At 42.5% G+C, this 144,179-nt stretch overlaps 5 protein-coding genes and 1 long non-coding RNA gene across 13 annotated transcripts; 2 read left to right on the forward strand and 4 right to left on the reverse strand.

Annotated features, from left to right (window-relative positions):
• Positions 1–17,748: 17,748 nt before the first annotated feature.
• Positions 17,749–21,375, reverse strand: LOC112222602 (urokinase plasminogen activator surface receptor-like). The gene is made up of 5 exons (XM_024385337.2): positions 21,235–21,375; positions 20,705–20,815; positions 20,449–20,595; positions 19,990–20,100; positions 17,749–18,613 (listed from the first exon to the last, which is right to left on the reverse strand). The coding sequence occupies exons 1-5, from the start codon at positions 21,347–21,349 to the stop codon at positions 18,411–18,413; spliced, it is 687 nt and encodes a 228-aa protein (XP_024241105.2). The 5' UTR covers positions 21,350–21,375; the 3' UTR covers positions 17,749–18,410.
• A 14,316-nt stretch (positions 21,376–35,691) lies between these two features.
• smg9 (SMG9 nonsense mediated mRNA decay factor) lies at positions 35,692–44,155 on the reverse strand. The gene is made up of 14 exons (XM_024385495.2): positions 43,951–44,155; positions 42,934–43,095; positions 42,769–42,843; positions 42,407–42,641; positions 42,211–42,308; positions 38,892–39,004; positions 38,212–38,323; positions 37,985–38,080; positions 37,685–37,770; positions 37,251–37,357; positions 37,067–37,174; positions 36,736–36,861; positions 36,471–36,615; positions 35,692–36,346 (listed from the first exon to the last, which is right to left on the reverse strand). The coding sequence occupies exons 2-14, from the start codon at positions 43,075–43,077 to the stop codon at positions 36,268–36,270; spliced, it is 1,524 nt and encodes a 507-aa protein (XP_024241263.1). The 5' UTR covers positions 43,078–43,095; positions 43,951–44,155; the 3' UTR covers positions 35,692–36,267.
• LOC112222753 lies at positions 43,274–53,042 on the forward strand. 8 transcript variants are annotated; one of them, XM_024385494.2, is made up of 4 exons: positions 43,274–43,438; positions 46,554–46,672; positions 47,014–47,064; positions 49,077–53,042. In XM_024385494.2, exons 2-4 carry the CDS (start codon positions 46,565–46,567, stop codon positions 52,785–52,787), a joined length of 3,870 nt encoding a protein of 1,289 aa, XP_024241262.1. In that variant the 5' UTR covers positions 43,274–43,438; positions 46,554–46,564; the 3' UTR covers positions 52,788–53,042. The 8 variants fall into 8 exon arrangements, 7 of the variants coding, with proteins under 7 accessions (XP_024241262.1, XP_024241257.1, XP_024241258.1 ...); XM_024385489.2 differs by lacking the exon at positions 43,274–43,438 and adding an exon at positions 43,451–43,735; XM_024385492.2 differs by lacking the exon at positions 43,274–43,438 and adding an exon at positions 45,636–45,732.
• A 153-nt stretch (positions 53,043–53,195) lies between these two features.
• LOC112222756 (intermediate conductance calcium-activated potassium channel protein 4-like) lies at positions 53,196–96,025 on the reverse strand. The gene is made up of 9 exons (XM_024385497.2): positions 95,406–96,025; positions 89,708–89,803; positions 84,544–85,007; positions 83,115–83,250; positions 73,792–73,902; positions 70,352–70,473; positions 64,920–64,989; positions 63,627–63,793; positions 53,196–55,215 (listed from the first exon to the last, which is right to left on the reverse strand). Exons 1-9 carry the CDS (start codon positions 95,982–95,984, stop codon positions 55,212–55,214), a joined length of 1,749 nt encoding a protein of 582 aa, XP_024241265.2. The 5' UTR covers positions 95,985–96,025; the 3' UTR covers positions 53,196–55,211.
• LOC121840606 lies at positions 91,738–103,328 on the forward strand. Its single transcript, XR_006079736.1, has 3 exons — positions 91,738–91,844; positions 92,307–92,394; positions 102,914–103,328. It is a non-coding gene; the product is annotated as an uncharacterized LOC121840606 (long non-coding RNA).
• A 4,218-nt stretch (positions 103,329–107,546) lies between these two features.
• Positions 107,547–118,218, reverse strand: LOC112222757 (maternal B9.15 protein-like). Its single transcript, XM_024385498.2, has 5 exons — positions 118,062–118,218; positions 112,062–112,239; positions 111,782–111,919; positions 110,785–111,115; positions 107,547–109,546 (listed from the first exon to the last, which is right to left on the reverse strand). The coding sequence occupies exons 2-5, from the start codon at positions 112,232–112,234 to the stop codon at positions 109,343–109,345; spliced, it is 846 nt and encodes a 281-aa protein (XP_024241266.1). The 5' UTR covers positions 112,235–112,239; positions 118,062–118,218; the 3' UTR covers positions 107,547–109,342.
• Positions 118,219–144,179: the final 25,961 nt, after the last annotated feature.

Below are 144,179 nucleotides of genomic sequence, written 5' to 3' on the forward strand. Positions count from 1 at the left end.
ATAGAGTAACAACAAGTGTGTAGTATGTTCTGACCTAAAGACATTGTCCATTGTTTCAATGTCCCAACAGACTCAGAAATGAGACTACAGCTTAAGTTCATTTTGGACAAGTTTTTCCCAATATTCTAAGAGTCAGATGTATTCTTCCAGTTTTCACTTTAGTGTGTACTGCCCTACCAAGCAAAAAGGCAATAACTGCTCACAGTGTGGAACTGAGAAAAAATGCTTTTATTTACCTTGGTTTCACAGTAACCTACTGCAGTTACTGCTAATATGACCCCCATTGTCTCCAAAACACAATACAATAGTGGCAGGATACCACATGAGGAAGCATGTATTTAATGTAGCAAAAATTACATGAACTCATTTTTGACCAAATTAGCAGTTACTGCATTTTTGCTTGGTTGTGCAGTATAGCTGTCCATGATAAACAGAAGTCAATGGTTCTTTCCTGGGTGACTCAGGAGTTCTGGTCTTCCACAAAGGCTGGGTTACACATCTCTCCCCTGTTAAGACAGAATCTGCTGGTCTGAGGGCATATGGGCAGGTGGAAGTAACGGCTGCAGCTGCTCCTAGCGAGATGCTCCAGCTTGTTCCCGGCACAGCCATGCTTGGGGACTGCCAACAAATCCTCTTCCTGTTTGGCCAGGAAGTCCTCCAGCTTGGCCTTGTCCTCCTTGCGGCTGCCCCAGGACAGCTTCCCAAGAGGGTGGGACATGTGGCCGCTGGACACTCTGTTTCCCATGGGACAGGAGGAGGTTACTGTAGACAGGTAGAGGGGTAGTCTGTGGATCACAGAGCACATGAGATATGGAAGTTGAACACACTGTAATCAGTGTCATGTGAGGAAAAAGGACATATACTGGTGCTAGTTGTTAAACCCACTTACAAATGCTGCCTGCCAACAATTGTACGAATGTGTTGAGGGTGAGATGTCATGAAAACATAATTAAGCCATAAAAACTGCAGCAATGTAATTTCTTACCAGTGCCTTTGCCTCCGTGGTCAGCAACTGATGGAGAAGTGGGTGACTTACTCTGTTTATGGCAGAGGTCCTGTAGGCCTTAGAGAAGTGTGAATGGGCCTCGTCGCCAGCAAACAAAAGGTTTCACTCAAATCTATTTAGACAAGATGAATGTATCAATCAGAGTATATCTGATTAGTTGAAACAATACCACTTTGCTTCATCATTGCTGATGAATGCATTTGGCTCTCAATCAATTTAAGATTGGTGGTACAAAATAATGAGGAAAAGCACAGGTATTTCAAAATATGTAACTTATAAACTTGCAAATATTGTAAAATGTAGTGAAAAAATTAGAGAAGGTGATATACACGCAACTGGCAAGTGGCTGACGTGGGGCCCAGCATGATGACTCAATCACGATTTAAGACATTGTTTGGATAGCTGACCATTTGTGGACTATCACAGGGGTCAAACAAACCTTATCTGTGGCAATCTCAAGGAAGGGAGGTTCCCACAGAAGTCCTGGTAGCACGGACACTGTTGGAGCTGTGAATACAGATGAAAACATGAAATCGACAAAATTAATTGAATTGTCATGTTTGGATAGTTTCAAGAGTTCATAAAGAGCTATGCATGTTGATATGTTTTATTGTACTTTATAAACTGGGTGGTTTGAGCCCTGAATGCTCACAAGGCCTCTTGCATTTATTCACATAATATTGGAGTCAGATTGATGAATGTAGTTTATTATTATATTCAACATAATTTTACATTATGGCTGGATGATTTCTACACCTAACATTGGTGCATTGGATTTGTTCACATTTTAGTCCTCTACTCCTCTTGCTCATCATTCATATTTCACATAAACATATGTAATACCTTCCGCAAACCAACAGGAGGAGATGTGGTGATTTACAGAGGCCCCCACAACCTGAGAAGAGGAAGACAAGTAGAGACAGCAGCTCATTGGTGACTAATAATTACTTCTGCTTGACCTTTATATTCTTTGAGTACTTATAGTTGATTTCTGAAGTTGATTTATGACAACAGATGTGTGTTTTTCCACGCACAGTAGATCAATGTGAAGCAGAGTGTCCCAGTAAGAACATAAACTGTGGTAGAAAAAGGATGAAAAATAACTCAGAAGTAGATTGGGAGATTCAGGAACAAACATTGCAGACTATATTAAAAGGAAATGAAACACAGATATTTTTATTTGATCACTGTTTATTTGATCACATTTACACTGTTCATATTTAATCTGATCTGGAGGGTACTTTATTTTACAGTCATTGTATTCTCCATCTCAAGTACATACAGTATATCTCAATATCGCCTGTTTTGACAAATTACAGTATACTCTATCTGTCTGTACATTCAAGGGGACGCACCGTGCTGAAGCACCGTGCAGAAGCACCGTGCTGACCTGAGTGTCAGTTACACATAAGTGGATTACAGTTGAAAGGCGCAACACAAAAACAATAATATACTGTATATACGCGTCTCAATAATTATAACTGTATAGCCATTCATATCAGGCTTATTCTGAATCACCCAAGCCATAGATAAATACCAACGTCTCGTAAAAGCCATAACACTAAAGGCTTAACCCAAATAAGAATGTACCATTTTCTTTAGCCTTTAGAACCATAAAGCTAATTAAAGCTAACAAATATAAACAGTCGGCTGTTCTGCTACATTGGGTTAAAATGTTAATATTTTACTGGAACCTTTAACAGACTGAGTACCATGGCTTCTGAGCCAGCTGACTCCCACATGCCTCTACAGAAAATCAGATAAGAGACAACAACAACACCTCTATTGTTTTTTATATATCCTTTGTATTTAGGGCAAAGTTATTCTCAGATCTCAGATACCTACTGTAAATGTCAACAGTTAGCCTACAGTACATACCTCCATGTTGCCATATACAGTTGAAGTCGGAAGTTTCCATACACCTTAGCCAAACACATTTAAACTCCGTTTTTTTTATATATTTTTTTTTACAATTCCTTTTACAATTCCTGACATTTAATACAAGTAAAAAATCCCTGTCTTAGGTCAGTTAGGATCACCACTTTATTTTAAGAATGTGAAATGTCAGAATAATAGTAGAGAGAATGATTTATTTCAGCTTTTATTTCTTTCACCACATTCCCAGTGGGTTAGAAGTTTGTAGGCCTCCTAGCTTGCACACACTTTTTCAGTTCTGCCCACACATTTTCCATGGGATTGAGGTCAGGGCAATGTGATGGCCACTCCAATACCTTGACTTTGTTGTCCTTAAAGCCATTTTGCCACAACTTTGGAAGTATGCTTGGGGTCATTGTCCATTTGGAAGACCCATTTGCGACCAAGCTTTAACTTCTTGACGGATGTCTTGAGATGTTGCTTCAATATATCCACATAATTTTCCAAACTCATGATGCCATCTATTTTGTGAAGTGCACCAGTCCCTCCTGCAGCATAGCACCCCCACAACATGATGCTGCCGCCCTTGTGCTTCATGGTTGGGATGGTGTTCTTCGGCTTGCAAGCCTCCCCCTTTTTCCTCTAAACATAACGATGGTCATTATGGCCAAACAGTTCTATTTTTGCTTCATCAGACCAGAGGATATTTCTCCAAAAAGTATGATCTTTGTCCCCATGTGCAATTGCAAACCGTAGTCTGGCTTTTTAATGGCGGTTTTGGAGCAGTGGCTTCTTCCTTGCTGAGCGACCTTTCAGGTTATGTCGATATGGGACTCGTTTTTACTGTGGATATAGATACTTTTGTACCTGTTTCCTCCAGCACCTCCACAAGGTCTATTGCTGTTGCTCTGGGATTGATTTGCACTTTTCGCACCAAAGTACGTCTCTAGGAGACAGAACGCGTCTCTTTCCTGAGCGGTGTTGCGGCTGCATGGTCCCATGGTGTTTAAACTTGTGTACTATTGTTTGTACAGATGAACGTAGTACCTTCAGGCATTTGGAAATTGCTCCCAATGATGAACCAGACTTGTGGAGGTGTACAATTTTTTTCTGAGGTCTTGGCTGATTTCTTTTGATTTTCCTTGATGTCAAGCAAAGAGGCACTGAGTTTGAATCTAGGCTTCTAAAGCCTCTAAAGCTTCTAAAGCCTCTAAAGCCATGACATAATTTTCTGTAATTTTCCAAGCTGTTTAAAGAAACAGTCAATTTAGTGTATCACTGGAATTGTGATACAGTGAATTATATGTGAAATATGTAAGCAGGTATGTAAGCAGGTTCACACTGAGCACATGTGACAGACGTGACAGAGTCTGGAGACGCCGTGGAGAACGTTCTGCTACCTGCAACATCCTCCAGCATGACCGGTTTGGAAGTGGGTCAGTCATGGTGTGGGGTGGCATTTCTTTGGGGGGCCGCACAGCCCTCCATGTGCTTGCCAGAGGTAGACTGACTGCCATTAGGTACAGTGCCTTGCGAAAGTATTCGGCCCCCTTGAACTTTGCAACCTTTTGCCACATTTCAGGCTTCAAACATAAAGATATAAACTGTATTTTTTTTGTGAAGAATCAACAACAAGTGGGACACAATCATGAAGTGGAACGACATTTATTGGATATTTCAAACTTTTTTAACAAATCAAAAACTGAAAAATTGGGCGTGCAAAATTATTCAGCCCCTTTACTTTCAGTGCAGCAAACTCTCTCCAGAAGTTCAGTGAGGATCTCTGAATGATCCAATGTTGACCTAAATGACTAATGATGATAAATACAATCCACCTGTGTGTAATCAAGTCTCCGTAAAAATGCACCTGCACTGTGATCAGAGGTCCGTTAAAAGCGCAGAGAGCATCATGAAGAACAAGGAACACACCAGGCAGGTCCGAGATACTGTTGTGAAGAAGTTTAAAGCCGGATTTGGATACAAAAAGATTTCCCAAGCTTTAAACATCCCAAGAAGCACTGTGCAAGCGATAATATTGAAATGGAAGGAGTATCAGACCACTGCAATCTGCCTGGAGAATCTCTAATAAAATGGATTAATAGAATAAATAAACAAATGAAATAATAATAATAATACACACTGAACAAACTATATCCAGGCTGTATCACATCCGGCCACGACGTTACCTGAAAGCCCATCTGCGGCCTGCTAACCGTTAGCTGTCTTATCGGCTGCTATCTGAATAAACAATCGGACAATTTTTTTATTTATTTGTATTATTATTATTATTATTATTATGTTTTCTTCTTGGGCCTCTATAACTATATCTATTGTTTTTATTTGTGTTGTTGTTGTGTGATTTGGATTAATCCCCTCTACCACACGGAACCCCACTAATCTACTGACGGAACGCAAGAGGTGGCTAACAACAGACCTCCATCCTATGCTAGCTTGCTACCGATGGCCTGGCTAGCTGTCTAAATCACCAACCAACCTCTCCACTCACCGGACCCTTTTGATCACTCGACTAAGCATGCCTCTCCTTAATGTCAATATGTCTTGTCCATTGCTGTTCTGGTTAGTGTTTATTGGCTTATTTCACTGTAGAGCCTCTAGTCCTGCTCACTATACCTTATCCAACCTATTAGTTCCACCACCCACACATGCAATGACATCTCCTGGTTTCAATGATGTTTCTAGAGACAATATCTCTCTCTTCATCACTCAATACCTAGGTTTACCTCCACTGTATTCACATCCTACCATACATTTGTCTGTACATTATACCTTGATGCTATTTTATCGCCCCCAGAAACCTCCTTTTACTCTCTGTTCCAGATGTTCTAGACGACCAATTCTTATTGCTTTTAGCCGCACCCTTATTCTACTCCTCCTATGTTCCTCTGGCGATGTAGAGGTGAATCCAGGCCCTGCAGTGCCTATCTCCACTCCTATTCCCCAGGCGCTCTCTTTTGACGACTTCTGTAACCGTAATAACCTTGGTTACATGCATGTTAACATTAGAAGCCTCCTCCCTAAGTTTGTTCTATTCACTGCTTTAGCACACTCTGCCAACCCGGATGTTCTAGCTGTGTCTGAATCCTGGCTTAGGAAGACCACCAAAAATTCTGAAATTTTAATTCCAAACTACAACATTTTCAGACAAGATAGAACTGCCAAAGGGGGCGGTGTTGCAATCTACTGCAAAGATAGCCTGCAGAGTTCTGTCCTACTATCCAGGTCTGTACCCAAACAATTTGAACTTCTACTTTTAAAAATCCACCTCTGTAAAAACAAGTATCTCACCGTTGCCGCCTGCTATAGACCACCCTCTGCCCCCAGCTGTGCTCTGGACACCATATGTGAACTGATTGCCCCCCATCTATCTTCAGAGCTCGTGCTGCTAGGCGACCTAAACTGGAACATGCTTAACACCCCAGCCATCCTACAATCTAAACTTGATGCCCTCAATCTCACACAAATTATCAATGAACCTACCAGGTACCTCCCCAAAGCCTTAAACACGGGCACCCTCATAGATATCATCCTAACCAACTTGCCCTCTAAATACACCTCTGCTGTCTTCAACCAAGATCTCAGCGATCACTGCCTCATTGCCTGCATCCGTAATGGGTCAGCGGTCAAACGACTTCCACTCATCACTGTAAAACGCTCCCTGAAACACTTCAGCGAGCAGGCCTTTCTAATCGACCTGGCCGGGGTATCCTGGAAGGATATTGATCTCATCCCGTCAGTAGAGGATGCCTGGATATTCTTTAAAAATGCCTTCCTAACCATCTTAAATAAACATGCCCCATTCAAGAAATTGAGAACCAGGAACAGATATAGCCCTTGGTTCTCCCCAGACCTGACTGCCCTTAACCAACACAAAAACATCCTATGGCGTTCTGCATTAGCATCAAACAGACCCCGTGATATGCAGCTGTTCAGGGAAGCTAGAAACCATTATACACAGGCAGTTAGAAAAGCCAAGGCTAGCTTTTTCAAGCAGAAATTTGCTTCCTGCAACACTAACTCAAAAGAGTTCTGGGACACTGTAAATCCATGGAGAATAAGAACACCTCCTCCCAGCTGCCCACTGCACTGAAGATAGGAAACACTGTCACCACTGATAAATCCACCATAATTGAGAATTTCAATAAGCATTTTTCTACAGCTGGCCATGCTTTCCACCTGGCTACTCCTACCCCGGTCAACAGCACTGCACCCCCAACAGCAACTCGCCCAAGCCTTCCCCATTTCTCCTTCTCCCAAATCCGTTCAGCTGATGTTCTGAAAGAGCTGCAAAATCTGGACCCCTACAAATCAGCCGGGCTAGACAATCTGGAACCTTTCTTTCTAAAATTATCTGCCGAAATTGTTTCCACCCCTATTACTAGCCTGTTCAACCTCTCTTTCGTGTGGTCTGAGATTCCCAAAGATTGGAAAGCAGCTGCGGTCATCCCCCTCTTCAAAGGGGGGGACACTCTTGACCCAAACTGCTACAGACCTATATCTATCCTACCATGCCTTTCTAAGGTCTTCAAAAGCCAAGTCAACAAACAGATTACCGACCATTTCGAATCTCACCATACCTTCTCTGCTATGCAATCTGGTTTCAGAGCTGGTCATGGGTGCACCTCAGCCACGCTCAAGGTCCTAAATGATATCTTAACCGCCATCGATAAGAAACATTACTGTGCAGCTGTATTCATTGATCTGGCCAAGGCTTTCGACTCTGTCAATCACCACATCCTCATCGGCAGACTCGACAGCCTTGGTTTCTCAAATGATTGCCTCGCCTGGTTCACCAACTACTTCTTCCACAGAGTTCAGTGTTCAGTGTGTCAAATCGGAGGGTCTGCTGTCCGGACCTCTGGCAGTCTCTATGGGGGTGCCACAGGGTTCAATTCTTGGACCGACTCTCTTCTCTGTATACATCAATGAGGTCGCTCTTGCTGCTGGTGAGTCTCTGATCCACCTCTACGCAGACGACACCATTCTGTATACTTCTGGCCCTTCTTTGGACACTGTGTTAACAACCCTCCAGGCAAGCTTCAATGCCATACAACTCTCCTTCTGTGGCCTCCAATTGCTCTTAAATACAAGTAAAACTAAATGCATGCTCTTCAACCGATCGCTACCTGCACCTACCCGCCTGTCCAACATCACTACTCTGGACGGCTCTGACTTAGAATACATGGACAACTACAAATACTTAGGTGTCTGGTTAGACTGTAAACTCTCCTTCCAGACCCATATCAAACATCTCCAATCCAAAGTTAAATCTAGAATTGGCTTCCTATTTCGCAACAAAGCATCCTTCACTCATGCTGCCAAACATACCCTTGTAAAACTGACCATCCTACCAATCCTCGACTTTGGCGATGTCATTTACAAAATAGCCTCCAATACCCTACTCAACAAATTGGATGCAGTCTATCACAGTGCAATCCGTTTTGTCACCGACGCCCCATATAATACCCACCGCTGCGATCTGTACGCTCTCGTTGGCTGGCCCTCGCTTCATACGCGTCGCCAAACCCACTGGCTCCATGTCATCTACAAGACCCTGCTAGGTAAAGTCCCCCCTTATCTCAGCTCGCTGGTCACCATAGCATCTCCCACCTGTAGCACACGCTCCAGCAGGTATATCTCTCTAGTCACCCCCAAAACCAATTCTTTCTTTGGCCGCCTCTCCTTCCAGTTCTCTGCTGCCAATGACTGGAACGAACTACAAAAATCTCTGAAACTGGAAACACTTATCTCCCTCACTAGCTTTAAGCACCAACTGTCAGAGCAGCTCACAGATTACTGCACCTGTACATAGCCCACCTATAATTTAGCCCAAACAACTACCTCTTTCCCTACTGTATTTTATTTATTTATTTATTTTGCTCCTTTGCACCCCATTATTTTTATTTCTACTTTGCACATTCTTCCACTTGAAATCTACCATTCCAGTGTTTTACTTGCTATATTGTATTTACTTTGCCACCATGGCCTTTTTTTGCCTTTACCTCCCTTCTCACCTCATTTGCTCACATCGTATATAGACTTGTTTATACTGTATTATTGACTGTATGTTTGTTTTACTCCATGTGTAACTCTGTGTCGTTGTATCTGTCGAACTGCTTTGCTTTATCTTGGCCAGGTCGCAATTGTAAATGAGAACTTGTTCTCAACTTGCCTATCTGGTTAAATAAAGGTGAAATAAAAATAAATGATTGGGAGTCCCATAGGGCGGTGCACAATTGGCCCAGCGTCGTCCGGGTTTGGCCGGAGTAGGCCGTCATTGTAAATAAGAATTTGATCTTGACTGACTTGCCTCGTTAAACAAAGGTTCAATACATTTTTTTGAACGCAACATGTAAAGTGTTGTCCCATATTTCATGAGCTGAAATAAAAGATCCCAGAAATGTTCCATACACACAAAATAGTTACTTCTCTCAAATGTTGCACACAAATTTGTTTACATCCATGTTAGTGAGCATTTATCCTTTGCCAAGAAAGTCCATCCACTTGACAGGTATGGCATATCAAGAAGCTGATTAAACAGAATAATCATTACACAGGTGCATCTTGTGCTGGGGACAATAAAAGGCTACTCTAAAATGTGCCATTTTTTTGTCACACAACACAATGCCACAGATGTTTCAAGTTTTGGGGGAGCGTGAAATTGTCATGCTGACTGCAGGAATGTCCACCAGAGCTGTTGTCAGATAATTTAATGTTAATTTCTCTACCACAAGTCGCCTTCAAGCCGCAGACCACGTGTAGCCAAGCCAACCCAGGACCTCCACATCCGGCTTCTTCATCTGCAGGATCGTCTGAGACCAGCCACCCAGACACCTGATGAAAGTATTTATTTCCAATGTTCCCTCTAAGCTGTGCACGAGTAGCCCCAAGACTGCCGCTTAGCTCCCCCGGGACTGCCGCACAGATATATTAGCCCACAGAGAGAGAAGCATGAGATTGAACTTCACTCAACTTTCTAGAGCAGTGGTCACCAACCAGTCGATCGCGATCAACTGGTCGATATTCAAGGCATTCCTAGTTGACCACCCAACATTTCTGTAAAAAAAAACAACGATAAAGCCTTGTGTTCCTATTTATTTTTATTCGTCTCAGGTTATTGGCGGTAGGTGCACCCAAATCATCTGCCCTGCATGCCAGGTAGGCGAGCTGTTGCCATTTTGAACCATTTCATTTGTCTGAAGGCACAAACTCTGCCTTCCTGGGAGGCCCAGACAGCAAATTTAGTGCACGAAAGTTCTACCGCTGGCCAATGAGATGGCTCAGATGACGATGTCTGCAGGAAAGTAGCAGGCATTAAAGACAGCTACAGCAAAGTTGATAGTGTGAGATTTAAAAAATGTTTACAACCATGACTAGAGAGAGACTACACAGCAAAGACATGCTGTTTTAATAAGTGAGTTCATGTTTCAGTTCTTACTCAACACTATCAACACTTTGTATTCAACATTTTTATAAGCCATAAAATGTGCATTCTTCCTACCCATACAAAAAAAGATTGCAGTTTTGAAACTGCAGTAAAAGTACATAACCTGTAGTCAACTGTGATATTTTGGCCTCAGTAATTGCAGCATACTGCATTTATACTACACTCTAACTGCAGTTATACTGCAGTGTTCTACAGTTACACAGTGCTCTGACTGCAATGATTTTTCATAAGGGTATTTTCACTCAGCGCCACAACAAGCACTTTTTATTTTATTTTATTTTTTACATCTCATGGAATGTAGCCCTACATTGAACACCACACATTGGATGCTACTGGAGGCTGAATGATAGAACAGCTATTTCCATGTTAAAATGTTATAGGATGCATTTTCTCCACTGTTTTTCAAATCAAATCAAATCAAATCCAATCAAATCCAATTTTATTTGTCACATACACATGGTTAGCAGATGTTAATGCGAGTGTAGCGAAATGCTTGTGCTTCTAGTTCCGACAATGCAGTAATAACCAACAAGTAATCTAACTAACAATTCCAAAACTACTGTCTTATACACAGTGTAAGGGGATAAAGAATATGTACATAAGGATATATGAATGAGTGATGGTACAGAGCAGCATAGGCAAGATACAGTAGATGATATCGAGTACAGTATATACATATGAGATGAGTATGTAAACAAAGTGGCATAGTTAAAGTGGCTAGTGATACATGTATTACATAAGGATACAATCGATGATATAGAGTACAGTATATACGTATGCATATGAGATGAATAATGTGGGTATGTAAACATTATATAAGGTAGCATTGTTTAAAGTGGCTAGTGATATATTTACATCATTTCCCATCAATTCCCATTATTAAATTGGCTGGAGTTGAGTCAGTGTCAGTGTCAGTGTGTTGGCAGCAGCCACTCAATGTTAGTGGTGGCTGTTTAACAGTCTGATGGCCTTGAGATAGAAGCTGTTTTTCAGTCTCTCAGCAGACTGGTATAGGGATTGATTGAATATGTCCGTAAACACACCGGCCAGCTGGTCTGCGCATGCTCTGAGGGCGCGGCTGGGGATGCCGTCTGGGCCTGCAGCCTTGCGAGGGTTAACACGTTTAAATGTCTTACTCACCTCGGCTGCAGTGAAGGAGAGACCGCATGTTTTCATTGCAGGCCGTGTCAGTGGCACTGTATTGTCCTCAAAGCGGGCAAAAAAGTTATTTAGTCTGCCTGGGAGCAAGACATCCTGGTCCGTGACTGGGCTGGATTTCTTCCTGTAGTCCGTGATTGACTGTAGACCCTGCCACATGCCTCTTGTGTCTGAGCCATTGAATTGAGATTCTACTTTGTCTCTGTACTGACGCTTAGCTTGTTTAATAGCCTTGCGGAGGGAATAGCTGCACTGTTTGTATTCAGTCATGTTACCAGACACCTTGCCCTGATTAAAAGCAGTGGTTCGCGCTTTCAGTTTCACGCGAATGCTGCCATCAATCCACGGTTTCTGGTTAGGGAATGTTTTAATCGTTGCTATGGGAACGACATCTTCAACGCACGTTCTAATGAACTCGCACACCGAATCAGCGTATTCGTCAATGTTGTTATCTGACGCAATACGAAACATCTCCCAGTCCACGTGATGGAAGCAGTCTTGGAGTGTGGAGTCAGCTTGGTCAGACCAGCGTTGAACAGACCTCAGCGTGGGAGCCTCTTGTTTTAGTTTCTGTCTGTTTTTGATCGTAAGCCACTTCGCTAGGCCTTTGATATGATCAAATAGCCACAGTAGCCTGTGCTTCAAATGAGTGGTATTGTACAGCTCTACAGTGGATGGTCATCCAACTGGTAATTACTAGTTAAATCAGCCATGAATCCCCTTGTGACAAAAAGAATGGAAGCTTGTTGTGTGCAACAGGGAAGGGCAATTAAATGCAAGATTCACAAATCATTTTAAATTGTTAAACATTTCTATCTCTGGGTAACAGGGTTGCCGTATTATGCTAGACTGGCTCAGTTTTTCACCACAAAACACCCAAAAAATTGCCAAAAGAGTATAACCAGCTCACCTGCTTTTACACTATAATTTAAAAAGGAATAGTTCCACCATATTAAAACGAGAGTCCAGTTCATGTAACAGACAAAGGAATCACTTTTCACATAAACTAAATAATCATCTTCAGAAATAACTTTGTCAAAGCAACAAAATAACTAGGGCTTTACAACGAGGGACATGAATTTCATGGAGGGACATGAATTTTGACATTTTTGTAGTAATTTAAACACATGTTAGTGTTTTTGGTTTGTGTCAAGTACAATAAAAATCTATTTTGACTAAATATGTTGTAGAGGTTACAGCCTGTTAGAAGACTTGTGAGGCTTTTTGGCCTCACATGAGACGGAATGTCATGCCAGTTAATGTGTTAGGTTGTGTTCTGTAATTAACGGTTCAGCTTGTGCACAGTTCTGCAGTCTTAATGAGACTGACAGAAGTGTATGTGATACCAAAGAGCGTGAATCACCCAAGCCATAGATCATTTAAAAAAGACTTGTAAAAGCCATAACACAAAGCCACAACCCAATGAAGAAGGTACCATTTTCTTTAGCCTTTAGAACCATAGAGCACACATAAAGCTAACAAATATAAGCAGTCAGCTGTTCTGCTACATTGGTTTAAATTGTTAATATTTTACTGGAACGTTTGACAGACTGAGTATCATGGCCTCTGGGACAGCTGACTCCCACATGGTCCCTGTTGTGTTCACACGTTAGCATAGACTGCATCATCTCCACCAACACACTCATATGGGCCGTCATCCTCTTCAGCCTACAGGAAACCAGAATGGAGAGATCATCATCAACACCTCTATTGTTTTTTTTAATATCCTTTGTACTTAGAGCAAAGTTTGTCATGGAAATCGCAAGATTATGTAATAATGCTTGTATTGCATTATAATGGTTGTTTTATTCGCAAGAATAGAGTATTCTGTTAACTATTGTATGTGTTCTACTGAGGATGGGCCTCTATGAGATAACACTGACAGAGGAGATTTACGATGTCTTTGGGTGATAAAACCTAAAGAGCATTCCAGAGAACATGAGGTAATGTTTGTGTTATACCGTGTGATATACCATATATATATATATATATATATATATATATATATATATATATATATATATATATAGCACAAACATTACCTCATGTTTTTTAGATTTAAATAAATAAATAATAACACTAACAGCTTTATAAGAAAACAAACATTGAAACCTCTATGATCTGTTTACAGATATTTCAGGGGCTATTTATACAGAAAATGTGTATAAAACCTGTGAATACGGTATTCACAATTATATTTAATCATGTTTACAGTAGATTAACAATGATTATAATACACAATTTCTGATATATCACGTCTTACTTTTATTTTCCTATGCCTCTACTGCCTTTCATTCCAATTCGACTGGTTTGAATTTCTCCCTGACCACAATGCTGCCATTTTCATACCATTCTGGAACTTTGAGGGTTTATGACATAGTCCCTCTAATAATTTAATAGGATCTCTATGGCTGTGACTAGGTAGACATATTTCACTAATCTGTCCTTTGATATTGATAAAGGTCATTAGTCACTCCCAATTCTAAATACAGTAAAAGTTCCAAGAAGAAATGCTGCATATATCCTATTTTTTTATATTTAACTTTCATTTAACTAGACTAGTCAGTTAAAAACAAATTCTTATTTACAATGATGGCCTACCAAAAGGCAACAGGCCTCCTGCGGGGATGGGATTCAAAATAAAAATAAATTAAATAAAAATATAGGACAAAACACACGTCACGACAAGACAGACAACACAACACTACAAAAGGATGGACATCTGAATCGAGGTTAGTTTGGCAGCTGGGGTGTAAAGAGGAGCAATTACGATAGAGGAAACCAAGTCTAGATTTAACTTTAGCTTGCAGCTTTGATATGTGCTGAGAGAAGGACAATGTACTGTTTAGCCATACTCTCAAGTACTTGTATGAGATGACTAGGTTAAGGGCAGAGAAAGCTTGTTAGACACAAAGAAAGCTTTTTTGTAGAGTGTTTAACACAAAACCCGGGGAGGGGCCAGTTGAGTATAAGACTGTATCATCTGCATATAAATGGATGACAGAGCTTCCTACTGCCTAAGCTATGTTGTTGATGTAAATTGAGAAGAGGGTGGGGCCTAGGATCGAGCCTTGGTGGCAGACAGTGGCTGAGACAGCAGATGTTCTGACCTTATACACTGCACTCTTTGAGAGAGGTAGTTAGCCAACCAGGCCAAAGACCCCTCAGAGACATCAATACACCTTAGCCGGCCCACAAGAATGAAATGGTCTACCGTATCAAAAGCTTTGGCCAAGTCAATAAAAATAGAAGCATAACATTGCTTAGAATCAAGGGCAACGGTGACATCATTGAGGACCTTTAAGATTGCAGTGACACATCCATAACCTGAGCGGAAACCAGATTGCATACCAGAGAATACTATAGGCATCAAGAAAACCAGTCAGTTGATTATTGACAAGTTTTTCCAAAACAGAAATAGGCCAATACAGTTAGGATCAGCATGATTTAAATAAAGGACGAACCTTGGCTGCCTTCCAAACAATGGGAACCTGTCTAATTGCATAGTATCTACAGACTGTACATTAAAGATAAAGATTTTCACTGAAAGTACTATTATATTGTTTATTGATTGACTACGGTTTTCCAAATCTTACAACAGTGCTAATTTTAGAGTTAATTGGAGATAAATGATTTTTCAGCCATTCCTGAACCTGTGACCAGAAATAAGCGACATAGGGGCAATACCAAAATAAGTGATCCAATGATTCTGTTTATTCGCAGAAAAATCTGCAGAGCTGAGATTGTCGTATGCCCCATATAGAATTTTGAATTTTGAATAAGAATTTGAATGGAAATACTTGAATCAAGCGTTGTTTTGCATATCAGTTCATAAACCACGTGCCATGGAATCAGCACATCGAAAATCTCTTCCCAACTATTTTGCAACCTATATGGTGCCGCAGTCAAAAGTATTTTTTCAATTATCTTTTTTGACAGTATTGTTCTTTAATAAAGGCAGACAAACAAGTTCCTTACCTTCTTCTACTTCTACTTGCGTCCTCCATTTTTGCAGTAATTCTGCAATCAGCTTATTGTAATTTTGGGTAGAACAAACATTTCCATATACACTATATATGCAAAAGTATGTGGACACCCCTTCAAATGACTGGATTTGGCACCCACTTCTAACAGGTTTATAAAATTGAGCACACAGCTGTGCAATCTCCATACACAAAGATTTGCAGTAGAATGGCCTTACTTTAGAGCTGAGTGACTTTCAACGTGCCACCGTCATAGGATGCCAACTTTCCAAGTCAGTTTGTAAAATTTCTGTCCTGCTAGAGCTTCCCGGAAGCGTCTAGGAGCAACAACGGCTCAGCCGTGAACTGGTGGGCCACACAAGCACACAGAACGGGACCGCCGAGTGCTGAAGTACGTAGCGCGTAAAAACACTCACCACGGAGTTCCAAATCTCCTCTGGAAGCAACGTCAGGATAATAACTGTTCATCAGGAGCTTCATGAAAGTGGTTTCCATGGCCAAGCAGCCACACACAAGCCTAAGATCACCATGCGCGATGCCGAGCGTTGGATGGTGTAAAGCTTGCCTCCATTGGAGTCTGGAGCAGTGGAAATGCGTTCTTTGGAGTGATGAATCACGCTTCACCATCTGGCAGTCCGACGGACGAATCTGGGTTTGACAGATGCCAGGAGTGCGCTACCTGCCCCACTGCAAATTGCCAACTGTATAGTTTGGTGGAGGAGGAATTCTGGTCTGGGGCTGTTTTTCATGGTTTGTGCTCAGCCCCTTAGTTCCAGTGAAGGGAAATCTTAATGCTACAGTGTACAATGACATTCTAGACGATTCTGTGCTTCTAACTTTGTGGCAACAGTTTTGGGAAGGCCCTTGCCTGTTTCAGCATGACAATGCCCCCATGCACAAAGCAAGGTCAATAGAGAAACGGTTTGTTGAGATTAGTGTGGAAGACCTTGACTGGCCAGCACAGAGCCCTGACCTAAACACAAACACATTGAACACCTTTGGGAGGAATTGGAACGCTGACTATGAGCCAAGCCTAATCGCCCAACATGGGTGCTGACCTTACTAATGCTCTTGTGGCTGAATGTAAGCAAGTCCCCGCAATAATGTTCCAACATCTAGCGGAAAGCCTTCCCAGAAGAGTGGAGGTTGTTATAGCAGCGAAAGTGGGGACCAACTCCACATTAATGCGATGATTTTGGAATGAGATATTCAACTCGTAGGTGTCCACATACTTTTGGTAATATTTGTTAACTGCACATGTGACATAACTCCAGCTTTCCTATTCATAATATCATTCACATCATAAAAATAAAAAAAGTTTATCAATTAGTATATTTGAATTTAACCATATTATTTGTTGTAATATTTGTTGTGCCTTTTCTGGGGGATGAAACTGGAATTGCAACCAGCTTTGTATGGCTTGTTATAGAAAGGGTCATATTTTGAAAAAGGTTCCATTTTCAAGTAAGTGAAAGTGAAAGGTAATCTGGATAAAGGGGAAAAGGCAACGTTTTAACAAGGGGGTGATACATTCTTACATTCTACTGGAGAACCAGTTCTGGTTTAAGTATAACCTTTGTATGACTGATGCTTTTAGTGAGAAGTTTAATGCATTAATATTGAATAATTTTAGCCCCCCCGAACTCATATTCATTATATAAATAACAAAGAGCTGCAGTCGGTTTTGGAATGGGTGGCAAGTAATACGATAGTACTGTCACGCCCTGATCTGTTTCACCTGTCCTTGTGCTTGTCTCCACCCCCCTCCAGGTGTTGCACATCTTCCCCACTTATCCCCTAGGTATTTATACCTGTGTTTTCTGTCTGTCCGTGCCAGTTTGTCTTGTTTGTCAACCGAACCAGCATTTTGGTTCACCCCAGTCGCTCTTTTCTTGCCCTCCTGGTTTTTGCCCATTACCTGTCCTGACTCTGAGCCCGCCTGCCTGACCACTCTGCCTGCCGTCCTGTACCTTGGACCCACTACTATGGATTATCAACCCCCTGCCTGCCTTGACCTTTTGTTGGCGTTCCCCGGTTATTCCAATGAACATTGCTACTTCAACACAGTCTGCACTTGGATCTTACCTGAAACCTGATAACTACTAAATATTTCAAAAACTTAAAGCATTGTATTTGGGACAAACCATTCACTAAACCCTAAACCTCAACTAAATCTTGAAATGAATATTGTGGATTTTTAAAAATGTATTTATTCATTGCCTTATTGGAGGGGGAAGGAGGTTGTGAGAATAGTCAGCTCATCTATTCAGTAATTCATATACTTTAATTTACAAAATTCATCTTATTCATCAATTAGGCATTAGAAATACATTAACACTTTACACATCCAGTGACATATTTAATTGTAAGTATATTTCTGCCATGTTAAAAATGGGATTCAATAGCCTTTTTATGTTGTACAGAATGTTAAAATAATGTGAAAGCCAACAATGCCAATGATTTGAAGCAATGTACAACACTTGCTTAGATTGGCAGATGCCTCGCCAAACATCCATGCCTCACTGACTCACAGGGCCTTGAAGAGAGAAGAGGGTGGGTATGTGTAGGGATTATGGGATGGGTGTGTGTTGTGGGTGTGTTTTTTTTATGAGAGCTGTCCCTAAAATAAAATGGCTATAGTGCATTCCACAGGTGGCTGCAGCATTACGCTAGTGGGGGTGGAGCGGTTGGGTTAATCCTACACAATGTGAAGCCCCAAGGGAGTGTCTAACGAAAGGGGCTTTTCAATCAAATCCATTATTAATACACACAACAGGTAGATAGTGGAGACTGGGGAGATGGGGGGGGTGGACAATGACAGGGAGGCTCCTGTTACGATGGAACTAATACATAGAATGAGGCTAAGCCCAGAAGAGGAAAGGGGGGGAGAAGGGGAGGTAAGGAGGTGAAGGCACGGTGTCTCTCAGTGGAACAGGGCCACAGAGACCATGGATGTCACCAGGAGCAGGAGGCTCAGTCCGATGCTCTGGGTGTTGTTACACAGGTTTCCCTCGCAGCACTTCATGTCAATGCCCATGGTGGGCCCCAGCGCTCCTGACATGTCTCCCACACAGATGCTCTTGGAGGCACATCCCTTCATTGTCATCTTCTCGCCACCCATGTTCACTAGCAGCACACATAAGACAATGTTACTGATATTCTCAAGACTCAATGCTTCAAAGGCCAGTCGACTCCTGATAAGTGTACATTGGATAAAACTTTCAGCCCATTCCTTTATGGAATACACCAGGAGGTGCCGATTCTGTAGGTATTACATTTGGACCTGGGAAATATGAAGCTATACAGTCCACTAGGAGCAAAGTGAGTGCCTACTACCATCTAGTAGGCTTGCTAGGATGTTGGGGATGGGGTGTTTAAGCTGCAGACTCTGGCTCTGAGGGTTGTGTGTTCAATCCCAGTGCTAGGAACTTGTTTTTTGTTTCAAGGCTTTCCCAAACCTTAACTTAACTAATCAGAATGAATGCATAAACCTAAGTTTAACCCTATCCCTAACCTTAGCCCTAACCTTAACCATTGGGAATGAATGCCTAACCTTACATGTTAGTTTCACTGACAGCTAAGATCACCACATGGCGTAATTAAAAGTTCAGGCCATGGCGTAATTCTGTTGCTGCAGTTAGGCCACAGGTTGGAGGTTTATTCGGAGATTGGAAAACTTTCCGTGCAGTAAACATTCAATTAAAATACTGTACATGAAGTTTTTACTTGCTCAAGGAAACTGCATGCTATCAGAGACCAGGATTATATAACCACACAGAATTTCAAGCACTACTCATCAGAGTTATCATATGTATTATCATACATATGAGATGTGCAGACTCTGCCACATGGTCTCAGAGCATTACATATTATTCTGTAGGTAAATCTGAGAACTCAAGTTAGTATGAAATGTCCCCTTTCGTATAGTATGAATTAATTTGTGGATGTCCCTCATCCGTTTTGTATAATATGTTACAAATTGCAATTCGAACAATATGTTACGAATTTTCAAAATGTGCAATATGTTACGAATTTACTAAACATATGATATGTTACAAATTCAAATTAGTTGTTGCTATCATTACCTATGTGGCTAGTTGGCTAATCTTATCTAGCACTAGGGGTTAGGGTTAGGAGTTAGGGCAAAGGTTATCTAAAAGGATTAGGGGAAGGGTTAGTTAACATGTTAAGTAGTTGCTAACTAGCTAAAATGCTAAAGTTGTCAGTGATGAGATACAAACATGCACCCTTTGGGTTGGTAGATGTTCGCATTATATGCCCACCCATCCACTCTGACCAACCACCCTACTTACGTGTTTGCCTTAAGTAACATTCTATCTGATGTAATTATACCAAACATAACATATTATCCTAATTATGGGTGTCCCGGATTTACGTTTACTATGTTGTCTAGTCTATGAGATCAGTCAGAGACTAAAGGAAGAGGTTTAGGAATGTAAAGAATGTGCGGATAACGGCGCGCCATTAATCTGACACACTACCTATTGTTGAGATACAGCGGTCCTCGTCTCCCTCACAGCTCAGAGCGCTCGTGCAGTCCGTTCCGGTACAGGTGAAGCACTTCTTGCCATTAGGGGTGGTTTTAGTAGATTCTACAGGATAGGTGATTCCACTTTTCACTCCCAGCTCACCACAAACCAAAATAGCTTCATTCTATTCCATATAACAGCCTAATTCAATTATTCCTCTATGTTGAAAACACTTGGCAGCTGTTAAATCATTTCGCTAAATAAATCGTTTGCTTGTATTTCATTTTTAGGTAGACATGCCAATTTAAGAATTGAGTTAAAGTCTAATTCATAAAATCAAACTTTCCTCATAGAACTGTCAATTAAAACAATTAATTTCAACTCAACCTTTCAACATGCTATCAAATCGAATGTTTTAAAAGTAGCATTTACTGACGCTACCAGACAACACATTCTAATTGAGATAGTTACCAGGGATGCTTTTGGAGTTGCAGAGGTCTGTATTGCAGCATGTGCTGGCGATCATAGTGCGCATCATTCCAAAATTCACCGATGCAGTGAGACACTGTGCAGGCACCGAGCAAGACTTCAGGTTCACATCGGATAATGTTGTACCACCTGGAAATAGAAAGAATATGTCGCGACAAGCAAATACAGGTTAAAAAAATAAAAAATAATTGTCGTCAGGCTAAAACTTGTGAGCTAAATGAACCTGCCTTCAATTTACCCATATAGGATGTAATCCGCGTGTTTCCACATTGGGTTGGACAGTCAGTCTCCTTGTCCGTGCATGCTCCCGATTCTCCTGGTGTGCACTCAAAGCACTTGAGTGAATATGCTGAGAAGGTGAAAAGTTACAGCATCCCATTACTTGAAATTCCGTTCATAAATTATCAGGGATATAAAAGACTAAAATGTGGACACTGTTCTTTGGCTGAAATGCATTTGTCATTGAAAAGGTAAGTTGATCAATGCTGTTGAAGTTAGATGTATTGTATCTTCATAAATAGTTCCAAACTGTTGGCTATCGGCTAAACTGAAATTGCAAAAACATATAATAATTGCTGAACTTGATCTTCAAAGCAGTAATAAGTAATAAAAAAAAGATATGGGTTACAGCTTTTTATATATATATATATATATATATATATATATATATATATATATATATATATATATATATATATATATATATATATATATATAGATTGATAGATAGACATTTAAAATAAATGATCATCAACATGCAATTCTTACCTTTGGGGAGTAGCAAGCTCACAAGGATGGGTACAATAAGGTACATTTTGACTTGGAGCTGAAGGAGGTGAAATGATTTAGTGTGTGCCAAGTTACAGCATTTATCTGTTATCATTTAGAGGTGTGGTATGTTTGTCGAGAAGCATCCACACTAAGAGCTATCAAAATCCAATGTGTTCAATAATTGAGCTTTGAATACAGTGTTCTGTTGCAAAACATACAATTTGTAGAATGTGGCAATTTTTTGAATTTTCACATTTAGCTTTCTGTGTTTTTACAGCCTGGAATTAAACCGCATTCCCTTTTTACTTTTTTCACTGCTCAGTGCTCTGTAAAAACCTTCACAATTTCAAAATAAAAAATACATGTAAAAAATTATAATTTTATTTTTGGATAGGCCTCCACCAACTTTGCACACATCTTTCACACTTTCTTAAAGTCAATCAAGTTGTTTGCAGATCATTGCAGTCAAAAATATGACAGCACCATTGTGAACATGATTTTATTCCTTTTTATTTATGCTGTTGTGTTTACTGTTGTTAAATCTGTCTTTTGTCATTTGCAACGAGGAAACACTGATTTAATAACAGCAAATAAAACAAGTTAAATTATAGTCACAATGGCGCTATAGGTGACTCAGGAGTTTCCACTCTCTTGTCTGGGTAAGAGACAGTTTTCTTTCAATAAGAAAGTGTGGTTTTGGACTTGTGTTTTGTGTTATAGTCCTGCTAAAAGGAGAAAGTCTCTCCCAGTGTCAGGTCTCAAGCAGACTGGATCAGGCCTAAAGGCGTCAGCATGCTTCAGATCGTCTGGCGGCTAGCCAAAGTCGGCTAGGTGAACCAAATGAGTGTGCTTGCATACTCCAAGACCTTCACTTGAAAAAACAAGAAAAATCAATCAATCAATCAAATGTATTTATAAAGCCCTTCTTACATCAGCTGATGTCACAAAGTGACAAGCAGCAAGCAATGCAGGTGTAAAAGCACAGTTGCTAGGAAAAACTCCCTAGAAAGGCCAGAACCTAGGAAGAAACCTAGAGAGGAACCAGGCTATGAGGGGTGGCCAGTCCTCTTCTGGCTGTGCTGGGTGGAGATTGTAACAGAACATGGCCAAGATGTTCAAATGTTCATAGATGACCAGCAGGGTCAAATAATAATAATCACAGTGGTTGTAGAGGGTACAACAGGTCAGCACCCCAGGAGTAAATGTCAGTTGGCTTTTCATAGCCGATCATTCAGAGTATCTCTACCGCTCCTGCTGTCTCTAGAGAGTTGAAAACAGCAGGCCTGGGACAGGTAGCACGTCCAGTGAACAGGTCAGGGTTCCATAGCCGCAGGAAGAAGAGTTGATACTGGAGCAGCAGCACGACCAGGTGGACTGGGGACAGAAAGGAGTCATCAGGCCAGCTAGTCTTGAGGCATGATCCGTGGGCTCAGGTCCTCCGAGAGAGAGAGAAAAAAGAAAGAAAGAAAGAAAGAAAGAAAGAAAGAAAGAAAGAAAGAAAGAAAGAAAGAAAGAAAGAAAGAAAGAAAGAAAGAAAGAAAGAAAGAAAGAGAAAGAGAGAGAAAAACAGATAGACTTGAGAGAGCATACTTAAATTCACACAGGACACCGGATAAGACAGGAGAAATACTCCAGATATAACAGACTGACCCTAGCCCCCCGACACAAACTATTGCAGCATAAATACTGGAGGTTGAGACAGGAGGGGTTGGGAGACACTGTGGCCCGCCCGACAATACCCCCGGACAGGGCCAAACAGGCAGGATATAACCCCACCCACTTTGCCAAAGCACAGCCCCCACACCACTAGAGGGATATCTTCAACCACCAACTAACCATCCTGAGACAAGGCAGAGTATAGCCCATGAAGATCTCCCCCATGGCACAAACCCAAGGGGGACGCCAACCCAGACAGGAATACCACGTCAGTGACTCAACCCACTCAAGTGACGCACCCCTCCTAGGGAAGGCATGGAAGAGCACCAGTAAGCCAGTGACTCAGCCCCTGTAATAGGGTTTGAGGCAGAGAATCCCAGTGGAGACCGTAGCGTACGTGTAGGTATGTACGGCAGGAACAAATCAGAAAGATAAGTAGGAGGAAGCCCATGTAATGCTAAGCAGTAAAACCTTGAAATCAGCCCTTGCCTTGACAGGAAGCCAGTGTAGAGAGGCTAGCACTGGAGTAATATGATCAAATATTTTGGTTCTAGTCAAGATTCTAGCTGCCGGGGTCTCCCGGGTGGCGCAGTGGTCTAAGGCTGAGTTCAAGCTCAGGCTCTGTCGCAGCTGGCCGTGACCGGGAGGTCCATGGGGCAGCGCACAATTGGGAGGGTTTGGCTGGCAGGGATATCCTTGTCTCATCGCGCACTAGCGACTCCTGTGGCGGGCCGGGCACATTGCGCGCTGACCAGGTCACTAGGTGTACGGTGTTCCCTCTGACACATTGGTGCGGCTGGCTTCCGGGTTGGATGCGCGCTGTGTTAAGAAGCAGTGCGGCTTGGTTGGGTTGTGTTTCGGAGGACGCATGGCTCTCGACCTTCGCCTCTCCCGAGTCCGTACAGGAGTTGTGGTGATGAGACAAGACAGTAACTACTAATAATTGGATGCCACAATATTGGGGAGAAAAAAGGGGGTCAAAATATATTTTTCTTTAAAAAAAATATTCTAGCTGCCGTGTTTAGCACTAACTGAAGTATATTTAGTGCTTTATCCGGGTAGCCGGAAAGTAGAGCATTGCAGTAGTCTAACCTAGAAGTGACAAAAGCATGGATACATTTTTCGCAAAAAAGGGGCAATAGTACTGTTTGTCCATTTTGAAACGCCGTAGTCAGAATTAATCTAACTCAAGAAATCTGTCATTAATGTAAATTATTTCAGAAACTATGTGTATGTCGCACATCACTACTTCACATGAGAGGCATTTGAAGTTTAAAAAAAATTGAAATCATCAAAATGCGTTTTTTGGCAGAAATGCCTTCTGGAACATCATACACAAACATGTATGCCATCTGTGCCTTTTCTGGAGGATGAAACTGGAATTGCAACCAGCTTTGTATGGCTTGTTATAGAAAGGGTCATATTTTGAAAAAGGTTCCATTTTCAAGTAAGTGAAAGTGAAAGGTAATCTGGATAAAGGGGAAAAGGCAACGTTTTAACAAGGGGGTGATACATTCTTACTAATCTACTGGAGAACCAGTCTTGGTTTAAGTATAACCTATGTATGACTGATGCTTTTAGTGAGAAGTTTAATGCATTAATATTGAATAATTTTAGCCCCCCCGAACTCATATTCATTATATAAATAACAAAGAGCTGCAGTCGGTTTTGGAATGGGTGGCAAGTAATACGATAGTGTGGCATTATGGTTGGCATTATTGGCATTATGGTTCATTGTTTAGCTAGCTACATGTCTAAACAAAAGACTATGCAATAAACCATTTCACTGTACCGTTTACACCTTCTAACAAGCTAGAAACTAACCAAAACATTGTTTAGAAAGTTGCTTTTAGTTGCCTGGTTTGCTAGATTGACATATACTGAATTCATTTTTAAATGGATGGGTTTATTTGTGTTTGCACCAGTTATTCTATTTTAGACCCCCAGGCTGCTGATGTCATGCAGCCTGTCAATTTTGTAATTATACAATAATTACAACGACAAGTTTGATGTTGGACGACAATAGAATGTTCATGATGTCTCTGTGATAACTGTATACAGACATGTTGATAGAAGTAGTATAAACCATTTTTGATCTTAAAATCTTAGGTTGTACACTAACATACTGTTATTGTTTGGTGCAGTATTTCTCAATAAAAAAATAGCATGAAAATCAGGAAATTTAGAGGGTTACTCAATGAAATGTTGTGTTGGCTTTGCCCCAAATGTAACACTTTGTATTTTGGCTTTTTTGCAGTACTAAGTGCCTTGCTGCAAACATGCTTTTGGAATGGGTTTCTCAGTACAGGCTTTCACTCTGTCATACAGGCCAGTGTGAAGCGACTGCGATATTGTTGATTCATCCAAATGCAGTTTGGCATGAATCCTGTTCTGGAGACAGCTCTGCATAGTGGTCACCTGCTGGCACCCTAACTTTAACCGTAACCACACAACTAACCCTAATGCCTAACCACATGTACAGTACATATTACCTCGACTAACCTGTACCCCCACACATTGACTCGGGTACAGGTGCTGTCACGGGATTCTTCTGTTGAAGGAGAGGCGGACCAAAACGCAGAGTGGTTATTGTGATACATCTTTAATGAAGATGATAAATGAACAATATACAAAACAAGAAATGTGAAGAAGAAGAAGAGGGGGAGAAGAAAGAGAAGAAAAAGAAAAAAAAACAGAAAAAAAAACAGCCCTATCTGGTGTAACAAAGACAGGAACAATCACCCACAAAACCCAACACCAAACAGGCTACCTAAATATGGCTCCCAATCAGAGACAATGACTACCACCTGCCTCTGATTCAGAACCATATCAGGCCCAAACACAGAAACAGACAAACAAGACATCCAACATAGAATGCCCACTCAGATCACACCCTGACCAAACAAAACATAGAACATACAAAGCAAACTATGGTCAGGGTGTGACAGGTGCCCATTGTATATATATATATATATATATATATATATATATATATATATATAGCCTCGTTATTGTTATTTTTATTGTTTTACTTTTTTTTGTACCTTAGTTTATTTAGTAAATATTTTCTTAACTCTTATTTTTCTTAAAAATGCATTGTTGGTTTAAGGGCTTGTAGGTAAGCATTTCACGGTAAGGTCTACCTGTTGTATTCGGCGCATGTGACAAACAGCATTTGATTTGACTACTAACTACTACTAAATTGAGACCAACAAGCAAGTTATTTACAATATAAGACATTTTGACAGAACACAGACTTGAATTGTATGAATATGCATGGCATGAGACTGATGGATTTGTTTACTGTGTTCTACTGTTTTCTTAGTTATTTGCTTCTTGATACACAGTCTCTGATAAGGGAGACATTTGGACAGGAGTTCATGTTGACCTGACGAGCAATGAGGAGGATGGCCTGCAAAACGGCAAACCAGTGTGGCTTTGTCAAGAAATACAGAGCTGCTCATAGAGGGACCATATCTAATTGGCGAGCCACACCACACAGATCATGTCTGGGGACTTTTCGTCAAGGCAACATAGATCCCATGGGCCCCTCCACACTATATCAGCCCTTTAACCCTAATTGAGATTTGCCATGGGCAAAGCTGGATGACTCATGTCATCTCTCCCCCTTAACCCATGTATGCAGGTAAGAACCACATTCAAAATTCAAAGATTAATGAAAGTATTTTCAAAAGAGACAAGCAGAGTACATGCAGGAGTCATCCAGCTTGGCCCAGGTTGCCTCCATGGGGGTTACTTTAGTTTCAGGCCCTGCTTAGACTAAATTAAACCACATTTTTTTATACCTTGGAATGTTTACTTACAAGCCCTTGACCAACAATGCAGTTCAAGAAATAGAGTTAAGAAAATATTTACTAAATAAACAAAAGTAATTTTTTCACTAAAAAGTAACACAATAAAAGAACATGTAGGTAGGGGTAAAGATTTTTATATCTTTATTTAACTTGGCAAGTCAGTTAAGAACAAATTCTTATTTTCAATGACAGCCTAGGAACAGTGGGTTAACTGCCTGTTCAGGGGCAGAACGAAAGATTTGTACCTTGTCAGCTTGGGGCTTTGAACTTGCAACCTTCCGGTTACTATTTCAATGCTCTAACCCTGCCGCCCCAAAGTGACTATGCATAGATAATAAACAGCGGAGCCTTTTGGACTTAGACGTGGCGCTCCGGTACCGCTTGCCATGCGGTAGCAGAAAGAACTGTCTATGACTTGGGTGACTGGAGTCTTTGACTGTTTTTTGGGTTTTCCTCTGACACTGCCTAGTATATAGGTCCTGGACGGCAGGAAGCTCGGCCCCAGTGATGTACTGGGCTGTACACACTACCCTCTGTTGCACCTTGTGGTCGGATGCCATACCAAAATTGAATCAAATTTTATTGGTCAAATACACATGGTTAGCAGATGTTAATGAGAGTGTAGCGAAATGCTTGTGCTTCTAGTTCTGACAGTGCAGTAATATTGTTGAAGAAAAGGCAATATTTTTACATCCGTTCTCAGAACATTTTAAAAACTTTGAACGGTCAGGAAACATATGGCTTCATTCCCAGAACCAATTGGAAACAAAAAACGTATATTCCTACAACTTCCAAGGAACCAAATGTGCGAGCTGGGAAGTGCCTGCCCGCAAACAGCGGCCAGGCACTTAAAGTTAAAGTTGCTGATCCATCCCAACGCAGGATAGTGTTTTTCGTCATGAATCTTGTTCTGGAGGCAGCTCTGCATATTGGTCACTTGCTGGCACCCCAACTTTAACCCTAACCACACTACTAACCCTAATGCCTAACCCTAACCTTAAATTAAGACCAAAAAGCACATTTTGGTTTTCATGAATGTTTACAATATAGCCAATTTTTTATTTTTACCCCAATTTCATGGTATCCAATTGTTTTTAGTAGCTACTATCTTGTCTCATCGCTACAACTCCCGTACGGGCTCGGGAGAGACGAAGGTTGAAAGTCATGTGTCCTCCGATACACAACCCAACCAAGCCGCACTGCTTCTTAACATAGCGTGCATCCAACCCGGAAGTCAGCCGCACCAATGTGTCGGAGGAAACACTCTGCACCTGGCAACCTTGGTTAGCGCACACTGCACCCGGCCCGCCACAGGAGTCGCTGGTGCGTGATGAGACAAGGATTTCCCTACCGGCCAAACCCTCCCTAACCCGGACAATGCTAGGCCAATTGTGCATCGCCCCACGGACCTCCCGGTCGCAGCCGGTTACGACAGAGCCTGGGCGCGAAACCCAGAGTCTCTGGTGGCGCAGCTGGCACTGCAGTACAGCACCCTTAACCACTGCGCCACCCGGGAGGCCCTCAATATAGCCAATTTTGACTGTGCAGCTGGCCCATGTTGCCGAAATAGCTCAGTTCTGCCTCAAGGAGAAGACTCATGATATAAAATACAGTATATACCTGCTATCCATTAGTTTCTCCAACCTCAGCCATAGTAGCTGTGACAAAATGAGCATCTGTGTTTAATTACATCTTTTTAGATGATACTGTACCAGAAAGCCAAAGAATGGGTTTGAGAAGGAGATGATCAGGGCTGGATACAACCCAAAATAATTATTGAATGTCAATCTTATGGAGAAAGTCAGGAAGGCTGTTGAGAACGCAAGAGTAGCAGCAAGCAAAGCAACATGAAATGAGGGGCTTCCTAATGAGGCACTAGTTTCCTAATTTACTGCCAGTTCTATTGTCAATATGGTATCCCCATAATCACTGCTTTTGGTGTACGCACCCAAAATTTCCTCTCCCTCTACAGTGTATACATTCTCTTTAGCCTACTTTGAGTGCTGACATCTTGTCTTTGTCTGGTGGCCAGGTGTGTGTTATTTCTGCCTCATATTGACCCAATCATAGCCATTTCCTTTGTCTCCATGCGTCAGACCTGCTGTTTACAGTATCTCTCGCTCTGGTTTGTGGTCTGCACATCTATGCCAACCTACATCTGGTTCTTGTAACTGTTTGTGCCCGTGGTCTGCATACCCGTATCCCTGAGCATGAATAAGCCCATGTATGGACACCAAGCCCCCATAGGGTGTTTGCCTTGTGCCTAGAGGCTGACAGCTGTTAATCATCCAGACAGGAAACACAGTGGCAAGTCTAGTGACGACTGCAGAAGGAAATATGTCCAACAGATCAACAGTGACATTGAAACCAATGTAAATTGATATTTCAAAGTATTTAAAGGTCCAATGCACCCGTTTTCTCTCAATATCAAATCATTTCTGGATTGTTTACAATTAAAATGGTTAAAAATACATTTGTATTTATTTTTATTTTTTTATTTAACCTTTATTTAACCAGGTTGGCCAGTTGAGAACAAGTTCTTATTTACCACTGCGACCTGGCCAAGATAAAGCAAAGCAGTGCGACAAAAAACAACAACAGAGTTACACATGGGATAAAGAAACATACAGTCAATAACACAATAGAAAATCTGTATACAGTGTGTGCAAATGAAGCAAGGAGGTAAGGCAATAAATAGGCCATAGTGGCGAAATAATTACAACTTAACAATTTACACTGGAGTGATAGAAGTGCAGATGAGGATGTGCAAGTAGAAATACTGGTGTGCAAAAGAGCAGAAAAATAATAATAATAAAAAATATGGGGATGAGGTAGGTAGTTGGTTGGATGGACTATTTACAGATCGGCTGTGTACAGCTGCAGCGATCGGTAAGCTGCTCTGACAGCCGATGCTTGAAGTTAGTGAGGGAGATATGAGTCTCCAACTTCAGCAATTGGCAGCAGAGAACTGGAAGGAAAGGCAGTCAAAGGAAATGTTGGCTTTGGTGATTACCAGTGAAATATACCTGCTGGAGCGTGTGCTATGGGTGGGTGTTGCTATGGTGACCAGTGAGCTGAGATAAGGTGGAGCTTTACCTAGCAAAGACTTATATATGACCTGGAGCCAGTGGGTTTGGCGACGAATATGTAGGGAGGACCAGCCAACGAGTGCATACAGGTCGCAATGGTGGGTAGTATATGGGGCTTTGGTGACAAAACAGATGGCACTGTGATAGACTGCATTCAATTTGCTGAGTAGAGTTGGAGGCTATTTTATAAATTACATTGCCGAAGTCAAGGATCGGCAGGATAGTCAGTTTTACGAGGGTATGTTTGGCAGCATGAGTGAAGGAGGCTTTGTTGCGAAATAGGAAGCTGATTCTAGATTTAATTTAGGAATGGAGATGCTTAATATGAGTCTGGAAGGAGAGTTTACAGTCTAATTAGACACCTAGGTATTTATAGTTGTCCACATATTCTAAGTCAGAACCGTCCAGAGTAGAAAATAGCTTCTTAACAAAGATCAATTTCTTTCTTATTGGTCTATTAACAAAGTTACCACCTGGTGATGTCACCAGGCAAGCCAAAACTCAATCCCACCAAAGCAGGTGGGATCTTTTCAAACAGCTCTTACACAAAAAAAATGAAACATTGTTTCAACCTCACTGTGTGGAAATATATTTAAGACACAGAAAAAATAAATCATGCTTCGACTGCACTGGGCCTTTAACATCTACATCTGACTCAGGTTTGTTAGACGCAAAATAGTCATCTCTCCACTGTAGTAGCTGATGTGTGATGAGCTCCACATCCCCCTGTCATACAATGCAATGTACACTGAGTGTACGAAACATTAAGATCACCTTCCTAATATTGTACAAAACATTAAGAACACCTTCCTAATATTGTACAAAACATTAAAAACACATTCCTAATATTGTACAAAACATTAAGAACACCTTCCTAATATTGTACAAAACATTAAAAACACATTCCTAATATTGTACAAAACATTAAGAACACCTTCCTAATATTCAGTTGTGCCCCCTTTTTCCGTCAGAACTGCCTCAATGTGTCAGGGAATGGACTCTACAAGGTGTCAAAAGCGTTCCACAGGAAGGCTGGCCCATGTTGACTCCAGTGCATCCCACAATTGTGTCAAGTTGGCTGGATGTCCTTTGGGTGGTGGACCATTCTTGATACACACAGGAAACTGTTGAGTGTGAAAAACCCAGCAGGATTGCAGTTCTTCACACACTCAAACCAGTGCACCTTGCACCTAATATCATACCACGTTCAAAAGGCACTTAAATCTTTTGTTTTGCCCATTCAACCTTTGAATGGCACATATACATAATCCATGTCTCAATTGTCTCAAGGCTTAAACCTCTTAAGGATCCGCCCCTTTTTTTCAATTTTCACATAAAATGACATACCCAAATCTAACTGTCTGTAGCTCAGGACCTGAAGCAAGGATATGCATATTCTTGATACCATTTGAATGGAAACAGAAAGGCCATAATGTGTTCTTCCAGCCCAGGAGCAATTTAGATTTTGGCCATTAGATGGCAGCAGTGTATGTGCAGTTTAAGACTGATCCAGTGAACCATTGAATTTCTGTTCAAAATGTTGTATCAAGACTGCCCAAATGTGCCTAATTGGTTTATTAATACATTTTCAACTTCATAGCTGTGCACTCACCTAAAAGAATAGCATGGTATTATTTCACTGTAATAGCTACTGTAAATTGGACAGTGCGGTTAGATCAACAAGAATTTAAGCTTTCTGCCAGTATCTGATATTTCTGTGTCCTGGGAAATGTTCTTGTTACTTACAACCTCATGCTGATCACATTAGCCTATGTTAGCGCAACAGTCCTGCGGGGGACTCACCGATCCTCCACTTCATCTACACTGATTGAAGTGTATTTAACAAGTGACATCAATAAGGGATCATATCTTTCACCATAGCTTTCACGGAAAGAGCAGGTGTTCCTAATGTTTTGTATACTCAGTGTATATAATATGTCATTTAGCAGACGCTTTTATTCAAAGCGACTAACAGTCATGCATACATACATAAATGTCAAATATTTATTTAATCAAACCCATTATCCTGGCGTTGCAAGCACCATGCTCTACCATCAGAGGACCAAAATGCTTCAAGCACCTGGTGGAAAGGTGCTATATAAATCCAATCCAATGTTGTTATTATCAACTATGTGTTAGGGCACGTCAGGAATGTGTTGTTCCATGTTCTGATTGGGAGCTATTCCATGAGAAGATGCACCTGACAATCTCAATCCTCTCCCTCCACTTCAGCTAGCCTAAACCAAGCCCTGTTTCAGAAGTATCAACGTGCGATGTTCGTTTATCTTTATAATAAGAAAGTCTGCACATGTCATATTCTGCTCCCAAGTGCTTCAATTTGACCTGCACCTGGTACAAGATGCTCCTCCCGAACGTTAAGGTTCTTCTTTCTCTATTCATATAATTTATTGTTTGCAACAGGGTGTGCCTATCGCTCACACTGACTTCTTGTATTGGTACATGACACATGATCCAATCCCTGCTGACTAATGGGTGCTGGTCTTGTAAGTGCCCTTTATACTTTTCAATAACTTACACTAAAAGTGTGGTCTCCATGTTCCTAAGACTTAAAACTAAATGTATTGAACTTGTCTCAAATATATCTGTTCTGACACAAACCTGTCTTCTCTAATGGGGGAAGATTTCTGCAGTTTCACAAAAAAATAGTTTTCCCTTTTGTTCTTGATCCAACAAGGATCATTGAGGTTTAGAATATTCTAATAATATTTCTCCCAGAGATGGTATGAGGACTCAGGAAATCTGACGGCCCATGTAATCAAACAACAATAATGTTATTTGTCTGGACAAAAAGTGAAGTGAATTTAAACACTTCACCCTAGTTGTTCATGTAAGTCACTCTGGATAAGAGTGTCAGCTAAATGACTGGAATGTACATTTAATTTGTCCAATAGAACAGAATTGAACAGACTGATACAATGTTTTTCCTATGATTGCAACAATGTCATTGCACAGCCTTGCATCCTAATGAGTGATGAGGGGACAAAGAAATGGGCCAGGAAGCCAAATAACACAAACAACACTTTGCCCTTGAACTGAAGCTAATATGTCAAATATTTACAAATGATTTACATTTGATTTGGTTGGTGATATTAGTTTGTCACACCTGTTTTTACTTTCATTTACTCTGCAAATGAGTTAAGTTTCTATTCCTTCAGTTACATTTTCAGTCAACCTCAAACCTCATGTGATTGGCCCTGCTTTTTGAATTGATAAACCCTGACCACTTTCCTTTCTTTCATTGTGTGGTCTATAACCCACATGTTATTAAGATTCTGTTTCTCTCAGTTATGTTTTGTGTCATGAGCCGGTTTCACAACTTCTCGCAACAAATAGCAGGCTTTGTCTGTGTTGCTCCTATTTGTTATTGTTTGAATCCGGGAAAACAATCTGGATCCCAGTCGGAGGAACTCACCGCCGATGCCTGAGGGCGTTTCACAGTTTTTTCCTCGTGTAATAGACACCTTAGGGAAATTGGCTGCTCTGTGGTTGCGTGAGAATGAAAAGCTTTTTCAAAGCCTATTACCCTGACAGTGCTAACTTCACCTTTTCAACTCTTCATAATCATTCCAAGTTAATTAACCCACATTTAATACTACCCTGTCATTATTACAGCATATTTACATTTACCAAAAAAGCAGATAGACTAGGGATCTTGTTTTTGAATAGAAATTAAAGTAAAAAATATTGACTGAACAATAAATCAAATTAAATGTTATTGGTCACATACACATGATTAGCAGATGTTAATGTGAGTGTAGCGAAATGCTTGTGCTTCTAGTTCCGACAGTGCAGTAATATCTAACAAGCAATCTAACAATTCCACAACTACCACCTACTGTCATACACACAAATATAAGTAAAGGGATGGAATAAGAATATATACATATAAATGTATGTATAAGCGATGACCGAGCAGCATAGGCAAGATGCAATAGATGGTATAAAATACAGTATATACATATGAGATGAGTAATGCAAGATATGTAAACATTATTAAAGTGGCATTATTAAAGTGACTAGTGATCCATTTATTAAAGTAGCCAATGATTTAAAGTCTGTATGTAGGCAGCAGCCTCTCTGTGTTAGTGATGGCTGTTTAACAATCTGACGACCTTGAGATAGATGTTAACAATACTGTTATTAAGGTTAAAAATAACCACTGAAATGATTGGGGTCTTATGTCCATAGCCACAGTAAGTAGGGGTGCTGCTGCACCCCCTGAAAAATTAAAAAAAAAAATGTTTCTGAAAAGTAGTGTACTGGGACTTTAGTAGTCCTGTATTAGCGGACCAATATAGCTGTCTGCAGCGCAGGCAACATTTCCAGAAAATTCAAATTAAAGGTACACTAAATTCAAATGGATGGCTTTCGATAAATGTACCCAAAACCCTATTGAATGTAAACTCCATGAGCAACTTTGATGGCCAGCAAGTGGGAGGGTTTTCAGGTGTTTAATTACATTTATTCAGTACACACAAGGGAACCACACCTGCAAACCTCATTATGCATAAAGCAAGTCTGAATACTAACTACTGAGAAGTGCGTAGGGCTGATTGAAGTTGATTTAACAAGTGACATCAATAAGGGATCATAGCTTTCACCTAGCTAGATTCACCTGGTCAGTCTGTCGGGGAAAGAGCAGATGTTCCCTACAGTGTATGTAGACACTGGTGTGGTGCTGTTATAGAATAAAGCCTCATGTTAAAAAGTAGCTCTTTAGAGACAAAGAAAAATATATTTTTAGGGGTGATGTCATTATGTCCAGCTGTTTTCATCAAAAAGATAGTTCAATGGAAACTCACCCTAGCAGACAATTGTCACATCTATTTTCTATGCGAACTTTCTAAATGTCGACCCCAAAAAATAAATCACTGGACAAGTTAATGGAAACATAGTTACTGTTGTGGTTGTACATGTATTGATTTTATTTGTTTGAGTATCATGGTGTGGAGTCTCCTCAGGTGTTACTCATCTCCATTTACAGTACCTCGCTATGATTTCCCCAAGATGGGGGAGACGATGGAGAAAATACTTCCATTCCCAACATGAAAATCAACCAGAGGAAGAAAGAGGCTCTCCAAGCCAACATATGGAGATCAGCTCTTGTATCTGGCTGTTGCAGCAATACAGTACCAATTTCAGGTCTCTCCTTTAGTGTAGATATAACCATCTTGGTAAGGGAGATCAGAATGTACCATCAGGCTTTTGGTCTTAATAATGAGTCTCTGCAGAGCCTTGCTGATGAGCATGTGTGCCAGTGGAGGAGCTGAAAGCAGTCCTGAAGTCCCCTCTGAACAAGGAGATAAGACAATACGCATCAAGATTCTGACCAAGGCATCTGGGTCAACATCGATGGTGGATGAGTACTTCTTGAGTACCATTCCAGTCTTGGGCTCCATGAGGTATGTCTTATGGCACCACCTACTACATGCTGAAGATCTATCTGAAGATGCACAAAATTTACTGAAGAAGGCTCTGAAGGCCGATGAGTGAGAATGTCAGACTGTTTTGATTGTGTTTATCAAGATCGAGGGATGTTTTTTCATAAGTGCCATTTATTATATAAGGAAAATGTATATTGCCCAAAAATATACATGAAATTCCTTTTGCATATCCATACCAATTTAATCTCTATAACCTACAGCATGAAATCTATTCTTTTTTTAAAGGATTCTATCACCACCATGACAGTCAGATGATTGCATAATCCCCAAATGTTTTTTTGCTTCTGGATTTGAAACGAATCCTAGTTAATTAATACTTAATATTACTTGCATGAAATGTAAAGGAGGTGGTTTACAAAGGATTTTATACTCTTTCAGAATGTTCTTACAATATTCTTATGTTATTACATCAGAAGAAGGGAGAAATAACAGAGTATATCGGTTTAATGTTAATGATTACATCATATTTTTATAAATTCTTGTCAAATTGCAGAAGTGTCTAGTCCTGAATCTCAGCTCCATCTTTACATAATAAACAAATCAAAACATTTCAGGTGAACAGGTAACAAATACTTTAGACAATCACACATTTTGAAATAAAAATGAAGCACCGCTGTATGCTTCAAGTAAATATTACTTTCACCATTTGCATCATGTTAGTCAGAATGTATCTTTCAAATTCAGTCATTTTCTGTACCATCTGAATCTTCTAACACTTAGCAGGGTTATTTACTGTCACATTGACACCTGAATCTGATCAGCTGTCCCTTTTTCTCCCTCTGTTATAAAGACACCAAAGTTGAACTATCTGTAGCTCCATGAGATGAGATGGACCTCTCCTCAACATCAAGCACCTCATATCACCACTGACTGAACCTGTGAGCCCAATAGTACTGGCACTGTCCATCTCCAGACCCACCTCTCTCTCTGTCTCTTCTGGTCCTGATGTAGGACAGGGACATCCATTTCCTCCAGTATATTCATAACAACAGGTTGACATTGTTGCTAGGCCTGTAGACGGCTGTATTCAGACAGGGCTGAGGACTTCTTCACCCCGTCCCAGATGCGAGCTGCATAGTGAAACCTGTCACAACATAACAGTCAAACATATTTTTGAGTACAGTTTTGCCTAATTTCCAGCCAATCACAAAATGTATACAGTGAGTGACAGACACGTCAACACTTGTGTCCCTCTGTGCTTCCCTTACCAGTTCTTCTCTGTGAGGATGGTGTGTGACAGCTGACAGCGGGACATGGCCAGGATTTGGCTGCGGAGCTTGGAGACCTGAGAGGAGAAGGTGGGGTGTCCTCTGTAGCCCGGGAGGAGAGAGAAGAGAGGGGCGGACCCAGACCCTAGAACAAAACACCAAGACACAGACATGGGGAATCAGTATCACAAAGGAATGAGAGAGGAGAACATCCACAAATATAGACAGAAGTGTGTGAAAACTAAGACATGGTATTTGCTCTGACCTGCTTTGGTTAGAGCGTCCTCCCCCTCATTCTCCATGAGGGGCAGCAGGAACATGTTGACCTCTGTTTCCAGGTAGTCGCGGTCCAGGCCAGGGAAAATATTACAGTCCAGCATGGACAAAGTGCCTGCATACAGAAATCAATACATGCTAACTAAACCCATGTCTGCACAATTTATGGGGCTTTTAATGACATTTGTCACTGCTTTGCACTTCTCACCCTTCAAAAAGATGCACGTGCAGGAATCCTAATATAGAAACAACACAATAGTATAGTGTTTAAATATGTGAATGTTGTGATAAGCCTGTTGGTACATCCTCTCCAGTCTAACCTTTGTATTTCAGATGGGAGTGGGCCATCAGCTTGTCCACTGCCATATGCATCTTCTTCAGGTTTCTGGGACAGAACTCATCACGACTAGATTTGTTCTGCAGGAACACTAGACAACAGAACAACACATTATTGAGCGTTCAGTACACTGAGCCGGAACTAGAGTGTGTGTGCGCGTCTGTCACCTATGTGAGGGTAGTACTCTGATCCCTCTTCGTTGCCAGAAGAACCAGTGCTGTCGTGGCTGGCTGAGGGGGTGGAGGGCTTCAACATCTCTGCTGTCTGGAGGAACCTGGTCAGAGACAATATCATCATCACCACAGAGACACTTCGTACAACCTGGTCAGAATATTCACACAGCACAACAAACAACATGAATATGACATCAGAACATTCCCAATGGTGTGACAGTGGAATGGACACGAGGTTGTAAAACATTTCCCCAAAAATATTTCCATGGTGATGAGTGGAAAAGGTAATGCCACAGCCAAAATACACTCAGACACGGAACACCACCCTCCAATAATGATCCTACCCGCCCTGATTTGAAAACCCCATGATAAGCATTAGTGAATCAGTGCTAATGGACTCTTTTTTTCCAGACAGGTGGGGTGGTTACCTGTAGAGGTTGATGTCAGTGAACCAGTCTTGAATCACAATGACCACGTGGCACACTGTGAACAGGAAGGCAGTGATCTGAAGAGACTGATTCAAAAAGAGCAGAGGCGAAAGAGTAAGTTATAACACCTTAAGAGAACAGTAAAACTTACAAGCCGACTTCAACATACAGTATGGGAACACGTTATGCAAACAGACAGATGTTTTAAGACTCAATCCTAAAACTGGATCAGATTAGACAGGAAGTAGCTCTCCTTTAGAGCCTCTGTTGCCCAGTGCCCCCTGCTGCCCCCTCACTGACCTGCATCTCCACATAGGTGTGAGGGAGGTTGTACTCTGGAGGCAGCTTGCGGTCGTTGTTGATGAGGTGATCCAAAATGGAGGGGCTGAGAATGGGCTGGAGAAACACACAGGGAAGAGGAACACATTGGTATAGAAAATAATGTTGGAGCAAGAGGAATGGTACATGAATAAATACCAAATTAGAGATACAGCAAATTGCCTTAACCGCTGATGCTTTAATCTGACCTGTGTGTCCAAGAAGATGACTCTTTCCTGGGTAATGTAGAAGTCAATACCAGTGCTCTGGTTCCCTCCTCTCTCTTTAATCTCCTGAGTCTGAGCCCTGAACACATAGCCCCTACACAAACACACATAGACCTGTAAGACATAGCCCCTACACAAACACACATAGACCTGTCAGACATAGCCCCTACCTGTCAGACATAGCCCCTACACAAACACACATAGACCTGTCAGACATAGCCCCTACACAAACACACATAGACCTGTCAGACATAGCCCCTACACAAACACACATAGACCTCAGACATCAGACATAGCCCCTAGACATAGCCCCTACACAAACACACATAGACCTGTCAGACATAGCCCCTACACAAACACACATAGACCTGTCAGACATAGCCCAGACATACACAAACACACATAGACCTGTCAGACATAGCCCCTACACAAACACACATAGACCTGTCAGACATAGCCCCTACACAAACACACATAGACCTGTCAGACATAGCCCCTACACAAACACACATAGACCTGTCAGACAGACACAATACAACCATCTGTTACCGTTTACTTTCAAACTGAATTACATTCGTTTAGACTAACAATATACAACACTATATTCCCTGTCTTTATAGATGGAAAGAGCTCCATGTAAGGGGGTGTCAATAGAACAATACCTTTGGTCTTCTTCAGGTGCGTTGGCAGACAGGAGAGACATGATGGTGGATTTCCCTGTTCCCTGCAGGCCAATGACTCCCACTACCAACATGTCTGTCTGGTCCCTTAGGTACTGTAACACAGAACACAACAACATGTCTGTCTGGCTCAGTGTTCCTCTGGAAAAAGTTGTAGCAGTGGGGAAAAAGGTAGCAGTGGAGGGGGTTAAGAGGTGGGTCCGGATCTCCCCGGAAAATGTTTATGTTGAAGTACTGAGAAGCACATTTCTTGTGATTTTTTAAAAGCCCATTCTTCTCCAAAATGAATGAAAATAACATTATGCTGACACCATCTAAATGATCATTTCCACCTTCAGAAGTGAGCCCAATAATATATTGGTAAAATGATGTTAATATATTGGACCATGCATGGTCAATATTATCAGGTATGGTATTAGCGATAAGCATTATCACCTGTAGTCTAACCAAAAAAAGGCATAGTGTCTAGAAATAAATTGGCTGAAGCATGGTGTCACGACCTGCATTTACCCTATTGAGCTAATCATTAGCTAGATCCCAAATGGGATCTTTTAATTAAAACTTCTTTAGACTAGGGGGTGTTATTTTCACGTCCGGATGAAACGCGTGCCCAAAGTAAACTACCTATACTCAGGCCCAGAAGCTAGGATATGCATATTATTAGTAGATTTGGATAGAAAACACTCTGAAGTTTCTAAAACTGATTTAATGATGTCTGTGAGTATAACAGAACTTATTTGGCAGGTGAAACCCCAAGGACAAACCATCCAGGATTTTGTTTTGTTTTGAGGTCACTCTTTTCAATGGATTTTCTATGGTGATCTGGATTTCTAAGGAACTTGCTTGCAGTTCCTATCGCTTCCACTGGATGTCAACAGTCTTTAGAAATTGGTTGATGTTTTTCCTTTGTGTAATGAAGAAGTAAGGCAGTTCAGAATGAGGGTCAAATGAAGTGAACTGTTTGTTAATGTACACTTTGTTTTTGTCCGGGTTTTGAACACAGTTTATATCCTGTCTTAAATTTGATTGATTATTTACGTAAGAAAATACCTAAAGTTGTATTAGGAAAGTTGTTTTGAAATGTTTGGACAAAGATTACAGGTAATTTATGAGAGATTTTGTAGTCATTTTGCGCGACTTGGAACCAGTGTTTTTCTGGATCAAACGCGCCAAATAAATGGACATTTTGGATATATAACGACGGAATTAATCTAACAAAAGGACCATTTGTGATGTTTATGGGACATATTGGAGTGCCAACAGAAGAAGCTTGTCAAAGGTAAGGCATGAATTATATCTTTATTTCTGAGTTTCGTGTCGCGCCTGGCGGGTTGAATTATGATTGTCTGTGTTTGTTTGGTGGGGTGCTATCCTCAGATAATCGCATGGTTTCCTTCACCGTAAAGCCCTTTTGAAATCTGACATGTTGGCTGGATTAACAAGTGTAGCTATAATTTGGTGTATTGCATGTGTGATTTCATGAAAGTTTAATATTGCTAATAATTTAATTTGAATTTGGTGCTCTGCCATTTCACCGGATGTTGTCAAATCGATCCTGTTAATGGGATTTGATCCCTAAGATAGTTAGCATCATATTCATGAATTTGTCCCAAAACAAACTGTGCATTATGAATTGATGTGCATTGAATGCTTGTCAGAATGGATGTTTACCTCCTTATGGCACTCGCAACTTACATCTGCCTTGAGAGGAATATTTCTCTCACATAGAAGGCACAACAACAAACCGATTAGGTAAACTGTTATACTATGGGGTTTTGAGGTCAACCGATTATGATTTTTCACCGCCGATACCGATTATTGGAGGACCCAAAAAAGCTAATACCGATTAGTCGGACGATTTTTATTTATATATATTTGTAATAATGACAATAATACTGAATGAACACTTATTTTAACTTAATATAATGCATCAATAAAATCAATTTAGTCTCAAAGTGTTGGAGAAGAAAGTAAAAGTGCAATAAGAAGTTAAGGGTAAGAAGTTTTAGGTTGTAGTTATAGGTCTATTTCTCTCTATACCATTTGTATTTCATATACCTTTGACTATTGGATGTTCTTATAGTCACTATAGTGTTGCCAGCCTAATCTCGGGAGTTGATAGGCTTGAAGTAATAAACAGTGCAATGCTTGAAGCACAGCGAAGAGCTGCAGGCAAAAGTAGGAAAGTGCGTTTTGAATGAATGCTTATGAGCCTGCTGCTGCCTACCACCGCTCAGTCAGACTGCTCTATCAAATATCAAATCATAGACAATTAAAATAACACACAGAAATACAAGCCTTAGGTCATTAATATGATCAAATCCAGAAACGATCATTTCGAAAACAAAACGTTTATTCTTTCAGTGAAATACGGAACCGTTCAGTATTTTATCAAATGGGTGGCATCCCTAAGTCTAAATATTGCTGTTACATTGCACAACCTTCAATGTAACGTCATAATTATGTACAATTCTGGCAAATTAATTACGGTCTTTGTTAGGAAGAAATGGTCTTCACAGAGTTCACAACGAGCCAGGCGGCCCAAACTGCTGCATATACCCCGACTCTGCTTACACAGAACGCAAGATAAGTGACACAATTTCCTTAGTTAAAAGAATATAAATATTCTTATGCAGGTTTAAAAATATATACTTGTGTATTGATTTTAAAGAAAGGCATTGATGTTTATGGTTAGGTACACCTTGGTGCAACAGTGCTTTTTCGCGAATGGCTTGTTAAATCGTCACCCATTTGGCAAAGTAATAAATTAACAGGCACCGCATCAATTATATGCAACGCAGGACAAGCTAGATAAACTAGTAATATCATCAACCATGTAGTTAACTAGTGATTATGTTAAGATTGATTGTTTTTTTACAAGTTAAGTTTAATGCTAGCTAGCAACTTACCTTGGCTCCTTACTGCACTCGCGTAACAGGTAGTCAGCCTGACATGCAGTCTCCTCGTGGATTGCAATGTAATCGGCCATAATCGGTGTCCAAAAATGTTGATTACCGATTGTTATGAAAACTTGAAATCGGCCATTCCGATTAATCGGTTGACCTCTAATGGTGTTGTCTGGTTTTTCTATTCATTTATTTTGCAAAGGAAAAGTTCATGTGGACTGTCCTAGCACCTTCAAAGTGCCACAGCTAAATGACTGCAGCAGAAACACTGATCTGGTCCCTTAGATACTGTAATGCAGGACAATAAATCTGTTACACAACATGGAACATGTTGCCTGGCTACAGATCTGTTACACATGTGTATGGCATGACAACAATAATCAGAAGAGCTTTACCTCCATGGCGCTGTCACACCAGTTCATCTGATCGTCCACCAGCTTGATGCTGTGCTTCATCTTCTCAGGGGGGACGAGCTTGGTCTGGCCAATCACAGCTGTAAGTAATGCGCATGTGTTAGAGATTGTATTCACTGCTACAGTAAATAAACACTTATGATGGCTAGGGTAATGCTGATGACCAGTATTGACTCACGGTCGACAGCACCGCTGGAAGCAGCTGCTCCCATGCCTCTGTTTTGGATCTGGTAGACAGGTTGGGTAGGGCGCTGGCCCTCCCTCTCTAGCTTTGAGGCCCCAGAGCCAGAGGCCGGAGAAGCCACCTCAGGAGGGGTCCCTGGTTTCCCCCCGTCCTCCCTGGACTTGATGAGCATGATGGGCTTCTCCAGGGCCTGGCCTCCACTGGTGGGTACACTCTGGGAAGGCTTGGACTGAAACAAAACAAGAGCCAATGCATTGTACTTGTTGTATTTACTGCCAAGAACCATGCATCTAAATTAATTAAAACCTTTAGTCAGCTAACAGACAACAACCTTCAGTAAGAGCATCTCTTCTTACCCGTTCTCCTGGGGGTTTGGCCAGGATGATGGGGGTCTTCTGAAGGAGTGGTCCTGGAGGCTCCTCACTGCCATCCTTCAAAGACCAGATGAGGACTACAATAAACTAAGGTAGCCCATATAGATAATTTTCTCACATAGGAAAGCCTTGCACTCTTGTCCTTACCCTGCGTTCTCTGGGGACATATTCCCGATCTCGACTGGGACCAGAGAGGTTTTGCCCCGGGGGACCCACATCCCTGTCTCGGCGTCGCCTTCTCCTCCTTCCCTGTCCGTACATGCCAGGTTGACTGTGGCCAGATTCTGACATGTTGCACACTGTGGTCAACTGTCAAAATAACACAGGAACAGATAGCTACAACATCAGTTCAAATGTAATGCATTCTGATCTACTGAAATGCAGTGGCTAGCTACAGTAACATATTTGGGTGGAATGGATCTGAGGAGTGGCTCTTTTCACACGTCAGGGTTCTTAAAAGCGGAAGTAGCTGCAGGTGGGTAGGCGCACTTCCGGCAACAGAAATGCCAATGGCGGAATCGCGAAACATACGTTTTTGTAGTGTCCCGCAGTGCTCAAATTCCAAACATAAACAGACATATTTCCCCGAGCAATGATGAACTGAAGTAGTAGTGTGGGCAGGAAATCAAGATACGTCGAGGAAGAACATACGGTATATTTGCAGCTTACATTTCAACCCTAGCCACTATCTTCCCTACGTCAGACCGCAAGGGTCTGAAGCCGGGAGCTGTTCCTATACATTTTCAATGGAAGGACTATCATCCCGCAACTACCTGAATATAAAAGTGCAAATGCTCGTCTTGGAGTTGATGTTCGAGAAACCGAGAACCAGGAGCCGGACACTTAACTGCTCTTGTGTTGCTGGCGACCACGACTATGCGAAACCTCCTCCTCTTGTTAACATTAAGTGGTGAATGTCTATTATTAGCTAGATCAACTCGCTGTCCAGGTAAAGTGGACGGGAACATTTTAAATATAAGATATATATATATATATATACACACTACATGAACAAACCCATAGAAATGACCATAGCTTTAGTCGGGGAAATTGCAATGATTGAATGAACGCCACTAGTCTTTCCAGGCCAACGACGCATATATTTAAAACACTTTCACTCGTCTTTCATTTTACAATACATATAGCTATTTCGTTAACACTTACATTGTGCGATTAATTTGGTTTTCAAGAAGGAATAGCTAATTGCTTTCCAGATAGAATCCACAAAACGGAAACAAAATCAGATGGTACCGCTGAAGTACAGCTCTCAAATTCTTTCGTTGAGAAACGAAGCCAGCTACATAGGTTCCGGGCAGTTCAACGTGGTTTTGCTGGACGCCAGGGGTCTTATTCATTACGCCAATTCTGTTGTAAAATGGAAAACGTTTTGCAACGAATACGATAGTTTTTATTTGATATATTCAAGAAGGTAGTTGCTAGGTCCCGCCCCGTTTCGTTTTCTCTGTTTTCTTCCCTTTGGTTTTCAAACGGTAAACGCTTTCCGTTGCAAGACGTAATGAATACACCCCATAATTCCATGTTTTGTACACTGATTGGAGTTCCAACATTTTGTAAATGCAGTGTAAAATGTAGCACCGTTCATGTAGTTCAGGCATACTTTTAGCTAATCATTCTCTCTCTCTCTCTCTCTCTCTCTCTCTCTCTCTCTCTCTCTCTCTCTCTCTCTCTCTCTCTCTCTCTATATATATATATATATATATATATATATATATATATATATATATATATAACAGACCTGGCATGCAGGAGAAACAGGGTGTCACAATAATTTCAGATGGATTTTGAAATGTCCTCTAAATGAACCTAGAATAAATCATGTGAATAGGCTTCAGTGCACAGATTTCAAACCATACATGCATGTGTAATGAGCCAGTGCCATGAAAACATGTTATTTTGTTGTAGAGGGTTAATATACAATATTTAGTCTTATTTACATATACAATATTTAGTCTTATTTAAATATAAATATTTGGTCTTACACCCTGGTAAGACCAAAAATATCAAAACAGTATTCCTCCGACTCGTCAGGAAAGCATGTAGTTTATTAGGCTACAGATTACATTAATTATGATGAACTTCACAGAGTGGTGAAGTGCATGTTAGTGCATCTGTAGAGTTGAAAATTAGATGGGAACCCATTTAACTTGTATTTTTTATTCAGAAAATTGGAATTTAACAGCAAATTGTATTTTTACGCACAGTATTTTATCTGCAACAAATCAATTTGGTGGGAAAATGCGCACATTGTTTTTATGCGGATTTTGGAATATTCACATGATAATCTGTCACCAATTGGATGGAAACCTAGCTAGTGATGCAAAACTGAAGAAATAATAATCAAATAGAACCACGTGCATTTTTGTAGGCCTATATGGTATGATATCATGATCTAGTGCAGGAAGGTTTTATGACTATGTTATTGTCATTAGATTGTGCCATTAGGTTGTAGAGAAGATAAGTGTCCTACACATAACCTAAAAATAGTAATTTAGCTCCTATTGTTACTAATTTAAATTCCTCACTTAGCTAATAAAATAGTCCTAATAATATAATAAGTTGAAATGGCATCACATTTAAATCCTCAATTATTGTATGCCCTTATGGACAGAGGTTACATTATGGGAAACAAAGGTACAGTGTGTAGTTTCTACAGCAGTCTTTCAACTTGCAATAGAAGTATGTGTAGCCTAATTATGAATGTGTTTGTTTATTTGTTAGTTTTTTTGTAAATGTGTGGAATTCGTTTAAATAAAATATGAATACTGGGAGTTGTAGTATAGCGTTTAGAAAGATGGCCACTGGTGCATACTGGGAGCTGTAGGCTTCACACTGACTCCACCCATTCCTGTTAAAACAGGAAATAGAGAATAAATGATGGAAGCCAAAGCAGGGATCATTAACGTTTTAAAAATGACTTAATAAAAGGTAATGTTTTTCGAAATGTTGCTACAGTTATGTACAATTCGTAGTAGGTGTTAGCTAGGTAATTCAAGTCAAAAAATGAATGAATCATTGTCAATTTCGCACGTGCACCAAACCAACGACATTATCGAATGGGGGAACGCGTTCTCTATTGATAACAACAACGTTGAGCGCGTCATTGCTTTGGAGAAAAATTGTTACGTCATCCTCACATTTGAGAATTAGCTTGTACGTTAGTGAGCGATGTAGCTACACACCTGTGTAGTTTAGAGTACATAATTGGAATAACTTGTTGTCTCATATCTTGTTATGGGTGTATTCTTGACGCTATTCTGTTGCAAAACGTTTCGTAAACGGAAGCAAACGAAACGGGTGGGACTTACCTGCATTTGTCCAATTTGCAATTGTTTGGACTAGTGATGACACCCTAGGTTGTCTGAATAAAAACATTTGATGATAACTTGTGAAGTAGCAATCTGCGTTGCCCAGCTAACGGTAACGTTAGTACCAGCAGATAGGAATAGGCGACAGTTCCAAGTAGCTAGTAACGTTAGTGGTTAGCTGTACAATATAATGGAAGTTAGCAACCCGCTTGGTCAATATTAGCAACGTTTTGCAGAAACTGACATTAGTACTAATATTTTGCCTTTGAGAGTTGAACTATCACAGTAATACCGAAGATACTGGTAACTAACCCTTCTTCTATCTGTGATACAGTAGTAGCAAGTTATTCTGACTTAATCCATGTCACTATATCATCTGTGTGTCTGTCAGTCTGTGTGTGTGGATTTCTCTTTGCTTACTTTGTGTCACTCAAAATGTAGGGAGCCAGTATATGGTTGCTATGGAGATGGCTGCTGAAGACATAGTGATTCAGGACACCATGGGGGCAGAGGTGGAGCTACTGGAGGATATGAACAAAGCCCACAAGCAGAGTCCACCGGTGAGTTGTTTAAACAGAGTTGATACAGGCCAGAGACATTAGTTATCAATGATATCCTATCAGTGTTCACAGTGGTGTGTCATCCATCCCAAATTATGTACAGCGGGAGAGTACATATCATTTTGATAGGTGTCAATTTAGATACTGATTAGTTGGATGAATTTCTCATTATTTACATTTTTAAACCAAATTCCCTTTCGGTCAATTCAGTCTGGCATGGAAATGGAATTGGTTCTGTATCCCTCTTGAATGTATCCCTATCTATACTTCTCTCTTTCCTCTCTCAATGCCTTCTCCATCAGCTGCCTTGTTATTTTTTCTTTCTCCTTTCTCCTCTGCAGGACAGGGAACACTCTGAAAATCCCAACTTTATGTCTTCTCCTGTACACTTGGTACTTTTGATATGTTTTTCTTTATGTAGACTATTAAACGAGACGTTCACTCTTTTGAAATAAATCTGTATTTTGGATGTAAATGGCATGTTATTGAAGTACCCAGACATTTCTTTTTGCGATTTCACTTGTTTTTGGAAAGTGTACCCCAACAGCGATATACTTCCTCATACTCGTTTAGCAGTTACAAGGGCATTATAAAACGTGAACAAAGGCTCCAAAAACACTCAAGTACATATTTTTAGAAACAGCAACTCTCTCAGTATAGTGATGCAGGTCTTTAGATATTGTACACATGAAATTGTGTGATCCAAACTTTATCCGCACCGTTATATTCCATTTTGTGTGACTCCAGTGATACTTCTCCGTGTAACCCATGATACTTTTCCATGTGTGTATGTGCAGGCTACATGGAGAAGTGGCACAGATGGATAGGGGAAACTGCTTGAGTCGCACAAAACGTTGGTAGCCATGAAGTGCTTTTAAAGGCTGGTCATGGCTCACATCAACATTATCCTCCCGGATACCCTAGACCCACTCCAATTCGCATAGCACCCCAACAGATCCACAGATGACACAATCTCAATCGCACTCCACACTGCCCTTTCTCACCTGGACAAAAGGAACACCTATGTGAGAATGCTGTTCATTGACTACAGCTTGGCGTTCAACACCATAGTGCCCACGAAGCTCATCACTAAGCTAAGGACCCTGGGACTAAACACCTTCCTCTGCAACTGGATCCTGGACTTCCTGACGGGCCGCCCCCAGGTGGTAAGGGTAGGCAACAACAGATCTTCCACGCTGATCCTCAACACAGGGGCCCCTCCGGGGTGTGTAGTTAGTCCCCTCCTGTACTCCCTGTTCACCCACGACTGCGTGGCCAAACACAACTCCAACACCATCATTACGTTTGCAGATGACAAAACAGTGGTAAGCCTAATCACCGACAATGATGAGACGGCCTATAGGGAGGAGGTCAGAGAACTGGCAGTGTGGTGCCAGGACAACAACCTCTCCCTCAGTGTGAGCAAGACAAAGGAGCTGATCATGGACTACATACAGGAAAAGCCGGGCCGAACATGCCCCAATTAACATCAACGAGGCTGTAGTGGAGCGGGTCAAGAGTTTCAAGTTCCTTGGTGGTGTCCACATCACCAACAAACTATAATGGTCCAAACATACCAAGACAATCATGAAGAGGGAACAACAAAACATTTCCCCTCAGGAGACTGAAAAGATTTGGCATGGGTCCCCAGATCTTCAAAAGGTTCAACAGCTGCACCATCGAGAGTATCTTGACTAGGTGCATCACCGCCTGGTATGGCAACTGCTCGACATCTGACCGTAAGGCGCTACTGAGGGTAGTGCGTATGCCCCAGTACATCACTGGGGCCAAGCTTCCTGCCATCCAGGACCTATATAATCGGTGGTGTCAGAGGAAAGCCCATAAAATTGTCAGACTCCAGTCACCCAAGTTATAGACTGTTTTCACTGCTACCGCACGGCAAGCGGTGCCTGAGCGCCAAGTCTAGAACCAAAAGGCTCCTCAACAGCTTCTACCCCCAAGCGATAAGACTGCTGAACAATTAATCAAATGGCCACCGGACTATTTACATTTTTGTGTTCAGCGATTGTGACAGATAAAGTTTGATTGATAAAGGTGTGATTAAAGTTCGGAATGACAGAATATCATGTGTATTGCTGGTGGGGTAAGTTTCTCAAAAACAAGTGAAATCTCAGTGTCTGCATACTTCAATAAAATGCCATTTACATCCAAAATACAGAACTTATCCTTTTAATAAATTAAGAAAAACTACTCTGGCTGTTAGGCTTTGAATATGCTGTTTCCAATGCTCTATTTATTGACATTCACTAGTCCCTGCGTCATATGTAAGCAATTGGCAAATAATAATATATTTGTGGTCAGTCAATAGTCATCACTTTGTAAACTATTGATTGATTCATTTACTCACTTTGTCTCTAATAAGTAATTTTGCTGTGAATTGCAGGAGATCCCCAGGTTTTCTGTGCCACGTCCGTTCTCCATGCCAGAGGACTCAAGTGACGATGACTGTGACCTGTCAGGGGACAGCATCTCTGCTTACGGCATGCATTCCATGGAGCTGGGGGGAAAGTGCTGGGAATGTGGCGTGCAATTCAAGTCTGGCCAGGAGTTGATCGAACACTTTGAGAGCCACAGGTCCAAGGTCTCAACGTCCTGCAACATATGTCAGGTGACTTTCAGTCGCACAGTATCACTGGCTATGCACCTAGTCAACGCACACCCAAACTCAGTCCTCCATTGCAGTAACTGCCAGCTGCATTTCAGCAACTTGTGGGATCTCAACAAGCACATTGGAATACACTTGTTCACCGAGTTGTTAAATACACCCCTTGAGGACATCTCAAATAAGGACTTGAATAGCAGTGAAGAGACTTTAAAGGGACAGTATACTCTACCTTCAGCCTTGGCCGTCAAACATGAGGACAACTCAAATGATGGCTTGAATGGCAGTGAGGAAACTTTACAGGTACATTATACTGTACCTTCAGTGGTGGCTCTTGATCATGAGGACACCTCAAATGATGGCTTAAATGGCAGTGAGGAGACTTTAAATGCACAGTGTACTCTACCTTCAGCAGTGACCCTAGATCATACGTATAGCATGGAAAGCAATGGGAGAATGACAAAGACCAGACATAGGCTGGAGGAGGAGGAAGATGTCAAACCAGACCCTTCCACTCTGACCCTAGGCCCCTCCATTCTGACTCCCTCACTGAGGATCCGTGTCAAACTGGAGAGAGGGGTTGAGGTTGATGGCGCCCCCCTCCAGTCGGATGAGGGTATCAGCGATGTAGAGGGGAGTGAACATAGCGAAGACACTGAGAGTGCAGGAGGAACAGACAACGACAGGTTAACAGAGAGCAGCGGAGAAACTGATATCGATGAGGAGGACATCATGCTGAGTGAAGAAGAGCAGGAGGAAGTTAAAAGCAAACGGGAGGATAGGAAGAATGACATCCAGAGCGAAAAAGAGGACGAGGATGCTGAGATGCTTATTGACCAAGAGGGTGAGCCCTCCTCGTCTGAGCGGGAGTCAGAATTTGACCCAGAAGAGTTATCCGATTCTGACTCGGGGTCCAGCAGCACTGGGGAATCCAGTGGGTCTTCTTACACTCCTGTGCGCACACGGAAAGCCAAGACCCGGCCATCCCGGACTAAGCAGCCACAGACCAAGTTGTCCCAGATCAAGCCTTATTATTGCATCTATTGCACCAAAGGACCGTATCATAATATGGACTTTCATGTGAAGACCTGCAATATGAAGGACTTTCAATGCTCTTTATGCCAAGCCGTCTTCCCTACCGAGATGGCCATGTTGGACCATGAGGTTCAGACTCACTCTGAAGCCATATCGGGCCAAATGTACACCTGTGAGTTCTGCCGTCAGGTCTTCCCCGATCTGGCCATCTACAAAAACCACAACTGTCCCAAAAAAAACACATCCCCCCCATATGTCCCTGATCCCACTACGTGTATCCATTGTGGAACAGGGCCATTCACTAATATGGACGTCCATTTGAGAGGCTGCAGTTGGAAAGGTCTTACATGCACTGAGTGCAGGGTACTCTTCCATAATAGAAAGGCCCTGCAGAACCATAACGTTTCAGTTCACGGACAGCTTTCCACTATGTGTGCTGTTTGCGGCAGAGGGCCATTCACTGATATGGACTTCCATTTGAGGAGCTGCTCTAGGGATTGGTCCTTCCAATGCTCTGAGTGCAAAGTCCAATTTCCTTCTGAGAAATCCCTGGTGGACCATAATCTTCAATATCACAGTGCCACATCAAAGACCTCTGACCAAGGTGTCTGTGTTTATTGCGGCAGTGGACCATTCACTAGTCTGGACATCCACATGAGGACCTGCTCTAAGCAGAAGGGCTTAAAATGCTCTGTGTGCAAAGTTTTTTTTCCTACTGAATCGGTCCTGGCTGATCATATGGTTTGCTATCATAGCACCCCATACCAAGTCCAGAGCATCCCATACCAAGTCCAGAGCACAGACTCAGAGACCCCTGAAGGTACCTGTCTCTATTGTGGCAGAGGTCCATTCACTAGTCTGGATATCCACTTGAGGACCTGCTCTGGGAAGAAGGGCTTCAAATGCTTTGTTTGCAACGTTTTCTTTCCTACAGAGACAGCCCTGGCCGACCATAAGGTTCTCTTTCACAGTATCCCATCAGAGACACCTGACAAAGGTACCTGTGACCATTGTGGCAAGGGGCCATTCACTAATCTGGACAACCACATGAAGACCTGCTCTAAGAGGAAGTGCATCCAATGTTCTGTGTGCAAGTTTTTCTTTCCTAGTGATGTTCTGGCCAACCATATGATTTCCTATCACAGTACCAAATCCCGAGTTCAGAGCCCAGTCACAGAGACGCCTGACAAAGGTGCCTGTGTCCATTGCGGCAGAGGGCCCTTCACTAGTCTGGAACATCATATGAAGTACTGCAATAAGCAGAAGGGTATCCAATGCATTATGTGTAAAGCTTACTTTCTTACTGAGGGCAGTCTGGTGGACCATATTGTTTTAGCTCACGCTGACAAGCTGGTCACCCAAGCTGGTGGGTCCTCCGCTACGACTTTCTCCTTCGTACCCATAGCTATCTCTACAACCTCAGGCCGGCAGAGCCCCAGTAGCTCCACCCTGATGTGTTGCAGTAGTGGAAATAAGGAGCTGAAACGACTGGCCCCAGTCCCTGTGGCTGATCAGGGCCCCAATGCAGTTGGACCGCTAACAGCTGCTGGACAGTCTACTGTGTCTCTGCCTAGAGTAATGCCTTCTACCACCTCCTCTTCCCAGCCAGCTGTCCCTGTGGTGGCCACCTTGCTCTTTGACAACACTGGTGGTGGTCCAGCGAAAATGGCCAGGCTGGTCCCAGTGGCCCCACAGACCAACCCTCCCAAACCTCAGGTCACGGCACCCACGCAGACTAACACAGCAAAGCCCCTTGGGCAGTTCTCTAACCTTCTGCAACAGACTGTCCATCAGGCAAAATCTGTCCAACAGCAGACACCCAGGCCCATTTCCCTAGCCATGGACCCTATCAGATCCCCCACCACCCCATCCCCTAGATCTGTCTCAGCCTCTGCCCCGGGGAAAATCACCATGATCCACCTCTCACCTGTCCATACCCCCCCTCTAGCGCAGTCTTCCCCCCTTACCCTTGCCTTTGCCCCAGCCCCTCTAAGCATCATGTGTATGTTTGTGAATAGAAGTAAGGAGCTGGCCCTGGAGAAACGCATGAAGATGAGCTGGCGCTCCAAGTGCACCTACACCTGCCGCCAGTGCGGCGCCGTCTCGCAGCAGCCCTCGCTCAGTGTGAAGCACCGCTACCTCCACCGGGGCTCCCGGCGGTACCGCTGCCACTGTGGTAGGTCGTTCCTGCGGCGGTTGCACCTCCTGCGCCACTACCTCCAGCACGCCCAGGCCACCCGCTACATATGCACTGCCTGCGGGGAGACCTTTGACGGGGCAAAGTGCCTCGCACAGCACATGGTTGGAGCTTCCAACACGACTCGATGTCCAGGTGACAGCATAACTTTGAAGCTGAGGAAAGAGTGCCGGATGCCCTTCTCCTGTCACTGTGGGCAGGTGTTTTGTAGGCCCGCTGCTTTTCTCTGGCACAAACTGAAAAACACCCAAAGGACTTAACACTGAAATGGGCCCACAGCAGGGCCCTATTCAAAGCAGTGGTTTTTCCATGGCTCACACAGACAGGCAAGCCTATCATTTACTATGCTTAGGGATAGAAGAGGACAATGCAGTTTGTGGACTTGTTTGACTTTTTTCACTGTGAATGAAAGATGATTCCTTATGAAATAATCTATGTATGTATTGGTTTAAAATGTGTTTTCACTTCCACTAAAACATTGTTTTTACCAAAAATACAATCTTATTAAAATGATATATTTGACTTGAGTTGTCTTTGTAAAAGGTCATAAGTTATTTGTACATTAGAAGACTAAAGCATTATCATTAATTCGGTTCCATGAGATGGCAATATTATTATAAGTAGGTTATGATTTAGCTGGTGGAACAATACTCATTCAAAAACTTCCATTCACCAATGGCTTTTAATTGTCAGGAAGACCAGAAAATGTATTTACAATGCATGGTTTTATCATGGGCAAAAGAAAACCTATAAATGTTTCACTTCACATTGTTTTTGCAGAATCTAAAAAAAACAAATATATATTTTTAAGAATTACATATCTTAACTCCAGTTAATGAAAATGCAGAAGTCCAGTTTAAATATAACCATGGGAATAGTTGTCCTCACAAGGTGCTTGATTTGGTAATGCCCCAGATTACCAGCCTTACCATTGGGGCTGGAGAACAAGTACAATTTGTGGATTCACAAAGTGAATAACATAAATTATGCAAATAAGACAATGCTGTGCCACTGACCCATATTTCCCCATTCACACTTGAGTATAACATGTATTGACAGCTGTGTTCTAAAAATGCACCCTCATTTAAAGACTGGCCACTTTTAATACTACCTGTGTAGTAAGTATAATTTGTCCGTTACTTGTCCAAAACAATCCATGTCACACAAGTATTGTTTGGTAAAAGATTTCAAAAGTATTTAGACTGTGATGATGTATTACCCATAGGCTGCCACAGAGACCCAAGAATATGATGTTGTTTGACATTCATTCATGTCTATGACTGGTGTGTGATTGTCATGCATGTACATATCCTCTGGGGGAGCTGTCACGTCAGAATTAGAATAACAGTGAGCAATGTCTCCATGTACTTTATGCAGGTTGACGTTTATTGTCGTGAGTCTTGCCCTGGAGGCAGAATTGAGCGGTTTTCCGCTAGATGGGCCAGCTGCAAAGTCAAAATTGCTATATTGTAAAAATTCATGAAAACAAAAATTTGGTTAGGCATTATGTTTAGCAGTGTGGTTAGGTTTCAAATCAGATTTTATGACTGTGGCTGTGCCAGATAGTGACCACTCTGCAGAGCTGCCTCCAGTACATGAGTCGTCCCAATAAATATCAGCCTGCGTACTTTATTAGGCTATGCCACTTGTCTCTTGATCTTTATGAGAACAGCTTAACTATGTAAACTGACTGCTTCCCCATACAATCATCCTTAAGACAACAATATATGTCAGGCCTTAACAGTCTAGATTAGTTCTTTATGCAAGAGTCTCTGTTAAATTCAGTCTACTTTGCTAACTCCACAGTACCTTAGGGAGTGTTTGAGTGTTGAGTCATGGCAACTGACTAGCAGTTTATCCCTCTGACTGAGGCCGTGTGAAGAGAAATTGTTTTATTTCCTAATCTAACAAAATGGAGAGAACAGAGGTGTGTATTTTATAAGAGACCAGCAGCTCTCTAGTAATAAGGCAGTTGTCTCATACACTGGTGCCTCTGAGGATGTCACCGCTTTATACTTCCTGTTAGGAAAAATCTGTGGAATAACCATTGTGTTTTACTTGTGGAAAAAGGTATAATTGAAAGACGCTTTGAGGGAGGCTGTCAATACTGAGTGGCATTCAAAGACATTTCCCTCACATTTAAAATCGCTGTTTAAACCTCTTGTTCCATAGGAACCAGTCATTATCTTTAGGAGCCTCCAATGTAACTTGTAACACTAATAGCAGGAGTTAGGGGACATACTTTACAGAGTCATCAGTGGGTGAACCCATAGAGCCCCTCCCCCTCTGAGATGACACAAGCTACAGAACCAGAGGCCGTGTTACTGGAGTTCTTGAGATTGTTAACGCAATACTTTGTACATTAAACACATCTGATAAAAATACACCAGTCATCTATATCAGACCCCGCTGTAGTAAAATGAAGTCCTTTTTCTTTTTTGTCTTTACAAGTACGAGTCTTTGTGTAGGGTCCATTCAGCCGCTGGGTCAGAACATGATGCCAGCCTTGGTCCTGGCAGTAGTCCAAGTGGTGCCGCAGGTCAAATGTTAAATGCAGCTTTGGGGGGGAAGAGGATTCCCAGAAGGCTGGTAGCATCCATCTTACAGAAGGCTGGTAGCATCCATCTTTAGTCTTTGGGAAAGGCCTGCAGCGAGTGTGGTTCACCCAACCACACAGCCACGAGTCACCTGTAGAGAGAGAGAGAGAATAATTAGAATCTACAGTACAGGTTATTCTCAAGCATGTTCATATCAAGTTTTGTTGTGAAAGTTAAAGGTGCTAGGCTTTTTTCTTTTTTTTTGCATTGTAATGTCAGAAAATGTCCATAATATTTCTGTCACTAATAGTGAAATGATAGTGTTTCACACTATTACTTACCCACCAGTGTTGTGATTGGCAGGGATATTCGCCTATTGATTTCTACTGCCGGAGCAGCATCTGTTGTCACACTGTGAAAGCTGTTCTGACTTTGTGGATGTGTTATCGAGTTGACACTTCAGTTTATGTGAGAAAACAAGCACTGAATAGTGTAGAGAGTCATTGTACCATCTAAACGCTGTGAAATATATTTTCAATAATAAAAAAAAATATCATTTTTATAGCTGTTTAAAGCTGGTGGACCAAAACTGAAAGTAACAGCTGTAAAAACAATTATTTTTTTGTTATTGAAAATATATTTCTCAGCGATTTCACAGCAATTTAGTACAATGATTTCTTACACTATTAAGTGCTTGTTTTCTCACATAAACGGAAAATGCAACCAGGAAATGACAGAGCGATTTCCACTAGATAACAGCCAGCCACAAAGTCAGAGCAGCTTTGACAACAGATGCCGCTCTGGCTGGAGAAATCAATAGGTGAATATCACAGCCAATCACAACACTGGCGGATAAATAATACTGTGAAACTCTATCATTCCACAATTAGCGCCAGATATGGTATATTATGGACATTTTCAGAAATTACATTGGGAAAAAATCCATTTAAAAAAACCTATGTGTTGCACCTTTAAGGCCTACTGTAAAAACTGCTTAGGCTGTGAAATGGTCTAATCTCAGGGTTGTGTTTGAATTGTGGTTGTCTTACCTATACCTGATATACAGTAATGGTTGTGGTTGTGTTAGCTGTAGCTGATAGGAGCTCTGTATTTGTATTTATTAAGGATCCCCATTACGCTTCTTGGGGTCCAAACAAGATTAAGGCGATTACATCGAAAAAAATAAAACACTACATCATACAACACATTATTACACCACTACTCTACCACTACATACAGTATCTACAATACAAAATGTATAATACCACAATACAACAACATTACAATGTATGTGTGTCTGTGTGTGCATCTCTTTACAGTCCAGGTTGTTCCATAAGGTGTAGTTTTATCTGTTTTTCAAATCAGATTTTTACTGCTTACATGAGTTACTTGTTGTGGAATAGAGTTCCATGTAGTCATGGCTTTAGCGGTGTCTGTTCTGGACATGGGGACTGTGAAGAGACCACTAGTGGTATGTCTTGTGGGGTATGCATGGGTGTCTGAGCTGTGTGCTAGTCGTTTGAACAGACTGCTTGGCGCTTTCATCATGTCAATACCTCGCACAAAGACTAGCACTAGTGATGCAGTCAATGTCTCCTCTACTTTGAGCCAGGAGAGATTGACATGCATGCTATTGATGTTAGCTGTCTGTGAACATTTAAGGACCAGCCTTGCTGCTCTGTTCTGGGGAAACTAATTTGCCAATGTCCCTCTTTGTGGCACTTTACCATATGACTGTGCAGTAGTCCAGCTGCAACAAAACTAGGGCCTGTAGGACTTGTTTTGTTGGTAGCGATGTCAAGAAAGCAGAGCAGAGTGTTATTACGCATAGACCTCTCCCCATTTTAGCTATCATTGCATCAATATGTTTTTACCTTGACAGTTTATAATCCAGGATTACACAAAGCAGTTTAGTCTCCTCAATTTTCTCAATTTCCACATTATTCCTTACAATATTAAGTTGAAGTTCGGGTTTAGTGAATGGTTAGTCCCATATACAATGCTTTAAGTTTTTGAAATATTTACTAGCTTATTACTTGTCACCCATTCTAAAACTCTGACAGCAAGTCTTTGTTATGTGTTGCAGTGATTTCACTTGCTGTGGTAGCTGATTTGTATGATGTTGAGTCATTAGCATACATAGACACATAGGCTTTACACAGTGCCAGTGGCAGGTCATTAGTAAAGATTGAAAAAAGTAAGGGGCCTAGACAGCTGCCCTGGGGAATGCCTGACTCTACCTGGATTATGTAGGAGAGGCTTCCATTAAATAACACCCTCTGTGTTCTGTTAGACAAGTAATAATAAATCCACAATATAGCAGAGGATGTAAAGCCATAACACATACATTTCAGCTACAGATTATGATTGATAATGTCAAAAGCTGCACTGAAGTCAAACAAAACTGCTCCCACAGTTTTCTTATTATCAGCCAATCGTCAGTCATTTGCTGTACATGCTGAATGCCCTTCCCCATAAGTGTGATGAAAGTCAGTTGTTAATATGTTTACTGTGAAATAGCATATATCTGGTCAAACATCATTTTTCCAAAAGTTTACTCAGGGTTGGTAGCAGGTTGACTGGTTGGCTGTTTGAACCAGTAAAGGGAGCTTTGCTATTCTTGGGTATCATAATTACTTTTGCTTCCCTCCTGGCCTGAGGGCACACGCTTTCCTGTAGGCTTAGATTGAAGAGATGGCAAATAGGAGTAGCAATATAGTCCGCCATCATCCTCAGTAATTTTCCATCCAAGTTGTCAGTCCCAGGTGGTTTGTCATTGTTGATAGACAACAATACTTTTTTCAAAGTTTGGGGTTGTGTTAGCTACACCTGATTTCAGGGTTGGGGTTGTGTTAACTACACCTGATCTCAGGGTTGGGGTTGTGTTAGCTATACCTGATCTCAGGGCTGGGGTTGTGTTAACTACACCTGATCTCAGGGTTGGGGTTGTGTTAGCTGTACCTGTTGGGGTTGTGTTAGCTATACCTGATCTCAGGGTTGGGGTTGTGTTAGCTATACCTGATCTCAGGGTTGGGGTTGTGTTAGACCTGATCTCAGGGTTGGGGTTGTGTTAGCTGTACCTGATCTCAGGGTTGGGGTTGTGTTAGCTGTACCTGATCTCAGGGTAGCTGTACCTGATCTCAGGGTTGGGGGGTTGTGTTAGCTGTACCTGATCTCAGGGTTGGGGTTGTGTTAGCTATACCTGATCTCAGGGTTTGGGGTTGTGTTAGCTATACCTGATCTCAGGGTTGGGGTTGTGTTAGCTGTACCTGATCTCAGGGTTGGGGTTGTGTTAGCTGTACCTGATCTCAGGGTTGTGTTAGCTGTACCTGATCTCAGGGTTGGGGTTGTGTTAGCTGTACCTGATCTCAGGGTTGTGTTAGCTGTACCTGATCTTGGGGTTGTGTTAGCTGTACCTGATCTCAGGGTTGTGTTAGCTGTACCTGATCTCAGGGTTGGGGTTGTGTTAGCTATACCTGATCTCTGGGCTGGGGTTGTGTTAGCTATACCTAATCTCAGGGTTGGGGTTGTGGCTATACCTGATCTCAGGGCTGGGGTTGTGTTAGCTATACCTGATCTCAGGGTTGGGGTTGTGTTAGCTATACCTGATCTCAGGGTTGGGGTTGTGTTAGCTATACCTGATCTCAGGGTTGGGGTTGTGTTAGCTGTACCTGATCTCAGGGTTGGGGTTGTGTTAGCAATACCTGATCTCAGGGTTGGGGTTGTGTTAGCTATACCTGATCTCAGGGTTGGGGTTGTGTTAGCTATACCTGATCTCAGGGTTGGGGTTGTGTTACCTGATCTCAGGGTTACCTGATCTCAGGGTTGGGGTTGTGTTAGCTGTACCTGATCTCAGGGTTGTGTTAGCTGTACCTGATCTCAGGGTTGGGGTTGTGTTAGCTGTACCTGATCTCAGGGTTGTGTTAGCTGTACCTGATCTTGGGGTTGTGTTAGCTATACCTGATCTCGGGGTTGGGGTTGTGTTAGCTATACCTGATCTCGGGGCTGGGGTTGTGTTTACCTGATCTCAGGGTTGGGGTTGTGTTAGCTGTACCTGATCTCAGGGTTGGGGTTGTGTTAGCTGTACCTGATCTCAGGGTTGTGTTAGCTATACCTGATCTCAGGGTTGGGGTTGTGTTAGCTATACCTGATCTCAGGGTTGGGGTTGTGTTAGCTATACCTGATCTCAGGGTTGGGGTTGTGTTAGCTGTACCTGATCTCAGGGTTGGGGTTGTGTTAGCTATACCTGATCTCAGGGTTGGGGTTGTGTTAGCTATACCTGATCTCAGGGTTGGGGTTGTGTTAGCTATACCTGATCTCAGGGTTGGGGTTGTGTTAGCTATACCTGATCTCAGGGTTGGGGTTGTGTTAGCTATACCTGATCTCAGGGTTGGGGTTGGGTCTGGGGTTGTGTTAGCTGTACCTGATCTCAGGGTTGTGTTAGCTGTACCTGATCTCAGGGTTGGGGTTGTGTTAGCTGTACCTGATCTCAGGGTTGTGTTAGCTGTACCTGATCTTGGGGTTGTGTTAGCTATACCTGATCTCAGGGTTGGGGTTGTGTTAGCTATACCGGATCTCGGGGCTGGGGTTGTGTTAGCTATACCTAATCTCAGGGTTGGGGTTGTGTTAGCTGTACCTGATCTCAGGGTTGTGTTAGCTATACCTGATCTCAGGGTTGGGGTTGTGTTAGCTATACCTGATCTCAGGGTTGGGGTTGTGTTAGCTATACCTGATCTCAGGGTTGGGGTTGTGTTAGCTGTACCTGATCTCAGGGTTGGGGTTGTGTTAGCTGTACCTGATCTCAGGGTTGTGTTAGCTGTACCTGATCTCAGGGTTGGGGTTGTGTTAGCTGTACCTGATCTCAGGGTTGGGGTTGTGTTAGCTGTACCTGATCTCAGGGTTGGGGTTGTGTTAGCTATACCTGATCTCAGGGTTGGGGTTGTGTTAGCTATACCTGATCTCAGGGTTGGTGTTGTGTTAGCTATACCTGATCTCAGGGTTGGGGTTGTGTTAGCTGTACCTGATCTCAGGGTTGGGGTTGTGTTAGCTGTACCTGATCTCAGGGTTGGGGTTGTGTTAGCTGTACCTGATCTCAGGGTTGGGGTTGTGTTAGCTGTACCTGATCTCAGGGTTGTGTTAGCTGTACCTGATCTCAGGGTTGGGGTTGTGTTAGCTGTACCTGATCTCAGGGTTGTGTTAGCTGTACCTGATCTTGGGGTTGTGTTAGCTATACCTGATCTCGGGGTTGGGGTTGTGTTAGCTATACCTGATCTCGGGGCTGGGGTTGTGTTAGCTATACCTAATCTCAGGGTTGGGGTTGTGTTAGCTGTACCTGATCTCAGGGTTGTGTTAGCTATACCTGATCTCAGGGTTGGGGTTGTGTTAGCTATACCTGATCTCAGGGTTGGGGTTGTGTTAGCTATACCTGATCTCAGGGTTGGGGTTGTGTTAGCTGTACCTGATCTCAGGGTTGGGGTTGTGTTAGCTATACCTGATCTCAGGGTTGGGGTTGTGTTAGCTATACCTGATCTCAGGGTTGGGGTTGTGTTAGCTGTACCTGATCTCAGGGTTGTGTTAGCTGTACCTGATCTCAGGGTTGGGGTTGTGTTAGCTGTACCTGATCTCAGGGTTGTGTTAGCTGTACCTGATCTTGGGGTTGTGTTAGCTATACCTGATCTCAGGGTTGGGGTTGTGTTAGCTATACCTGATCTCGGGGCTGGGGTTGTGTTAGCTATACCTAATCTCAGGGTTGGGGTTGTGTTAGCTGTACCTGATCTCAGGGTTGTGTTAGCTATACCTGATCTCAGGGTTGGGGTTGTTAGCTATACCTGATCTCAGGGTTGGGGTTGTGTTAGCTATACCTGATCTCAGGGTTGGGGTTGTGTTAGCTGTACCTGATCTCAGGGTTGGGGTTGTGTTAGCTGTACCTGATCTCAGGGTTGTGTTAGCTGTACCTGATCTCAGGGTTGGGGTTGTGTTAGCTGTACCTGATCTCAGGGTTGGGGTTGTGTTAGCTGTACCTGATCTCAGGGTTGGGGTTGTGTTAGCTATACCTGATCTCAGGGTTGGTGTTGTGTTAGCTATACCTGATCTCAGGGTTGGGGTTGTGTTAGCTGTACCTGATCTCAGGGTTGGGGTTGTGTTAGCTGTACCTGATCTCAGGGTTGGGGTTGTGTTAGCTGTACCTGATCTCAGGGTTGGGGTTGTGTTAGCTATACCTGATCTCAGGGTTGGGGTTGTGTTAGCTATACCTGATCTCAGGGTTGGGGTTGTGTTAGCTGTACCTGATCTCAGGGTTGTGTTAGCTGTACCTGATCTCAGGGTTGTGTTAGCTGTACCTGATCTCAGGGTTGTGTTAGCTGTACCTGATCTCAGGGTTGTGTTAGCTGTACCTGATCTTGGGGTTGTGTTAGCTATACCTGATCTCAGGGTTGGGGTTGTGTTAGCTATACCTGATCTCGGGGCTGGGGTTGTGTTAGCTATACCTAATCTCAGGGTTGGGGTTGTGTTAGCTATACCTGATCTCAGGGTTGGGGTTGTGTTAGCTGTACCTGATCTCAGGGTTGTGTTAGCTATACCTGATCTCAGGGTTGGGGTTGTGTTAGCTATACCTGATCTCAGGGTTGGGGTTGTGTTAGCTATACCTGATCTCAGGGTTGGGGTCGTGTTAGCTGTACCTGATCTCAGGGTTGGGGTTGTGTTAGCTATACCTGATCTCAGGGTTGGGGTTGTGTTAGCTATACCTGATCTCAGGGTTGGGGTTGTGTTAGCTATACCTGATCTCAGGGTTGGGGTTGTGTTAGCTGTACCTGATCTCAGGGTTGTGTTAGCTGTACCTGATCTCAGGGTTGGGGTTGTGTTAGCTGTACCTGATCTCAGGGTTGTGTTAGCTGTACCTGATCTTGGGGTTGTGTTAGCTATACCTGATCTCCGGGTTGGGGTTGTGTTAGCTATACCTGATCTCGGGGCTGGGGTTGTGTTAGCTATACCTAATCTCAGGGTTGGGGTTGTGTTAGCTGTACCTGATCTCAGGGTTGTGTTAGCTATACCTGATCTCAGGGTTGGGGTTGTGTTACCTATACCTGATCTCAGGGTTGGGGTTGTGTTAGCTATACCTGATCTCAGGGTTGGGGTTGTGTTAGCTGTACCTGATCTCAGGGTTGGGGTTGTGTTAGCTGTACCTGATCTCAGGGTTGTGTTAGCTGTACCTGATCTCAGGGTTGTGTTAGCTGTACCTGATCTTGGGGTTGTGTTAGCTATACCTGATCTCAGGGTTGGGGTTGTGTTAGCTGTACCTGATCTCAGGGTTGTGTTAGCTGTACCTGATCTCAGGGTTGGGGTTGTGTTAGCTGTACCTGATCTCAGGGTTGGGGTTGTGTTAGCTATACCTGATCTCAGGGCTGGGGTTGTGTTAGCTATACCTAATCTCAGGGTTGGGGTTGTGTTAGCTGTACCTGATCTCAGGGTTGGGGTTCTGTTAGCTATACTTGATCTTGGGGTTGTGTTAGCTGTACCTGATCTCAGGGTTGTGTTAGCTATACCTGATCTCAGGGTTGGGGTTGTGTTAGCTATACCTGATCTCAGGGTTGGGGTTGTGTTAGCTGTACCTGATCTCAGGGTTGGGGTTGGGTTAGCTGTAACTGATCTCAGGGTTGGGGTTGTGCTAGCTATACCTGATCTCAGGGATGGGGTTGTTGTTACCTGATCCCAGGGTTGTGGTTGTGTTAGCTGTACCTGATCTCAGGGATGGGGTTGTGTTAGTGTACCTGATCTCAGGGTTGTGTTAGCTGTACCTGATCTCAGGGTTGGGGTTGTGTTAGCTATACCTGATCTCAGGGCTGGGGTTGTGTTAGCTATACCTAATCTCAGGGTTGGGGTTGTGTTAGCTGTACCTGATCTCAGGGTTGGGGTTCTGTTAGCTAGACTTGATCTCGGGGTTGTGTTAGCTGTACCTGATCTCAGGGTTGTGTTAGCTATACCTGATCTCAGGGTTGGGGTTGTGTTAGCTATACCTGATCTCAGGGTTGGGGTTGTGTTAGCTGTACCTGATCTCAGGGTTGGGGTTGGGTTAGCTGTAACTGATCTCAGGGTTGGGGTTGTGCTAGCTATACCTGATCTCAGGGATGGGGTTGTTGTTACCTGATCCCAGGGTTGTGGTTGTGTTAGCTGTACCTGATCTCAGGGATGGGGTTGTGTTAGCTATACCTGATCTCAGGGTTGGGGTTGTGTTAGCTATACCTGATTTCAGGGTTGGGGTTGTGTTAGCTATACTTGATCTCAGGGTTGGGGTTGTGTTAACTATACCTGATCTCAGGGTTGGGGTTGTGTTAGCTGTACCTGATCTCAGGGTTGGGGTTGTGTTAGCTATACCTGATTTCAGGGTTGTGTTAGCTATACCTGATCTCAGGGTTGGGGTTGTGTTAACTATACCTGATCTCAGGGTTGGGGCTGTGTTAGCTATACCTGATCTCAGGGTTGGGGTTGTGTTAACTATACCTGATCTCAGGGTTGGGGTTGTGTTAGCTGTACCTGATCTCAGGGTTGGGGCTGTGTTAGCTGTACCTGATTTCAGGGTTGCGGTAGCGCAGGGCCTGTGCCAGCAGCTCAGAGGTCTGTTGGAAGCAGTGGCCCAGCTCATCTAACTTCTGCTCCATGGAGATGATGCGCTGCTCCAGCTCCCGGTAAGAGTTGTTCCAGTTGGCACTCAAGTCGCACATAATCATCTGCATCTGTTCACCATCAATCAACCAACCAACCAAACAAACAAACAAACAAACAAACAAACAAACATGATCATCTGCATCTGTTCACCATCAATCAACCAACCAAACAAAAAACCAAACATGATCATCTGCATCTGTTCACCATCAACCAACCAACCAACCAAATAAACAAACATGATCATCTGCATCTGTTCACCATCAACCAAACAAACAAACAACCAAACATGATCATCTGTTCACCATCAATCAACCAAACAACCAAACAACCAAACATGATCATCTGTTCACCATCAACCAACCAACCAACCAACCAACCAAACAAACAACTAAACATGATCATCTGCATATGTTCACCATCAATCAACCAAACAAACAAACAACCAAACATGATCGTCTGTTCACCATCAGTCAACCAAACAAACAATCATACAGACAATTAATCCATTCATCCAATGCTTGTTGTTTTGTGCTTCTTATAGTTATTTGTCATAACAACACAAGCATGCCTAACAAAATCCAGATATGGAATTCAGATAATCCCAGACTTAACCCCAGATGAGCTGAGGGTGCCAGTGGCAACTATCTTGGGGGAAACAACTCCCTAGGGTAGTTATAACATTGAGGGGAACCACATACGTCACATGTACATATCTCCCTCCTAAAAACTGTCTCCTGTGACCGTTTCTTTCTCATAAATTGGCTCCTGTGTTTGATATACATATGAGCTGGACTTGCACAAATATATCAATCAATTTCATTAATAAAAACGCTCACAACCCATTAACTACAGCCACTTTCTTTAGTTGTGCATTCTTTGCCAGCTACACTGCCCATTAGGTAAAAAGCTCTGACTCTAGGATTACATCACAGAGTGACTTGAACCTTCTGCTAAACCTCATGGTCGTTTTATAGAGTTTTATGTGTCTTTTACAGACATTTTATGTGTCTCAACACCTATTAATAAATTACACAGCAACTTTAATATACTGGATAATGGTCTGTGTAAGAGTGTGGTTATTACCTGGATCTGGGTTATCCTGCGTGTGGTGTGTGTGTGTGTGTGTGTGTCAAACATGTCGACACAGCTCTGCCGTGAGTTGTTCTAGCCTACTGTATGGTGTGGTTGGTTTACCTTGGGCAGGTCGACCATCTCACTGGCGTAATCTCTCAGCTTCCTTTGTTTGAGGCGCAGGTGCCGGAATCTGTCCAAAACAGACAAAGGACGTAGCAACATCTTAGTATGATAACAGTGTGATATAGACCTTAAATAAATGCCTGGGCCTGAAGTAAAAAACAGTCTTCACTGCCACTAGTACACATTACAGTATGTATATAAATCTGACTGGGTAGTGTGTGCACTGTAGAGGGTCCCCTTCACTGAACAAACACAACACCCCTTACACTAACAATTACACAATCCCTTGGCTTTGAGAATAGCTGAGGTACATAATAAACAGTTGCTTCAGGCTTAAAGCGGCAATCAGCAATAGAAACAATAACATAGCATCCTCCCTGCCCCTGTTTCTGTAAAAAGCTAAGGGTTGGAGCTGGAGAAATGAAACCACTCACATTCATAGACAGAGCTATGGATGCAAGAACTGACCATCCATGCTATCAAAATTATATTTTTAACTATGTTTTGAGGCTATATAGTGTTTGTTTACATTTACATTGCTTAAAAACATTGGAGTAGAACAAGCTTATATTTTGGGTTCTGATGAGGCACAACAGTTGAACTAAACTGATGAGTATTTCTAAGTCATACACTTCAAGAATCAATGGGTAGGGGAGACCAGGGTTGGTTGTCACACTTTGTACTCTTGTGTGTATTTCTCAGCACTAGTATATCTTACAAGATTATGTTTTAATGTTCAGAGAAAGACCAAGGTCTTCGGTTGAAATGGGGACCCTTTTTATCCTCATATTTATTCTAACATGGAGTTCTAAGCCATCAAACACACTCTGTCCACTTGTGACAACCAGCCCCATCGCGGGGTTGGATACAATGTTTGCTAGTAGTTTATTCATTTTCTAACAGGAAATTAAGCAGTATAGCATACAGTCTTACAAATAGCCTTTCCGTGATTGAACGATATTCCTGTCAAAATTCAGAATTTTATGTCGTGAGAATAACATATGACATTCTGAGTAAATGTGTATGTAAGTGTTTAGTTTAGTTCATTAGGATCCCTATTAGCTACTGCACATGCAGCAGCTACTCTTCCTGAGGTCCACATAAAACTTACAAATACATGACAAAGTACAAAACAGTTGCTCTCAGGACCACCTCAATTTGTCCGTGCATGGACTCTACAAGGTATCGAAAGCGTTCCACAGGGATTCTGGCCCATGTTGACTCCAGTACTTCCCACACTTGTGTCAAGTTGGCTGGATGTCCTTTGTGTGGTGAACCATTCTTGATACCCAAGGGAAACTGTTGGCGTGAAAAACCCAGCAGCGCTGCAGTTCTTGACACAAACTGATGTGTCTGGCACCTACTACCATACCCTGTTCAAAGGCACTTAAACCTTTTATCTTGCCCATTCACCTTCTGAATGGCACACATCCATGTCTTAATTGTATCAAGGTTAAAAATCCTTCTTTAACCTGTCTCCTCCCCTTCATCTATACTGATTCAAGTGGATTTAACAATTGACATCAATAAGGGATCATAGCTTTCAACTGGATTCACCTGGTCAGTCTATGCCATGGAAAGAGCAGGTGTTCTTAATGTTTGTATACTCAGTGTATATTCATATTCTTATATACAGTACAGTTAAATCAGATCTTTAGAAAGAGGAGAGGCGCTGTGACACAGTACTGTATGTTTATTATTAATGGTGGCAGAGCATTCCATGATGACATGGCGCTATACATAACTAAGCAATGTATAAAATCTGTTTTTGGTTCAGGTACCGTGAAGAAAACCCATAATGGCGTGTCTGGTGGGGAATGTGTCTTTTTCAAGTGTATGCAAAGAGATTATACAAGTGGTTAGGCATATTGTAACACACACCTTTCTTAAAAAGACTTAAAGAGAAGTAGTCAATTTCTCCTCAACCCTCAACCATGAGACTATCATGCATGTTGTTGATGTTAGTTCTGTGTGTGCAGTTAAGGGCAAGGCACACTGCTTTGCTAAGTCTTTCTTTGCTGAACCTGACCATATCACCAGACAGTAATCAAGACTGAGCCTGAACAACTAGTACAGTTGATCTTTGTGTCAAAAAACGCAGAACGTCTTTTTATAACAACTTTGTCAATATGACTTGACCTTGATAATAGACCATCCAATGTTACTCCTAGGAGTTTAGCTTCTTCAACTTGTTCAATGGTCACATCCTTTACACACAAATCCATTTGAGGTTTAGGTCTAAGAGAATGTTTTAACCAAATATAATGCTTTTTGTTTTAGATGCATTTAAGGCCAGTTTATTATTAATTACCCATTCTGACTGTAACTCCTTGCTAAGAGTCTCAGTGAGCTCACTGGTTGTAGGTGCTGATGTGTAGAGTGTGCATTCTTGTAAACAATAGAGAATAGTAACGGCCCAAGGCAACTGCCATGATGGATACCGCACTGTACATATCTGATGTTCGAGAAGCTTCCATTAAAGAATACTCTCTGAGTTCTATTTGATTAGTAACTCTACAACCATGTGATGGCAAGTGATGTAAAGCCATAACATGTTTTTTCAATATGAATTATGATCAATAACATCAAAGGCAGCACTGAAATCAAACAATACAGCTCCAACTATCATCTTACGATCCATTTATTTTAGCCAATCATCAGTCATCTTAGTCAGTGCAGTACAAATTGAGTGCCCTTCCCTATAAGCACACTGAAAGTCAGTAGTTAACTTGTTCTTTGAAAAATAGCATTGTATTTGTTTAAACAATTTTATCCATCCGTTTACTAAGAACGGGCATCAAACTGATTGGGTGGCTGTTACAGCCAGCAAAGGTTGCTTTACTATTTTTAGGTACTGGAATTACTTTAGCTTCCTTCCACGCCTGTGGACACACACTCCTTTAGGCTTTGGTTAAAGACATGGCAAATAGGGGTGGCAATACAGTCTGATACCATTTTCAATAGTTCTAGGTTGTCTAGGTTGTCTATACCTGGTGGCTTATCCTTTTTGATGGAAACCAATAGTTGTTCCACCTCTTCCACACAAACTTGAGCAAATTCAAAGCAATCATTATCTTTCATATTTAGATCTTCAATACAATAATATGATGGTTCACTGTTCAATGTTGTCATTTCACTTCTCAGTTTGTCCACTTCACCAGTGAAATAGTCATTGAAATGATTGGCGATATGAAAAGGTTTTGTCAGAAATGACGCATGAACTTCAATGAAAATGTTTTTTCTGCCCATAATATCATTTAAGGTACAAATACTTTTTCTGTGGGTGTGTGTTAGAAATGACAATGAAGGGAGCTCTTTATATCACAAGCACAAAAGAGCTTGGGATTTTATAATGGAGCTGATAGTGACAACCTACTTAATATTCCATGTGACAACCATACCCAACAGTTATCACATGACTTGACCTAGGAACTCATAAATAGGTTTAAAATATAGCTCTCCCTTTCCTATTTTCAACAAGCATAATTGTTCATGGATACTCCCATAATTCAAGCATTTACAAAGAAAACACCTTTTATAAAATCATTTTTTAAAACTTTCACCTATGAAAAACACATAAATTCCCCTCACCTCAATGTTTTGTCATGCTGACATAAATTGACCAGGTGGATGAGTTCTTTAAAAGAATTAACACATTTTAACCTTAAATAGACAGTGTATTACACAGCACCATTGACATTGGGAGTAATTTGCACTGTGACAACCAACATGTGAGACAACCAACCCCAGTCTTCCCTACATATCATTCATTTATAAGTCCAAAAATGGATGTAGCAACTGCAGGTTGACCCTTTAAGTTTACCATGTTTGGCTCTTAGATACTGTCAATAACTCAACATCCAGGAGCCCTGCTTTGTGTTCGGGATGGGTAGATTAGAGAAATGTCTGTTGCTCCAACGTTATCAACGTTTAAATTTTGATTCTAAGTTGGATGAAACCAGAACTGCCCCAGAAAAACAGAAACCAATATTACAGGGAACTTCCATCAAGCACTCATGTGCACTAAAATGTCCTAGTGGGGATGCCAGAGCCAAAGAACCGATGCATAAAAGCGTGAAAAAGTAAAAACAAAATTAGTCTCTAAATAGTCTCTTAACTGTTTGGCTCTGTCTCCATTCCAAGGTGCTGGAAGTTCCTCCTCATGCTTTCTTTCCACCATGTATTTATAGTGGGTCTGCTAACTGTACAACAGGAAATGTAACCCCTCCACCCTTACGGGCATACTCTCTCTCTCTCTCCCACACACACACACACACACACACATACACACACACACACACACACATACACACACATGGACACACACACACTATTATGAAGTCCTGCTGCTTGATAATGACTCACACATTCACACGTCGAAGCTTCCTAGTTTCCTATTTATTAGGATCTCCTGTGAAAGAGGTCAGGCAACCCCACACCTCACTCCACTTGTTATTAGCAGGAAGGCTAGAATACATTGTCAAACAACATGGATGAACAACAATGAAAATAGACTTGAGGAAGCAGGCAGAGGACGTCAAAGTTCCCAAGTGTTATTATGGAGAAGGAGCTGTTGTGATTTGACTTCACGTGATGGAAGTTCCTTCCTCTGAATTCTGTTAAATAAATGTTTCACTGTTTGTGAGATGACCATTGTCCAGTTCTTTTAGTCACGAGAGCTTTTGTGAGAGTGAGACTATGTTTTATCTTTACTCGATTCTAAATTCAAACTGTACTATTGTCAGTGAGTGTATCCATTTGATTGAAGTCTAAAGTCGATTTTACATAGTGGCCTAATCTTTTACCAAGGGGGTGGAGTACCAAGCTTGTTTTGCTGGACCGTAGCATCCAAACAAAATAGACTCAGCTATGGTGTTGACAAAGAGTTAATAACCCATAAAACCAGCACAACACACACACACACACACACACACACACATGATGACCATTGTCCAGTTATTTTAGTCACGAGAGCTTTTCTGAAAGTGAGACTATGTTGTATGCTTACTCAAACTTTACTATTGTCAGTGTATCTATTTGATTGATGTCTAAAGTCTAAATTTTACATAGTGGCCTAATCTTTTACCAAGGGGGTGGAGTACCAAACTTGTTTTGCTGGACCGTAGCATCCAAACAAAATAGACTCAGTTCAGTGTTGACAAAGAATTTATTAACCATAAAACCAGCACAACACACACACACACACACACACACACACACACACACACACACACACACACAGTTTAGACGGCTTAGTGTTCTGAACTCTAAATGTATTGCTATTCTTCTGTTCTCCAGTGTTTCTGCAGAACAAATCTAGTCGAGATGAGTTGTGTCCCAGAAACCTGAAGAAGATGCATATGGCAGTGGACAAACTGATGACCCACTCCCATCTGAAATACAAAGGTTAATCTGTGATGAGGACTTACACTCTGATGGCCTCCAGTAGGCACCTCTGGTGTCTGCGGTGCTCTCCACTGTTGCCCTTGGTCAGGTTGGTGCGGTGCAGCAGCCAACACTCCCTCAGCACGTTGGCAGCAGCATGGCGGATCTGGGACAGACAGAGCACCAACATCTAGACCCAGTCAATAAAACCTGCAGCCCTAACGTGTACGTGTGTGACACACACTCCTTTGTACAGCATGACTGTCCCAGCTGGAGATAAGAGTATATGGAACGGTGATGCAATAAGCTAACACTCATGTTTATAAAATGATTAAGTTATAAATAATTACAGCACTAACTGGAAGGATGACAGCATGTCATAGCATGGTTTCATCTTTGGGGCATGTTTATATGATGGTGCCATCATGGGAGCATGTCATAGGATGGTTTCATCTTGGGGGCATGTTTATATCATGGTGCCATCTTGGGGACATGTTTATATCATGGTGCCATCTTGGGGACATGTTTATATCATGGTGTCATCATGGGAGCAAGTTAATATCATGGTACCATCTTAGGGACATGTTTATATCATGGTGCCATCTTGGGGACATGTTTATATCATGGTGCCATCATGGGAGCATGTTAATATCATGGTGCCATCTTGGGGACATGTTTATATCATGGTGTCATCTTGATAGCATGTTTATATCATGTTGCCATCATGGGAGCATGATAATATCATGGTGCCATCTTGGGGACATGTTTATATCATGGTGCCATCTTGGGGACATGTTTATATCATGTTGCCATCTTGGGGACATGTTTATATCATGATTGTGTCATCTTGCATGTTTCATCATGTGCCATCTTGGGGACATGTTTATATCATGGTGCCATCTTGGGGACATGTTTATATCATGTTGCCATCATGGGAGCATGATAATATCATGGAGCCATCTTGGGGAGATGTTTATATCATGGTGTCATCTTGGGGACATGTTTATATCATTGATTGTGTCATCTTGAGAGCATGTTTATATCATGGTGCCATCTTGGGAGCATGTTTATATCATGGTGCCATCTTGGGAGCATGTTTATATCATGGTGTCATCTTGGGGGCATGTTTATATCATTGATTGTGTCATCTTGAGAGCATGTTTATATCATGGTGCCATCTTGGGAGCATGTTTATATCATGGTGCCATCTTGGGAGCATGTTTATATCATGGTGCCATCTTGGGAGCATGTTTATATCATGGTGCCATCTTGAGAGCATGTTTATATCATGGTGCCATCTTGGGAGCATGTTTATATCATGGTGCCATCTTGGGAGCATGTTTATATCATTGTGCCATGTTGGGAGCATGTTTATATCATGGTGCCATCTTGGGAGCATGTTTATATCATTGTGCCATCTTGGGAGCATGTTTATATCATTGTGCCATGTTGGGAGCATGTTTATATCATGGTGCCATGTTGGGAGCATGTTTATATCATGGTGCCATCTTGGGAGCATGTTTATATCATGGTGCCATCTTGGGAGCATGTTTATATCATGGTGCCATCTTGGGAGCATGTTTATATCATGGTGCCATCTTGGGAGCATGTTTATATCATGGTGCCATCTTGGGAGCATGTTTATATCATTGTGCCATCTTGGGAGCATGTTTATATCATTGTGCCATCTTGGGAGCATGTTTATATCATTGTGCCATCTTGGGAGCATGTTTATATCATGGTGCCATCTTGGGAGCATGTTTATATCATTGTGCCATCTTGGGAGCATGTTTATATCATTGTGCCATCTTGGGAGCATGTTTATATCATTGTGCCATCTTGGGAGCATGTTTATATCATGGTGCCATGTTGGGAGCATGTTTATATCATGGTGCCATCATGGGAGCATGTTTATATCATATTATAGCATATTTATTTGCTGATTAAACTGCTGTTATGAAGTGAGAGGTAGTCCATGGTTAACATTGATGAAAACAATGTAGCCTTGTGCAGAACTGGGTCAGGCGGGATGGGCTGTACACTAATGTTTGCTACACGCAGTGATAGCTAAAAACCTAAACGGATGGACATGTACCCGTCATACAGGGAATAATATTTTAGGATGTGAATAGGCATCAGTGGGCCATATGTCGGTTACGGAAACATATTCCTCTTTTTTTCTCTTTGATTCTATTTGTGTCTGCTGTTCTTCCTGACGAGGACACTGTAACTGCCTATCTGAGCCTGGTGAAGTCACTCCAGCCAGGCGTTGTCTTGTGTTGTCCTGTGTGTGGGGTTGTTATTAGGGGCCGTCAGGGGCCGTGCCCAGATGTCTTTCCTTATTCTTCCTGTCAACGTAAATCAGGGCAATGACGGACAGCTCCGCAGGGAGGCACACACACACACACACACACCAAACAACTATAAACAGACGTAAGGATGCACCCAGTGAGAGGATGTGTTCAGTGCCAGGGAGGAAGCAGTTACATCCTCAGCAGACCTATAACCTCACATCCTCACACTGACAACACACTGCAGCCTGTAGCCAGGTGTAGCCTACACCCTACACTGCCAACGTAGCGCTCAGCTAATGCTCAGTCAGGTCAGTGGATTTCAAAGAATCCTGCCATACACTACTTACATATTAGAGAATGATGGATATTTGGAAATGGATATGGAAATCATGCTAGCATCTTCCGTTGTGCTTGTTGATTTTCAGGTTGTTGATTTTCCTTCCCGGCGATAAGCAAGCAGATGGATCCTGTCTGAGGCTTCAACATGAAGTAACCCCTCAACAACATATACTCACTCACTGTGTCCTCAGTTACGGCAGTGAGTATATACACATACACAACACACACATCATCTTATCCAGTTTCCATTCGGTACGAGCACCACGTCCTGGACTGACACAAATCCCTTTCCTGACAGGGACACTATTGTTTCCTCTTTTTGACGCCTTTTGGAGGCTATTAAGAGATTGGCGGGCCCCACCTCACAAGCCCCCCCCAGTCCTTTTCCCACACTATCCTGTCCTCTGGAATGCCCTATTTAAGGAAACAAATTATATTATAAAAAGACTCCAAAATCATATGCAGAAAATATCTCTGCATCCACCCAGGAGGCCTCATCTGTTGTGTCAAGGGTTTTGTTTTTCTTGTGAGACTGAGGGAAGCTTTGAAGGGAGCTGGCTGCTTCCGGTTATCAATGCAGGACAGTGGTTTGGATCTTCACAGTATGTTTTTCTTATCATTCAGTTATTGGAAATATGGGGATAAATGACTCCTTGCACTAAGAGACACCCACAACATGTTTGTTCATTAATGTCATTATATAGCCAGGTATTTCTACTGACCCTGTGACCACCTGACCAGGAAAAACTCCCAACCCTTGTAAAGGTTAGAATTAGGGCCCAGGGTTTTCCTGACTAGTTGGACACATGGGATATGGAAAAACTCTGGTGCAGTCGTTCTTCTCGTCTCACCCGTTTGGAGATCTGGATGTCCATCATGAAGAAGTGCACGTGTTTCTCTCCTTTGTTCAGCGCCAGCTTCTTGGTCATGACGGCCACCAGCATGGCGGTACAGGCCACACCCTGAGGACAGACATACAGACAGCCACACCACCGTCACCATGATTACCACCACCGCTGTTTGTCATCCTCCTCGTGTCCCTTTGTGACCCGTAACAGCGGGAGTCAGAGTCGGAATTCACAAAATGATCATGTCAACATTCAAAATTAGCCCTATAGCTTCAGTTCTGCTTGGCTAACATCAAGATAGACACCGCAATTCCTTTTCAAGAGGTTATTAAATAGTTGTGACTTGCTATAACTTGTACAAATATGGTGGGCCTATTTTGCCTATTTCGCCAAATAATGCTAGTTACACTGAATTGACCTTATGTTTATGTGAGAGTGAAATTATTAATCATATGCCACTGTGCCACTGATATAGTAGTATGGTTTACTCTGAGAATAGCATTGTGCTATTGCTGGATAGGGAACAACTAAATGCTGACGAATGCTCAGGAACCGCACAGGGTGAATCAGAGTGACTTTGCACTAAAAGTGACTATATTTCAGTGTGGTACAATAGTCTCAACCCACGAATTCTTACTTTGAAATCTTAGACTACACTTCTAACCTATGGGGGAGATACAACATACAGTTGAAGTCGGAGGTTTACATAAGCCTTAGACAAATACAATTAAACTCAGTCTTTCACAATTCCTGACATTTAATCCATTTAAGAATTCCCTGTCTTAAGTCAGTTGGGATCACCACTTTATTTTAAGAATTGGAAATGTCAGAATAATAGTAGAGATAATTATTTATTTCAGCTTTTATTTCTTTCATCACATTCCCAGTAGGTCAGAAGTTTACATACACACAATTAGTATTTGGTAGCATTGCCTTTAAATTGTTTAACTTGGGTAAAATGTTTCAGGTAGCCTTCCACAAGCTTCCCACAATAAGTTGGGTGAATTTTGGCCCATTCCTCCTGACAGAGCTGGTGTAACTGAGTCAGGTTTTTAGGCCTCCTTGCTCGCACATGCTTTTTCAGTTCTGACGACAAATTTTCTATTGGATTGAGGTCACGGCTTTGTGATGGCCACTCCAATACTTTGACTTTGTTGTCCTTAAGCTATTTTGCCACAACTTTGGAAGTATGCTTGGGGTCAATGTCCATTTGGAAGACCCATTTGCGACCAAGCTTTAACTTCCTGACTGATGTCTTGAGATGTTGCTCCAATATATCCACATAATTTTCCATCCTCATGATGCCATCTATTTTGTGAAGTGCACCTGTACCTCCTTCAGCAAAGCAACCCCACAACATGATGCTGCTACCCCTATGCTTCACGGTTGGGATGGTGTTCTTCAACTTGCAAGCCTCCCCCTTTTTCCTCCAAACATAACGATGGTCATTATGGCCAAACAGTTCTATTTTTGTTTCATCAGACCAGAGGATATTTGTTCATAAAGTATGATCTTTGTCCCCATGTGCAGTTGCAAACCGTAGTCTGGCTTTTTTATGGCGGTTTTGGAGCAGTGGCTTCTTCCTTGCTGAGCGGCCTTTCAGGTTATGTCGATATAGGACTCGTTTCTCACATTGGATATACTGTAGATACTTTTGTACCCGTTTCCTCCGTCATCTTCACAAGGTCCTTTGCTGTTGTTCTGGGATTGATTTGCACTTTTTGCACCAAAGTACGTTTGTCTCTAGGAGACGGAACACGTCTCCTTCCTGAGCGATATGACGGCTGCATGGTCCCATGGTGTTCATACTTGCGTACTATTGTTTGTACAGATGAACGTGGTACCTTCAGGCGTTTGGAAATTGCTCCTAAGGATGAACAACACTTGTGGAGGTCTACAATTCTTGGTTGGCTGATTTCTTTTGATTTTCCCATGATGTTAAGCAAAGGGAGTTTGAAGGTAGGCCTTGAAATACATCCACAGGTACACCTCAAATTGACTCAAATGATGTCAATTAGCCTATCAGAAGCTTCTAAAGCCATGACATCATTTTCTGTAATTTTCCAAGCTGTTTAAAGGCACAGTCAACTTAGTGTATGTAAACTTCTGACCCATTGGAATTGTGATACTGTGAATTATAAGTGACATAACCTGTCTGTCAATTGTTGGAAAAATGACTTGTGTCATGCACAAAGTAGATTTCCTAACCGACTTGCCAAAACTATAGTTTGTTAACAAGAAATGTGTGGAGTGCTTGAAAAACGAGTTTTAATGACTCCAATCTAAGTGTATGTAAACTTCCGACTTCAACTGTAGTTAATTTACCATTGAGTGCAATTTTCTATCAATATGTACTGTAATTGCACAAAGCTCACAGTTGTACCAATGTGTATCTACCTACACTGTAATTGCATTGTACATGCCAGTGTAATTACTGTGAAAATACAGTATATGGTTTTAGAGACATAGTGTAATCATATAATTTAAAGATTAATCTGGTTTGAAAATGAAAACTGATTTTTACCTGTTTTCCTTCCCTTGTTTGCATTAGTAAAAGAGAGAGAGAGATAAAAGTCTGATAAAGAAGAACAATCATATTAGCATGCACGCATAGGCTCACAATGAAACACAGGTTACAGTCTGGACACAGAGATAATGCTAAGAGTCATTCAGATGGATGAATCACAAATCCTGAACTAGTCCCCTGTCCTCTCCTAAGAGCTTCCTAACATCAACCAACCCACTCACTGGTACTGGGAGGGGCATGGGCATGACTAGAACCAAAGATTCCGTGTGAATCTGTCCGAGTGTAATCTGGGAATTTTGAGAGACACAACATCCTTCCCAGGGATCCATTCACACCCCACTGATAGGATGTGTGGTGAGCATGTTGCTCTGCTCACCTCCCCAACACAGCTGGGGCACTACCATAGAGGCAGGCTAGCCCAGGATAGAGGTGTTGAGCCTAGAGTCCTTGACAGCCAAGCACTACAGGTGTGAGTACTGCTTCACTCATTGTCCTAGAGAGCTGCCCTGTTGGGAGTAGGAACATTTTTTCTTCCAAGTCATGGGCACAGGTTGGCACGCCCTCCTGTTCCAGTGGTGCCAAAGGCTATAAACTACCTAAAAATGGAAATGGTGGAAAGTTTCCCATAAAAAAAAGGGGAAAGCTTATATAAACAAGGGGAGAGGGAGAGAAAGAGGAGTGAAGGATAATTTTCCACTGTGTCAGGGAGGTGTCTCAGCCTGGCTCGTGCCCCTCTGTCGGTCTTGTGACTCTCCGTCGCTTATCTGTTTGGATCGGAAACGGGCAGAGCTGAGGTGAGGAAGAGAGCCAAGTCCTTACAGCCCAACAAGCAGAAAACACCCAGATACCTCCCTCCCTCTCCCTCTCTCCCTGTACTAGTCACATTGCCCTAAACCCTTCGAAGTGCAAGATCCTGTTGGTAACATGTATGAGAAACCTGTCCCTGCATGTCCCCTTATGATATATGGGAAAAACCTGCAAGTCTGTGAAAGTGTGAAATTCCTTGGAGTCATTGTGCAAAACATTCTGCAGTGGGATGAACAAATCGATTCTATGATTCGCAAGGGAAGCAAAAAGTTGTTCTTCCTACGTCAACTTAAAATATTTAACTTTCCACAAATGGACCTGGTCGCCATCTACGCGGGCTATGTTCAACCCTGCCTAGAGTACACCGCAACAGCTTGGGACAGCTCCTTGACTCAAGCCCTCTGAGCAACTCGAGCCCATACAGAAGCGTGTTTGCAGAACCCCTGGCATGGCATATCCTGGAAACAACAATGCTCTGACGTCACTATCACTGCCCTCACTTCATGAGAGAAGAGTGAAGTCCTTTGCCTGGACTTTGCTTTCTCCCTGTTCAAGTCCCCCTTCAGAGACTTGATACCTGCCTGCTGAGGACAAGTGTCAGACAGATCCACCTTCTCTCTATTCCACATGCCAGGACTGAGAGATATAAAAGTCGCCCATTCCATACCTATATACAGTACCAGTCAAAAGTTTGGACACACCTACTCATTCCAGGGTTTCTTTATTTGTACTATTTTCTGCATTGTAGAATAATAGTGATTACATCCAAACTATGAAATAACACATATGGAATCATGTAGTAACCAAAAAAGTGTTAAAAATCAAATCAAAATATATTTTATATTTGAGATTCTTCAAAGTAGCTACCCTTTGCACACTCTTGGCATTCTCTCAACCAGCTTCATGAAGTAGTCACACACACACACACACAATTGATTGAACTCAGACAAAACTAAAACTTTATTGTGCATGTGCAGCATCTCCACGACCCCACACATGACTCAAGTTCACAGACAAAATACATTTAAAAAAATCAGGCAAAATAAACAAAATTTCAGACAAAATAAATATTTCTTGAAAACATTGTTGACTAATGGGGAATACAGTCAGAGGCAATAATGGTGCTGCAGTTGACAGTCCCCCCAGTTCTCTCTTTGCTGAAGCCATGACTGCACGTTTCAGTGCCCAACAGGTCGTAGATCAGATTTTTTCAGATGTCCAGGAGGAACAAGATAACAATGATTTAGAAGAGGAGGAGGAATCTGAAGAAGAAGATGAGGAAGAATACAACCCAGAGCATAATGCATCATCTACAGATGAAGAAGAAATCCCCCAAGCTGAGAGACATTTTTGTCAAAGAACAGCAAAATAACATGGTCCTTGTCACCATATGACATCCAGGGCAGGATGGCAGCACAAAATGTCATAAGGATGACCACAGGGCCCACAATACATGCAGTTTCTCATGCCCAGGACATCGCCTCAACATTCTACATGTTCATCACACCAGCCATCGAAAAAATCATCCTGGAGATGACAAATTTGGAGGGATAAGATTGACCTGTGTTCCTACATAGGGCTGCTAATCTCAGCGGGTGTGTATAGATCCCGAGGCGAGGCTACATGAAGTCTCTTGGCAGAGAGTGGAAAGGCGATTTTCCGTGCCATAATGCCACTGAAAGTCTTTCACACTTTCTCAAGAATGCTACAATTTGATAACCATGAGTCAAGACCTGCAAGACGTGTGAGAGACAAACTGGTGTCCATAAGAGAGGTCTTTGAGAAGTGGGTGGAGCGTCTGCCATACCTCTACAACCCTGGGCCAGTGGATGAGTAACACCGAAGTAACAGTGGATGAGCAACTGATTCCATTCAGAGGTAAACTTGAATTTTCATATCTGTAATGTAAGTGATTTTCACTGTTCATGTTATTATGTATTGATGTAATATCATTGATTTATGTGATTGTTTTCTGTGACGCTGATTCTAATTACTGATAGTAATCTCTTTTGTCAAAAGGTCGCTGCCCTTTCCGGCAGTATATGCACAGCAAGCCAGCAAAGTATGGCATCAAGATATGGGTGGCCTGTGACGCACAATCCAGCTACGCTTGGAAGATGCAAGTCTACACAGAGAAGCCGACCAGTGGAGGCTCGGAGAAGAACCAGGGGATGCGGTTGATGTGACCGACATACTGAGGCGGCACAATCTCAAGTGTGACAATTTCTTCACCTCTTATGAACTCAGCCAGCAGCTCCTGAAGAGGAAGATCACCATGGTTGGCAGTTAGAAAGAACAAGACTGAGCTCCACCCTGCACTCCTCACAACAATGGGGAGAGAGGCCTTCTCATAAAGGTTTGCCTTCAACCCCACCACCACTCTAGTTTCTTACCTCCCAAAGAGGAACAAGAATGTGGTCTTCCTGAGCACACTGCACAAAACGGCTGAGATCAGTGATCGTGAGGACAGGAAGCCAGGCATCATCCTGGACTACAACCACAACAAAGGAGGCTTGGACAACCTGGACAAGGTGATTGGAACTTACAACTGCAGGAGGATGACAGCCCGCTGGCCCCTGGTCATCTTCCATTACATCATTGATGTGTCCTCATACAATGCCTTTGTGATATGGAACAAGATCAACCTTACCTGGATGCCTGATAAGCGGAATAAGAGGAGGGTGTTCCTGGAGCACAGGGAAAGGCACTTGTAACATCACACATTAAAAGAAGGGAACACTTCCCCTGCACAGCAGCCTCTGCAGTGCTTGTGAAAGCTGTTCAGGGGGCTGAATCTTGTCCTGATCCACCTGAGGCTGCAGCTGGAGCAGGCAAGAGGAGGAGATGCCAATTCTGCCCCCAAAGAAGGACTGGAAAACAAATACTATGTGCTGCACATGTGAGAAATACATCTGCAAAGTCCATGCACACACACTTGCATACTGTCCTACATGTGCTAACTAGAGTTGATTGGTTTTTGTACTTCACGGTTTTGTTTTGTATTTATTATTTTATTCTTATTTATTGTTGTTGTTTATACACCTCATGGGTGGGGGCAATGGTTCAAAAAAATTGGAGAAGACTAGTATTACAGTATACAATAATATATCACTATGTTGCCAAAAACTGTCAAGGCTGTTATTGTTTCCCTTCAGTAAAATGCATTCAAACTATTTTCTGCAAATTTCTGCTACTTTCTTAGGCTTTACAAGTGCTATCTCTTGCAAAAGAATTGTTTACACCTATGCAGTACCTTTAGCAATAATAATAATAACAAACCTCTACTTTAGTAAAGAAAACAAATTATGACAGGTGTGTTGTAATAAAAACGTGTGGTGTCCACTGATTAAATGCAGTCTTTCTGCATTGGGAAGAGAGAAAACCCCGATATTTACAAAGTTTGTGATGAATGACAGGTTGCTTCTTCATACAAAATAGATTTGGGATTTAAAATTCAATGAAACTGCTTTATTTTAGGGGTAATTTGTTACTCTTAGGACAAGTGGAGTATATAAACAAATCAAAACATATTATGTTATTCAAAGTAGCCAGCCTTTGCCTTGATGACAGCTTTGCACACTCTTGGCATTCTCTCAACCAGCTTAATGAGATGGTCACATGGAATGCATTTCAATTAACAGGTGTGCCTTAACAGGGGTGGTATACAGAAGATAGCCCTATTTGGTAAAAGACCAAGAACAGCTCAAATAAGCAAAGAGAAACGACAGTCCATCATTACTTTAAGACATGAAGGTCAGTCAATGCGGAAAATTTTAAGAACTTTGAAAGTTTCTTCAAGTGCAGTGGCAAAATCATCAAGCACTATGATGAAACTGGCTCTCATGAGGACCGATAAGCCATCCCATCTGCTTAGTAGTACTATCATTTATTTTTCAACAGGACAACAATGACCCAAAACACACATCCAGGCTGTGTAAGGGCTATTTGACCAAGAAGGAGAGTGATGGAGTGCTTCATCATATGACCTGGCCTCCACAATCACCCGACCTCAACCCAATTGAGATGGTTTGGGCAGAGTTGGACCGCAGATTTAAGGAAAAGCCGCCAACAAGTGCTCAGCATATGTGGGAACTCCTTCAAGACTGTTGGAAAAGCAATCCAGCTGAAGCTGGTTAAGAAAATGCCAAACGTGTGCAAACTTGTCATCAAGGCAAAGGGTAGCTACTTTGAAGAATCTCAAATATAAAACATATTTAGATTTGTTTAACACTTTTTTGGTTCCTACATGATTCCATATGTGTTATTTCATAGTTTGGATGTATTCACTATTATTCTACAATGCAGAAATTAGTACAAATAAAGAAACTCTGGAATGAGTAGGTGTGTCCAAACTTGACTGGTACTGTAGAAAATAGTAAAAATAAATAAAAATATTCTTCAATTATAAAAACATATCAACTCTTTGTACTCAGCATCAACCTACTTAATTGAGATATTGGCCTATATTCTTACTGGTGAGGGTCCATTGTCTTGTGAACAATGGCAGTTGAATATGACAATATATCATATTGAAATTCCTTTGTTCTTTTCTATGACAGAACAAGACCTGAAGTGTATTATTTAATGTAATTTCCATGGCATCCAGACTGCTTGAACATAAGAGTCGCAGCACTTTCACAAATTTCAAATATGCTTACAGTGTTTCAAATTAGCTTTTTTTCTACTGCGAGTACCTTTCTTACCAGTGGGTGTAACCAAAGTGTTTGAGTCACAGACATAACAATACATGAGTCAATGACCACACTGCTTTCATCGTTGGACAAGAGAAAGGTCATATGTTATCATGTAGAGCACATTGGGGCTGCATTCTGTAAGAAACGTGCTATAAAAATAAAGTTCAATATTATCAGTGCCTGTACTCTTTGAGTTCACCCATAAAACCAGTAAACTCACTGTAACCTTTCACATCTCCCCCTCCCCTCTGCTCAGTGCCAAGACATCTACTCCAATGTGTGTGTGTGTGTGTGTGTGTGTGTGTGTGTGTGTGTGTGTGTGTCACTTCTCTGACCCATTACTCAACACCCCTTATCTCAGAGGTGTGTGAACAACCAAGACATTGTCAGGTATTCTTCCCTGAACATGTCATATACAAGCTGATAGTGGGGAAAACAATAATACAAATACTATTACAGTGGTACAGTGTAGCGTTAAATTCATTTTCAGAATAGAATAGAAAAGCTTCAATAAGAAAACTACAGCTACTGTACTTTAAGACATCATAGCATGCACTGGGGGGGCGCGGCATGCTGTAATGTAGGACATTGTAAGAATGCCATAATGGGAAATAATATAGAAAGAGGCCAAGACAAGAGAGATCGATGGGAGTAGCGACAGGCCAACAATGAGTCAGCAGCAACAGTACTGTACACGGCGTGCTCTCTGCATGTATCCAGCAACTAACCGCCAGCATCAAAGTCAATATCGGGACTGGGTGGCACCAAGCACCACTGTATTTCTACTGTAAGTAAGTAGCTTTCTGCAGCCACTTCAACATAATGGGTACTTACACAACAACCAACTAGAGAGCACTGACTAGTGTTTCAATTTCCCTCTATTCTTCTTCATTTGATCACCCTGTTGCAAAATAACTTTCCTGAAATGCAGTTTATTTGAGGTTTAAAAAGGCTTCTGAAGTTTGTAATTTCCACCTTGAAATTTCAGACATGATTTTCCCTTACAAAAAATGTATCAACCCCTACAAAAATATCCATAAACTAAAATCCATTTCGTAATTCACATTTCCTGTTGCTGCTCAAATGTTGATCATACATCTGTACACCTGCAGAGACATGAAGCCATGTACAGTACATGTATATTATTTAGCCTGTCTACTTTAAAGTAATGTTCAGCTTTAAAAAGCCATTGTAACCTTTAAGATACAAGCTTTATCATGCTTTGACACTCAGGCTAGAAACGTTATTTTCTCTATCTCTCCATTCCCCATATAGTTACCATGACTCCATATAGTTACCATGACTCCGGTGAAGAGGCACACCACTTTTCCACAGCTGGTTTTGGGGGACACGTCCCCGTATCCCACTGTGAGGAAGGTGATGGCAATGAGCCAGAGAGCCGTGTCCATACGACCAGTCTGCTCCTGTGTCTGCCTGTAGAGGGCCACACACCCTGGGGTCACTCACTACATACACAGATACATATGTCTTACATGAAGATATTCATAGATTTTAATCGATATTATATAGACATTACATTACTAACAAGATCAGACCAATAGGTAAGACAAAAACAGAGATATATTAAGTTGGCAAATTGGCAATTTCTGATTGTCAAGAACTCCAGTCATTTTATTGTGTAACTATTTTTTCTATTTTCTTTAACTTTTGTTTATTTAGTCAATATTTTGACTCTATTTCCTTAAAACTGCATTGTTGGTTAAGGGCTTGCAAGGAAGGATTTCACGGTAAGGTTGTATTCGACGCAGGTGACAAATAAAATTTGATTCAATTTGTTCTGAGATTTAGAATCTTTATGGGCATCCAAAGATCAAAGTGTTGGAGTTACAGTTAGACTGTGATCATCTGTTTATCTGTCAGTGGCTGTGGGGTCAAGGAAGGACCTGTTTCAATTCCAGAAAAGAGAAAATGGAAGTTGAATTGTCTGGACAGATGGTGAAATTGACTTAAAAATGGATGACTTTTGTAAATTGTTGTTTTTCTCAGAATCTATTTCAAAACCATTCCAATTCAGTTTTCATCTTAAGTCTTCTATTGCCTACAGGGAAGTTATAACACATTATACCTGTCGGGTGTTACTCAGAAGTCTTACAATCTGTCAATCATCAGATTGTATAACCAAAATGTCAGTTTGTTTAACATGCAGCTTGATTAACTAACACATTTGATTTTCTCTATGTAACTGAGATCTAAGAATCCCATCCCATTGTAGGTTCAGCCTTAACAAATGACCTCACGTTGGCCACAAGCAGACTTCAGAGGCCTAGGATGGTATGTGTTGGCTCGCAATGAAGAGTCATTTTTCGGAGTAACTCAACAGAAAACAATCAACTTTGAATCTGTTATTAGACATCCTTTCTGAATGGGAACTCAAATTGACCATCAATATTTGAAGTAGAGTGAGCAATTGATTGCCCCAGTCTGTTTGTAATAAACTGTGTAGGGATGTGTGTGTACATGTGCGTGTTTCTGTGCTGGCAGTAGTAATGTGTTATATTTAGATTTTTAGCAAACTATTTTCATCTCTCACTGTGTGTACTCTTTTTCTGTTCTGTCTATCACACAGACGTCTGTCTGTGCCTGTGTATCTCAAACAGGAGATTGTGTGCGAGTCATGCAGTGTGTGTGTGCATGCATGTGCATGTGAGTGTGAGCATGCGTGTGAGCATGAGTGTGTGCCTGCGTGTGTGTGCCCCTCCACCCTACCTCTCACAAAGTGTGAGCATCCAGGAAGCGATGAGCCAAAACAAGAAGATGAACACCATCAGAGTGCGCGCCGGGTACTTGTTCATCAGCACCTTGAGCACGAAGCGGAACGTGAAGTTGATGTTGTTGAGCGAGCCGATACTCCTATAGGAGGCACTGAGCAGCACCTTGCTGTTTAGTAGGATTGTCCTGTGGACCAGGTACAGCCTGAGGAACATCAGCGCTGATAGTAGCAGCTCTGTGTCCAACAGTGCCTCCCCGTGGCGGGAGGACACACACAGCGGCGCCGAGTTGGAGGAGTTGACCTCTACCCCCTCCCTGGCGATGGGTGCAGGGACACCCACCTCCCAGTAGGTGCCCACGGGATGGATGGCACAGACCAGCAGCTCCAGGGAGATGCCCAGCACCCTGCGGCTTGTCATGGCGATGCGCCAGTCCACCTGGTTGTGGTCAATGATGAAGAGCTGGAGAAAAAGTGAGCGGTCGGAACAGGGGCGACAGGGGAGATAGAAGGGGATGAGGGCGATTGGAAGAGCCAGAGGGAGAAGGAGAGTTAGAGGGAGAGAGGGGGAAAGAGAGTGAAAGATAAATAAAAAGAGAAAGAGAGAGAGAAATTGCAAGAGGGAAAGGGATTGAGTGGGAGAGAGAGAGAGAGAAGTAGGAAAAGAAGGATGTCAATGGAAAATTGTTCATTTGATTTTGAAGCATTAAGTAAATGCTGATGATTAACTAAATGTGGGAATAGGAAGAACAGCAACGACAGAAACATGATGCCAAGGCAAACAAAGTCCCACCCAAGCAGATACGGAGGCAGTGAAAGTCAAGATTGTGGGGGTTGTATGCGACACAAGCCCTCTCTCACTCACAAGTCTCTTAGATTCTAAATATAATCCTGTCTGATCCTAGTCTGACATGACACAACTCCAAGAAATCACTTTATTATATCACTAAAGAAAATGAAAACCAAATCCCGCGCTGGCCAAAACCTCCAATTCCTGTTGTTTTGAGGTTTCTTTGTAACTCTTGATATTTGAAACTGTTCCACCCAGTTCCTGCAGCAGAGGGGGAACTTCAGTCACACTCTTCCCCTTGATATTGACACACCCTTCCCTTGATATTGCCACACCCTTCCCTAATTATTGCCACACCTTCCCTTAATATTGCCACACCTTCCCTTGATATTGCCACACCTTCCCTTGATATTGCCACACCTTCCCTTGATATTGCCACACCTTCCCTTGATATTGCCTCACCTGAAGCTTGTTGGTGTAAGTTAATTTCCTTACCTTTCACCTGTGTTTATAGAAATTCAACTGTACCTCCATCTCCTGTGTTCTTATAGACCAACCTCAAAATACAGTCCTTGACCAACCAACCCTAACCAGTTTTTATATCCTTCGGGCCTGATCGGGCTATCGTGGTGGAAAGGACAACAATGGAGTACAGATTCCCAGCTGACTGAGGGCTTATCTTCAGATAGAGAATGAGGGAGATACACATCAAATCAGGTGGATTGAAACGAAGAAACCATCCATCCCAGTCCCACTCCAAGCCTCATTTCAGAAATGGATTGGTCCAAAACTCTACAATTACCTATTCATATGAGCTCAAGCCTAAACTCCAGTTCCTTGTGCTCTACCTTCATCCCCAGCATCAACTGCATTACCCTTTCAGTCTACAACTCCATCTCCACTGCAGTACCCTTTTAGACTCCACCTCCATTTTCACTGCATTACCCTTTCAGACTACAACTCCCATCTCCATTGCAGTACCCTTTCAGACTACAACTCCCATCTCCACTGCAGTACCCTTTCAGACTACAACTCCCATCTCCATTGCAGTACCCTTTTAGACTGCACCTCCATTTCCACTACAGTACCCTTTCAGACTACAACTCCCATCTCCATTGCAGTACCCTTTCAGACTACAACTCCCATCTCCACTGCAGTACCCTGTCAGGCTTTCGAGGCAAGATCTACCCTTTCAGACTACAACTCCCATCTCCATTGCAGTACCTTGTGCAGTCCCATATCTAGCTTACTAATGGTAAGTTTGTCAGGTCTGCAGTAGTCAATGGAGTCACCCTAGCTCCAGTCCCAGGGGCCAGCCCTGCTCCCGTGTAAGGTTACCCTGTGCCCCCTAACACAGAAGACCCAGTACCTCCAGTGATCAGTGGGTCAGTACCTAAAGAGGCAAGCTGACCTCACACTGTGGCTGGTGGCCTATTCCAGTTCCTGTGGACAATGGCCAACACCTCCACCAGTGGCCATCAAGCAAACACCTCCACCAGTGGCCATCAAATCAATACCTCCACCAGTGGCCATCGAATCAACACATGCACTAATGGCCATCGAGTCAACACCTCCACCAGTGGCCATTGAGTCAACACCACTAATGGTCATCGAGTCAACAACACCACCAGTGGCCATCGAGTCAACACCACTAATGGTCGTTGAGTCAACAACACCACCAGTGGCCATCGAGTCAACACCTCCACCTGTGGCCATCAAATCAACAACACCACCAGTGGCCATCGAGTCAACACCTCCACCTGTGGCCATCGAGTCAACGCCTCCATTTGCCATCATTTAATTTTAGCGAATCACACGACTGCAAGGCATGGCTCTGTGCTTGTGATGTGCTAGTGTATAGGGGAGGGTTAGGGGGAAGTTGTTGTGGGAGATTATTGGTTGGTAGATTAAGACAATTAAGCCATTGCCTATACGCGTTGGTCCACCATACTCTTCACTTATTTGGGAAGAAGTGTTTGGACATTTTATTAATCTGTGGCTAATCCGTGTGGCATTCTGACAAACATTACAGTTAATTTCAGTTCTTTGTTGGTACAAGTTCTTTTATCTTTGGAAACGTTTATAGAAATTCAACTGTACCTCCATCTCATGTGTTCTCATAAACACACCACCTGGGTAGCCCACACCCAAACCACCAGCAAGCCAACGTAAAAATACTGTCAATGGTGGGCGTACTGGAAGCGGAGTCAGTTGCAGGAGAGCAGAGAGTTGTGAACAGGCGAACACTTTATTTAGGCAGGAGAAACCAACAGAAGGACGCCACTGCGTCGAAACCTCCATCAAATATGCCAAAGTGCAAAAATGCGCAAACAATCACAATAATAATGTACAAACATACCTCGTGAATAATATATATCACGGAAAACGCACACCAGAAACAGCGCGTCAAAAGTAACACGGAACAATCACACACAAAGACATGAGGGGGAACAGAGGAATAAATACATGCAGTGTGATTGGGGAATGATCATGTAGAGACAGGTGATGATATTGACAGCCCATACCCATGGGAACGTGTGTTTAGATACTCACTAGCGCCTGGGGACCCCAGCCACATATCGCTCTCTCCGCCTGCACACCGTCCTGAACGCTGCTCACATGATGATTAAGAGGGGTATGTCCATTTTCCTCTTCCTATTTTTTCTTTCTATGCTTCATTTCTCTGATAATGTCCTTCTCTTTTCTGTTTTTTTTGAGAGTGAGAAAGGTTAACGCTAGGTTGCGCTGTCCGGCATGTTTTGTTTTCAGCCTAAATTGGGCCAATGCACAGCCCAAAAACGATAACCTCCACCCATGCTTGAAACCTCACCTCCCTTATCTCCCCACAGCACTTGCGCAGAGCACCCCCTCCTCTCAGATAGGCCTACACATGGATGTCAACCTAACAGGCGTTTAAAGACCGGGCAGTGTGCCCTGAAAAACCTTCTGACTGCCTACCATTTTGTCTAAAAACGTAATCATATACTGCACTGAGTAGTACATAAAATATATCTACTTCTGCACAGTCTTCACACTTGCACTAAACCTGTTTATCATATAGCACCCTGTTGACTTCTATGCTGAGCAGTAAGGACATGGAATGACTGTCTTAACATATTGAATTTCAGTGTCTTCACCAAAGTCCTGGCACCTAGTGCATTGACAAGGTATTACAGAGCATGGATGAAAATAAGACGACCACAGAGAACTGTACAAATCTCAGTGGATTCGAGTTTCATCAGGAGGAACGTGCATGTGAGTGTGTGTAAGCCACCGCATGGTTATTTACTAAGAAGTCCTGCTGACAGTATGTGTGTGTACTCAAGATATCATCAAGTTGCATCATCAGAGTTTTTCGTCACCAATCGATGAACGAACCAACGGCTGAATTTTGGTAGGACCGCCACACAATTTGAGCAATTCACTTCCAGATCAAACAAGAAGTATCATAACAAAAAACACCTTGCCACCCTGCCACCGTAGGCAAGACCAAAAAATACAGCCCCCCACAAAACTAGAATAGTCCCAGTAAGCAAAATTACGTTTAAAATACATATTTTCCAGATGTTGAAGTTAGGTTTAATTTAGGTTCTGAATGCAAGGTGAAAAGGTATTTTCCATATGTTTAAAATACACATTTTCCAGGACGTTGAAATCAGGTTCATTTTCGGTTCTGAATGAAAGTTGAAAAAAATAATTTACCAAAACCAGTGGATGTGGAAATCAAGGCCGGTCCGGAACTGCACCAAAAAATGCTACTTGCACGGCCGGCCCGCTCATTAGGCAGGACTACTGCACCAAAAAAAGACGTCCACAAGGCTAATCAATTTGGCTATTTAAGCTCTGAATATCAGCTACCCAACTTCATCAGGAGTTAGCTCGAGCCGATTTGCAATGTGTTTACACAGCAGGAAATGCAGAAGTATTTTATTTTTTTGCTATGATCAGCTTGTCAAAAAATGACTGATACAAACTTGAAACCACTGATCATGACAATGGGGTGAAACTCCTGGACAACAGTTGTGATTGATGGTCCATTCCATATTGTCCATTTTACTTTGACCAGTCTTGTTTTTAGGATATGTTGTTTGTTAACATGACAGCGCATTTCTTATTTGACTGAGCGCCATTTAGGTTAGGCTATTTGATCGGAAAAACCTGCATGATGTAAAATGTGTCTTAGGATTAGTCCTGCCTAATGAGCGGGCCGGCCGTGCAAGTAGCATTCATAAAGGAGAGAAGCACCTTTAACAGTATGTGATTTAATGTAAGCCCTTTCTTCAACTCCTCCGTCCAAAGAGTAACTAACACAGTTCCCTCCAGGGCTGCACAGTCAGTAATGGGGTCAGAGGTCAGAGAGAACATACACTCACCCTGATGTCCTTATAATGGAAGGCTACGATGAGAATCAGAAGACACCCAGTGGACATGCTGATGGAGCAGTTGATGATAAATGCATAGCGGGAGCCCTGGGGAGGAAGAGGAGGATAGACAAGATAAAGACATTAAAGGGAGGTTTAAAGTTATTCCAACAGTGCTTCTGTTTTCAATTATTTTCCATTTAGCGTTTTCCAGTAGCAGTGTCTTAGTGTTAGTGAAATGCTCTGACCTTCAGTCTCCGCTGGTCACGCACACTGATTTGGTGACAACTTTATAATGTGTGAAATACACATGCACCCTCATGAACACACGCACACACTTGGGCGGCATATGATAAAGTCGGCCTATTGACCTGGCATGATATGAAGTATTGACTTCAAGTGGACCACCAGGTCGCGCAACCAAATAAGATGAGTGTAGACCTACAAAGCTCTTAGCTGATGCATTAAAACGATCTTTATAAACTAGCAGAGCCAGCCCTAGCCACTAAGCGACATAAGTGAATGCTTAGGGCCCCACGCCTGCTAGGGTGCCCCCGACCCCCAAAAAGTATTGTTTTTTTGTTTAGTGGTTATTTTAGAAACTCAGTCAGGGTCTCAACTTACTGTTGAGAGCTAGAATAGTAGAATACACAAGGTGCAATTTCAAAATTTGGTTGTGCATAAGTAGTTTTTGTAGTTCCTGTTATGTCATTCACTGAGACTCACTCAATTAGCACATCAGCTAACTTTTTGCATATTGGTCTAGCCAGCTATATAAACTAGTAATCGTGTAATCATGGTTGAATTACCCAGGGGCCCTGATTTCGAGGGGACTCCCATTGATTTTGTTATTCGCTCTCACTCAGACATCATATTAACATGGCATAAGTCAGTGCAAAAAAATGCAAACATTTATCTCCTCCCTATAGCAAAATGAGTACAATTGCATGAAATCTGTTTTAAAATGGCTAAATCTTCTCTCTGCCCCATGGCAAAATGAGTAGGATTGCATGAAATTAGTTATAAAATTGCTAAATATTCTCTCCGCCCTATGGCGAAATGCCACTTAGGGCCCCAAAAAGGCTAGGGCCGGCTCTGTAAGCCAGTTACTAACCAAGTGAGAGGTGACATGCTATCCAAGGGGCCTAAATCAGTTTATCAAAACGTAAAGATTATGGTATATTTAGTTAGATGAATGAAAAAGAAACAGGATTTGGCTTCTGTAGCTATGAGCATAGCCGCTGGATGTGGGGGTGCTGAGGGTGTTGCAGCACCCCCTGAAAAATCAGAAGAAAAAAAATATGAATACAAATAAAAATAAAATTTGAAAACTTAAAAACATATTTTCACAAAAGTAGTGTACTGGGCCTTTACTACTATTAGCGGACAGATATTGACATCTGTAGCAATGGGCATGCATTTTTTTTAGTATCTCCACTTTGGGGGGAAAAAAGGTAGTTGTATGATTGAGAACAGTATCTCGTTGGATTCAATAGTTGCAATTGTAAGAGTTTTTGCTTTGTCTTTTTCTCTGCGATTGTCATTCTAATAGAATCCAGAAAGAACCTGTCGTTAAACATTTCCATCACCATGAAGAAAAACAATGTGCAATACAGTAATTTAGTACATACAGACATCAAGTGGTTTATGATGATGTGTTGTGATGATGGTGCTTTGTTGGTAGAACATAGCGCTTGTAACGCTTGGGTTGTGAGTTCAATTCCCACAGGAGACCAGTACGAAAATGTATGCACTCACTACTGTAAATTGCTCTGGTTAAGATTGTCTACTGAAATATATAATGAATTAATAGGACGTTTCAATTTACACATAGAAATAAGTTGCATTTGCAGAGTATTTCAAGAAACTGGAAAACATATGTCAAACAAGTATTTTTATATTCCACAAGTACAATATTATCAGATTAACTTTTTTGTACAGATAATTATCAGACTAAAGTTACAAATGCTGGTAAACACTCAAATACAAATAGATTTAGTTTAAATATTTTCACAAAAGTAGTGCACTGGGCCTTTACTAGTCCTGTATTAGCAGACCTTCAGCGCGGGCATGCTACTTCCCGCGATTTATGCAATGATATGTCAACCCATCTGATAAGTAGGCTATGAGTGTCTTCATAATTGACTCTGTGAGTAACTATCACTTGACTTCCTTGTACTTGAAACGATCGTCTCGACAATAGGCTAAGTGATAAAAGGTGTGCTGTTTATTGCGATGACGTCCACGCAGGCAACTGATGTAACCTCGATGAAAGTTTTAACGGGGAGTTAATTTAATGATGGGTGGTTGGAGTTTACAGTCTAGAAGATATAATTGCAATTTTCAGACAACGTTAGGGAAACTTCAACGCAGAAAGGTGGTATGGTATGGTGTGACGTGCGTTGGCAACGTTGATTGTTTTCCACAATTTCACTTGTAGCATCTGCATCATGTCTAATTTTATCCCAAGTCTAATTGGACTCCGTTATTAGACCTCTATCACATGGAGACCACAGCACGTTGCTTGCTTCAAGTGTCTAAATTTGTTTTGTAATATTTTCCCTTTGGAAACAGTCATTTGTAGTAACTGTAACACTGGTTGTTTATCCAGGCCTTGGACATACAGAAAGGCCACCCAAGACCAATGCAGGCCAGAATCCACCCCAACAGCCTTTAGACAGACGCTGTGAGTAGATTATGTGAGTAGAGCCAGAAACATTCATCATAATTCTGAATTAATTATTAAAAGAAAGAAAACCCCACTGTTGATCACTTTTGATAAGGTCTAGTTGATGTGCAACAATATCCTTGGTGTGCTGTGTTCCGTGACAATGGCACACCCAAACAGCTGTTAGGCCTTCATTTGTTTTGTTTTTACAGTCACAAGATGATGATGTTGTATTTGCTTTACTATAGAAACGCATCCTCTTGGCACACAGTCAAACCAGACGCCATTATAACTCGGGAAAACACCGAGCAGATTAGCGGATGTAACTAACTAGATGGTCACACTCCAAGATCCCTTTCTGCCTTATCAGTCTGGCATGCTGACTCAAAGACCTTGACAATCAGCCCAGCCTCAGCCCAGCCCCCCTTCTCCAGGAGAGGTGAAACTCTTGCATTATTCAAACAGTCTCTAATGAAACACAAATGATGTGGAAAGATCCAAAATGACCGTGGGCAACCTGAGAAACACTAGCTGTGAAGGGAAACAAATGTGGAAAAAGTACCACAAATAGCACATTTTCCTCATCCTGCATAACCTGGTTTCCAAGGGAAAGTATCCTTAAATACACTGTCATGCAGAGAGGGTATACCAGGCATCTGAGCATCCAGTTATCTCACTCATTATGTAGCCATGCATTTACAAAAATAATAGTTTGGCAAACTCAATTGGTTTTCAAAATCAAGATAATGTTTAGGGGAAAAAGCATGGAAATGCCTGCCAGGGTAATTGCCAGATTCATCAGCATATGGAGCTGTTTGCAACATCAACTTCCTCCAGGCCCAGGCTTACACTGTGTGTAAGTTGGAAATCAATATTTGATCAATCATGACAATCATATTAATCAAACAAACAGATTGGATCTCCTTTCCCTGAAATCAGCCTGATTTAAACAGCCTGCCTGCTGCACTCAGCAGTTTTCACTTCACTTGCCTTGGGATCATTACATGGAGGATTTAGGTCAGCTGGACATAGGCTATAGCTTGCTCATCTAGCTGTAATTACCTCTAAGTATAGGGACCTCAGATTGGATCTCCTTTCACTGAATGGCCAGGCAGGTATAACCAGCCTGAATGATTGCTTCACTCTATTGTTTTCGCTTCACTTGATAAGAGAAAGTGAATTGAAAAAATGGCGAGTGGAGTGGTCAGGCTGGTTACACCAGGGTAGAAAACACCTACCTTATAGTGTTAAGGTGGTCTGACATTTGGTTGCATCATGGGTGAGTTGCTGAGAGTCTATTTTCTACTTATGGACCTGGCACGTATATTCTAGAACTTCAGTGGGACGGAGTTAAAAACTGCTTGATTATGTGGACTGGTGTTGTTATCCACCCTAATCTGTATGTTGATGTGAAGAGACGGCAGTATCAAGCTGTGGTTATGGAAATGGGCTCATAATCAGAAGGTCACCGGGTTTAAATCCCAGGTATGGGTTATGCTATTGTTCTGTGATGCAATTCATGCTTGTTTAACGGGTCTGTTAATCAAAGAAATGGTTAAGACAACAATTAGACACGCCGTTCCGTTCTCTTCCTATGAATGGACTGGATATAGTATTTCTGTACATAGATTAATTCAAGGACTTTGTGGTAGAGCTACAGGGCACATGTAGGTTGATAATAGCATTCATGATCTTTATGTTGTATCAATAGCACCTGTTTTCTGTCCGTCTGACTGACCACATCATGTCAAATCACTTAAAGATTTTGGCAATGAGACCCTTTATACTTCCCCAGAGCATGCTAGCAGTTACCCACAGACTTCCAGTCATTGTGCTAATGCTAGTTAGCATTGGCTCGTGAAACTACATCCAACGTCTTTCATACTAGACACAGAGATATAAAAATGGCATCCAAAAGTTCATCTGACTGTGGGGAAGTAGAGAACAGGCCTCATTGCCAAAATCCCAAAGTATCTCTTTAACATGTTAATTATCCATGCAGAGGTATATATTCATTCTCCACAAAAGGGGGGTGACATTCACTCATAAAAAAAAGCACAAATAGTGGTCAGTAGGTCTGTGACCTATTCTTAGATAGACTATTTTTCTTGAGCAGCCTAGTCAGAGTACGAGGGCTATACACAGGATATCTGGTTCCTTGAGATAGTTGCAACTATTCAATGAATTTCTGTGGTGGCCTGGCCAGCAGTAGGTCAGTTGATTCCTACAGGCTTCAGTTGTATTACATGCTGCTGTTGAGGCCTGCGTTGCTGGTCATTTTATCACTGGTCAGGTGGGGACAAGGTATTGAACCCTAAAGAGGTCTGTAGAGCACCAAACCAACATGGTCCCTGTGCCATCCCTGTGGGGTCAAACAGGTGTAGTTAACGATTAGGTAGAGAATCCATCTAATTTATTTGACTTATTACAAGGACAACCTGGGTGTTCTCACCACTAGCCTAATCAACAGTAATTTGCTAATCATGATGGTATTTGCTGTTCTAAGGGAATCATATATTGTGAGCTTTCCAAATACAATGCACCACTGACTTTACTCTCGCTCTCTCTGGCACGTGGCAATGACAGGTCAACAGGTGCCTTAGACTAAATCACTTTTTTGGCACATGATAACTTGTCTCTTTATTAATCAAAATATGTGAGCTGAGAAACGATGAATCTGTTAAATATCCATAATGGCCTGTGCAAAGTGGCAATAGTGGCATATGTATGACACCTGTCTTTGATCCACTGAATGATATCTTACTGAGGGAAGCCTTGTACTTCAAGTTCACTGTCTGATCTTAACATTTTTAAATAGAAACAGCTCTTTCAGTTCCTCTTGAGTGTTCACACTCAACTTGGGTGTTGCAAGACTATTGTGTAGGTCCACTTTATTTCACTGAAACTAAAAACCAAAAGCAAACAACTTTAATAGCCAGGGATTTGTTATACTTTCCTTGATAAATTAGTTAGCATTATTATATTTTAACAGTCTTGTTGAAAGTGCATTTTACGGTATGTGACGTGACCAAAATGACTTACTGGTTGGTAAATCAACGGGCACAGCTCCGCGTGCAGTATCATGAGCAGTGTCCCAAGCAGCGCGGTGCCCAGAGCCCAAGCGCACAGACGCTTTTTGTCCTCCAATAAAACCTTTCTATCTCGCAATCTATAAAGATTGCCCCCCTCGATTTGAGGCATACGCTTCCCAGAGTGGGACAGCGGTACAGATATCTCAGTCATGTCACCGCCGTTTCTGTTGATCACTCCATCGCAATTGTCAACTTTGGAATTGAGGTGCAAATTGCGGGTTGTCATCTCCATGTCGCGTTGGCGTCGGCTGTGTCCGCTCTCCGTGTTTTCGTCCTCTGATGCCTCGTCCTCTCCCTGTCCAGCCTCCCCTCCGTCCGTGCTCTTCCCCGGATTGCGGGAAGGTATACCACTATGGGCCAACTGTGTCCCAGGTCCTCCTCCTCCTCCTCTCTGTGGCTCATGAAAGTAGCGGAATAAGGACTGTAAAACTAACTGTACGCGCTCACCTGAACACGAACAGCGAACACCTCCACTAGTTGACTGTTGCGCTGTTCTTATTTGCAGGGTTATGAGGTGAGAGGGCGCCATAAAAAGTATATCTCTCTCTCTTTCTCTCGCTCTCTCTCTCTGTGTGTGTGTGTGTGTGTGTGTGTGCGCGCGCGCGGTGGTGGAAAAAGTACCCAATTGGCGTACTTGAGTAAAAATATAGATACATTAATAGAAAGTTACTCAAGTAAGTGAGTCACCCAGTAAAATACTACTTGAGTAAAAGTCTAAAAGTATTTGGTTCTAAATATACTTAAGTATCAAAAGTAAATGTAATTGCTAAAATATACTTAAGTATCAAAAGTAAATGTAATTGCTAAAATATAATTAAGTATCAAAAGTAAATGTAATTGTTAAAATATAATTAAGTATCAAAAGTAAAAGTAGAAGTATAAATCATTTCAAATTCCTTCTTTTAAGCAAAGCAGATGGCACAATTTTCTTGTTTTTAAAATATATGGATAGCCAGGGGCACAGTCCAACACTCAGACATAATTTACCAAATATGCATTTGTGTTTAGTGAGTCTGCCAGATCAGAGGCAGTAGGGATTTTCCTGTTCTGCTAAGAATGCAAAATGTAAGGAGTACTTTTGGGTGTCAGGTAAAATGTATGGAGTAAAAAGTGCATTATTTTCTTGTGAAGTAAAAGTTGTAAAAAAAGATAAATAGTAAAGTACAGATACTACATAAGTAGTACTTTAAAGTATTTTTACTTAAGTAGTTTACACCACTGTGTGTGTGTGTGTGTGTGTGTGTGTGTGTGTGTGTGGCTGGTCTCGCATATGTAGGCTAGCCTACTCATTGGATAATTATAGAGGTTGGTAATTGCATAAGATACAGGATGTAAGGGTTTTATGACAGGATGATCAAATATGATAATTTCAGATGGTGAGGGTCAATCACCAATTCAGTTGGACAACTATTTTAGCATGTTGCTCTCTTTTTTTAAATCCCATTTTGATGGGCTTTTCACTGATGTGTCCCATTTAATTACAATACTGATAAAAACATATATTTAAACAAATCCAGCAATCGCTGTCGAAACAAATTGGTTTAGCAATACCACAATACTGTGTGCTCCCAAAATGCTATTCTGTAGCCTTCTAGAATGAATTAATACATTTTGGCATTATCAATTGCAAATAAGCTGTCACATAGGCCACCAATAACAAGCACATTATAGACTAGTACTGTTGTTATTTACCTGTGTATTGACATGGTGAGCCTATTCTCAAACGACACTTTCACAGTTCCAGGGTGACCTCTGGTGGATAATGGAGTAGGGTGTTTATTGAGATAAAGGGACAACGTTATACAGTATGTAGCCAATTATTTATTGTCAGACCCACATTTATATGAGAGGGATTTTCAGTCTCTTTTGAATAAAACTGCATTGTTATTATTTTACTGTTAATAAACGTCCCGTGGAATGTAGACGTCACCTCGTAATTTTTTTTTTGTTTTGTACTGTTCTCAGATGTCTCAACCACTAAACTCTAGAGATCTTTATCTCTCCCCAACAAACTGATGCAATAAGTGACATTTAGATAACTACCCCCCTCCTTCACCAGACATTTAAATAACATTCCTCAAAATGCCTTGAGCTATAGTGTAGAAAATGCCCCACCTCCATACACACACACTCAATCCCCATCATCCCCACACAACCTCTCACCCCATTTCCTTGGTTCTGTGCCTGGGAGGAACAGCGTCATGACCTTGGGCCATGTGACGCACCCCACACGGATCCTTCCGACAGGGTATCCTGTGCTGGGCTGCTGCTGACGACAGTGTCACTTCTCTCACGGCTCTAAGTGACTGGTTGACTGCCTCAGAGTGGCTTTCTGCTGGACCTGACCTGGTCTCTGTATCAGGACCAGACCTGGTATCTGTAACAGGACCTGACTTGGTCTCTGTATCAGTATCCAGGAGAGGTTGTGAAAACAATGTTATGGGTTAATTGGTGGAGACTGATTTGATAAATACTGGGCCCAAGGCCAACATAGTACACTATATATACAAAAGTATATGGACACCCTTTCAAAAATTAGTGGATACGGCTATTTCAGCCACACCCGTTGCTGACAGGTGTATACAATTGAGCACACCGCCATGCAATCTCCATAGACAAACGTTATTGCACAGGTAGCGAAATGCTTGTGTTCCAAGCTCCAACAGTGCAGTAATATCTAATAATACACAAACAACTAAAATAATGGAATTAAGAAATCTTAAGATGAGCAATGTCGGAGTCCGGAGTACACTATATATACAAAGGTACAGTACCAGTAAAAAGTTTGGACACACCTACTCATTCAAGGGTTTTTCTTTATTTTGACTATTTTCTACATTGTAAAATAATAGTGAAGACATCAACATTATTAAATAACACATATGGAATCATGTAGTAACCAAAAAAGTGTTAAACAAATCAAAATATATTTGAGATTCTTCAAAGTAGCCACTCTTTGCCTTGATGACAGCTTTGCTGGAATTTCTTTCCTTAACGTGTTTGAGATCAGTTGTGTTGTGACAAGGTAGGGGTGGTATACAGAAGATAGCCCTATTTGGTAAAAGACCAAGTCCATATTATGGCAAGAACAGCTCAAATAAGCAAAGAGAAATTACAGTCCACCATTATTTTAAGACATGAAGGTCAGTCAATCTAACATTTCAAGAACTTTGAAAGTTTCTTCAAGTGCAGTCCCAGAAACCATCAAGTGCTATGATGAAGCCGGCTCTCATGAGGATCGCCACAGGCAAGGAGGACCCAGAGTTACCTCTGCTGCAGAGGATAAGTTCATTAGAGTTACGTGTAAAAACCGTCTGTCCTTGATTGCAACACTCACTACCGAGTTACAAACTGCCTCTGGAAGCAACTTCAGCATAAGAACTGTTCGTCAGGAGCGTCATGAAATGGGTTTCTGTGGCTGATCAGCCGCACACAAGCCTAAGATCACCATGCGTAATCCCAAGCTTCGGCTGGAGTGGTGTAAAGCTCACCGCCATTGGACTCTGGAGCAGTGGAAACGTATTCTCTTGAGTGATGAATCATGCTTCACCATCTGGCAGTCCGACGGACAAATCTGGGTTTGGCGGATGCCAGGAGAACGCTGCCTGCCCCAATGCTAGTGCCAACTATACAGTTTGCTGGAGGAGGAATAATGGACTGAGACTGTTTTTCATGGTTCTGGCTAGGCCTCTAAGTTCCAGTGAAGGAAAATCTTAACGCTATAGCGTACAATGAAATTCTTCCAACTTTGTGGCTACAGATTGGGAAAGGCCTTTTCCTGTTTCAGCATGACAATGCCGGTGTGCATGAACTTTGAAGAGATGGCTCTGGAGGGGATGGCTGCCGTTTTATTGGCTCTTAACCAACCATGCTATTTTGTTTGTTTTTTCACATTGTTACTTATTTTGTAGATAATGTTGCTGCTAGTGGCTGGGGACATGAATATAGGGAAACTTAAATCAGTTTTAACTAATCAGCATGTTAAATGTGCAACCAGAGGGGAATAAAACTCTAGAACACCTTTACTCCACACACAGAGACGCGTACAAAGCTCTCCCTCGCTCTCCATTTGGCAAATCTGACCATAATTCTATCCTCCTGATTCCTGCTTACAAGCTAAAATTAAAGCAGGAAGCACCAGTGACTCGGTCTATAAAAAAGTGGTCAGATGAAGCAGATGCTAAACTACAGGACTGTTTTGCTATCACAGACCGGAATATGTTCTGGGATTCTTCCAATGGCATTGAAGAGTACAGTAAGTGCATCGAGGACGTCGTCCCCACAGTGACTGTACGTACATACCCCAACCAGAAGCCATGAACTACAGGTAACATTCGCACTGAGCAAAGGGTAGTGCTGCCGCTTTCAAGGAGCGGGACTCTAACCCGGAAGCTTATAAGAAATTCCACTATGCCCTCCGACAAACCATCAAACAGACAAAGTGTCAAAACAGGACTAAGATCGAGTCGTACTACACCGGCTCTGAAGCTCGTCGGATGTGGCAGGGCTTGCACACTATAACAGACTACAAATGGAAGCACAGCCCAGTGACACCAATTTACCAGACGAGCTAAATAACTTCTATGCTCGCTTTGAGGCAAGTAACACTGAAACATGCATGAGAGCATCAGCTGTTCTGGTCGACTGTGTGATCACGCTCTCCATAGCCTATGTAAGACCTTTAAACAGGTCAACATTCGCAAGGCCGCAGGGCCAGACGGATTCCCAGGACGTGTACTCCGAGCATGCGCTGACCAACTGGCAAGTGTCTTCACTGACATTTTCAACCTCTCCCTGTCTGAGTCTGTAATACCAACATGTTTCAAACAGACCACCATAGTCCCTGTGCCAAAGCACACTAAGGTAACCTGCCTAAATGACTACCGACCCCGTATCACTCAGGTCTGTAACCATGAAATGCTTTGAAAGGCTGGTCATGGCTCACATCAACACCATTATCCCAGAAACCCTAGACCCACTCCAATTTGCATGCCGCAGCAACAGATCCACAGATGATGCAATCTCTATTGCACTCCACACTGCCCTTTCACACCTGGACAAAAGGAACACCTATGTGAGAATGCTATTAATTGACTACAGCTCAGCGTTCAAAACCATAGTGCCCTCAAAGCTCATCAGTAAGCTAAGGACCCTGGGACTAAACACCTCCCTCTGCAACTGGATCCTGGACTTCCTGATGGGCCGCCCCCAGGTGGTAAGGGTAGGTATCAACACATCCGCCACGCTGATCCTCAGCACGGGGGCCCCTCAGGGGTGCGTGCTTAGTTCCCTCCTTTACTCCCTGTTCACTCATGACTGCACGGCCAGGCACGGCCAGGTTCCATTCTGGGTTGGAGCCCATTTTGCCATTCACTCCCATTTTTCCATTCACTGCCTAAAGGCGGCACAGCCATCTCCGAAACATCTGTCTCCAGGATTAAGTACGGCCTCGGATCTCTGCTGGCACGTATCATGACCTCCTAGAGGTTTTCAGCAGGGCTCGTGCTACCTCCCTTCCTCCACATCGTCCCTACGATTGTGCTATTGACCTACTCCCGGGCATCATACCGCCTCGAGGTCAGCTATATTCCCTGTCCGGACCTGAGACCAAGGCCATGGAGGAGTACATCGAGGACTCACTGGCTGTTGGGAGCATTCACCCTTCTGCCTCTCCTGCTGGCACCGGATTCTTCTTTGTGGGGAAAAAGGACAAGAACCTGCGCCCATGTATTGATTACTGGGGTTTCAATGATATTACGATAAAAAATCTGTACCCTATACCACTCCTCTCCTCAGCTTTCAAACCTCTCCAGGGGGCTACTATCTTCACCAAACTGGACCTTCGGAATGCCTACCATCTTGTGCAGATACGTGAAGGAGACGAGTGGAAGACAGCTTTCAACACTGCCAGTGGACATTATGAGTACCTGGTTATGCCTTTTGGACTCCAGGCTTTGGTCAACAATGTGCTCCGGGACATATTGAATCGTTTTGTTTTTGTCTAACCTCGACGACATCCTGGTTTTCTCTCGTTCTGCCCAAGAACACATTCTACATGTTCGACAGGTTCTTCAGCGCCTCTTGGGGAATCAGTTGTTTGTAAAGGCTGAGAAGTGTGAATTCCACCGCTCCACTATGTCCTTTCTAGGATACATTATTGCTGAGGGGAATGTACAGATGAATCCAGAGAAGGTGAGAGTAGTGGTGGATTGGCCCCAGTCCACGTCCAGGGTGCAGCTCCAACGGTTTCTGGGTTCTGCTCATTTCTACCGCTGTTTCATTCGGGGCTACGGCAAACTGGAGGCTCCCCTCTCTGCACTCACCTCTCCCAAGGTACTGTTCACATGGTCTCCAGCAGCGGACAAGGCTTTTGGGGATCTTAAGCAGCGATTCACTACTGCTCCTATCCTCATCCATCCAGACCCAACTCATCAGTTTGTGGTGGAGGTTGATGCTTCCGATGCGGGAGTAGGGGCCGTTTTTCCCCTGCAATCTGTGCAGGACCAAAAGCTTCATCCCTGTGCCTTCATGTCCCATCGTCTCAACTCTGCGGAGAGGAACTATGATGTTGGGAACCGGGAACTACTAGCTGTGAAGATGGCTCTGGAAGGGGCGGAACATCCATTCCTGATATGGACGGATCATACAAATGTAGAATACCTCCGTACTGCCAACCCAAGGCAAGCTCATTGGGCTCTGTTATTTACCCTGTTCAATTTCACCATCTCCTACCGACCAGGGTCAAAGAAGGTGAAGCCGGACACTCTATCCAGTCTGTACAGTTCCACTGACACTCCCTCTGAATCTGAGACCATCCTCCCTGCCTCTTGTTTGGTGGTTTATGTCGTTTGGGTAATTGAGGCTCTGGTTCGCAAGGCACAGCTTTCCCAGTCGGGCCCTGGGCGGGGCAGTCCGGCTAACAGGCTGTTTGTTTTCCGATTCGGTCCGGTCTCAGGTCATGGAATTGGCTCACTCCTCCAGTGAGGAGCCAATCAAAATTAGAGACGGCACTCCGGTATCTTGTTGCCAGTAACCCCACCACCTGGAGTCAGCAACTGGACTGGGTGGAATAATCCAGGAACACTCTCCCCTGCTCAGCTACTGGACTATCCCCCTTCGAATGCTCCATGGTGATCAGCCCCCGCTCATTCCAGAGCAAGAAGTGGTCAACATACCTTCAGCCCAGATGTTCGTCTGCCGCTGTCGGCGTACCTGGAGAAGAGCTCGGGCGGTTCTTCTCAAGACCACTTCCAGGTATCTTCGACAAGTGGACCGCCACCGTACTCTGGCTCCATTTCTAGAGTCATTTAGTCCCACTGCTGTCCGGCCCCATTTCTAGAGTCATTTAGTCCCACTTGCTGTCCGCCTGTTGTTGCCCCATACCCTCCGTGTTTACCCCACTTTTCATGTGTACAGGATTAAGCCTTTGTCTCACAGTCCTCTGTCTTCTGTTTCTAGGCCCAACCCTCACCCCAGGTCATCGATGGCCAGCCAGCGTATACGGTGAGACGTCTCCTGAGGGTTCGACCACGGGGCAGGGGTTTCCAGTACCTGGTTGACTGGGAGGGTTATGGCCTGGAGGAGAGGTGCTGGGTTCCTGCTAAAGATGTCCTGGACCCGACCCTCATCGGCGATTTTCTTTCACCTGTCCTTGTGATGGTCTCCACCCCCTCCAGGTGTCGGTTATTTCCCCCAGTGTATTTATCCCTGTGTTTCCTGTCTCTCTGTGCCAGTTCGTCTTGACTGTTTCAAGTCAACCAGCGTGTTTTCCCCATGCTCCTGCTTTTGCTATTCTCTCTTTTGCTAGTCTGTACCCAACTGCCCTGACCTCGAGCCTGCCTGCCACTCTGTACCTCCTGGACTCTGATTTGGTTTTGACCTTTTGCTTGTCCACGACTATTCTCTTGCCTACCCCTTTTGGTACTAATAAATATCAAACACTCAAACCATCTGCCTCCCGTGTCTGCATCTGGGTCTGGCCCTGAGCTCTTATATCGAGAGCATTCTGACGGGTTGCATCACTACCTGGTATGGCAACTGCTCGGCCTCCGACCGCAAGGCGCTACAGAGGGTAGTGTGTACGGCCCAGTACATCACCGGGGCCAACCTTCCAGCCATTCAGGACCTCTATACCAGGCAGTGTCAGAGGAAGGCCCTAAAAATAGTCAGACTCCAGCCACCCTAGTCATAGACTGTTCTCTCTGCTACCGCATGGCAAGCAATACTGGAGCGCCAAGTCTAGGTCCAAGAGGCTTCTAAACAGCTTCTACCCCCAAGCCATGAGACTCCTGAACATCTAATCAAATGGCTACCCAGACTATTTGCATTATCCCCCCCCCCTCTTCTACGCTGCTGCTACTCTCTGTTATTATCTATGCATAGTCACTTTAATAATTCTACCTACATGTACATATTACCTCGACACCAGTACCCCCTGTATATAGCCCCGCTATTGTTATTTATTGCTGCTCTTTAATTATTTGTTATTCTTACCTTGACTTTTGGGGGGTATTTTCTTCAAACTGCATTGTTGGTTAAGGGCTTGTAAGTAAGCATTTCACTGTAAGGTCTACACCTGTTTTATTTGGCGCATGTGACAAATACAATTTGATTTGACTTCACTAATGCTCTTGTGGCTGAATGGAAGCAAGTCCCCTCAGCAATGTTCCAACATCTACTGGAAAGCCTTCCCAGGAGAGTGGATGCTGTTATAGCTGCAAAGGGGGGACCAACTCCATATTAATGCCCATGATTTTGAAATGAGATGTTCGACGAGCTGTTGTCCACATACTTTTGGTCATGTAGTGTATGTTGCTATACAGTATAGTTGCAAGTGATTCTGGCCTGAGGTAGCCTATAGACTGCTCTTGCGCAAAGAAATATATACAGTGGCAAAAAAAAGCATGTGAACCCTTTGTAATTACCTGGATTTCTGCATAAATTGGTCATCAAGTCACAGCATTAGACAAACAACTAATAACACAGAAATTATTGTCTTTTTCTTGTCTATATTGAATACATCATTTAAACATTCACAGTATAGGTCGGAAAAAGTATGTGAACCCCTCGGCTAATGACTTCTCCAAAAGCTAATTGGAGTCAAGAGTCAGCTAACCTGGAGTCCAATCAATGAGACGTTGGTTAGAGATGCCTTACCCTATAAAAAACACTCACAAATTTTGAGTTTGCTATTCACAAGAAACATTGCCTGATGTGAACCATGCCTCGAACAAAAGAGATCTCAGAAGACCTAAGATTAAGAATTGTTGACTTGCATAAAGCTGGAAAGGGTTACAAAAGTATCTCTGAAAGCCTTGATGCCCATCAATCAACGGTAAGACAAATTGTCTATAAATTGAGAAATTTCAGCACTGTTGCTACTTTCCCTAGGAGTGGCTATCCTGCAAAGATGACTGCAAGAGCACAGCACAGAATGCTCAATGAGGTTAAGAAGAATCCTAGAGTGTCAGCTAAAGACTTACAGAAATCTCTGGAACACTCTAACATCTCTGTTGACTAGTCTACGATACGTAAAACACTAAACAAGAATGGTGTTCATGGGAGGACACCACGGAAGAAGCCACTGCTGTCCAAAAAAAACATTGCTGCAAGACTTACATTTGAAGTCGGAAGTTTAAACACCTCAACCAAATACTGTATATTAATATAATATAATATATTTAAACTCAGTTTTTCACAATTCTGACATTTAATCAGAGTAAAAATTCCCTGTCTTAGGTCGGTTAGGATTTATTTTAAGAATGTGAAATGTCAGGATAATAGTAGAAAGCGATTTATTTCAGCTTTTATGACTTTCATCACATTCCCAGTGGGTCAGAAGTTTACATACACTCAATTAATATTTGTTAGCATTGCCTTTAAATTGTTTAACTTGGGTCAAACGTTTTGGGTAGCCTTCCACAATGAGTTGGGTGAATTTTGTCCCATTCCCCCTGACAGAGCTGGTGTAACTGAGTCAGGTTTGTAGGCCTCCTTGCTCGCACAAGCTTTTTCAGATCTGCCCACAAATTTTCTATAGGATTGAGGTCAGGGCTTTGTGATGGCCACTACAATACGTTGACTTTGTTGTCCTTAAGCCATTTTGCCTTTTGAAGTATGCTTGGGGTCAATGTCCATTTGGAAGACCCATTTGCGACCAAGCTTTAACTTCATGACTGATGTCTTGAGATATATCCAATATATCAATATATCCACATAATTTTCAATTCTTCATGATGTCATCTATTTTGGGAAGTGCACCAGTCCCTCCTGCAGCAAATCACCCCCCACAACATGATGCTGCCACCCCGTGCTTCACGGTTGGGATGGTGTTCTACAGCTTGCAAGCCTCCCCTTTTTCATCCAAACAGAACAATGGTCATTATGGTCGAACAGTTCTATTTTTGTTTCATCAGACTAGAGGACCAGAGGATTCTCCAAAAAGTACGATCTTTGTCCCCATGTGCAGTTGCAAACCGTAGTCTGGCTTTTTTATAGCAGTTTTGGAGCAGTGGCTTCTTCCTTGCTGAGCGGCCTTTCAGGTTATGTTGATATAGGACTCGTTTTACTGTGGATATAGATACTTGTGTACCTATTTCCTCTAGCATCTTCACATGGTCCTTTGTTGTTGTTCTGGGATTGATTTGCACTTTTCTCACCAAAGTACGTTAATCTCTAGGAGACAGAGCCCGTCTCCTTCCTGAGCGGTATGACGGCTGTGTGGTCCCATGGTGTTTATACTGTTCAGATGATCGTGGTACCTTCAGGTGTTTGGAAATTGCTCCCAAGGATGAACCAGACTTGTGGAGGTCTACAATTGTTTTCTGAGGTCTTGGCTGATTTCTTTTGATTTTCCCATGATGTCAAGCAAAGAGGCACTGAGTTTGAAGGTAGGCCTTGAAATGTATCCACAGGTACACCTTCAATTGACTCAAATGATGTCAATTAGCCTATCAGAAGCTTCTAAAGCCATGACATCATTTTCTGGAATTTTCCAAGCTGTTTAAATGCACAGTCAACTTAGTGTATGTAAACTTCTGACCCACTGGAATTGTGATACAGTGAAATAATCTGTCTGTAAACAATTGTGGGAAATATTACTTGTCATGCACAAAGTAGATGTCCTAACCAACTTGCCAAAACTATAGTTTGTTAAAAAGACATTTGTGGAGTGGTTATAAAACAAGTTTTAATGATTCCAACCTAAGTGTATGTAAACTTCCGACTTCAACTGTAAGTTTGCAAAAGTGCATCTGGATGTTCCACAGCGCTACTGGCAAAATATTCTGTGGACAGATAAAACTACGGTTGAGTTGTTTGGAAGGAACACACAACACTGTGTGGAGGAAAAATGGCACATCACACCAACATCAAAACCTCATCCCAAATGTAAAGTATGGTGGAGGGAGCATCATGGTTTGGGGCTGCTTTGCTGCCTCAGGGCCTGGACAGCTTGCTATCATCAACGGAAAAATTAATTCCCAAGTTCATTAAGACATTTTGCAGGAGAATGTAAGGCTATCTGTCCACCAATTGAAGCTCAACAGAAGTTGGGTGATGCAACAGGACAACGACCCAAAACACAGAAGTAAATCATCAACAGAATGGCTTCAACAGAAGAATATACGCCTTCTGGAGTGGCCCAGTCCTGACCTCAACCCGATTTGAAATGCATGACCTCAAGAGAGCAGTTCACACCAGACATCCCAAGAATATTGCTGAACTGAAACAGTTTTGTAAAGAGAAATGGTCCCAAAATTCCTCCTGACCTTTGTGCAGGTCTGATCCGCAACTACAGAAAATGTTTGGTTGAGGTTATTGCAGCCAAAGGAGGGTCAATCAGTTATTAAATCCAAGGGTGAACCCTGTACTGTGATTGTGTACACGGTCTGTTCAATACATGAACACGTATAATTGTTTGTGTGTTATTAGTTTATTGTTGTGACCTAGATGAATTTCAGATCAAATTTTATGACCAATTTATGCAGGAATCCAGGTAATTCCAAAGGTTTCACATACTTTTTTCTTACCACTGTACATATTCTCTCAATATACTACTGTATACACAAGGTAACAGATTGCAAAAACACAGTTTGATTTTAGAAATCGGTTGATTTAATGTTATGTGCTGACAAGACAGAGAGATAAGTATAAAAACTGACACAGCTTAACATAAACATTAGCATGGCCAATTGTCTATCAGATACAGTAATAACCGTGTGAACAGAGTACTGCTCTGTACTCAGAACAAGGGAAAAGGCAGTTCATAACATTGAATAAATATGCATCCAAAGCAGATCAATGGGCCAATAATAGTTAGTATAAAAATAGAGAATATAAGTATTAAGTTATGAAAACACCTATTCATATTAAAGCTAAACATTTGGATCACCCAAGCATTTTTCATTTCCAGTATATAAAACTATTTACAGTAAATCCATGAAAGACTGATTACACAGGAGTGAATACAGTTCAGTCCAGACCCATTTTATCCCAGCAATCACTCAATCACATTTATTTATAAAGCCCTTTTTACATCAGCAGATGTCACAAAGTGCTATACAGAAATGCAGCCTAAAACCCCTAACAGCAATCAATGCAGCACGGTGCCTAGGAAAAACTCCCTAGAACAGCAGGAACCTAGGAAGAAACCTAGAGAGGAACCAGGCTCTGAGACTTGGCCAGTCCTCGTCTGGCTGTGCCGGGTGGAGATTATAAGAGTACATTGCCATTAAGGACAGATTGTTCTTCAATCTGGCCTAAAGCAGACTAAGATTTCTAAAAAAGGAAATTATAAACAAATAACTATTAAAATTATACATGCACCAACACTACAAACTTTATCAAGATATATAAAATAGAGAATATACATAAATATGCGTGGAATTTGACTTTACAACAATGTTTTGGTACCACCCACAGGTGGAAAAATAAATGACAACAAATACAAATAAAAATAAATGTGGTTGATAATGACTATTTCTTAATAGGTTACAGTATGTACAAAAAGCTTCTGGTTGGTCTGTTAATTATTATAAAATAGAGAGAGGTCTGTACTTGACAGATAACAATCACAGTCCAATTAACTACCAGGTAGAAACAAAAACCAGATGTGTTTTAGGCCCGCCATGACCATGACCATGATTGGGCAGCCCTGGTCTATATCCTACAGTGCACATTCACCATTTTGATGCTTCATAGAGGTGACAGATGAAAAGGTAGTCTATAATATTTAGAAAAATATATAAAATCATCAAAAAAGCTTAGGCTTTCAGCTTATTGCTGAGGATTCCTGAGATGTTATGAGCACCCAATGAAGGAATACCCCTCTAATCAGGCACTGATTTAAACCTAGTTCACCAGGTGGGTGTAATTCATTATCAGGTAGAAAAGAAAGCCAGCAGGCTCCGGACCTCGCGGGGTAAGAGTTGAATACCACTGGAATACAGTATCACACTAAACTAGTCAATGTGCAACAGACTGTCTAGCAGGCCTATTCTAGACACTTCAGCAATATAAATAGACTACTTTTAATCAGCGGATTACCCTAAACCAAAACACACTGGCAACCCTTAGGGAAGTGCCTGTAGCAATATTTGCTAAATGCCTGTTTTAGTATATTCCTTGTTTACTTCAGTGGCAATTCTACCTAAGAAAGTTACATAGAGGAAATCCCCAAAACTGATTTTCAACAAAAATAAGAAAAAGAAGTGTACAGCAATTAAAAAATGATAATGAAACAAGATGTGCTCCCCGCTAACCCTTCAAATATTTTGTCAAACTATCTTAACTGCGCCTCACCCACACCTTCAAAAACCTGCATAGACCCATCGTGATTGGCTCAAAGGGAAAAGGGCAGTTTTACCTCTCCCTCTCCAACCAGTTGGTTTAGCTCTTCACAGCCCCCCATGGCTGCAGAGTGGCATAAGGCATGATGAACTGCGGGGGTGGCTGGGGCAGGACGTAGTAGCCGAACGCTGGGGGAGGCGGAGGCGCGTATATTGGGGTGAGGAACACAGGACCCTTCTTCTTGTACGTTGTGGGCCACACAGGGGCAGGGTGGTAGTAGTACTGCTGAGAGGTGGGATGGAGCTGGAGAGAGAGCGAACAGAGGGAGAGAAAGATCTTAGATAGGATTCTGATTATAATTCATCTTCATATCAATAATCAGATAGTACTTAGAGAGCACTTCTTCTGTACGTGTAGGATCTGGTGCTAAGTGAATCCACGTGTCCACAGTGCTACATTGCAGATGTCAGAGAGTGAGATGTGGTACCACATTAACCTCTCTGGTGTAGGGGGCAGTATTTTGACATCCGGATGAAAAGCGTGCCCAATGTAAATTGCCTGTTACTCAGGCCCGGAAGCTAGGATATGCATATAATTGGTAAATTTGGATAGAAAACATTCTAAAGTTTCTAAAACTGTTAAAGTAATGTCTATGAGCATAACAGAACTGATAAGGCAGGCGAAACCCAGAGGACAAACCATCCTAAAACAACCATTTTCAGCTTACCACTATTTTCAATGGCTAGTATTTTAATAATAAGGCCAAATCCTCCCAGATTGCAGTTTCTAGGGCATCCACTAGACTAGTCTTTAGAAAGAGTTTCAGGCTGGTTTTTGAAAAAAATTGTAGTTTTTCTAGGTGGCTCCCATTTTGGCTGTAGTGTTTCCAAGCGCGTGGAGGAAAGGGCGTTCTTTCTTATTTATCTCCGGTAATGAACATACTATTCTTCGTCTTAAATTGTATCGTTTATTTGCGTATTAGGATACCAAAGGTTTGATTATAAACGTTGTTTGACTTGTTTGGAAAAATGTATTAGTTTATTAGTAACGTTTGGGATTCATTTTGTATGCATTTTGATGGAGGGAAACTGAGTGGATTATTGACTGAAGTGCGACAGTTAAACTGAGTTTTTATGGATATAAAGAAGGACATTATCGAACAACAGGACCATTTGTGATGTAACTGGGACCTTTTGAAGTGCCAACAGAAGAAGATCATCAAAGGTAAGGCATTTTTTATATCGCTATTTCTGACTTTTATGTCGCACCTGCCTGGTTGAAATATGTTTTTCATGCTTCTGTATGTGGGGCTCTGTCTTCAGATAATCGCATGGTTTGCTTTCGTCGTAAAGCCTTTTTAAAATCTGACACAACGGCTGGATTAACAAGAAGTTAAGCTTTACTTTGATGTATAAAACATATATTTTCAAGAATGTTAAATATTTGAATTGAGCATTTTTGAATTTCGCGATTTCAGGGACGCTACTGTCCACGTACCCTAGAGAGGTTAAGGTAATGTAGATTAACAGAAAAGTTCTTACCAATGTTTTGGTGACCTTCTGTTGAGCATGCTCCACCCTGAACCTGTCCCGAACCCTGGGCATCATGGCAATCACACAAGGTATGCCCTCCACCTTCTCTTTCTTTCCCTCCTTCTCTTTCTTCTCCTCCTCATCTTTTCTTCCCACCATCTCTCCATCCTTCCCCTCGTCCTCTGTGTCTGTGTCACTGGAGATAGTAGAGCCACAGTCAGACGAGGTGGCGGAGTGGTAGTCGGACGTATCCAGGTCGACATCTTTGTCTCCTTTCACATCTTCCTCTTCTCCTTCTTTGAAACGAGCTACTGTGAAGTACCTGCAGTTCTCCCCTGACCTGTGAGAGAGGAAAGAGAATACATTTGTTTCTGTAACAAAACCTATAGACAACCTTGTAGCCCTTTCCTGCAGTCAAATGTCCTAGTGGCTTCATGGGTAGAATGTTATTAATATAAAAAGCCGCCAAAAATTGGGTTTAAAAAAATATATATTTCAGTCTTCTGTGATGTATATAAAGTGTAATATTGGGATGCAAACTCTAAATTGAATACATTTCAACTCTATATCTGATATGGAACAGGTGTCTTATTTTTTAAGCCCATAACCATATGTGTGAGGTGTATACTTTTGTTTCACAATAGATTTGTTTAAAATTACCAAGAAACACTCTGTGTGACCCTGATTTAGCCCACTGAAGTAAAAGGTTGAAGGGTGTAACAGTTTCACTTGTATCAACCCATCTCACTCGGGATCATTTCCTCACTGTAGTTGGTCTCACCCTCCTCCTACCGTAACTTGATGAGTCATCACATAGTGGGCAGGTTCGTACAACACATGCATCATGATGATAAATATGGTACCTCCAGAGAGCTGACTGTATGACTGTACAATGAATGATGAATGAAAGCCTTCTTCCTCTGCCTTCTGTCTCTGAGACTGAGTATGTCACTGTCTCACTGTGTGTGTATGTCTGTTCACGTGTGAGTAACATAGTGTGACTCACCGTGCGCACACCTCCAGTGGGTCGATCCACAGTGCAATCTCACATGGGAGGCCCAGCTCGCTGAGTTTGAGCTTGCTCTCCTCACACGCCTTCAGCACCTCCTCATCACACGGCACCCCCTCGCTTACCCTGATGCACCTAAGAGGGGTCAAAGGGCAGAGAGCTGTTCACCTGTACCAGTAAACTTATCCTCATATTTTTGTCTTCTCAGAGACATCCCACATGACATAACAACCCAATTACTTCCCTTCTTTAATATTTCACTTCCCTTGTTGTTTACCTGAATGCCTGTCCTTTGTTGGGGTTGTCGGGGTACCAGTGGTCTTTGAATTTGTTGACCAGAAGTTGCCGCAGCTTTCCAGCAAAAGCGTCAGCTTTGGTGCCATCCAAGCCACCCCGCTCCACGGCTAGGTGTCTCAGGAAATTCACCCCGGCGTTGACCTCTCTCTTCATCGTTTCTGTGAGGAAATAGGTGCAGAAAACATTAGTCTATCCTGTAAAGCTACTCAACTCATTGAGAAGATTTGAACCAACTGTATAGCATGGGAAAAATATTCCAAAACTACAGCGTGTGTACAATTCACAAGCCACCACCACTATCAACAAAATTATTTTCTCAGTTTCTCAAACCCTAGAATAGCCCTATTTCACAGTCTGCCTTTCAATCTAATGTAGGGCAGGAGGAAGTCAGCTCCTCGGATAAGACCACTTCCTAGAGTATTTAGCCACTGTGTGTTTTCTATTATCATTACCTTCAGACCACACTAGAGGTATATGTTCAATGTACGCAAGTCAGACTGGCATTCTGTTGTTGAAACAAACTGGGAGCCAAAGGTCGTAATTTGTATACAGGCAAACAAGATGCAAATAGACTCATAGGCCATGTTGGCATATGAATATGTCACATGCTTAAAACGTGTCAGATTCAGGTACAGACCAAAGGTACAGTATGTGCCTTCTGATCAATTCAGTCTGTTTCTTCTCAATAGTGCCAGACAGTGTCAGATTGACACAGGGGAGAAGGAACAGTACAACCCCTGCCTACAGTACAGGTCAAAGAAGTGTAATGTTTGCCAGCTTAGCAGAAACGCTGAGCCAGTGTAGCTGATTAGCCATCATGAAACTACGTATGTGAGGAGTGCAAGTGTGTTGACGTCCTGCTCTGGTTTAGTCGAGGTGCGAGGGTTAATTGGTGTTGTTAGTGTAGACCTGACATACAGAGAGAGTCAGGGAGAATCTGGAGAGAAAAAAACACTGGTTGCATCAGCTTGAGGAAGGCGTGACAATTATATTCCACCTTAAGCATCTTCCCGGAGGTGACAGACTTTGTCTGGTGACACAACTATGTACTAATGGCATTACGTAAACTGTTGAGCAATTATACAGAAACAATTTGTTTCTATAGGTCACAAGTGAAGAAGTAAGTTAATATCCCTTAAGACCAACATAACAAATAGCTTTCCCGTACAGTCCCACCGGGCACAGATGTCAGTTCAACATCTAGTTTTGATTTACATTTGGTTGAGTTTCAACTAATGTGAATTCAATGTGAAATCTGAAGAGAAAAAAAATCACGTCATTGGATTTAGGTTAAACGTTTGGTGGGAAAAAAAGACAAAATGCTCTTACGTTGACGACTTTATGCAAATCCAATTAGTTTCCCACGTGATGACATTGTATCAGCATTGATTTTGGTCGTTGAAATGATTAGGAAATAACATTGATTCAACCAGTATTGTTCCAGTGGGGTAGGTTCAGTGAGCTTATACAGTTTGTAAACACATTGTAACTCATATTCATTACATTATTACTTCACAATATTGCTTTCAGATGCTTTTGATGATCACACAGTACTGTGATTGTATCTTAGTGAATAACAGAATGCAGTTTTCATTAGGACTCTACCAGTACACGGTCACAAGTCCTTGAAGAACTCAGTGTGGCTCAGGATGTTATGTCAACTCTCTCCCTCTATCTCTCTTTCACATAAACACACGCAGACAGACACAGATGCACACTACAAACAGTACCCTCAGTCTGAAGACAACTCTCTACACCCAGCTGATGATGGTTTTTCAGTTAGGATTTCCTGTTTCAGATTGCTGGCATAACTGAAAAGCATTTGCAGGTGGTGCCTCTAGTCTGCACTCTTAAACTGCCTCGTCCCACCATTGGTGGAAAGAAAGAATGTTAGATAGGCAACAGGATATTTACAGGGGGGGGGGGTGACAGAATGGTATTCCTTTTTACCTTCGGGGTGTACAGAAGAAGGGTAGACTATTTGGTTATACATGTGATCCCGTCTAAAAATGTGACATGGACCAATTTCAATGGACTGAAAAACCCCAAAACCCAATAGGAATGTCAGTGAGACATGGCTGATGTAATGACCTTAATTTGAGCGAGTTTGCTACAGCAGGAAAATAATCCTGCATCAACAGGAAATGTGAATTATTATGTGGATTATAATTAATGTATGTTTCTGTAGGGGTTGATACATTTTTTGTAAGGGAAAATCAAGTCTGAAATTTAAAGTGGAAACTATAAACTTCAGAAGCCTTTTTAAACCTCAAAAACACTAAGTTTAAAATGTCCTGTAGTGCAGAACAGTTCTCCTGCAACAGGGTGACCAAATGAAGATCCTACATCTTTGCAGAAATACAGTAACAGACTGTTACAGACAGACTATCGACTCATCACATTGTTCTGACTGATTAGTTCCCAGTCTCACCACTTCTCTAACTTCACAGACACATAATGTCTTTCAGTCTAATAATATCAACCACAACTATCGCCACATGTTTGTTATTTTTCAGACTGCACAGCAACATATAGATGTATGATCTTAATTTGGCCTGTATTGTCACAGCAAGATAATCCTGCAGCGACTGGATTGGAAGTTTAGTCCATAATGTTGCTCGATCGGTGGTTAGGTTATTAGCTGACCGAAGGTAAGCTACATGAAAAGTATAATATTGTTAATATAACTGTGTGTTAGTGTGCTACCCTGTATTTCCTGCGGTGCATTTCAGCAACAACAGAGTGATCAAATGTAAGATTCTACAACGGTAGAGCCATTTCTCAAAAGTGTAACTAACAGACACATATTTTGCCCACTGCTGTACATCACTGAGGACATTGAGAGGCAAATTGAGAGACATGAGCATCTCTGAACTTAGTAATGTGGTTCTTGTGCAGTATCTAGGCCAGGTCATGTAATGGCAAGGGTTATCAGGTCAACAGGTGGTGAGAAGTTTCATTCTGTGTCGACACTCCACTCCACTCTGCAGTCTAGTGTGAAACCTCTTACAGCTGAGAGAGCTGACCTCATGTTAGATGATGGCCCAGTCATTTACTGGTTGCCTCATCTGTCATCATAAACTTTGCATATTAAAGTGCCATTATCGCTGTCATGACTAAATCATTCACTACCTTATTTAGACTGGATTGATGTGGACGTTGCTCATGATTAGATTAGAATATGTTAGGACCACTGAGACCAGAATTAAACATCTTCCTGTCTATAAATGACATTTTTTCAGTTAAAAAATGTAATGCCATGAACAAATCTGCATTCTGCTAAGACCCTCATCTATGTCCTAGATCTGTATGTCCTAGATCGGTGGTTCCCAAACCTTTTATAGTCCCGTACCCCTTCAAACATTCAACCTCCAGCTTAGTACCCCCTCTAGTCAGCACACTCTCAAATGTTGTTTTTTGCCGTCATTGTAAGCCTGCCACACACACACACTATACGATACAGTCATTAAACATAAGAATGACTAAGTTTTTTGTCACAACCCGGATCGTGGGAAGTGACAAAGAGCTCTTATAGGACCAGGGCACAAATAATAATATGATAATAATCTACAATTTGGCTCTTTATTTAACCATCTTACCTATAAAACCTTATTTGTTCATCGAAAATGGTGAGTAACTCACCACAGGTTAGTGAGAAGTGTGTGCTTGAAAGGATGCACATAACTCTGCAATGTTGGGTTGTATTGGAGAGTCTCAGTCTTAAATCATTTTCCACACACAGTCTGTGCCATTATTTAGTTTTCATTCTAGTGACGGCCGAGAATCCACTTTCACATAGGTACAAGTTAAAAAATAATTTACAGAGTATAAATCCAGTAATGTACACACCAATGGTGGCACTTTAACTGGGGAGGGCAGGCTCATAGTAATTGCTGGAACAGAATTAATGGAATATTTGATACCATTCCATTCACTCCATTCGTTATTATGAGCCATCCTCCCCTCACCAGCCTGCTCTGGTACACACACTTAAGGTTAAAATAATACGTTTTGAGACAAATTATATTTTTTAAACACAACTGAAAACTTCAAGGAGTTGGTCTGATGTGACGTTATTGGCATCCTCTCTTGCTTGAGGGAAAATAGAGGGCAATAGAGGACATCAACCACCCGAGCCACGGCCTGTTCACCCTGCTATCATCCAGAAGGCAAGATCAGTACAGGTGCAGCAAAGGTGGGACCCGAGAGACTGAAAAACAGCTTCTATCTCAAGGCCATCAGACTGTTAAATAGCCACCACTAGCCGGCTACCACCCAGTTACGCAACCCTGCACCCTAGAGGCTGCTGCCCTATGTACATAGACATGGAACCACTGGTCACTTTAATAATGTTAGCATACTGTTTTACTCATTTCATATATATATACTGTATTCTGTATATACTGTATTCTAGTCAATGCCACTTTGACATTGCTCATCCTAATATTTATATATTTTTAAATGCCATTGTTTTACTTTAAGACTTGTGTGCATTGTTGTGAACTGTTAGATACTACAGCACTGTTGGAGCTAGGAACACAAGCCTTTCACCCACAATGACATCTGCTAAATATGTGTATGTGATCAATATAATTTTATTTGAAGATGAAAGCCCCCCCCCCCCCTACACATGTTTGATGTCATGACATACCTGGACCTCTTATTGAGATGTGCCTTTTGTAATAAATCAGGTGATAAATAGGTGAAAATTAACCTGGTTGTGTCTTTAAGTCAAGTCAGATCTGTAGGTGAATTGCATTTACAAGCAGATCAACCGTTCCAGAAGCAGAGTCTTTGAGTGACAGGACACTGTAGCCCATTGCCTCTAACAGACAAAGCAGTAACACTGAGGTGTTGGTATTGCCGCAACCCCTGTATTGATCTTTGTGTAAAGACTGAGACATGACCTCTCTACAGCCCAATAACAACATACATGTCAGTCAGTCCATGTTGTGCAAGGGTGAGAAAGTTGACATGGTGCCCCAATAATGTGAACCAGTCCACCTAGCCTAACACAGTTCCATAATTTATATAATAAAATGAGTGAACACTGGCAGTGAGAAGCTTCAGTGTTATAATTTCTGTCTGTATTTCTTTGAGACCAGTTAATTAATAGCTGTTGTATAATATGGCTGCTTGGAATATTATGGTTATAGCGCAGTAATGTTATAGCAGCATATACAGTACATTAGATTGTTGGCCCATGCCATGTGGTGAGTCTTGTTGATAGCAAGTTCATGTAAATTGCAAGAAAACAGTTGAAACTTCAGATCTAAATGAGTGGATTTGAGTGTCCTATAGCCCGGCCACGTGCTTCCTGAGCCTATGGAAAGAGTCCATACTGCAGAGATTGGATACATTGTAACACTTGAACTCAAGTGATTGCTATGATGTAACTTGTGAATAACATTAAATGGTTATCATTTAGAGATCACACATCCTATAGGCTACACGTCAAACAGATTTCAGATTGGGTTTTCCGTTCAGCCGTGTTTTTTGTAATTTTCCGCGTTGTGGTGGCGACTTTGTTTTTACCTCGTTCGAAAACATTGAACAGGGGAGTGGGTTCTCAACGCGGAAATTCCCCCATATAATTGGAAATTCAAAAAGTTTACTTGAATAGATTCTGCGTTTATCCTAAAGAATAAGTTTACATTGTTTAAAATATACAAACTTCAATAATATTCCGATGTGGGAATAAAAAAGCTAACAACAATTAAACTAGGCTACAATTAAATTATTACATGCTACAATGATTGACTTGGTGAGTAGGCTGTTGTAATTGCTGTAATTTCTAGTCATTAAGCAACATTTTCCAAAAATAATAAATACATTTACAACGTTTGTAATAACCAAACAATAACAAAGTTATTTAAATCACACGTGAAAAGATCCCACATTTTGTTTACAAAATTATTTTTCAATCACATCAAAAGGTTGACTTACAAATATGGTAAACTTCTCAATATTTCTCCCTTACCTGTATAATAACAGCAGTATTTTAAATATCCAGTACAATGACAGTCTCTATTTCCTCTCTATATTGCTGTGATCAGACTACTTGTATAGTTATCGGCAGATGTTGCTTCCTTGTTCTCTTTAGTACAGTCAAAGCGATCCACGTTCCTGGTTTTGAGTTGGTCTTTGGGAATATCTCAATTGCGACCTCCTCGCGTCCTCTCTCTTTGTCGTCTTTTCTCAAAACCCATTGGATGAGAAAGCAAGAGGTCCCGCCCCTCTGACCCTCTCCTCCAATGGGTTTTGATAAAGAGACGAAGAGAGAGGACGCGAGGTATCTGCAATTGAGGTTTTCCATCTGTTGCGTAGGAGGATCTGGTGCAAGCGAGAAGTAACACCGTCAATATGACTCACTTCCTGGTTCAGTGCTATGAGCAATATGCTGACTCCCTTTTAATACACCTTGAGACTTCCACTACAGACCAAATATGGTAAGCCCGGGTGAACTGAGGGTCTTCTACTATCATAGGCTATCATTCAAAAACATGTAAGGATGAAATGTATTTCTCACCATGTTATAACCTTATTATAGTACTAACCAATTATTATTTATATTGATGAATAGTAGGCCTAACAACTTTTGGCTTGTAAGGCTACTACAACAACAGCCCCTCAATGTAAAATGTCAGTCTACTCAACTTGAAATCCATCTGTGATAAGCTTCCATGTTCATTTCAAAGTTATTTTGACCCTATGTAAGTATGATTGTAGTGACTTCCTAGGCCTGCATGTTGGTACCATCAGTCGTCTCTGACAACCAGATGACCCTATGATCACTCGGCTACACAGCTGATGCCTCCCGGACTCTTCACTAACACGACTAGAAGCCACTACTTTGTCGGATTCCTGCCTTAAACTCTGGACCTTTGCATCGGATCATTGCAACTAGCTAGCTGCTACTGAGTGGCTATAGTGGCTAATGCCCTTGTCCCGAAGCTAGCACCAGTTAGCCTTGAGCCAGGCGCATCTCCCGGCTAGCAAACGAAATTACTCCAGCTACCTCTTTTGCCAATTGGCCCGGACCCTTTGTCGACACGGAGCCCCGCAAATCCATCACGACTGGTCTGCCGATGTAATTTCATCCGATGTGCCCTCAACCTGCCTTTGTCGGACGTCGATGAAGATGTTTCTGCTAGCCCCGGCCTGCTCACTTTATGAACGCTGTGTCTCCCGGTTGCTGGCGTAGTAACGACTTCCCTGTTTCATCTATTGCTGTTCACCTGGCTACATAGCTGATGCCTGCTGGACTGTTCAAGATTCACGGTACACCATTTTGCTTGTTTTGTTTATCTGTCGGCCCCAGCCTCGAACTCAGGCCCTGTGTGTAGTTAACTGACCCTCTCTGCCCATTCATCGCCATTTTACCTGTTGTTGTTGTCTAAGACAGCTGGTGCTGTCTTACCCGTTGTCTTAGGTAGCTCCCAATCAACACCTGTGATTGCTTTATGCCTCACTTTATGACTCTCTCTAATGTCAATATGCTTTGTATACTGTTGTTTAGGGTAGGTATCATTGTTTCATTTTACTGCAGAGCCCCTAGTCCCTACTCCCGGCTCAACATGCCTCAGATACCTCTTTTGTCCCACCTCCCACACATGGGGTGACCTCACCTAGCATAACTAATGCCTCCAGAGATTCAACCTCTATCATCACTCAATGCCTAGGTTTCTCTCCACTGTACCCACACCATACCATACCCCTGTCCGTACATTATGCCCTGAATCTATTCTTCCATGCCCAGAAATCTTCTCCTTCTATTATCTGTCCCCAACGCACTAGGCGACCAGTTTTGATAGCCTTTAGCTGTAGCCTCATCCTACTCCTCCTCTGGGTGATGTAGAGGTTAACCCAGGCCCTGTGTGTCCCCAGGCACTCTCGTTTGTTCACTTCTGTAACCGTAAAAGCCTTGATTTCATGCATCAGAAGCCTCCTCCCTAAGTTTGTTTTACTCACTGCTTTAGCACACTCCGCCAACCCTGATGTCCTTGCCATGTCTGAATCCTGGATTAGGAAGGCCAACAAAAATTCTGAGATTTCCATCCCCAACTACAAAATTTTCCATCAAGATAGAACTGCCAAAGGGGGAGGAGTTAGCCTGCAAAGTTCTGTCATACTTTCCAGGTCTATGCCCAAACATTTCGAGCTTGTAATTTAAAAAAAGTGTATCTCTCCAGAAATAAGTCTTTCACTGTTGCCAACTGTTATACACCACCCTCAGCTCCCAGCTGTGTCCTGAACACCATACAGTTGAAGTCGGAAGTTTACATAGACCTTAGACAAATACATTTAAACTCAGTTTTTCACAATTCCTGACATTTAATCCTGGTAAAAATTCCCTGTTTTAGGTCAGTTAGGATCACCATTTTATTTTAAGAATGTGAAATGTCAGAATAATAGTAAAGAGTGATTTATTTCAGCTTTTATTTCTTTCATCACATTCCCAGTGGGTCAGAAGTTTACATACACTCAATTAGTATTTGGTAACATTGCCTTTAAATTGTTTAACTTGGGTCAAACGTTTCGGGTAGCCTTCCACAAGCTTCCCACAATAATTTGGGTTAATTTTGGCCCATTCCTCCTGACAGAGCTGGTGTAACTGAGTCAGGTTTTTAGGCCTCCTTGTTTGCACACACTTTTTCAGTTCTGCCCACACATTTTCTATAGGATTGAGTTCACGGCTTTGTGATAGCCACTCCAATACTTTGACTTGTTGTCCTTAAGCCATTTTGCCACAACTTTGGAAGTATGCTTGGGGTCAATGTCCATTTGGAAGACCCATTTGCGACCAAGCTTTAACTTCCTGACTGAAGTCTTGAGATGTTGCTTCAATATATCCACATCATTTTCCATCCTCATGATGCCATCTATTTTGTGAAGTGCACCAGTCCCTCCTGCAACAAAGCACCCCAACAACATGATGCTGCCATCCCCATGCTTCATGGTTGGGATGGTGTTCTTCATCTTGCAAACCTCCCCCTTTTTAATCCAAACAGAACGGTGGTCATTATGGCTGAACAATTCTATTTTTGTTTCATCAGACCAGAGGACATTTCTCCAAAAAGTACGATCTTTGTCCCCATGTGCAGTTGCAAACCGTAGTCTGGCTTTCTTATGATGGTTTTGGAGCAGTGGCTTCTTCCTTGCTGAGCGGCCTTTCAGGTTATGTCGATATAGGACTCGTTTCTCCCCCCTCCTCAAAGTCGGAGACACTCTAGACCCAAACTGTTACAGACCTACAGTGGGGCAAAAAAGTATATAGTCAGCCACCAATTGTGCAAGTTCTCCCACTTAAAAAGATGAGAGAGGCCTGTAATTTTCATCATAGGTACACTTCAACTGTGACAGACAAAATGAGAGAGAAAAAATCCAGAAAATCACATTTGTAGGATTTTTAATGAATTTATTTGCAAATTATGGTGGAAAATAAGTAGTTGGTCAATAACAAAAGTTTAGCTCAATACTTTGTTATAAACCGTTTGTTGGCAATGACAGAGGTCAAACGTTTTCCGTAAGTCTTCACAAGGTTTTCATACACTGTTGCTGGTATTTTGGCCCATTCCTCCATGCAGATCTCCTCTAGAGCAGTGATGTTTTGGGGCTGTTGCTGGGCAACACAGACTTTCAACTCCCTCCAAAGATTTTCTATGGGGTTGAGATCTGGAGACTGGCTAGGCCACTCCAGGACCCTGAAATGCTTCTTACAAAGCCACTCCTTTGTTGCCCGGGCGGTGTGTTTGGGATCATTGTCATGCTGAAAGACCCAGCCACGTTTCATCTTAAATGCCCTTGCTGATGGAAGGAGGTTTTCACTCAAAATCTCACGATACATGGCCCCATTCATTCTTTCCTTTACACGGATCAGTCGTCCTGGTCCCTTTGCAGAAAAACAGCCCCAAAGCATGATGTTTCCACACCCATGCTTCACAGTAGGTATGGTGTTCTTTGGATGCAACTCAGCATTCTTTGTCCTCCAAACACGACAAGTTGAGTTTTTACCAAAAAGTTATATTTTGGTTTCATCTGACCATATGACATTCTCCCAATCTTCTTCTGGATCATCCAAATGCTCTCTAGCAAACTTCAGACGGGCCTGGACATGTACTGGCTTAAGCAGGGGGACACGTCTGGCACTGCAGGATTTGAGTCCCTGGCTGCGTAGTGTGTTACTGATGGTAGGCTTTGTTACTTTGGTCCCAGCTCTCTGCAGGTCATTCACTAGGTCCCCCCGTGTGGTTCTGGAATTTTTGCTCACGGTTCTTGTGATCATTTTGACCCCACGGGGTGAGATCTTGCGTGGAGCCCCAGATCGAGGTAGATTATCAGTGGTCTTGTATGTCTTCCATTTCCTAATAATTGCTCCCACAGTTGATTTCTTCATCGACCTGGCCAAGGCTTTCGACTCAAAAGTCAATCACCGTATTCTTATCGGCAGACTCAACAGACCAACTACTTCTCAGATAGAGTTCAGTGTGTCAAATCGGAGGGCCTGTTGTCCGGACCTCTGGCAGTCTCTATGTGGGTACCACAGGGTTCAATTCTCGGGCCGACTCTTTTCTCTGTATATATCAATAACAACACCACCCCTAGCATGCGCTCCAGCAGGTATATCTCTGTCACACCCTGACCTTAGAGCCTTTTTATGTCTCTATTTGGTTTGGTCAGTGTTTGATGTGCGGTGGGCATTCTATGTTCTTTACTTCTAGGTTTTGTATTTCTGTGTTTTGCCCGGGTATGGTTCTCAATCAGGGACAGCTGTCTATCGTTGTCTCTGATTGGGAATGATACTTAGGCAGCCTTTCCCACCTGTGTTTGTGGGTGATTATTTTCTGTTTTGTGTTTCTGCACCTGACAGAACTGTTTGTTGTCGCTTTGCTCGTTGTTATTTTGTTCAAAATAACAATGATTTGACAATAAATCATGAACACTTACCACGCTGCGCTTTGGTCCACTTCTTCCACCAACGACAAGAGTTGTGACAATCTCACTGGTCATCCCCAAAGCCAAAGCCCCCTTTGGCCGCCTTTCCTTCCAGTTCTCTGCTGCCAATGACTGGAACAAATTGCAAAAATCACTGACGTTGGAGACTTATATCCCCCTCACTAACTTTAAGCATCAGCTATCTGAGCAGGTTACCGATCGCTGAAGCTGTACATAGCCCATCTGTAAATAGCCCACCCAACTACCTACCTCATCCCCATATTGTTTTTATTAACTTTTTTGCTCTTTTGCCCACCCGTATTTCTACTTGCACATCATCTGCACATCTATCAATTCAGTGTGTAATTTGCTAACTCGTAATTACTTCACTACTATGGCCTATTTATTGCCTTACCTCCTTACTCCATTTTCACACACTGTATGTAGATTTTTCTATTGTGTTATTGATTGTACTTTTGTTTTTCCTATGTAACTGTCACGTCCTGACCTTAGTTCCTTTTTTATGTCTCTGTTTTAGTTTGGTCAGGGTGTGAGTTGGAGTGGGTATTCTATGTTGTGTATTCTAGGTTTTGTATTTCTGTGTTTGGCCTGGTATGGTTCTCAATCAGGGACAGCTGTCTATCGTTGTCTCTGATTGAGAACCATACTTAGGCAGCCTGTTTTCCCACTATGGGTTGTGGGTAGTTGTTTTCTGTGTCTGTGTTTTACCATACAGAACTGTTTCAGTTTTCATTTATTTCTCTTGTTCTTTTGTATTCAGTGTTCGGTTATATTTCATTAAAATATGGACACTTACCACGCTGCGCATTGGCCTGATCTTTCCTACTCTTCCTCAGAAGAGGAGGAAAACCGTTACAGTAACTCTGTGTTGTTTTTTGTCGCACTGCTTTGCTTTATCTTGGCCAGGTTGCAGTTGTAAATGAGAACTTGTTCTCAACTGGCCTACCTGGTTTAATAAAGGTGAAATAAATAAATAAAAATGGAGAGGAACCGGACACAGACTGTTGAGATCCATCCACAGTGCTCTCAAGCAGGTGAATGTGGATGAAAGACATATAATATAGAATTTATAAAGGTAAATGACTGTGATATAAAGCATATATTATAATTAAAAATAATAATTTATTATTAAACTTCTATAGCGCTTTTCATAACAGAAAGACATCTCAAAGTGCTTCGAAAGCAAAAAAACAAACAATCAAAACATCATCATGAGTAACCTAGCTATAGCTAGCTTAGTCAAGCAATACATCATCATGTGTAACCTAGCTATAGCTAGCTTAGTCAAGCAATACATCATCATGTGTAACCTAGCTATAGCTAGCTTAGTCAAGCAATACATCATCATGTGTAACCTAGCTATAGCTAGCTTAGTCAAGCAATACATCATCATGTGTAACCTAGCTATAGCTAGCTAGATGAAGCAATACATCATTATGAGTAGCCTAGCTATAGCTAGCTAGGTCAAGCAATACATCATCATGAGTAACCTAGCTAGCTAGGATCCTCCAAAAATGTAGAGGCTCAGTTCATGGCTTGATCAGATTAAGGTGGTTAGGGAGATGTTTGTTGAGATGGAGTCTGATGATGATCTTGTAGAGGGCTACTCTGGGAACCAGCCTGAGTCATTTAGCCACTGGACTTCTCCTCCTTCACAATGTGTGGCACCCACTTGGGTGATGCCTTAGCAGCTCTAGGCGCCAGAAAGTTTACCACACGGTTCAGAGTGGTAGCCAAACGAGCCCTCTGCCTCAGCACTGCTTTCCTCCACTGCATTTCCTTTTCCTCTCAAGCTTCAGGTGACTCCTCAATTGATGTTTTGCATTTCAACACTGGAACTCAAGTCATTGCTATAATGTAACTTGTGAAGAACAATGAGGTATTCAATGAAATGGTTATCATTTAGAGATCGCACATCCTGAAGTCTACACGTCAAACAGATTTCAGATTGGGTTTTCCTTTCAGCTCATGATGTTGTCATTTTCTGCATTTTGGTGCTGACTTTCTCATATACCTCAAGCATTATTGACTTCTCAATCTATGTTTTCAAATGATCAGGCACCAGCGGCCAGGTGAAACAAAAAAAGCTGGTACAATGTCCAGATGCATCATTCAAAGAAAAGCATTATTAGTCAGATAGCTAGCTAGCCTAGACAAAAAAAGTTGACTTGTCAGTCTCTCTGCAAATCTGTAAGTCTGTTGGTAAAAACCACCAGATATATGCAAAATATGTTGATGTTATAAAAAATTTAACAGCTGATTAAAAAAACAACATAAAACAAAATATACTGTACCTGTCAAAGGTTTGGACACAACTATACATTCAACGTTTTTTTTCTTCTATGTTCTTCAATGTATAATAATAGTGAAGACATTAAAACTATGAAATAACACATATGGAATCATGTAGTAACCAAAAAAGTGTTAAACAAATCAAAATATATTTTTGATTTTAGATTCTTCCATGTAGCCACCCTTTGCCTTGATGACAGCTTTGCACACGCTTGGCATCTCATCCAGCTTCATGAAGGAGTTCCCACAGGCCAGGTCATATGATGAAACACTCCATCACTCTCCTTCTTGGTCAAATAGTCCTTACACAGCCCGGAGGTGAGTTGGGTCATTGTCCTGTTGAAAAACAAATGATAGTCCCACTAAGCCTAAACCAGATGGGATTGCGTATCGCTGCAGAGTGCTGTGGTAGCCATGCTGGTTAAGTGTGCCTTGAATTCTAAATAAATCACAGACAGTGTCACCAGAAAAGCATCCCCACACTATCACACCTCTTCCTCCACGCTTCACTGTGGTAACCACACATGCGGAGATCATCCTTTCACCTACTCTATGTCTCACAGAGGAACCAAAAATCTCAAATTTGGACCCATCAGACCAAAGGACAGATTTCCAACGGTCTATTGTCCATTGCTCGTGTTTCTTGGCCCAAGCAAGTCTCTACTTATTATTGGTGTCCTTTAATAGTGGTTTCTTTGCAGCTATTTGACCTTGAAGGCCTGATTCATGCAGTCTCCTCTGAACACTTGATGTTGAGATGTGTCTGTGAAGCATTTATTTGGGCTGCAATTTCGGAGGTTGGTAACTCTAATGAACTTATCCTCTGCATCAGTGGTAACTCAGTGGTCTTCCTTTCCTGTGGCGGTCCTCATAAAAGCCAGTTTCATCATAGCGCTTGATGGTTTTTGCGACTGCACTTGAAGAAACTCTCAAAGTTTTTGAAATGTTCCTTATGGACTGACCTTCATGTCTTAAAGTAATGATGTACTGTCTTTGCTTATTTGAGCTTTTCTTGCCATAATATGGACTTGGTATTTTACCGAATAGGGCTATCTTCTGTGTACCACCCCTACCTTGTCACAACAAAACTGATTGTCTCAAACGCATTAAGAAGGAAAGAACTTTGAACTTTGAACAATTCACACCTGTTCATTGAAATGCATTCCATGTGACTATCTCATTAAGCTGGTTGAGAGAATGCCAAGAGTGTGCAAAGCTGTCATCTAGGCAAAGGCTGGCTACTTTGAATAATATAATACGTTTAGATTTTTTAACACTTTTTTGGTTACTACATGATTCCATGTGCTATTTAATAGTTTTGATGTCTTCACTATTATTCTGCAATATAGAAAATAGTAAAAATAAAGAAAAACCCTTGAATGAGTAGATGCGTCCAAACTTGACTGGTACTGTACGTACAAATGTACAGGAACTCTGTGCTTAGGCTGCTGCTAGTGCGCCATGGCGACTAATGAGCTGCTGCGACCTATTGGTCCTAACTGCTGGAGCTGTGGGTCTGATTGAAGAAATACAGGCTACACTCTCTAACTTTCTCTTTGACCAGTAGAGGGCAGGCTGGTCTGTTTCTCATGTTCCATTCTCTCTATCTCTGTCTCTATTTCTCTCTCTCTCTTCTCTCTCGTATCTAATTCCTATCACCCAGAACCCCCCACACACACACACACACACACACACACACACACACACACACACACACACACACACACACACACACACACACACACGCGCGCACACACACACACACACACACACACTTAATCTCTTCACATTCAAATTCTAGGGTGGCTCAGCGGCTAAGAATGTGACGTCACCTTAGCAGGAGCTGGCCAGAGAACAGTGTGTTAGATTGCTGTCTGGTCTCTCCTTCACTCTCCCACCCCCCTGCTTCCCTCCCTCCATTGGATCATAGTCCCTGTTCCAGATGCCAAGTCAAGTGGAAATGATCGCAGAGAGAGAGAGATGGAGAGAGGGAAGGTGGGATGGGAGAATGAGAAAGAGAGAGGATAAAGATATTGTAGGGTCACTGTGGTCTGTTGAGAGTGTATCTGTTGGAATATTAATTTACGACAAAAGGAATATTTAACAAAGTCTCTCACTCTCTCTCCTTCTCCCCTCTGCTATATTCCCTCTGCATCTGTTTCTCTCTCTCCCCATACATTTTCTTAGCCTACGTCTCAGTGGGCCATTCCGGTCATTGATGGCAAGACTGAATGCATTTTTTTCTCAATGCTTATAAACAAGCAATTCATTTGACCAAAGAGCCATGGGTCGTTTGGCTTCCTGCTCCAATCAGGACTGACAGAGAGTGTTGAAAGCCAAGACTGGTCTGGCTCCTTAGAGCTCTTCGAGTAAGGCCCTCCACATACCTAGAAGGAGAGGTGGGGATTCAAGAGAGACAAAGTAAGGTGAAGTTCACTCAACTAAGTTTAGGCATCTCATACATTGTTATACAGTTGACACATGGTACCAAGGGTGTAGGAACGGGTGGGCCTGGGTATTCACACACGTGTATACGTGTACACACGTGTATATATATATATATTTATGCTCTACTTGTCATACATAGGGCAGCAGTCTCTAAGATGCATGCTAAAGTAACTGGACGGGGGCCGGCTAGTGGTGACTATTTAACAGTCTGATGGCCTTGAGATAAGCTGTTTTTCAGGCTCCCGGTCCCAGCTTTGATGCACTTATACCGACCTCGCCTTCTGGATGGTAGCGAGGGGAACAGGCCGTGGCTTGGGGGGCTGAGGTCCTTGATGATTTTCTTGGCCTTCCTGTAACACCGGGTGCTGTGGGTGTCCTGGAGGGCAGGCAGTGTGCCCCCGGAGATGTGTTGGGCAGACCACACCACCCTCTGGAGAGCCTTGCGGTTGCGGACGGTGCAGTTGCCGTACCAGGATGGTACGTGCTCCCTCTGCTCTTTCCTGAAGTCCACGATCAGCTTTATTTGACGTTGAAGGAGACGTTATTTTCCTTGCAAGACTCTGCCAGGTCCCTCACCTTCTCCCTGTAGGCTACTCGTCATTGTTGGCAATCAGGCCTACCACTGTTATGTCATTTGCAAACTTGATGATTGAGTTGGAGGCGTGCATGGCCACGCGGTCATGGGTGAACAGGGAGTACAGGAAGGTGCTGAGTATGCACCCTTGTTGGGTCCTTGTGTTGAGGATCAGCGTAGTTGAAGTGTTGTTGCCTCCCTTAACCACCTGGAGGCAACCTGTTGGAAAAGCATTCCAGGTGACTACCTCATGAAGCTGGTTGAGAGAATGCCAAGGGTGTGCAAAGCAAAGGCTGGCTACTGAGAAGACTCTAAAATATAAAATATATTTTGATTTGTTTAACACTTTTTTGGTTACTTCATGATTCCATATGTGTTATTTCATAGTGTTGATGTCTTCACTATTATTCTATAATGTAGAAAATAAAGAGACGTATGACTGTTACCATATATTACTGTGCTTTGAGTGTTGCTAGTGCATGCATGTAATAGCAGTCATTCACAAAACATAGAATAGTTGAATCTGCTCTTTTTGATACAGTACTATATCGATCAAAATGTCTTACCTGCTTGTGACTCTGTAGGAGAATTAGCATCAGTCACTTTCTGGCACTCCTTTTTTAGCTTTCCGTTTCACCTCCCTGTCAATTCCAAGCTGAGCTGTTCATTCTTCATCTACAATTTAACAATTGATAATATTCTCACCAATCAGACTATTGTCATTTTAATCTTGTCTTTAAAACTAACTACATTATCATATGTGTGAAATTAGTTTCGATATAGTTTAGGTGTAGTTTAGATGGGCCATCATCAGCTGCACATGCCTGACGATTAGGGGGAAAAAATGACACATTCTGTTTGTGATATTAAGATTCTAACAACAACAGTGTGTTTGTTAGACTTATGTAGTTCTAGTCTCATAGTCTATTAATTATAGGCCTTTGGTTTATTATGTGTAGTTCTATGTTAGTCGAATGTTAAATGCAAGAGTCATGGATTTACGTAGGCCTACAAGAGTATTTGGTCTGTGACGCAAAATAACATGTTAGTTGGTTTGTTGTGTGCGATCGATTACAGTAGTGTATAGGGCAGGCTTTTATGATAATTTAATGACGATTTGAGTGCCCAAATTTTGGCCCACCTAAATTCTTGCTGGCCCTGCCATCAACGTAGTTCTGCCTACGCCACTGCATGGTACAATATCATTTTACCAGACAAGGTCTTCCTCAGGCATGGTTTGGATTGCTAACGTCATACTGTAGCTTTCTTTGGGTTATCATATCAATTACTTGTGGTTCTCTTCTGTATTTGGTATTTCTCTGGCGAGCAACTCTGTCTTTGTTTCATTACAATGAAGGAATGCAAAACAAGTATAGCATCTCCCTGTGCATTTCTCGCCGGATTTCAGATCCTTGATCTGGTACTTCTAAAACAACTGCTGGGAATTTGGAGACCTGACCTCAAATTCATATCGTTTATCTGCCATAGTTTGGGCATCAGCCACTCTATGAATCCGCCTGGTATCAATGAAGCCCACGCGCACACGGCTACATGCAACCTGCTTCGCCTTTAAAAACATATTGATTTCTCCAATTCGCAGAGAGCTTTAACGCGATCGATAGCCCTGGCCTTCCAAGATCAGCGGCTGTATAAGCATCCCTTCCCCTAACACAACGCCCGTCTCTCTTCCCCTCAGGTAATGATTGTCCTTGGGCAGGAGAATAGTTTGTCTGCATTAGGAGTGAAGTGTTTCTAATGGAATTGGGTCTCTCTCCTCCCCCACCCTCCCCCACCTCACCCCTCTTCTGGGTCTGTAGTAATGTGGTTATGTTCAGTGAATATATATCGGTGCTTTAACAAAGGTGAGAGAGATTGCGGCACACCTCTCCTTTGACCTTTAACATCCACTTGGTTTTCCATGCATCCCCCGCCCTCCCTCCCTCCCCCAGCCTCGTTACGACTCTCCGTCAGTATGGATCGATAACAGTTTGTATTTGCAACGCATTAGAGGCCTGCCTACCTCCGTGCTACATTGAAAAAGGAGGCTGCCTGCTCATTTTGGTGCTGTGCGGTCAAATCACACCACCCAGATTGAATAGGTGATGTGTGTTCCAGACGTTGTTCTCAATGATCGGACTCTGTATTATGTTTCATAATGTTCACACCTAGTTTATATTATAGCTCCTCCACTGTTCCTATCCATCCTGTTGTTATCTTATTTCATCCTCCAACCTTGTTCCCTGTTCCTCTGACCCAGTCTTATCCCTCAATGGTCAATATGGGAAGGAAAGGTGGTAAAGGGCAACATGTATGAATGAACATTGGAACTACTAAGAGATATATGCTGGTCTTTTCTATTGCTGTTTTTATTAGAGTGTAGTTGGCCATGAACAGGCAGTGTTCTGTGCTTTTCCTCAACAACTGTTTTTTAGCACCAATCCACACACTCTATAATGTACCTGTGTGGAACACCCTTCAACCAATCAGAATGAAGTATGTAACAAAGCCGTAGTTAGAGTCTATCATCATTGGCTGATTTTACAGGCTGATTTTATATGCATGTTTATCAAAACACATGAATGTAAAAGTACATACCTAGTGCCCCTGAGATGAACCCTTTACATAAAAAGCAGTTGTTACCATGGTGATCTAGTGCTGTTTCACAAGTTACGGATAGCTTTTCTGTACAGTGTATGATTCCATTTAGTCGTTTTAAACCAACAAATAGACATAGCATATTGTCTTTTTTCCCACCAGAAAGATTATTATGTCAACACTAAACTCATGTACTCTCACACACACCTGTGCACGCACACGCACATGTACACATGCACGCACGCACACACACACACACACACACACACACACACACACACTCATAGTCATAGTCATAGTCATAGACCAGTTTTGTTCAGTTCGGACTTCTGAGCAAAATTACTAAATTAAATACAGAAAAATGGATATGAATAAGAAAATGTACTACTTGTGAACTTAACCTTGGGTCTTGAGTTGTATTTTTGTCCTAAATTGCACTTTGTTTTTGAAGTTCAAGTTTTTATTAAAATAAATAAGCGATACTTCAATGCTGTAGAGGGACATCCTAACAACATGATGATCCAAGATAGTGACATTTCCTGAGTAGTTGACCTGGTCTCAGCCATAACCTTGAATTCATTTTGACAAACTAATCCCCTCCCCCTATCTGTGGTTCTCTCAGTCCATTTTTGCCCCTCCGTCCCTCTCTCTCTTTCTCGGTCCCTTTCTCTATCTCTGTTTCTCGCTCTCTCTGTTTCTCTCTCTCATTTTCTCTATTTTCTCCTTCTCTCTCACTCTCGCTCTCTCCTCTGTCTGTGCCTCTCACTAGCTCACCCCCAGCCTGCTGGCTGTGTCTGCTGGCTGTGTCTGCTGACTGTGTATGCTGATTGTGTCTGCTGACTGTGTCTGCTGACTGTGTCTGCTGATTGTGTCTGCTGACTGTGTATGCTGACTGTGTATGCTGACTGTGTCTGCTGACTGTGTCTGCTGACTGTGTATGCTGATTGTGTCTGCTGACTGTGTCTGCTGACTGTGTCTGCTGATTGTGTCTGCTGACTGTGTATGCTGACTGTGTCTGCTGACTGTGTCTGCTGATTGTGTCTGCTGACTGTGTATGCTGATTGTGTCTGCTGACTGTGTATGCTGATTGTGTCTGCTGACTGTGTATGCTGACTGTGTCTGCTGACTGTGTCTGCTGATTGTGTCTGCTGATTGTGTCGTCTGATTGTGTCTGCTGACTGTGTATGCTGATTGTGCCTGCTGACTGATTGATTGTGTCTGCTGACTGTGTATGCTGATTGTGTCTGCTGACTGTGTATGCTGATTGTGTCTGCTGACTGTGTATGCTGATTGTGTCTGCTGACTGTGTATGCTGATTGTGTCTGCTGACTGTGTATGCTGACTGTGTCTGCTGACTGTGTATGCTGACTGTGTCTGCTGATTGTGTCTGTTGACTGTGTATGCTGACTGTGTCTGCTGACTGTCTGCTGACTGTGTCTGCTGACTGTGTATGCTGACTGTGTCTGCTGACTGTGTATGCTGACTGTGTCTGCTGACTGTGTCTGCTGACTGTGTATGCTGACTGTGTATGCTGATTGTGTCTGCTGACTTTGTATGCTGACTGTGTCTGCTGACTGTGTCTGCTGACTGTGTATTCTGACTGTGTCTGCTGACTGTGTATGCTGACTGTGTCTGCTGACTGTGTATGCTGATTGTGTCTGCTGACTGTGTCTGCTGATTGTGTCTGCTGACTGTGTATGCTGATTGTGTCTGCTGACTGTGTATGCTGACTGTGTCTGCTGACTGTGTATGCTGACTGTATGCTGACTGTGTCTGCTGATTGTGTATGCTGACTGTGTATGCTGACTGTGTCTGCTGACTGTGTATGCTGATTGTGTCTGCTGACTGTGTATGCTGACTGTGTCTGCTGACTGTGTATGCTGACTGTGTCTGCTGACTGTGTATGCTGGCTGTGTCTTAGAGTGTGCTGGGGGGCCAGCAAAGGGGAAATCAACTGAGGAAAGCTTTCAGAGTTCAAGTGCATGACCAGAGAAACGTTTCTGAGTTGGACAAAGGGAGAGAGGTAGGGAAGGAGAAATGGGAAGGCGAGAGGCTGAACTACTGACAAAGCAGCTGAGGACAGGGGAGAGAGCATGAGGGTCATTTTAAAAAATGGGTGAAATTTGAGAAAAAAAATTGTGAACGGAAAAATCTTTAAAAAAATGTCCATCCCCTCCCCTTCCCTCTCTCCACTTATGCACTCATCTTACCCTCCCCCTAAGATATTCCTTTCAGAACCACCCCTTTTCTCTATTTCTCTCGCTCTGTCCCTCCCTCGCTCGCTCTCTCCTCCATTCCTACCCCACTTGCACACACACTAGATGACTGACGCCCTCTTACCCTCCCTCTCTCTCTCACCCTCATTTTCTCTCTCTCTCCAAGCTCTCTCCGCTACACCACCAATACTTTTTTCCCTGGCTGCGGTGTGTTTGTGCTTTAGCGAGTGTATGGCGAAACCGGTTCTGTGCTGATCCAGCTTGTGCGATCCCATGCACAGAGCCAGGAGCAGCGTACCTCTTGCCAACAGCCTGCCTCCACTCTGCTGCCTTTTCTGCTGTGATTTCCTACTGTCTGCTTTTCCACCAGACCTTTTCTTTCTTTAACCCTCTGCTCTCTTCCAAGAATGATCTAGGAAGAGGGGAAAGAAATAAGAGAAAGGTGTCTGTGTGAAGTGGAGATGAGGAGGCAGAAAAGGAGAGAGAGAGAGGAGAGGACTAGAGAAGACTGGAGTTAGGCTGCAACACGAGAGGCAAAGCAACGAGGAGAGGGAGAAAGAAGAGAGCAACAGGGATCGAGGTGGAATCGGGCCGAAAACGCAGGAAAAGGAGGGAAAAATTGCCAGACTCATCCGACCTCTGCTGGTATTTTTCTCATCCTTTTGTTATTCACATACTTTCTTTTTAAGGTGTTTCTGAAATTATTTGTTTCCTTTACATTTCTCTATCTATCTCTCATGGGTTTCTCTTTCCATGTCTTCTAGGGTTTTCAGCGTTGCTTGTCTTTCTTCTTGTTTTTAAAACGTGTCTCTGTCCATGTGTGTACTTTAGAACCCTTTCCTTCCTCTCGCTCCCATCGGAAGGTTTTCCTCCGTCCTTCCACGTTCCTCTCTCGCCCAAATGAAATGCAATGATTGCTTTTGTTTTATTTTGTTTTGATACTTTCGCTTGGATTTTCCCATTGAAAGATTACATAGTTCGAACAAAAACTATGTTGGAAAAGGTGAAACTGAATTTGGGGCCCAGTAGTGAGGCCGAAAGGGAGGGAAGAAGGGGGAGGGGGAGGGGGGGGGTCATTTTCCTCCGTTTTTTTGTTTGTTTAATCTTCGTGTGTATGGGTATGTAAGTGTTTTATCGCCGTAAGCTTCATTCAGTTATTGTATGCATATTTTCTGCACAGTTTGGAGTCATTTTGATGAGTTTGACAATATTTAACTGGTAAAAAGGCGACATTGTGAAGTGAATGCAGTTCTCTTATAGGGGTATCCCCATCTCCACTCTCTCTCTAACTCGCTCCTCGTTCTCCCCTACTTCCTGTCTGTTTGTGTCCTCAATACATCTGTCTGTTAGTCTGTACATAAACACATCTCTTCTGAATGTGTTTCTCTATTTATCGACTAATACAGCACTCTAGCTTACAGCAATCTCTGTGGGCCTTCTCTGTCCATCCCCATGCTATTGGCTTCCACACTTGCTTCCATTGTTTGATTTACACAAGTCGGTGTGTCCCTCCGTTCAGACTTAATTTCAGAGGCCAGAGTGTGTGCTGTGTGTATATGGATGTGTGTGTTATATTCTCATTCCATCCCAGCTCTTAGCCGCCCTGTACATCTCCATGGAGACCCGCTATGTGCTCTCGGCCCCCGTACCTCGGCCTCTTCGCGGGCGCACAATGACACCCCCGGACGTCGCCCTGCCAGGGTGTAAAATTGGTGAAGGGACGGAGAGGAGGGTACCCCGATTGGGAGTTGTCGGAGGGTGACGGCGGGGATGGACGTGGTCCTGATAGCCATGGCTAAGGGGCTTTGTGTCTGAATGGAGGTTAAGCTGGGGACTTAAGTATGGAGCTCAGGCCTAGACACCCCACCGCTACGGGCCTGCAGGCTTGGTTAATAGTGGGTAGAAGGGCTGAAAAGAAGGCCTGGCTGAGATCTCTACTCTATTGTCTTATCAGGTGGACTGAAAGCACAGCGTAACGGTGCTCTCTTGTCCTTCCCCCAGTCTCGCTGAAGGTGATAGTCTATATGGTTTATACCATCATCTCAACACATAAGCAAACTAAGCCTTTATAGTTTAAGGTTTGTGTAAAAACAAAAGTCTCAGAGTAGATAATCATATGTTTACTGTATTTGTCGTTTTGTATTTTCATCTTGATGAAAAGGCATTGTACACTGTAGTAGAGAGCACCTTTTGGAAATTAAAATGTGTTGTTTGCTAGTCCAAAATCGCACATCATCACACTATGACGACATGGTGGATCCACGGTCTCACACCTCATATGACAATAGAAATAAATGATAGAGAGGTCAGTCAGTGCTGCTAGATATACGGCCTGTGATGATGGAATGCCACAGATCAGTTACCAGCCGTTACATTTTTGAACCGGCTCTAGCTTGACATCAGTTGCTCAGGCTCTCCCAGCCGTCTCAGCATCAGTGTTGCGGTGGAGGAGGCCAGTAATGTGCTTCCCTTTATGAAGCGTAACTCAGCCAGCACTATCAATTATACAGCTAGTACTTGTCTGCCTCTGAGAGGGGGTGGGCTACTAGCCTGCTACAGAAGGTACAACAAGCTACTGGGTCCACTATGAAGGGAATGACTGACTGACTGACTGGGGCATAGATAGAAAAAAGCAGCATGTGGCCATCATGGATGTATTCCCACTCTCAGGATCCGGGTGAGAGAACCCCCCAGAATCATTGTTCCAGTTGTGTCAGGATTTGTCTGCCTCAGCTTGACGAGGACACAGACCACTGAAACAAGGCAGAACCAGACAAGCTGCGAGTTCTGGTTTGATTCATATAGCCTATTGGGGCCTTTTTCATAAATACTGAATTATTTGTGTGTTTTTTTTCATACAGTGCTTCAGTCCTCCAGTGTCTCTGTGTGTCTGTTGCCGTGGGTAAATTGAGTTACTAGCTCGTATTCTTTAGAGCACTCGGTAGCACACCTCGTTTTCGTCAATAAAATGGAATCAACATTATTTTTCAATTGAATTTGATGTGTCCATATTGTGTATTGTACTAACACTTAAGTCCAAGCTGTATTTGAGTGCATTGATGTATAGGAGCTTCGACATCAATTTGCGCATCAAATCAGCACATACGAAAGACCCAAGAGGGAGGGGGGCTGTATTTTAGACTTACGCATATCGGGGTACATACAGCAGAGAGGTGAAAAGGTATTATGATAAGTCAGGTATTATGTATCCAGAATGTATTACATTTTTATGGAACTAGAAAGCCTCTTTAACAACTCTTCATACCTCTTCTGAAGTATTTATGCCATATTGTGTTTAGTAATTGATGTTCTAATACCTTTAAAACATGTGTTTTACCTTGAATTACACACATCACTTCAAATTACACCATTGTCATTGTTCGGACACAATATTACCTCTCGGAGTCTCTCTCTTCGTGGACAACCCCTTGTAATGTTATGGGTGTATGAATGGCTACATTCTTGTGGTACTGTACATTTTTGTGAAGATTGTATAGTGTAGTTTTGTCCTGTGTGTGTACTGTAGATTGAGGCGGTGGTAGTGGTGGTGGTGTGGGGGTTAAACTGTACAGGCGGGAGGAATGTGAGAATTCCTCAGTTCTGAATTAGTAGGTCACAGCTTTGCCTCTTACCTCGGCAAACTCTCTGCTCTCTTCTCCCTCTCCACCATGTCTGTCTCTCTCCTCCCCCACCCGCCCTCCCTCTCTCTCTCTGCTCTCTCTTCTCCCTCTCCACCATGTCTGTCTCTCTCCTCCCCCTCCTCCCTCTCTCTCGCTCTCTCGCTCTCTCTCTCTCCTGATCCTTCTCAGTCTCACCATGTTTCCTCCCTCTGTCCCTCTTTCTTTCTTTCTTTCTTTCTTTCTTTCTTTCTTTCTTTCTTTCTTTCTTTCTTTCTTTCTTTCTTACTTTCTTACTTTCTCTCTGTTCCCTTCTCTAGTTCTGATCCTAATCCTCTCCCCCTTCTCCCTCTCTCACAGACATCTAAGGCCCGAGGTGTTGGGGGTGGGTTGAAAGGGAAGCGAGAAGGGGAGACTGTGTGTGTGTGTGTGTGTGTGTGTGTGTGTGCGCTGGTGCGCATGCGTGTGTTATATAAATCTAGCAGTACAGCTCTCACTCCTGCTTACAGTGCTTCTAGTCCTCTATGATTAATTGAGCTGGGTTCCTGAAGAAGGGCCATTATCTATGTCACCAGATTCTACCTGTTCTTATCATCTAGCTTACATGACATCTTCCTCACATGTCCCGCTGGACTATCATGTGGTCAGTCACCACTGATTCAGCTGCCACTAACATTGAAATGCATATTGCTGATCATCACATACCAGCATACCTTCCTGCAGAGGCAAGAATTCCAGAACTATCTCGGGTCCTTCACAAGACTATTTGACAGACGAGGGGAGCTCCCAGAGATGCTGGTTGTGAAGCAAACACAGAACATTATTAAGATAGCACACGGAAACATATACAACCATAAACATAGCATACACAGGCAGCGGCCAATACTGTCTATCAGATAACTCATGGTGTATAGCGTTGGTGTGGTGTGACTGTGAGTCAGGCCTGCTGTCTGGCTGCCATATTGACACGGCTCACAAGCCTTCACAGTCTACCCCTGTTCTCTGCTCAGCTATGCTCTGCTCTGCAGTACCATCAGTGGCGCTAGCCGGACGTATTTACAGAGCAACACCCTTTGGTGCTATGGGACCTGGTGCCAGACGAACAGAGAAGGAGGGGAGGTGAAGAGGCAGAGGAAGGGAGGAGGGGAGGTCGGGTGGAGAGGAGGAAGAAAGGAGGGAAGGCGAAGTGGCAGAAGAAGGGAGGAGGGGAGGTAGGGTGGAGAGGAGGAAGAAAGGAGGGAAGGCGAAGAGGCAGAGGAAGGGAGGAGGGGAGGTAGGGTGGAGGGGAGGAAGAAAGGAGGGAAGGCGAAGTGGCAGAAGAAGGGAGGAGGGGAGGTAGGGTGGAGAGGAGGAAGAAAGGAGGGAAGGCGAAGAGGCAGAGGAAGGGAGGAGGGGAGGTAGGGTGGAGGGGAGGAAGAAAGGAGGGAAGGCAGAAGAAGGGAGGAGGGGAGGTAGGGTGGAGAGGAGGAAGAAAGGAGGGAAAGAGGCAGAGGAAGGGAGGAGGGGAGGTAGGGTGGAGAGGAGGAAGAAAGGAGGGAAGGCGAAGAGGCAGAGGAAGGGTGGAGGGGAGGAAGAAAGGAGGGAAGGCGAAGAGGCAGAGGAAGGGAGGAGGGGAGGTAGGGTGGAGAGGAGGAAGAAAGGAGGGAAGGTGAAGAGGCAGAGGAAGGGAGGAGGGGAGGTAGGGTGGAGGGGAGGAAGAAAGGAGGGAAGGCGAAGAGGCAGAGGAAGGGAGGAGGGGAGGTAGGGTGGAGAGGAGGAAGAAAGGAGGGAAGGCGAAGAGGCAGAAGAAGGGAGGAGGGGAGGTCGGGTGGAGAGGAGGAAGAAAGGAGGGAAGGCGAAGAGGCAGAGGAAGGGAAAGAATGGTGTCAGAAGCACAGGGAGGTAGTGCTGCTCAGTTGGTAGAGCAGCGCCAGGATAGTGGATTCAACTCCAGGATAGTGGATTCAACTCCAGGATAGTGGATTCAACTCCAGGATAGTGGATTCCACTCCCACAGGGGACCAGTATGGAAAAAAAGTCAATGTAAGCACTCGCTACTGTGTCTCTGGATATCTCCATAGTTCAGACATGTCTTATAGTGACTGGCTGGACTTCCATGACCGCTGGCCCGTTTCTGAGTTTTAACTACCGGTCACGGCTGCAGAATCCACAATTTAAAAGACTGTTGTGATACCCCCTGTACAATATTGTGACAAAGCAAACCAACCTTGTAGTAATTGATTGTGAATAGTGATGTAAAACCTCCTGAGTGTGTCTGGGCGGTTGGTTGTGGTGGTAGGGGGGCTATAGGAGTGTCTGTGGGGGGTCAGGGCTGGGAGATGAAAGGAGAGGCTGTGGTTGGTCGCTTCATGCTTCAGAGGTTCCTCAGAGAGAAGGAGAGGTCAGGAAATGACCCCAAACACCAGGCACATTGTTCAAGTTCAAGGTAAAGTTGAATGGCACTTTTCATTCCGTCTATGCAGCTGCCCTCCTCCGGCTGTGGTCTTTTTTGTAAAAGTGGTATTAATTGGGAGGAAATGTTGCTGTTGGGTCAAATCAGACGTTTGTGTTATGATAGCATAATTGAGAAGCAATTAGGTCAATATTAATTGCAATTACCCGTTTGACTATTTAAAATTGCATGAGGGCTTGACCATGTACCATTTGGGTGGCTACTTGGCTCAAAGAAGCAATCAGATAATTCAATTTGAAAAGTGTGTTTGGAGGGAAGTCAAAAATAGTCATCATTTTACTTTTCAGAATAGCTATGGGAATAGATTTATTTCCAGAGATTTGATTGGAAATATGGCCCAACAAACATTGATATCTTATGTGAGGTCGTCTGATTGAGAAAACCCAACTCTTACTTCTGCCAAACTGCTGTAAGATCACAGTCCCAGATTTAGCTTTTTGTGCATATGGGAGCATGTGTAATTTGTGTGTGTTGGTCTATCTGTGTGTTTACCCACAGAGAAAGGGGATTACATGTATTTAATAGAGGATGAGTTTTGGGAGGGATGTTTGAAGGGGTAGGCCCGGCACTCCCTCCACGAGGGCTGACCCGTGCTCAGCTGCAGTGTGTCTATCCGTGCCCTCCCAAACCTCCCAGACCCCAGACAATGGGTCAGATGTCAGGCTGGGAAATACAACACTTCCCCTTCCCCTCCGCTCCTCTCCTCCTCTACTTCCTCCTTCCCCCTCTTCTCTCTTCTCTCTGTTGTGTCTGGTGGCTCGTCAGGAGCTGTTCATTAACCCTTCACAGGGATCTTCCCGTCCGGCCCACCGTCCAAAAATATAACATGTAATGTCTTAACCTCTCTATTTAGCAATTGGATATTTTGTCTTTCAGGATATTTATTGCATTGTCTAGGCCTGTTCAAGATGACTATACTATAGGAGGATAAATCACCAAAGAACAGGAATGTATAGACAAGGTTCCCCCCTAAATTCCGCACACTGTTTATGTATGTGGTAAAGCCCTTGCTTTTCAAGGCTGTAATTGATGGTTTTGTACTCTCCGACTCTGTGCACAGTGCACACGTGCACACACACACACATACTGTTCACACACACACACACACACACACACACACACACACACACACACACACACACACACACACACACACACACACACACACACACACACACACACACACACACACACACACACACACACACACATAATTCTGGGTCTGAGTCACCCCTTTAACAGATAGTCAATAACAATACAGGAATGATTAATCAGGCCTTCTATTCCCCTCCTCCACTCTCCCTCCCTCCCTCCTTCCCTCTCGCTCCCTCCCTCTCGCTCCCTCCCTCTCGCTCCCTCACTTCTCTCAACCCCACTTTCACCCTTTCTCAGCTAACTATTGATCTGAATGCATTTGCCTCCCATTTATCGCTCTAAACTCCCCCCTACACTCCCCTCTAAACTCCCCCACTGCCACTGCAATGAGCAACCAGGCACAAAGACCCTCTCACACAGGAGAGTCTGACACACACGCACACATAGACACAAACACACTCCATATGTCAATTTGTGTGTAAAATCGTGTTGATTGCATTTGATGTAAAATTATGTATTTTTTGCCCATTTACTGGTCCAACTAAAGCAGCATGTTCATATAGGGTGTTTACACAGCCACACATATGCACAGATTGCTGAGGGAAAGTGTGAGGGGAGTAGTCAGACAGTCCAGTAGTCAGAAAGCGGCTGTATATTAATAGTATAACATAATATATGCCATTTAGCAGACGCTTTTATCCAAAGCGATTTACAGCCATGCATGCATACATTTGACGTATTAAGAGGGTTAAGGTTCACTTCTGCAGTGTGGTGAGCACTCATCACCTTTCTATGTAAAACACACTAAGCTTTATACCTGAGTAACTACCTATGTAATTACCATTTTGCAGACGTGTAAGTCTACAGTTATACATTACAACCTAATTCAGAAATCAGTTGTATTAAATAAGACGTTTGGTAGAATGGACACTGATTTATAAAGCTTTACAATGTTTCGGGGATGCAGGTGCACTCTAAGCCTCTATGCAGGCATGTTTGAGTGTGTGTGTGTGTGTGTGTTTCGGCTCAACCTTTGTAAACCTATGGCGGGATTTAAAAATGTTTGACTGACAGCTTCTTTGACCCTCCCCCTCATCCCCTAACCATTCTAGATGGTGGTAGTCAGGTTGCCATGACACCAGACTGTTTTGTCTGCCCTTTGACCTCCCGAAGGGGTGCTGTGGTCAGTCAGGCATTACATTTGAGGGGCGAATGGAAGGGGGAAAGAGGCGAGGAGCGAGGAGTCGAAGGAGGGGGGCAGAGGGGCGCATTTCCTCTCTAAAATCGAGGTACAAAAGGTTCCTCTATACATCCGCTGTGTACACAGACATGGAGATGGAGAGCCGTGGAGGGGGGAGGGAGGGAGGCATACTGAGACAAAGACACATGTGCACACAGACATGAAAGCTCGCTCGCGCTCTCTTTCTTTCTCTCTCTATCTCCCTCCCTCTCTCCTTGTCTCTCTTTCTCTCCCTCCCTCCCTCTCTCTCTCTCTCTCTCTCTCTCTCTCTCTCTCTCTCTCTCTCTCTCTCTCTCTCTCTCTCTCTCTCTCTCTCTCTCAGGGAGGAGGGTAAGTGAACTAGGCTGTGTGTCCCAGGGGTGGAGGGGGTTATTATAGTCATTGTGCAGCCTCCCGGCCCGGCCAGCTGAAACCGTTTGGCTGCTGTGCCGTTTGAAGTTATATTTATCAAGCACAAGCAGGAGGCTCAGCTTATACACCGAGATCTGTGTCTTCTAATTATTGAGAATGGGGAAGAAAGGACACGTGTTTGTTTAGACGGTAAAGTGAGGCTTATTTTGATATTAAGGATTGGACATGTGTGCAGATGTGTGTCCAGATGCTTTCCTGAAAGATCAAAGAGGGAGAGGAGGTGTGAGACAGATTATATTTCAACACACTATGTTTCTGATACTTCAAATACCATGAAAAGTCTGTTTTTTTAATGCCTATATATTTGACCAAAACTACCCATATCATTCACTGAGTGATACTTTCGTATATGCATATGATTGTCAAACATCTTCAAGTGGCCAATTAAATCTGGATAGCCTGTACAAAATATTGCCATTTTGCATTGTGCTGAATTACTCAGTTATTAAGTCAATCAACCTGGCTAAATTGTAGAAATGCATTAATGAAAGCACTTGAACTAAATGAGACAGGCACTCTAGATGCTGAATGTGGATTTGAGTGAAGTTCTGCATGTGACATTTATTCTGATTCATTTACACTCTATCTATAGTGCTGTATTTATGACCTCCTTGTACAGATCACACAGTATAGTGTAGATAGATGATTATTCATTTCATTATTTTGCCTGTTTATTTACTGTAGATGGTGATAATTGATTGTGTAATTGGATCATTTTAATTGCAGCTGTGTTTGCCTGCTTTTCATTTCCCTCATTAGCAATGACCTTTTTCTGACCCATAGAAAATAGGGCATGGAACGTTTCTCTGCTCTGAGCCCATATACTGGTGTCAAAATATTGACATTGACTATTAAAAGTGCACATCACCACCATGGCCCAAATCTGTGTACGTTTAAATATTGGTCCTCATATATGGCACGTTGGTTTAACATGCCGTGCCAGATGCTGAGACAAAGAAAACCTGTCAGAGCTCAGGAAGTTAGAGGAAACTACTTCCCAGTGGTAAATTCCCATTTCATTCAAAATACTGAAGTAAACTGTAGTGTGTCGTACTGAACCATGTGTCTATCTATCTTCTGAAGCTGAGCAGTTAGAATTGACAGTGGCATTTAAAATGTCACACTTCAAAACACTGGCAGTGGTATTTCAATGTGTGCATTACGTTAAGTAGCTGTGCAATTACTTTCTTGACACTTGGATCAAATTGAAGCTGTTATAATTCCTATGTTGACTTATAATCTGTTGTCTGGAAATATCTGCCTCATTCATATAGAAATATCTCACTCATCGATCATATGACTGGAAAACAACACTGTGTTTTTCCACAGCAGCTATAGTGCTGCACCTCTACAGTACGTCTCTCTCTAAGCCCTTGTGACTCTTTGTGTTTCAGTGTGGGGACCGGACCCGTCACCTGACTGCCCTCTCCTGTCTTCCTGGTCCTCAGCAGAACAGCCATGAGGTAATATCCTCTCCTCCTCTCTACCTCCATCCATCATTCCATCCCTCACTCCCTGCACCCTGGGTCTGGGTCGTCATCATCCCTTCTAACACCCATCAGTCTTTTAGGTCTCCTGTTTCTCAATCTGTTTTATCTTCTGTTTTCTGTCTGACAGACAGCTGTCTTGCTGCCTCTATAGAAAAGCTCTACTATCCCATCTGCTTTATGGAGAACCACATCTCTTCACCTCCCTGTTTCTGGCATGACTCATGACTCATTGTGCTGTGGTGACTACAGTTTGCTTGTAAGACTCCTGGATTCTATAGTTTTACCATAGCTGTATATAGTCCATATACAACAACTAGACTCCTGTATTCTATGGTTTTAACATAGCTGTATATAGTCCATGTACAACAACTAGACTCCTGTATTCTATGGTTTTAACATAGCTGTATATAGTCCATATACAACAACTAGACTCCTGTATTCTATGGTTTTAACATAGCTGTCTATAGTCCATGTACAACAACTAGACTCCTGTATTCTATGGTTTTAACATAGCTGTATATAGTCCATGTACAACAACTAGACTCCTGTATTCTATGGTTTTAACATAGCTGTCTATAGTCCATGTACAACAACTAGACTCCTGTATTCTATGGTTTTAACATAGCTGTATATAGTCCATGTACAACAACTAGACTCCTGTATTCTATGGTTTTAACATAGCTGTCTATAGTCCATGTACAACAACTAGACT

The sequence above is a fragment of the Oncorhynchus tshawytscha genome, linkage group LG23 (genome assembly GCF_018296145.1).
Source record: "Oncorhynchus tshawytscha isolate Ot180627B linkage group LG23, Otsh_v2.0, whole genome shotgun sequence".
Lineage (NCBI taxonomy): Eukaryota > Metazoa > Chordata > Actinopteri > Salmoniformes > Salmonidae > Oncorhynchus > Oncorhynchus tshawytscha.

Coding starts and splice junctions, on each gene's coding strand:
- LOC112222602 (XM_024385337.2), bottom strand. CDS start 21,349: ATGATAACAGATAAATGCTGTAACTTGGCACACACTAAATCATTTCAC. Junction 20,596..20,704: donor GCGGATTACATCCTATATGG/GTAAATTGAAGG, acceptor TTCTATTTCCAG/GTGGTACAACATTATCCGAT. Junction 20,101..20,448: donor CAACTCCAAAAGCATCCCTG/GTAACTATCTCA, acceptor CCTATCCTGTAG/AATCTACTAAAACCACCCCT.
- LOC112222757 (XM_024385498.2), bottom strand. CDS start 112,234: ATGAAGAGAGAGGTCAACGCCGGGGTGAATTTCCTGAGACACCTAGCC. Junction 111,920..112,061: donor AACAAAGGACAGGCATTCAG/GTAAACAACAAG, acceptor GACCCCTCTTAG/GTGCATCAGGGTAAGCGAGG. Junction 111,116..111,781: donor CCACTGGAGGTGTGCGCACG/GTGAGTCACACT, acceptor CCTCTCTCACAG/GTCAGGGGAGAACTGCAGGT.
- smg9 (XM_024385495.2), bottom strand. CDS start 43,077: ATGTCAGAATCTGGCCACAGTCAACCTGGCATGTACGGACAGGGAAGG. Junction 39,005..42,210: donor GGTGTGACAGCGCCATGGAG/GTAAAGCTCTTC, acceptor TCTGTGTTACAG/TACCTAAGGGACCAGACAGA. Junction 37,358..37,684: donor ACTGACATCAACCTCTACAG/GTAACCACCCCA, acceptor GTCTCTGACCAG/GTTCCTCCAGACAGCAGAGA.
- LOC112222753 (XM_024385489.2), top strand. CDS start 43,663: ATGCGAAACCTCCTCCTCTTGTTAACATTAAGTGGTGAATGTCTATTA. Junction 46,673..47,013: donor CCCACAAGCAGAGTCCACCG/GTGAGTTGTTTA, acceptor TCTCCTCTGCAG/GACAGGGAACACTCTGAAAA. Junction 47,065..49,076: donor TGTCTTCTCCTGTACACTTG/GTACTTTTGATA, acceptor TGTGAATTGCAG/GAGATCCCCAGGTTTTCTGT.
- LOC112222756 (XM_024385497.2), bottom strand. CDS start 95,984: ATGGCGCCCTCTCACCTCATAACCCTGCAAATAAGAACAGCGCAACAG. Junction 89,804..95,405: donor GCCCGTTGATTTACCAACCA/GTAAGTCATTTT, acceptor CTTCCTCCCCAG/GGCTCCCGCTATGCATTTAT. Junction 70,474..73,791: donor ACATCCAGATCTCCAAACGG/GTGAGACGAGAA, acceptor TGTCTGTCCCAG/ATCCGCCATGCTGCTGCCAA.